Source organism: Balaenoptera ricei, chromosome 12 (assembly GCF_028023285.1).
Source record: "Balaenoptera ricei isolate mBalRic1 chromosome 12, mBalRic1.hap2, whole genome shotgun sequence".
NCBI classification, from domain to species: domain Eukaryota; kingdom Metazoa; phylum Chordata; class Mammalia; order Artiodactyla; family Balaenopteridae; genus Balaenoptera; species Balaenoptera ricei.
The window spans coordinates 31,015,997-31,160,175 of NC_082650.1; the positions used below are offsets into that span (position 1 = coordinate 31,015,997).

General features: G+C 38.0%; 1 protein-coding gene and 1 non-coding gene across 2 annotated transcripts; both read left to right on the plus strand.

Annotated features, from left to right (window-relative positions):
* The first annotated feature begins 6,510 nt into the window (after positions 1-6,510).
* Positions 6,511-6,675, plus strand: LOC132376483 (U1 spliceosomal RNA). The gene has a single exon (XR_009506321.1). It is a non-coding gene; the product is annotated as a U1 spliceosomal RNA (small nuclear RNA).
* A 7,208-nt stretch (positions 6,676-13,883) lies between these two features.
* On the plus strand, positions 13,884-92,852 carry MOXD1 (monooxygenase DBH like 1). The gene is given in 13 exon segments (XM_059941939.1): positions 13,884-14,240; positions 34,678-34,824; positions 36,467-36,634; positions 36,769-36,852; positions 71,316-71,495; positions 72,114-72,216; positions 73,682-73,848; positions 74,960-75,151; positions 77,011-77,070; positions 80,899-81,041; positions 90,910-91,078; positions 91,563-91,686; positions 91,689-92,852. Coding segments are annotated over 13 exon segments (1,842 nt in total). The 5' UTR covers positions 13,884-13,976; the 3' UTR covers positions 91,730-92,852.
* Positions 92,853-144,179: the final 51,327 nt, after the last annotated feature.

Sequence of the window (144,179 nt, forward strand, 5' to 3'; positions counted from 1 at the left end):
CCTTCAGTTTGGGGCTGGAACAGATGAGGGTCATTGACCCAGGTGAGTGGAAGAGAGGGGATTTTTTTATCCAACTACTTCCTAAATTTTCAAAATCTTGCTATTCTCACTGTACTCCCCAGCCCATCACCTTCACTTGCAGAGGTATATGGAATTCACTGTGCTTGGTCATTTGGAGATGCTGGGATTTAAGTCACTTTTCTCCTGGACTTTATTGCCAGGTTAGGATTTAGTTTTCTCAGATTTGCTAAGTTGGTTACCATCGATCCATATGCTTTATGGTTTCCAAAAGTATGCTGTTCTTTTCTCCCCTAACATTCTCTTTTTCTTTGTGGGTTTAGGGCTTTGAAAAACCATGTTAGTGCATTTCAGGAGAGAGAGAGACCCGGCAAATCAAGTGTTCAGTTAACCATCTTTACTTAAATGTGTGTTATATTATTCTTTATGTCTTTTTGTGCCAGAAAGTTTTCATAATTTAAATTAATTAGAAGGATTTTGTGCTCTGAAATAGGTACATTCAGAACAAAGCTGGTGACTGATTATAGGTAAGGGGATTGATCCCAAGAATGACAGGCACTGTATTGTCAACAGAACCCTATGGAACCAGCTTTCTCTACTACACAGAGAAATTACATTTCTCCTGACCTCAAAGGAAATTGCTATCCCTTTCTTGGTAAATGTAAATAAAAAAATACTTCGGGCTTGTTTCTTGCTACATATTGTACTCTTTTTTTTTTTTTTTTTTAGCATAAATTTGAATAGTGATTTAGTAAATTGGGAATTAAGGAACAATAAAAAAAATAACCCCCAAAACTCACATTTTAAATTTCCAGAATTAATGACTGGTTCAAAACGATTTCCTAGGCCCACAGATTTGTATTTTAACTTTCCTACAAATGAATAGCTATCTCAGAACACTTTCAGGCACTAGATCTTTCCATCAGGTCAGAGGGCAACATGACGCAGCTCATAGAAAGCGAGTGCTTGTGGGGTGATGTCAAAAGCCTCAGGGGGAGTCTGCAAGTCTGAGAGGGGCTTTATTCATCCCAGTCAAACTCAAGGGTCCCAAGCAGTCACCACTCAAGAGACAAGGGAATGCAAGGTCTAATTTCAGTGTGCTCCTTGATCTTCAAGAGTAACCGCCGGTAACTCCACTTAGAGGCTCATCTGCCAGAGTTGGTGAAAATTTGCACTTACGGTCAAAGCTGCTGGTTTGGTTAGTCTGCTGCACAACGTTAAACCCAGCCCATCCTGGGAGGTTGGGTGGGGCCCCTTCACACCAACTCATTCCCTTTGCCTTTGATGTGATTTGACCTGGAGCTCTTCACCTCTGTATTTATGGTTAAGAGCAGACCACTTCTCTTGGAACCGTGTTTTTGGAGTCAGCCAAGGGCAACAGGACTCTTTGCATGCTTTTAATTATAGGCTGTTTTTAATGTTTTCTTCTGCACTCCTATATTTCACTTTTAGTCACTTCTGCTATACTTTTCTCTCTTTCCCCTCTGCTGCTCTAACGTCATTTAATTTCAGAAGGAATCCTGCCTTATATGAATGACCAATGGAGTGAAAACAATAACTTCTGGAATTTTTATTTACAAATGTGAATTAAATGGACAAGAAGGAATCAATTTCAGTTTCTTGAAATAGAATATATTTGTTGGGCAAGGTTGGTGCGATGGAGGAGGTAAACAAAAACTGGGTGGCTTGACTAACTTTCCATAGTTTTCTTCTAGAGAAATTATTTCTAAGTGAAGAGCAGTTTTGTCTTTAGGCTTATTTATTTATTTTATTTAACATGTACTTAAATAAGACCTCCTAGTGCCAGGCTTTAAGGAATTTATAAGTATGAGCTCATTTAATCCTAACAATCCTATGAGATAACTTTAATTTTATCCACATTTTATAAGGGATAAAAAATGAGGCACAGAGAAGTTAACTAACTTCCTTAAGGTTGCACAGCTGGCAAGTGGCAGGGCTGAGATTCAGCTCCAGGTGGTCCTCTGCTCCAAAGTCCATGCTCTTCTTTTTCTAAAATACTGAAACCATACCTTGTTACCTACAGGTGTGTTCTGCTTGTAGAAATTAAACAAGGAAGGAAGAAAGGAAGGGAGAGAGAGAGGGGGAGACAAAAGGTGTGGAGAAGGAGGAAGGACAGAGTGAGAAAGAATCATAAATGACAATGATTAGTCACTTTCATCACTACATCACAAGCTGGGTTTATTTAATTCAGTACCATACATTTAAAGTACATGCCATTTGAAAATGCTTCCAAGGTATTCTTCTATATGCTGCAAAGCCAAGTGTACCTGTACTTGAAAACACTGAAATAGTGCATTCAAATCTGAATCTGCTTTAAATCAAACATTTCAATTTTCTAAGTAGACAAGGATTGTAGGGGAATAAGGAGATTATTTCATCATACTTTTCAGAGTATTCAGAAGATTCACAATAACTGGCTAGGGAGGATATGGGTATCAAAAGAAAGATTTCAATTTCTACTGTGTTCCTAAAAATTGTATTCTGTTTTCAAATGTTGACTCAATAACTGAGTTTTAACTTTTTGCATAAATTGATTAGATAGATATTAGAAAGATGTATGTTTTCTGGGCAAATACAGCTCTCCCACAACACACAGATATTCTTAAACATGTGGTTATGAAATATATGACGAAATTGGAGATGTATTTTAATCACGCGCGTGTGTGTGTGTGTGCGTGTGTGTTGCAGGGGCAGTAGTCTAGAGGGTGATGTCAGGACATAGAGGAAATAAGACTTCAGAAGTGAGGTGAAAGAGTGGGATCCAAAGAGTGATTGTGTGTCAAGCAATTTGAGGAAATATAAGACGGGAGGAGATAAAAATATTTACATTACACAGTTAATGATTCAAAATGTCATACCTAAACATTCGTTTGGTTGACTGAATTTGCTTCCTAATAAATTAATTTGATAAGTTGAAACAGCTCTGCTTTGGAGCATCACGTAATGAAATGCGTTGGCATTTCATCCTCTCCCTACTCTAGTCCTGCTCAGAATGGCACATCTCCATTTGTTTCTTTAGAGCCTGGATGCATTATTTCTTTATGGTGGTTTAAACTTTGTGCCTTGGCTCCACTAAGAGTATCCTGATGCAGTTCTCTCTTATATAAATACTCTTCCCCCAAATTTTTGCTTTGTTTTAGTTACTCTCCATGTTCCGATAATTCTTACCACATGGAGCAAAACATTTCAACACTATTTATTCAGAATGGAGGCCCTCATTTTGTTCTTTCTTTTGATGGAGCTCAAAATAAGAAAGTGACAATATTTCAAAAATGGTTTTATATTAAAGAAAAATGTGTGCTGTATCCACCTCAAAGAGGAAATCTCGTCAGGTTTTTGACTAATTGTAATTTGATTCTTCTTCTAATGCTCCCTGAGTTACTTAAATCACTAAAATGCAAGCTCCATGAGGGAATGGATTTTTTTTTTTAATGGGGCTTCTCCAGCATCTAGAAGTATAGGCACACAATAGGTTATCAAAAGTATAATGAATAAATGAATAAAATAACATCCTGGAATGCAATCTAAATAAAAAATTCACAAATTTCAAATAAAAAAATATTTAAAGGGATTAATCCCAACAAACTAAGGAAATATTCTTTCATAGGGTTGTGTAACCATGATGATTTCTTAAAAAGGTTTTGTTTCACAATACATGTGAAAACTTTATGTTTGCTTGTTTAGAAGTTCGCATGAACACCAGCTGCTCTGATAATTTTTAATCATTGGTAAAAATCCAGAAACTTGTAAATTCTAGTGGCTAGTGACAAAAGGCTGAGTAAAAAAAACCAAACTTCTCCATTAGAGAATGTATGCTGTGAACATTTCTTTCTATTAAATATTTGAGTAGCATTTCTTAATTTTAAAATGTTCCTTCCGTAAAAATCACAATATTCTTAAACTTTCTGATTTTTCTGGTGCTCCCCAACCTAAAATTTCTCCTGTAGATGGAAATCTTTCTTCTAACCAAAACTTCATAGAAGACTCCTCACAAGTCTGATGTCATATATCATATATACCTCAAATTTTGTTTTTAATCTTTAACTTTCCTTTTCAGGCTGGGTCTTTAAATAAACTCTACTCCTGCAATCATCTCTTTGCCCCAGCTCATCTTCCCTCTCATCAATATTTATGTTAGCTAGGCAGAGCTGTCTTGGATCATCTAGTTAAGTTTCTGTTTTCTGTTGGAACATTCCAAGCTTCGGCTCTCCTGGTTTAGAAGCTCTGTTGTGAAATACCACCAACTAGCCAAGTCGGGGAAATGGCTCTAATTGATGGAGAGTTACCTTAAAATGGGTGATCCAACAGAGGTGGTGATCATGTGGGCTGAAGCCATGAGACTGATGTTGGCAGGACTCTGGTATGCCCCTTGTCACCCTTGTCCTTTTTATTTTTACACATTTCTCACTCTTCTGACTCTTTCAGTGGGATTCAGTCTGTTGCTTTTTCTAATCTCTCTTTTTGCATTCTTGGCCACCAAAGAAACATACAGCATTCACACCACCTTAGACAAACACTTTTCAGGTAATTCCTTCATATAAAAGGTAATTCAGAATTGACAATAAATATGCTTTAAGAAGTGGCTACCGTATAGTTTAACAGTTTGCCTAAATTTGCCCCCCTCAGATAACATGCATTTTGTCACATGGTGTTTGCTGTTGTTCACAGTGAATCAAAGAATTAAAATTAATGTTCTTTACTTGGGAGTACTTATTATTTCCTTGGGGGAATATATTGTTACAGGAATATCTGCAAGACTGAATTAAAACATCATTTTTAAAGAGGAATGGGGACTTCCCTGGTGGTCCAGTGGTTAAGACTTTGCCTTCCAATGCAGGGGGTGCAGGTTCGATCCCTGGTCGGGGAGTTAAGATCCCACATGCCTCATGGCCAAAAAACCAAAACAGAAAACAGAAGCAGTATTGTGACAAATTCAATAAAAACTTTAAAAATGGTCCACATCAAAAAAAAAAATCTTAAAAAAAATAAAGAGGAAGGAAGAATAGAGCAGGAGATGGTCTGTTCTGGCTGATATTTGGCCTCTTCTCTGTAGGAGGCGGATCAAACTGATCCCACAGGTCAGGTCAAACCCCTTTCCTGGAATATTTAGGCCTCCTAAATATTCTTCACACAAATAAACCTACCTTACAAAGGTATATTTTAAAAAATATTTTCAAATCAAAACATTGGTTATGCTAGTCAAAAAAGATTTTTAACAATATTGGAGATACAGAAATGATACTTTGATTTCTCTGGTTTATATCCCAAATCATGATTTTTTTAAAAACTCCCTTAGGTTTTTTTCCCCTGACTTAACAGTCCTGCAGTATAAGTAGCAATAATAAAACATTATTTGTCAGTTCTTCTTTAAAAAGAAAATAAATTTTCTTTTTCTTTTTCTTTTTTATTTATTTTTTTTAATGTATTTACTTTTGGCTGCGTTGGGTCTTTGTTGCTGTGTGCGGGCTTTCTCTAGTTGGTGGTGAGCAGGGGCTACTCTTCGTTGCGGTGCGCGGGCTTCTCGTTGCGGTGGCTTCTCGTGTTGCCAAGCACGGGCTCTAGGCGCGTGGGCTTCAGTAGTTGTGGCACGCAGGCTCAGTAGTTGTGGCTCACGGGCTCAGCTGCTCCGCGGCATGTGGGATCCTCCTGGGCCAGGGATCGAACCCATATCCGCTGCACTGGCAGGCGGACTCCCAACCACTGCGCCACCAGGAAAGCCCAAATTTTCTTTTTAAAATTAGATTTTCAAACTATTTTACACCCACTAACTGGTTAATGTTTGTATCATGGTCTAAATTACCTAAAAGCCTTCACTCCCTAATGTCACTAGGGGTCATAGAATTAACCTACAATTTGAAAAACAAAATGTGACCATGGCAATTTTCTCTATAACTTTTTGCTGCTGTGAATTCTAAACACTGATTATATACTTGAGGAAGAGAGCAGATTACTCATTTTTTTCTAAGTTATTCCTTACAAGACACCAACTCTCACTTTATATCACATGAAGTTTAAATTTTCAACATGTTTAGTTTTCCTCTCCTAACATCTGAAAAGTGGAGGAAAAAATGGATTGACAATTACCATTCTGCCTAACAAGATTAACTGAGTGACTTTAAGTTGTGTCTGAGTGTACGTGTGGAGAGAGAGAGAGGAGAGAGTATAAAAGAGAAATACTATTTTAAAAAGATGACTTACTTTCTTCAATTTCATTCAAAATTTCACTTCCCCTCTTCACCCTCACCATGACTTTTTAACATTAAATTTTTATATGTTCCATTGCCATTGAACCAATTTTAGTATATAGACACTCCTCAAGGAACTCAGTAACCACATACAGTTTTAGAAACTTGTGTCAAGAAAAGCTCCAAATATTTGTAGCAAATTGATTTCCTGTGGGTTTTTGTTTATTTTATTTATATTCAATAAAAATACTACCAATAGAGTTGTTTGATAAGAGATGTAAAAAAAACACATACCTGGCAGGGGAGGTACCATGATCTCGAAGGTAGTTCTCCCATGGGGAGGTTTATCCATTGCCCTTTGGATGTGCTGACCCTTGCGATTTCCCCAAGTGTGGGAAACTCAACTGCATAATTTGTAGCAGTTGGGCGACTGTGTTTATGGTTTCCCCAGAAAAACAAAGAGGTGTAAAGAAGTTTCTAAGACATGTAACAGTTTATGGTTATTAATGAATATTTAATATTATAAGAAATTTCTTCCTTTACAGTTGAGAGAAGATCCTGTTGTCTTTGCTTTTATAGAAGTTGAAAAACGTTTTTTCCCTCAGTTTCCTTCAAATAGGGAGAAAAAAAACACTGACTTCGTAAAGTTACTCTAAAGATTAAATGTGACAATTCATGTAACATGCCTGCATCACTTAATAAACGTATTGGTATTATTGTGATGATCGTTATCATTATTATGATTCTACTTCTAAGGCTATCAATACTTGGCTCTCCCCATATCCTCATTTTAACAGTTATTCTTTATTCTTTTGGTGTCTCAAGCTCACTGTTGGAATTAGTTTTACCAAATATTAACTTCCATAAACACATTGGAAGGTAAAGAGTAGAGATGAAGAGGTCATGAATACAGGGAAATTCTCCTCAAGTGTAGGGCGCCCTAGAAATTACCCTCTGGTCATGCTCCTGTGTTCTCATTATTATTAATGGTTTTACTCCTAAGGCTGATTTTGTAATGGCCTGGGGTTTTGATAGGCTCTTTTGGGGCAAACTCTGCTGTAAGTGAGGTGATTGGCCATCAATTATCTGGTCAATTAACAGTGACAGTCAACCTGATTATTTGTTTTATTTGTTTAATTACCTAAAGAAAAAAAGATGCCTTTTGAAGACCCAGTTGTGTTTATGTAAGGCTAAGTCGATTAATCTTTAATTTCTAAGTTAATTAATCTTTAATTTCTTTAACTTCTAATTTGGATATTTAAACGTGGAAATTTCCAAAGAACTGAGACTAGAGCTTAGATTTAAAAATGAAAAGAAATAAAATCTTGCAGCGTAGGAAATAAACACACACATTTTTCCTTTTTTATTCAAGAATTGATTAGAGAGCTTCAAAACCTAGTTTAACGCTCATTCCCAGACTATGTCTTATATTTGCCAGTTTCCACATGGAAAAATAATTGCTAATTATTCCAGTTTTGCATTTAAGGGAACCTCTTTTCATTATTTATTATGCTTAGTAATGATTGTAATGACTTTCATTATTTTTTATTTTTTATGTTTTAGGCTGCTTTGGGTCTTATTTGCAGCACGCGGGGTCTTCGTTGAGGCATGCAGGATCTTTCGTTGCGGTGGCACCCAGGCTTCTCTTTAGCTGTGGCTCGCGGGCTCCAGGGCGCGGGAGCTCAGTAGTTGTGGCGTGCGGGCTTGGGATCTTAGTTCCCCTACCAGGGATGGAACCCGAGTCCCCTGCATTGGAAGGTGGATTCTTTACCACTGGACCACCGGGGAAGTCCCCCACTGTGTTTTTTAATAATTACATTTTTATATTTCTAGTCTTTATGTTCTTTCATTAGAGTATAGATTTCTTTAAATTTTTCCAAAACCTCATATGGAATTTTGGAATCAAGTAGTACTGAATCATCTCATTCATATTCAGTTTTTGAATTGATGCTGGTTGCTCATTTTGACTAAGTATGTAGACTTTTCTTGAAATTGATGGTTATAGAAGCATAAGCCCATAGAAGCACAAGCATTTAAAATACCAAATCTACTGTATAACCAGAAGGGTAATATGTAGGGAGAATATTACTGTACTCACAATGACTTCTTTCTCCCAACATGTTTACAGAAGTTAAAATTTGGTAAACCAATACCAGTGGTGAACATGAGACATCCAAAAGAATAACTGTTAAGAGTAGGATGTGGGAAGAGCCAAACATTGTTAATTTTGTCAGGCAGCCGCCCTTCCTGCTTGTATCTATTAAAAAATTGTAACTTTGTGTAACAATTCACTTCTCTCTAGGACTTGCTAGCTTCAGCTGCAAGATGAGAGTATGGACTGCAGGGTCCTTGAGGTTCCTTTCAAGGCAAGTTCTAGGATATTCCTAGGACTAACTCAGCACATTTTATCACCCCTCATTTCTCCTCCCATAATCACTGACAGCTTCAGTTGCTTCATTGCCATAGAGACTAAATTTAGAGAACATGGTTATTTTAATTCATCTAAGGATCACTCTGATAAAGAGCACAATTCCGGGGTCTATTGCTCTCATCAACGCCCCAACAACTTTTTAAAAAGGCTTTACAATACTATAGGCTGAGTGCTGGTATAAATCAATTTCTTCCCTACCAGTGTATTGATACACATCATAGTTACTTGTAAATGGAAATTCTAACAGATAGTCACTAGTGATAAAAAAAAAAATTATTATTATTTTTTTCTTCTAAGAAAATTTTATTACTTTTTCTTTTTTCTTTTTTTTTTTTTTTTTAAAGGAACTCCTTTATTTACTTATTTATTTATTTATTTATTTTTGGCTGTGTTGGGTCTTCGTTTCTGTGCGAGGGCTTTCTCTAGTTGCGGCAAGTGGGGGCCACTCTTCATCGCGGTGCGCGGGCCTCTCACTATCGCGGCCTGTCTTGTTGCGGAGCACAGGCTCCAGACGCGCAGGCTCAGTAATTGTGGCTCACGGGCTTAGTTGCTCCGCGGCATGTGGGATCTTCCCAGACCAGGGCTCGAACCCGTGTCCCCTGCATTGGCAGGCAGATTCTCAACCACTGCGCCACCAGGGAAGCCCTTTATTACTTTTTCTAGTTGAAACAGTTTGATTTCAGAGCATGGTTTATAGATAATACCAAAGTGCAGGTTTTGCACAGAGAAAGTGGTTTGCTTGTTGTTCTCTTCATATGGAGGGATTTTCAATGCCAACTGGCACTTATTTTCAAAGTAACCTCAAGAACGCAGTTAAGCCCATTTCAGTTTTTTAATAATAAAAATAAATGCACTTCTTCATCCGTGCCACCATCATCATTGGTATCATCCATTATTAAAATAAGGAGTATAATATTGGGCTAATAGCGGATCACGGCATCTTGCTCATGTGAAAAATATCAGCCCAGCTGAAAGTTTCATGATGATGACCTGGTAGCTTTAAAAATTACTTTTTTTTAGTGGATATGAGGTGAGAGCTAAGGAAAGTATGTAGTCAAAAAAAAAAGAGAAAGAAACCAAAGTTCTATTTTTGGCTTTTCTGCCACTGACTCACAGTATTAACTTGAACCAGGCCAACTTTCGTCTGCTAACTAAGCCTATCCACACAAGAGGCTTAGTTAACAGATGAAAATGAGAAATGCTTCAGCTTCCCTATTTGAATGCTGGAGAACTGCTGAGATCACTTATATAAATATTTTTCTTTGAGCTCCCTAGAAGACAGGAACTTTATAAATATTTAGTTTTATTGTTGCACCTTAGGTACAAGGAGACAGGAAATTATACTCCCATATTTAAGTAAGAAATACCTATTTCAGATAAACCTGGTTCATACCAAGGACTTTGCATTGGCTTGTTAGGGTCTCTTGAGCTTTCTTTTTTCCATCCTCCTCAGCGCTTGCAGTTGACAAACGTGGAAATATAAATAAACCTTCCACAGCAGCGAGGGTTGCAAGGTAAGGAAGCCCAGCATGATTGCAGACATGCTGGCTGATGGCAACCTGTGTATCAGAATGGGTGAGGATTCAAAATACACATCACGTTTAAAATTCCTGATTGAAAAGTGTGAAAAAATGATTCATTTTTTAAGAATGAGTAATTTGGTTGAATGTTCTGAACTCAGGAAGGACCTCACTGAATCTCTAGTTTTGTCTTTTGTTTCTTTTTTAGATACATGTGTAGAGAAGAAACCTAAAAAATGTGATTGTAACCAGCAGGTTTAGAGTCACTCTGTTTATTTCAAGAGGAGTTTTACAAAAGTAATTCACCTGTTTCTTTGCAAATTCTTATTCAACAGGCTCTTCCTTCAAGGTTTTAATGGCACTAGGTTCTGGAATAATGTTTCTTGGAATTCATACAAGTGTTATTTTTGGATGGTGGAATTTCAGGTGTTTTTTTAGTTTACTTTCTTATTCATATTTTTTGCATTTCCTGATCTTTTGCTTTAAATAAGGAGCAAGTATCATTTTTGCAAAAACAATAGTTACAAAAGTAAATTTGAAATCACTTGCCACTGATTTCATTCTCTTCTCGGCTTTATACCCTGAGTTTTTAATGGACCTGTGCTTTCTTCCTGCTTTCCTTACAGATTTAAGACAAGCAGTTGTACAGTAATTAATTTCCCAGTTGGGAAACTGTGACTTTATACAACTGAGCGGGGAGATGATTTTGATCTAGGGAACTCAGGCAGCTTATAAAGCACACTTAGATAAAATTGTCTCTTTTGTCTTCATTTACTAAGGTAATTCAAGCCAAGGCAGAATGGGTCTCTTGAGGATGAATTATGCTAATGATGTTCTGTTTGTTGACCTAATCTCAACATGATTATATTAGTTTTAATAGTTCTTAAGCACGCAGGGTGTTTTGGATGCAATGCCAGTTACAGACAAGCAAAGGGCAGTAACTTCACATTCAACATTCTGACTTTATGAAAGAATAAAGACCATTTAAGACTTTCTCTTTTGTGTATTCATGTATGGTCTTCTTTTCTATTTTTGCCTCAATACCAGGGCAGAGCAGAACATTCAATCACATCTGGGGGCCAAGCTTTCCCTCCACAGCCCATCTTTGTTAAGAGGATGCTTGCAGGGGGATCTGAAAATGCATCTATTTATTCTTCCTACAAGTATTTATTAAGCACTATTGCATGTTCATCCATATTCTAGGCAATGTGCTAGAACAAGGAACCAGAATCTGTTCCTGACTTAAAAGGCTCCTGGAGGAAAACAAGCATATGGACAGACACTGAAATGTTAGGGGTGCCATCATGAGGTCTGGACAGAACATTCCATGGGCATGGGTACCACTGTGCAGGGGTCAATGCAATCTGACGGACATGTGGGAAGAAGGATCAGAAAATACTTCGAAGAATGGAGGGAAGAAAAGGCAAGTGTGGCAGAGTGTGAGCATCTGAAAAGGCACAGTGATGGGAAAGAGCAGGGCTCTCTTTTGAGGATTCTAGAGGCAGCTTTTATGTGTCCGGTTGGAAATGGGTGAGTGACAGGGCAGTGATGGAAGGTAAAGCCGGAACAGTAAACAGGGGGCAGGTTCCAGATGTGAATTTGGGATTTATATAACAAACCCCAGGAAGCAGATGTAACCATGTATTCCAGGCTCCTCTATGCTAGGGATAAAAGTGGGGTCACAAAACAGGAAGTTTGCCTTTGATCACTCTGGAGTAATATAACTCCCCTGAAATGCCTGTGCCTCACATGGTACCAAGACCCACTCTTCTTGGCCTCCATGTCCACCATTTTGTTCCTCTCTCTCCACATTCCCTTCCTCTTCCTGGCCACAGCAACAGCAGTAGCCATGCCCCTGTGCTTGTAAAAATGCAGTTCTAAGGATGCGATTTTTTTTTTTTTTTAAAGGGAACGCTATTTATTTATTTATTTTTGGCTGTGTTGGGTCTTCGTTTCTGTACGAGGGCTTTCTCTAGTTGCGGCGAGCGGGGGCCACTCTTCATCGCGGTGCGCGGGCCTCTCACTATCACGGACTCTCCTGTTGCGGAGCACAGGCTCCAGAAGCGCAGGCTCAGTAGTTGTGGCTCACGGGCCTAGTTGCTCCGCGGCATGTGGGATCTTCCCAGACCAGAGCTCGAACCGGTGTCCCCTGCATTGACAGGCAGATTCTCTACCACTGCGCCACCAGGGAAGCTCCAGGATGCGATTCTTAGTTTGCCGAAGTTGATGCTGCTGCTCCTGACGTCCGCCCAGGGAGCCCTGTGGCTGCTGGCAGTTCATACTCCCAATGCCTCAGTTCTTTAAAGGCTTCACAGGCTCTTTTATTTCTTGCCTTATCCCAAGGTTTCAACATTGCTCTACTCTGATGGTGGTCTATTGTCACTGACTAAACCTGTAGACTTCAGTCCCCTCTCTCCTTGGGATGAGTCCCTTCTCAAGCAACTCCCTGAACTCCCTGGTAAACAGATCCGCTGGAAGGTTGCTTTCCAGAATTAGTCAAATATGCCCGAATCTCTGGGAGAGCACAGTTTTGATGCATGGTGGCAACTCTGGAAAAGTTATGGGAAAAGGAATGGGAAGAGAAAATAGGAGCAAGAAAAAACAGGCTGAAACACGACTCGAAAAGAGAATTAATATAAGCAGCTTGTGTGGAGCCTCCAAATCCAAAGTAAATAGTACATATTTGTAGTATTCTTCTTACCCATATTTTTTTTATCTGATATCCTCTCTTATTTTTATATTTTGTATTATTTGTATTTTATAAGCCACCTTAGAACTTTTTTGAAACATGGCAGAATATGTTGAATAAATGAATAAATAATAAGTGAATAAATAAAGAAGGTAATTTGCAGTTGCCACACGGAGTAATTAGCATTCTGAAGACAGGAGTGATGTGGTCAAAGGTAGAGACAAAAACACTTTTTGATAAACATGACTATGGCCAGAACTTGAAATAGCAGGAAACGAGGATATCAAATTAAAATCTAACTCCCAAGTGATGCTTCAACCCTGACCTATTTGCTGATGGCAGAGTGGTTTGGCAGAAGGTGTCCCCTCAAGACCAAACCAAATCAAACGAAAACCAGAGGCCGAAGGAGGCAAGCCTTAAGGTGCTGACTCCTGCCGTCAGGAACCAGATCTCCCCAGACCCGATGAAAGGGTGAGAGAGATGCGCTGGACGAGGTGAACCGTGTTCCCGGCGGGGTAGAGGCATCGCTGTGTACAATGGTTTCGGAAAATCGACGGCAGCGAATACCGAAATATTAAGCGGTTAACCCTGGACGGGACTTTCTCTTACTTGCCCTCCAGCAAACGCAGGATTATCCCTTTGATTACTCAGGTCCTCCCCTCCTCGGCTAAGCTAAACTTACCCTCTCTCGGCAATTTCTTATTCTTTCCCCTGGGATCCCCACCCCCTGGTCCCCAAGACGTGCCCACTCTCCCCGCTCCTTTTCCCTCTGCCCCCGACCCCCTTTCCTCGGCTTCCGCCTCCTCCTCTCTCCTTCCAGGACGTCCGTCGCTCCGCTCCCCACTGAATCCCACCTCGGGGACCAAATCAGGGGCGCGGGGTGGCAGGTGGATGGGCGGCAAGGGCGGGACGCAGCTGGAGGCGGCGGGACCCGGGCCGACGGGCTGGCGGGCGGCCCGGGCCTGGGAGGGAGAGCGGGACGGCCCGGCCCCTCCCGGCGGGCGGGACGGGGGGCGGTGCCCAGCCGCCGGCTCTCGGCCGCCGCTCGGCGTGCGCCCTCCGCGTTCCAGGCGGCGGGAGCCCAGGTGCCGCCAGGCGGGACGCGCCCGAGGATGTGCCGCTGGCCGCTGCTCCTGCTGTGCGGCCTGCTCCCCGGCGCGGCGGCGGGGGGCTCGGGCCGGCCCTTCCCGCACCGCACCCTCCTCGACTCGGAGGGCAAGTACTGGCTGAGCTGGGGCCCGCGGGGCGGCCGGCTAGCCTTCCGCCTCGAGGTGCGCACCGCCGGCTACGTGGGCTTCGGCTTCTCGCCCACCGGGACCATGGCCGCGGCCGACATCGTCGTGGGCGGGGTGGTCCGCGGGCGGCCCTACCTGCAGGTAAGCGCGTCCCCTGCCGGAGCCGCCCCGCCGCGCCCCGGCCGGTCCCGACGCCGGCCCACCCGGCTTTCCCTCCGGCCGAGACTGGACGCCGTCGCGCTCCGCAGCCCCGCCGCCCCTGGCCGGCACCCGTTTCCCTTCGCCGTCCGCTCCTGTACGCCCCGGAGCCGAAGGCGCCCGCGGCTGGGCTCCCCAGCTCCGCCCTCCGGCCCCCAGGTTTCACCGCTGAGCACGGTGACCCCAGGCAGCTCTTCGTCTCTGAACACTTTCCTGTCCCCAGCGCCCCACTTAATACATCCCCCAGGTACACACCTGCCACGCACCCCCCTCCATCCCTCACAGGAAAGGAGAGGGACCCTGGCTTTGGGGGCCTAACGGGACAGCTCTCAGGGTTGAAGGGACCGGAGAGCTGTAGCATTTGCTGTCTTGCTATCGAGGGTCGGGGATCTCAGAACTTCCCACATCTCGGCTATTCTGAAGCCTCCTGGCTCGCGGGCCGGGTCAGCTACCTTACCCGAGAAATGAATGAAAGGCCCCCAAGAACCGTTAGGAGCTTGCTATTCTGAGAGCCGTTTAGGAAGCCGCAAAACCTACAAAACCTGGAGTCCCCAGGCAACACCCCCTATTAAGTGGCAAAACTTTTCACTTACTTTAATAGCTAACAAAATTAAGTTGACGGCTACCGTTTTGTTTTGAAAGAGCCCGAGTAGAGTCGTTGCCTGTTCACAGGTGTTTTTATGAATAGGAAAAAATTTTTTTAAATTATGAGATGACCAGAACGATTAGGTAGGTAGGTTGGTTTTCTGGACATCTTTGTTCGATTTTGACCGACATTTGGACACTTCTCCACGACGACATAACATCGTGGTAAATATAGTGTTGCTTATCAAAGTTCATCCAAAAATGCTGACCATTGCCAAAAGTCCCTTGATCCAGATGAAAACTAGTTGGTTCTGGCATTGTGTTAAGGCTTTGATGATGTTAAAATCGATGTGCACGATGGATTTCAAAGAACATTTCTCAGTAATTTTATTTCTGACTTCTAAGTTTGATTTCCACAACATTCTGCAATTAATTTTTAACGCTAATTTTGGCCTTGGGCTTTTAACTCCGGCTAGAAATTTTAAAAAATGACAGCAATAAAAACTTTAAAACCATTCTGTTGTCTATATTTTCATAAATTAGTCCTTTCCTCCCGAAAATAAGGACAACTCCAAGAAAGTAAAGTTATATGAGGATTACACTCTGTTGAAGTCATTGATGTACAAATTTTCTCCTCCTGGAGCACCTCAGACATTAAATTTGTAAACCAAGAATTTGACCCCAAGCACAGGCCTCACTAGCTGAATAACTTAGCTCTCTTCTGATATGAAGTAGACAATACCTTATTTAAACACCTGTTGAGCCACATCTTTTTGTTTGCTTGTCTGTTTGGTTTTTTAGGATGGGGAGAGTCAAATGCCCCTTAACTATCCTTGCATGTTTTGTTGAAGGGGGCAAGTCTTACTATAGTGATATCATAAAACAGAGCATGTGTACTTTAAAAGATAACTTGATATTGTTTTCCCCAGAAGAGTAGCATTTCTAGAAAGCCCATCCAATTTGATATCAAATGAAAGACTAAGAGGAGAATTCTGTTTCAACATGCCATAATGGGCACACCACAAACATAGGGTTTGTTAAACTACAGTTATTTTCACACTGCTGGTGGTTCTTCATGAAGATCACATAAGAATTAATTAAGTGCTCTTTAGATGGGTTTTGAAACATAGAACTTTTCTTAAAGTAATTACTGAACACATATCACTATGAAATAAGCCTTGGAAATGGATCCTTTCCCAATATATTTAATGAGCACGAAGTAGGACTTTCCCCTCTGTTTGTATTCCTAAGGAGATGAAATCTTTATTTTCATGTATAAAGGATCACCATTTTCTTAGTTGACTGACATCCTTTACTATTCCATTTTTTAAAGCATCCCATTCATTTTAGGACATATAATATACAATAAAAATTATGCTTATCAGTTAAGGAGAAAGAAAATTTATCAAAAACCTCTTTAATAAAATGAAAGACCCCAGACACTAAAACTAAAAAGAAATGTATCAGTTCCAGCTGGATCATCCAGGCTGGGTGATCCCATTTTCCAACTCTTGAAATTGTATCTTCCCCCTAGAAACTATTGATTTGAGATTCTTCATGCAATGGTGTGATAAGGGTATCCTCAGCAACTATACCAAAAGGTAAATAGGGTTGTTAAACATTGTGTATGTGATTCCACTAGTAGACTGAATTTTGTGTAATTTTACTCCCAATAAGAACAAATTTTGCATGAAACAATACAACAAAAAGCATTGGCTTCTGGGGCACAATGTAGGATGGCATCAGAGTGTATGATAACAACCTAAGTTGACATCCTTGTCACCGCCCCTTGTGGCTATTTTCCATATATTTTATTTCATCCTTTCTTATTTAATTAAAAAAAACTTGACCTTTACATATTTTTTATTCTTTTATTATTATGACTTTTAATAATGATTATTAAACTCAGTTTGTTATTAAACTGATGATCTTAAACTCTTCTTTTCAATAGAATGTTAACTCCTGGATAACTATATAAGAATAAATCCTAACCAGCCAGGCAGAGAATCGTCGTTGAAACAGATGTCATAAACCCAAATTCATGTAGAGGTCAAGCAGCAAATGTAAAAGAGTGACGAGTCTTGAGTGGAACAGGCAGGATTGTAATGCAGCAGAGTAGAGGGTAGAGAAGAAACGTGAGGTTTTGCATGTGAATTACTGTTATGTAGGAATGCAAATCGAGTATTGCCAGATCTTCCATTTGTTTTAGTTTTTTTGAGAGAAGAAAGTTTTTTTTTAAATTTATTTATTTAATTTATTTACTCTTGGCTGCGTTGGGTCTTCATTGCTGCGTGTGGGCTTTCTCTAGTTGCGACAAGTGGGGGCTACTCTTCCTTGAGGTGCGCAGGCTTCTTATTGCGGTGGCTTCTCTTGTTGCGGAGCGTGGGCTCTAGGCACGCGGGCTTCAGTAGTTGTAGCATGCAGGCTCAGTAGTTGTGGCTCACGGGCTCTAGAGCGCAGGCTCAGTAGTTGTGGCACATGGAGCCGTGGCATGTGGGATCTTCCCGGACCACGGCTCGAACCTGTGTCCCCTGCCTTGGCAGGCGGATTCTTAACCACTGCACCACCAGGGAAGTCCCAAGAGAAGAAAGATTTTTAGTTTGTGTGTGTGTGTAAGTAAAACCTTCTGATTAGTAAATAGCAGCCACAGTTCAAATTTGTACAAAGCACCCTGTAGTGCCCATATACATACACAATTTCAGTTGAGATACATCCCATGGACAGCTTCATCTGGGACCAAGAGGAAGAAAAGCTAAAGTTAAGAAAGAATCAACCCAAATTATGAAAATCCAGAAAAGACAGAGAGGCAGGTCCCATTTCTCTTCAGGCCAGATTTATTCTGTGTCAAGAAATGTCCAGTGTCAGAGGGGACCTTGCCCCTTCTTTTGCTAATCTATCATCGTGTAACAAACCACCCCAAAGCACAGCGGCTTATTTTGCTCACAAAGCTGCAATTTGAGCAGGGCTTAGTGGTGACAGGGCTTCTTTGCTCCACGTGGTGTCAGCTCCAAGGCGAGTGCTGGAGTCATCTGGAGGCTCTCTCACTGGTTTGTCTGACTGGCAGTTGATGCTGGCTGTTGGCTGGACCTCCGCTGGTACTGTGGCGGGAACGTGGCCTCTCCATGTAGCTGCCTGGCTTCCTCCCGGCAGAGTGGCTGAGGTCCCAAGAGTGAACATCTTCAGAGGCCCAGGTGGAAACTGGATGGCCCTTTATAATTTAGCCACGGAATCACGGACTGTGTCTTCTGCTGTAGTCACAGCCCCACTGGGTTGAAGAGAGAATGTAGACGCCACCTCAACATCATGCTGTGAGGAGGTCACGTGGGAGGGGAAGATATTAGTGTGGCCATCCTCGGAAAATCCATGCCACCACACCCATCGTCACCAACTTGCCAGTTCCCTTCCGCCACCGCTTCTGAGTACCTGTCTCCATGTAGTCGCTCTCTCTTGACGCTGCTCGGATTGGGAGGCAAGTGCTTACTTATTCACCTCTTTCCTCTCCCCGCCCCTTCACACACACACACACACACACACACACACGCACACACACACACGCGCGCACGCACACACACACGCGCGCGCGCGCGCACACACGCACACGCGCGCGCGCATTACTCACAAGAAGTTAGTGAATGGTTAGTCCTCCTAGTCCACATTCCTTCCACCCCTCCCCCCCGAAAAAGAGTTCTAAACTTCCACAAACCCACATTTTTCAGTGGCTGCTGATCACTAATTCAGGGCTGGACCCAATGAGACTGTCTCCGGAGGGCAGCGCAACATTTGCTTGGAGAGTTGTGGAGTGAAAAATCAGACTTTGATTTCCTTGCCTCAAGGCAGTATACTGGCTTGGACACCCTTAAAACCACACCCAGAGATGAGGTATTGTGGAAATTTGCCCTGCCTGTTTTGTAACCCTCCGACCCTGTCTGGAGATGTTTCTTCAAATGGTGTATAACCAGGTACCGTCAAAATGGGAAAGAAAAGAGAGAAACGGGGTTGTGAAGTAAAGCCAGTCCCAGTGTACCCGGTCAGGTAAATTGTTCTGGATCGGGTTACACTTGGGGGGACACGTTACCCCTGGGATGCTGCTGAGGTTAGTTTCGAGACAGTGTGTTTCACAGAACGGCCAGGGGTGGGGGTGGGAAGCGGTCTTTCCTTTTGCCTCGGCTTTGGAAAGCCTCACTATTTTGTCTCAATGAACTAACTCAGCCCTCACTTCCCTGATGCACTCGGATTCGTGTCCTTTCCTTGTACTTTGCCCCTTTTTGACACAGAGCGATCCCACCCCGACCCAAGCCACTTAGCAACTGTGAGTCCCCATTTGGGGGAAGTAATCGGGTTGATGAATGCCTAGTTTGTGTGAGTTGGAGAAGAGGGCAGCATTGTCAGATGTGCCTGTTGAATTTGCACAAAAATGGATTCACTCTTCCTTTGGGGGTGTAAATCGCTGGGGAATGGAGGCTGAAACCTATGTCATCATTTGTTACTGCCTTGCTGGTTGGCCGTCCCTACGACTGAAACTTTTCTGTGATGAGAAGGAAGTCTTCAGCAGCGGGGTAATTGCTGCAGGGCTGCTCCCTGAGGAAGTGCTTGGAAATTATGCTGTGATTTGAAATCACAGAAAACAGTGAGCATTCTTTGTGGTTAATGATGGGCTTCTTTTAAGTGCACCGGGGCCAATGGCAACAAAGAAATGTTTGGAAAGCAAATTGAAAAGCTGTAAGGGAAAGGCGAAGAGAGTGTGCAACCCTGACACAGCTCAGCTGGGGCTTTGTTAAGAGATATTTATAAATCTTCAAATTATGTCCTCTCCACCCCCCCCCCCATCAATTTCCAGATGAGGAAGGGACCTCTCCAAGCTTCATGCTTTGTGCATTAGTAATAAGTACATATGCACCAATGTAAGCTGGAACGGGAACACACCAGGACACTTTTCAGCTGTGCGGTTCTCCCTGGAAGAGCAGATGATTTCATAGCGCCAGCCTGAGGAGATGGCAGAGTAAGAGCCAAGAGAACAGTGCGCCTGAATTGACCGTCAAGGTTTAAGACTTCAGGCAACCAACAGCCTGTTTCTGGATTCTTGGAAGGAGAGGGAAGAGTCCACTTCAAAGAAAGTGAACGGTGGTTTATTGATTCATCATTTGTAATAGAGCCCTGTTAAAATAAAGTTGCTGGCAAAAGGAGTGAATTCATTATATATCATGTTTCTGGAAATGTTTGATCCATATGTAAAAACAAAAGACATAAAACAAACAAAAAACACCTCTGCCTATGGATGCCTCACAGTGCTGTTTATTGTAACTTTTAAAAAATAATTAGTACAGAACTTTTAAGCAGAGAATATTTCTCCAGGAAACCTCTTCCCAATCTATGTCTTTTTAACTTGTTAAGTTTTAAAATAGACTGGGAAAAAAAAGCTTCACATTAGGACAACATACAGCACACACATAAGCAGAGAATTCTACAAAAATAAAAATAACTTCAAATATATCACTTTTTGTTAACTGTAAAAATGGGTGATTATATATGAGTGCTGTGCAAATAATGTATAGACCAAATTTAATTTACTACTGAGGTCTTTTGTAGTCATCTAATGTAGCCAAAAATTATGAGAAAATCTTTAAACATTGTTTGCTTTTACAAGTTAAATGTTGATGTTTTGGGCATTTACTTGCTGCTCGTAAGAGCTCAGAGTTCAGTTGATTCCCCTTAAATTTCCTAAACCACCCCCGCCCCAATTTTACAGTTAAGAAACTAGGCCTTAGTTACCTATTAAACGACTTGTTGGAGGCCATACAGATCAGTAGCCTGGATTCATTTCCTCTTAGTCCTGGTTTGGTGGTCTTTCTTCTCCTACAAGCAACTGGTAGCTTACATAAAAACATATTAACAGTTTTCTTCCTCAACAGTGAAAAAACATGTTAATAAAATGCATTTTTAAAAAGTGATAAAATCATAGTATCTCTCTTACTACATTTGTTGTACTATGAATGTCATAGGTATACATTTCTATGATGTGATTTTTCATTCATGGAGTTCTTGTTTTTTTTTCTGGTTGTGTAGGGTCTTAGTTGCGGCATGTGGGGTCTTCGTTGAGGCATGCGGCCTCTTCGTTGTGGTGCGCAGGCTTCTCTCTAGTTGTGACATGTGGGTTTTCTCTTCTGTAGTTGTGGTGCGTGGGCTCTAGGGCACGTGGGCTCTGTAGTTGGCGGCACGAGGGCTCTAGTTGAGGCACATAAGCTCAGTAGTTGTGGTGCACGGGCTTAGTTGGCCCGCAGCGTGTGGGATATTAGTTCCCTGACCAGGGATCGAACCCTTGTCCCCTGCACTGGAAGGCAGATTCTTTACCACTGGACCACCAGGGAAGTCCCTCGTGGAGTTCTTAATATATGCCATACATTATGATAAGTCCTTAAAGTGTGATATCTCATGTAATTCTCTCAATAGCCCTATAAGGTCAATATCTTATTTCTCCCATTTTGTAGATGTATAAACCTGAGGCTCCAGGCCACACAGCATGAGAATCACTTGGGACTTTCATATGACTGTTTTGGTAAAGTACTCACCGAGAGGCAGAGAATGTTAGAATGTTCATTCATTCACTTGACCAATATTTACTGAAGATTTATTGAATCTTAAATCTGCCTAGATGCTGGGGATATAGCATTTAGTGAGAGGAAATCAGTGGTATCAGGGGGCTCACATTTTGATGGGGGATAAACAAATAAACAAGCAACAAAAATATCAGAAAGTGGTAAGTGCTGTGCAGAGAATTAAAATAGGGTGATGTGATAAGGAGCAACCGTGTGGCTGTTTGAGATTGGGATGCTTATAATCAAAGCACGAAGGAAAACAACTATCCCAAGTTCTAAAGGTTGTCTTTCAAGGTTAACCATAGTGTTTACAATTCAAAATATCATATACTATGAAGAAGATTATCTGGCATGGGCATCAAAGGACTCAGTAGACCTTGAATATAGGAGACTGCCTACCTGGAGGAAATATAATTAATGTGTCTGAACCGCATGAGCTCTCTTTTCCATTTCTGTGGCATTGTTACACAGATGTTTAGTAAGCTCAACTAGAGTCTTTCAAGCTTTGATCTAGAGACTCGGTGATTTTATAGGAGTTTCTTTCTTAATACTAGGTATGAATGTTTTTCTCTTATACTCTGTGTTCTTTCTCGTCTTCAATAATATGAGAGAGCTAAAGGACTTTGAGAAGCTAGAGCAACAAAACCACATGCGTCTGGGGAAGATTTCCATCTTTCAGGCAAGTTTTAGACTAAAACTTGGAAGTCTCAGTTTCTTAGATACAACTAAATTGCTACCATTTTTCCCCCTGCAAACTTCATGCACAGAAACCCACTCATACAAGGAAGCTCTTCGTAGATGAAACCATGTAGAAGCAAGGCCTCTGGTACTTTGGACATCCCGATCCCTTTGGGTAGGGCCAAGATGGATCTGTGCTACGGTGGATTGGAATCCAGTGGTGAGCAGGCAGAGCTAATGGAAGACTGAGAACTGGGAAAGATACTTCCTACGTCAGAAATTCCCAGATTTGCGCGTTAGAATCTCCTGGGCATCTTTTAAAAATTTCACCATCCAGGCAACCCTCATCCCTCCTTAATACCCATTAAATCACAATCTCTGGGGGGGTGGACACAGGCATTAATATATTTTAAAGTTTCTTAATTGACTTTGTGAAGACAATTCTGAAATGTGCAGACAAGTTCAGGAACTACTGACCTTATGTGGTTAGGCTCTTTGATCAGAATCAGGTGACTCCTGTGTGGTCCACCTATAGAAGCTTGGAAGATTCCAGGTGCTGGGCATGGGGACGCATAGCAGGATTCTGGACAAAGCAATTCAGAGTGACCACTTGATGTTTGAAGCAAGGGCAAACATATGCTTAGATATTTAAGATTATATTGTAAAGTAGAAAAATAAAGTGGGTTTTTCTAGAATTGAAACACTTCTGAAATGTTCAACAAATTTGGTGATAATTCTAAGTATTTTCTCAAAAGTACATGCTGAAACGAGAGCAGCAATGGAAGAACTGTGGGTAGTGGTGTATTTTAAAACATGCTGAGCCAGAGATCTCCCTCCTCCTCATAGCCCTCTACCATTCCTACACACCTTTTGTCAGTTGGTACTAGCTGCTGTATTTCTAAGCAACAGGAATATCTGCCCACACAGAGTCTAAAATTCATAAGTTATATATGGCCACAGGGCATTAAAGGAATATTAATAAATGAAAGTCTTAGATAATTTCTCAGCCTGTTCAAGAGGCGTGTTCTGCTCTAAAATCTTTTTTTAGAATTACCAGTGACAATATGGACTCCCTTTGTACTTGGAAAAATTCTGAAGTGTCTTTCTAGTTACGCAAATAGATATTCTTTTCCTTCCCTCCTTCATTTTCCAAGGTTACTAATAAGAAGTGAAATGCCCTAAAGCTGTAGTTGCAGTAGGGAGAAGGAGGAAAAGGAGTAGGAGTGGTGGAGAATTAGTGTTTTATTAGGGTGTGGATGGAACGTTTACAGGTCTATGAGTACGTCAGTGCTGCCACAATCTTCCCCGAGGGACCAGGAGAGAGTCCACGTGCCTGGCGGGTCCTCAAGAAATACCTGCTGAGCAGCTAAAAGCAGGCAGTCCTGCTCTGAATCCCAGCACTGCTTGCTACTTACTCCTTGTGTGGCCCTTGGCAAACTCTTTAACGTCTCTAAAGTGACAGTTCCCTTTATGAAGAAGGGAATTATATCTAATGCATGGGGTTTTTGTGAGGATTAAATGAAATAGGCATGTAAAGCTCTTAGCAGAGTATGTGGCACATTAAAAGTACTCAATAAATACAAGGTATTATTATAATGAGCCACTTAGTGAAATATCAGAATTGTCAGATGATTACATGGAGAGAAACGTCCCGGATTTTCAACTTGGGGAAAAATATCTGTTGAAGGAATAGATGGGGGAGATTCATAGTAATTTTTGAGGAAGTTCAAGGACAAACTTTAAGCAACTGGTTTGTGAATGCTTGGCCCTAAGCAATTGGTTTGTGACTAGAGGTCAGCATGGTTTCAATAAACACAAGTTATACTCACAAGACTGCATTTGCTTTTGCATTTGATTTGCTGAACCTGTAGTTGTGGTAATAAATCAATGGTGTGTCTGAATGATTCTAAAGTAATTGGCAGGTCTCTTAGGATGTCACAGCATGTTGATAACAGACTGCCTACATTAGTCCACAGAATAAGGACTCAAAAGATAGTGATATATTAAAATAATGGAAGGAAACTAAAAGTTAAAAATTCACTGAGAATACAAATAAAGTTAAACACTTGGTTTAAAGATTAGTTGTGTATGTACAAAATGTGTAAAATTGGACTTAATTGGAATTCATATGAAAAAGGTCTAAATATTAGTTCTTCTTAAGCTCAAAAGATGTGCTTGTTGAACACAAATATGCAATATTAGCCTATAAACTCTACGTTTACATTAAGGGAAGTAATACTGACATTGTAATCTGTACTAGGCTAACCATAACGGAAGATACCTTCTTGAATAACTTCTTTAAAGGATGTGTGGGTGAACTGGATCATTCTAAAGGGGAATTACAAGGATGATTGAAATCTCTGGAAATTGGGGTACTTGAGTAATGGGAGACCACTGGCAATGTTTGCTTGGAAAAAGAACAATTAGAAAAGACATGATCATTGCCTTTGAAATAGTGGACAGTCTTCCTCAAGAAATATGGATTAGATGCTACCTATTAGGTTCCAGAAGGAAGAAAAAAGACCCAATTAGTATACTCTATTTTAGGTTAGTATAAGAAATACATTTCTGACCATCAGAGGTATTAAAATTGAATGAGTTGCCTTGTGAGATTGTAAACTCATGAGCTTTGTCACTGGAGGTATTGAACACCGTGTGATCCTCTCTTAAAAACATTTTTGAGAGAAATCCTCTTGATGGGAGCTAGGATTAGGTATCCTTCAGGCTGTCTTCCAACTTGAGTGTGACGCTGAAAAGAAATTTACTCCACAACCTTGCTTTTAGGTTATTCTAGAAATTAACAGAAAGGAAGACATTAGCAACTATGAAACTGTCTATGTTGTTTTTTAACCTGCCTCAAGAAGTTCTGCTGTCTCTGTGGATAGGTGTGCATTGAATCTTTACATTAGTTGTGAGAGTATTTCATTTCTTTCCCTACTATATATTTCAGTATACTTGAATTATATTAGTGAGTATATGTTTATCATATATAGTGAATATGTATTCATTTTGAAACCGAAAAAATGAAAAAAAGAATGTCTTATGACTTGTATATACTCAAAAGAATTGGAGGGCTTCAGGAGCCTTTATATTCAAGGCTGAATATAAAGTCAGTAAGTTTCAGAAACTTGGTTGATGCATTTTTTTGATCTAAGAATAGTCTACATATTCTCTGCCTCCTGACCTTCTCCTCTGGATGTCTAGGTAGCATCTTAAATCTGCTTCCTCCCCAGCCTTCCCCATCTCAGTAAATGGCGCCTCCAGGTACCTCCAGTCAAAAATTAGGAGTCATCCTTGTTTCTTCTCCTTCCTTCTTCCCACATATAAAACCCACCTCTTCAGATTCTATTGACTCTTCCTCCAAACTAAATCTAAAACCTGCCCACGTCCCTTCAGTTTTACTACTACCACTCAAGCTTGAACCCCTGGGACCACTGTGTGACTCCTGTCTTCTGACCATGGCTCTTCTTTTTTCTTCTCTTCATTCTCCACATGGTAGCCACAGTAATACACACACACACACACACACACACACACACACACGTATATATATATTTTCATGTCAATCAGAATATGTCACTTTCTGCTTCAAGCTCAAATAACTTCTATATAAGTTTAGTATAAATCTGAACTCCCTATACTGACCCATAAGGCGTCACAACATCTGGGGCCTCATTTGATCCCTGTTGACCTCATTTTTCTGTTCCGGGCACTACAGTTCAGTCACCCTGGCTTTTATTTGCTTCACCAAACTGGATAAACCTCGCCTTGCCCCCTTCTAGGTCCTTTCCAATAGCTGCTCTCTCTTCCTGGACCTACTTCCTCCTCACTTTCCATGGCTGGCTCCTAACTGTAGTTTATTTCTCAAAGTAAGTCTCAGTGTCTCAGTGGTGACTTTTCTGATCCCTCAACCCAAAGGCTTTCCAATCTGTGTCTAGAATCTCTGTTTTATTTTCCTATAAGCACTTATCAAGATATTTTTGGTTATATTGTTATTTAAATTTAAAAAATTGTCTGCTTATCCTGCAACTCCACTATCAGTTTGATTATAATAAGGACTTTGTCTTATACTGTCTATACTGTACAGTCGTGTGCTCTCAGCCCTACAACAGGGATGAGGAATAGTAGCCATGCAATAAAATATGTGTTGGAAAAAAGGAGAGGAAGAAGGAAGGGAGGAAGGGACGGAGGAGGGAAGGCAGGAAGGAAGGGGTCTTCTCTTCAAAATTTATTCCTTTCATAAACTGGTCATGGAAAATTAAGAGAAGTCATCCAAATTTTTTTAAAAATTAAAATGATGGAATACGTTGAAAGTAAAATAACATCTTATGTCAATGGTAAGATTTGAAATTGTTTTTTCCATTGAAGCCTATCGTTAGAGATCGGGTCAAAGTTTTCATTTTACACTTTATCTGATAATTCTATAATTATAGCAAAGTCTTAAATGACCTATATGAAAACTAAAATGAGATGATTGGCTGTGGGAGAAAATTCAGGATGTGTATTTCCAGAAGGTGGCACTTAAAGGACAAACAGATTGCTCAGGTGGGCCCCTCACTGGAACGCAAGCTAATAGGGCTCACATTTTGGCGTTCTGGCAGCCATTTAACAGATCCCTTCTTAGAGCTAGAGAGTTTCAGTTTTATCTGAAGTGGTTTCTGGAAGGCAAGCCCCTTCTGTTTTGACATTCCTCTCAAATTTCCAAGATTAGCGAAGAAATAACTTATTAAAATCAGCTTATACTGAAATCTGAAGATTATGTTTATATAGTTTGTTTATACGGTTTTATGGTTTTTTAGGATCAAAGATTCTCTTGAACACAAAAATATCTATTATTATACTATCAATATTATTAAACTACCATAACACTTATTATAGAAATGGATATTACAAACAGAAATGTTTGAAATAACAAGGCTTTTGTGATTTAGAAAAAGAAGAAAAACTACAAGCACCTGTTGAAGAAAATGATGACAGATGGTAACATTTTTCTCAAGGTTCCCTCTGCAGCTGTGCTTACATTCAGTTCCCCAGGCTGAACCGGGGTTTATTCATATCTTTTATTACACCCATAAGAGTTTTCACTTCATCCTGTTTAACACAGCCCCGGTCAAAGCTCTTTTCGTTAACAGAGATTTTACTCAAGAGAGGAAAAAAAAGACTGACAATGAGTGAGAACCAATTTCACATCTGTGTAATCATGTTTTTTAACGAGAGAGGTCGTAGCAATCTTGTGGATTATCAAAGCTAGTGTTTTTGGTTTGTTATCTTAGTTTGAAGGTGGCAGTCACTAGTCTGGCTACCATGCGAAATGCTAATGCCAGTTTCTGCTGATGCCGTCTTTACTATCGCCACACAGCATTTTGAAACCTCAGTAATACACTTTATCATTTATTTCAAAGCATACATGTTCAAAAGGAAAAATATCCTGTGAGAATATGCTTCAGAAGTAATATTTTATTTATTTATTTTGAATTTTATTTATTTATTTATTTATACAGCAGGTTCTTATTAGTTATCCATTTTATACCCATCAGTGTATACATGTCAATCCCAATCTCCCAATTCATCCCACCCCCCCCACCACCCCACCTTTCCCCCCTGGTGTCCATACGTTTGTTCTCTACATCTGTGTCTCTATTTCTGCCTTGCAAACCGGTTCATCTAGAAGTAATATTTTTATGACACAACTGCAGGTTAATTTTATTGCCAGAGTCTAATTATCAACTCAATTTTCAAAGGTAACAGCTAATATTTTATCTTTAAAAAGTATAAACAAGGTTAATACATGATTAATATAATAATCCGCAATAAAAACAAAAAATAATACCTCAATGACAATTCATATTGAAGCTGATATTTATGCAGATATTTGAGTTAGAATATGATTGAAATCCACATAAAACCATTTATCTAGGGAAATATTACTTCACATTTCACTTTATAGAACATTAAAAATGAATAAGTACAAAGAAGAATGACTTCTGCATACCAGCTTTTATATTTACACAATTAAAAGCTCTACATATTTTTATTCTTGAATGCTTACAAAATCTCTATAGGATCATGATTCTCTGAATCCTCCTCAACCTTCTTGCCCTCATAAAGTCAATTTTTAATGATACTTAATCGGAACCTACTTTTATTTATCAGCATTTTATGTTACATTTATAGTTTATAAATATATTTAATACATATATCATACGATGAGATTTTTATAATGGCTGTTATTTTTATAATCAGACCATGACAATGAGAGTACACTGTGATCAATACTTCTATTTTTATTTTATAAGTCCTGGAATATCAAACACTACAGCAAGGTGGCTGAGGAATGGCCTTCACCATGGATGTACAGTGAAGCTGCATCTGGCCCCATTTGCTAAATGGGATGGGGAGTGGGAGAGAGGGGGACCATTTTGTTCGAATTCTAAAGGTGAAAATCTGATAGTAAAACTGACCTGGAAAATTTCCTTAAATAGCCCATAAGTACTATACTGTATGGTTTTGTGAATGTAAATTTCTAGCTGATGTTATCAGTATTCAATTTCTTAGTTGGTCAATGTTTTGCTGTTAATTTCATTCTCCATTTTTTTTTCCCCTAGAAGATGATAGTAACAAAGTAAGTATTCCATTTAATTATCCCCTTGTATAACATTTATCTCTTTGTCAAACTGTCAGGAAACCCTTAAACTCACTAAATATACTTTTTTTTGATTTGGCCAATCCGCAGGATAAATTCTCAAGATTGTTCTCTGACTGACTCGCTTTCTTTTCCTCCTTCCTTCTTCCGTTTTTCCTCCCTCCCAGGGAGAATAATTGAATGATAAGAAATTTGAGACCCGGATTTTTTTTGCCTTTTTCTCTCCTCTTGCCTCATTTAATTGTGCTTTTAAGGTTTGCCAATATGCCATTTCTTACAGTATAATATTGACACCATCAATCCTGTTTGATTATAGTTCATGTATCTTCTTAATACAGGCTGAAGGAAGAAAGTAGGTGCTACTGCCGGATATTTTGCTCCCACCAAGTTAAACTGTTCCTTTACCAAAGATGTGAATATCGGAGGATAGGTTATGGGTCCTTATCTTTTAGTTTCAAGATTATCCCCTCATTTAGATTTAACAAAAGGAAAGGCAGGATTCTTCTTTCAAAACTGCACATATTTAATGAGGCTCTGCAATATGCAAGTCCCTCCATTAGGCACTGAGGATATAAATTAACATCGGAAAACATTCTAAAATAGGGTTTCTCTTTCTCAGATATGTTTTTTTAAAAAATTTCTTTAAAATAGGTAGGGAATACCATCCTAGTGTAAAAGGATTTCAAAGAGCTGTTGCATGTGTAAACTCTTTTTCTAAATGTTGATGTCAGTTGCATAAGATTCATGTCCATTTAGGGGCTAAAAGGTCATAACAGCGTTCCCAAATTTCAGTGCCAGATGTGTCTGCATCACAGGTCATGCAGACCCAAACTCATTCTAGCATCTGGTTAAACACCTTCCACACCAGGTCTTAACCATATGTAAATATAATTGAGAGCAAATGGGAAAATAATCTATTGTTCCCTTTTTTTGTTCCATTTACAATGTAAACAACTTTTCTAAAGGTATAAATTTATAACTGGATTAACAGGACTAGCTGTCTATTTCTAGGCAATTACCACTGGTTGAGAAGATAATGCTGTGTCTAGAATATATTGCATGCTACGCGGGAATGGAAATAGAGGAATAAAAATTCAGAGAGGGAATGATCACTTCCAGTTGGAATGCTCAAAGAAAACTTCATAGGGGAGATAGAATCATGAGTCTTGGAGAGTAGGAAGCATTTCAGTGGAGTTGTTTCTGTGGGTGGAGGTAGTGGAGTGGATATCTCAGTGGGGTGAAGAGAGTGGGGAGATAAAGAGGAAGAATGAACAAAAGCAAAGGGCTTGAAAAAGGTAGATTATTTGAGGGGAATAATAAATAGATAATAGAGATCATGTGGTGAGATTTTTTTTTTTTTTAAGTCTTTATTGAATTTGTTACAATATATCTTCTGTTTTTATGTTTTTGGTTTTTTGGCCACGAGGCGTATGGGATCTTAGCTCCCCAACCAGGGATCGAACCTGCATCCCCTGCATTGGAAGGTGAGGTCTTAACCACTGGACAGCCAGGGAAGTCCCATGTGGTGAGATTAATGATAGACACTCTGGAAAACCAGGTTAGGCTAAATTCTAGAGAAACTTGAATCTAAATTATAGAACTTTGCACTCTATACTGTTGAATAAAATGTAATGACACATTGAGAGTGATTTTCAAGGAAGACCTTGACAAAAGTATGAGGTGATAGAATCTGAACTGAGATAGGAGAAGCTGAACGGAGCAGAAGTAAAAGCTGGGTTATTTTTTTAAAGGAGGAACTGATAGGAGCAGAGATTATCTGTGGAGGTGTGAGTAGTAAAGGAAGAAGTTAATAAAACTGTGGTTTTGAATTTGGATGGTTGGGAGAATGGCAGTACCAGGAAATAAAAATCCTTATAGATAAAGGGTGAATACAATTTTGGATACATTGCACGTGAAAAGACGGTAAGCCTTCCAAGTGAAGGTATCCAATGGACTTTTGGGTATGTAATCCTGAATAAAGGTGATGATTGGAAACTCCTGGAGTAGATGAGATTCCCAAAGGATGAAAGATGAAGACAGTGTAGTATAATGTCAAGGACAGAAGTTCCATGACCGTAGTTAGGGAATGGGAATAACAGAGACAAACTGTCAGAGGCGGACAACCAACAATGGAACCTTCTGGAAGTGGGGAGTATGGACATCCTTGCCTTATTCCCAGGACTTACTTGTTCCCAAACTTAGTGGGGAAGAATTCAGCCTTTCATCGTTAAGTGTGATATTAGCTATAGGTTTTTATAGATTCCTTTTATAAGGTTAAGGAAGTACCTTCTGTTGGTAGTTTACTGACAGATTTTACCATGAATAAATGTTTTAAATGGATTTTCTACATTATTGAGATGACTGTATGATTTTTTTCTTTTTTAGAGTTTGGTATAATGAATTACATTGATTGATTTTCTAACATTAAATCAACTCTGCATGGTCATAATATCTTTTTTTCTTTTTTTTTTTAACATCATTGGGTTCTATTTGCTAATACGTATTTTTAAGAAAATTTGCAGCTAGGCCCATGAGAGATATTGATCTTTTTTTTGTAGTGTCTTTGATTTTGTTATCAGATTAATGCTGGTGTCAAAAAATGAGTTAGGAAGTATTCCCTCCCTTTTATCTTGTGGAAGAGTTTGTGAAGAATTGATATTACCTCTTCCTTAAATATTTGGTGAAATTCCAAGTGAAAACACTTTGGCTTAGAATTTTCTTTGTAGGAAAATTTTTACCCATAGGTAGACTATAGGACTATTCAAAGTATCTGTTTCACTAAGTTTTGCTGGTTTGTGTCCTTCAAGTATTTTGCCTGTTTCTCATCTAATTTATTCAAGCTTTTTACATCAAGGTGTGCATAAAATTATTAACCTCTTAATGTTTGTAGGATCTACTGTAATATTTCTTGTTCATTTCAATTACATCTATTTGTTTTCTGCTGGTCCCATTTACTCTTTGTTTTATATTTCTCTTTTCCTGCCTTATTTTAGATTGACTTTTTTATGATTCCATTAAGTAATATTATTTAGACTAGAAAGAAGGCAAGATGTGAGCTCTCATGTATCATAACTGAAATTCTCTCAATGAAGGGAGAAGTATGATCATAAGCTGAGGTTGGGGAAATGTTGGCATCTTATATAGAGAAGGTTTAGAATATTTGTCTCGGGAGGTCTCCCAGGAAAAGTAAGAGATTAACATGTGGATATCCAAGCATTAGTAAGGGCACAGCTAATTAAACAGGTAACTGATAACACTATTTGGATAGCTAAGGTGTACAATGGTCAAATCTGAAGATGTCTCCAAATAGACCCTAAAAATTGGAGAATGCAAAGAAACACTTATGGAATTACAGTGGTGATTAGGCTATTTCACATTTCAATTTTAGTTTTATTCAAATCCATTCATATTTTCCCTCAATGAGGTTGAAGATATCAGCTTGTTTTAGACAACCACATTTTTCCAGGAGTCCAGAACTTTGACATAATTGGCATCTGTCTTTTCTGAATATTGAACACTCAGTGGTTTACACGAGGCAGATGAGCTCAAGGGATTTTCAGTAAGTCCTGAATGAAGTTTCTCCTGCTTTCTCATAGCTAAGTTATCTGAAAAGCCAGAAAAAGGTGGAATAGCTGAAAGGAATTGGTTTTGGTGAGTGGAAATAAAACAAATGGAAAATTGGCAAGCCAGCTGGATATTTTGTGGGACTAAGGTTTTGGAAACATATTTGCAAGACTAGGATAATTATTCTACTCTTTGAACTGATTACATTTTGTACTGTATTCCTTTTGTTTGCAAAAACTGACTACTTGAATCACGTAATGAAATGTGAGCTTGGTGTAAAGGCACAGTTAGTTTATATAAATCCCTTGTTGTCCACAGGCATTGTTATTTCATTTACATACTGAAATCTATATGATCAAAAGTGGGAAAACCATAGTATCATAGGAATATTTCATTTGAATTGCTTTCACAATTACAGCTGGTTCTCAGAAAAAAATTTTGGACAAACCCTGACTTCAGCAGTAGAAAAAGTTAACATTTTATGTGAAAAAAACTTGATAAGATGATTTTGTAGCCAGAAAGATATAAACTAACCCGTCCTTTTCCAGCAGTGGCCACTATGATGTAGAACAGTAAAGAAGGACACAGGCTTGGATCTGACTGCCTAGGTTTCAATACTGGCTTTACCACTTACCAGCTGTGTGACCCTGGGCAAGACGCTAACCTCTTTGTGCTTCATTTTATCTCATACACTTGATCTGAAGATTAAATGAGTTAATACGTGTAACATGATTAAACTATAGAATGTACACAGTAAGTTGTAGTTGTTACCAGAGTGAAAGAGGTTAGTTAGGCTCTGTGCATTACCGATAATGTGGGGTCTGAACAGTATCTAGATCTGGTACCCTGGATATCAAATTTACACACACTTGATAACTAATTTAAAAAGGTGCTAGGAGGGAATTCTCTGGTGGTCCAGCGGTTAGGACTCTGCGCTTCCACTGCAAGGGGCACGGGTATGATCCCTGGTTGGGGAACTAAGATCCCACATACCACATGGCCAAAAAAAAGAAAATAGATGCTAGGAATAGAAATGCCAAGTACCATCCATTTGAGTATGACGGTTATAGACAATTTAAAGTTCTTCTCTTGTACACTGTATTTTCTCTGTCAAGCATGCAATCATTTCTTCAAATGTAATTTTAATGTTAGAAAAACTAATTATAATTATGTTTCAACATGTATATTCTAAATCAGGTCTTTGTGATTATCAAAAATAAAATACCCTTATGTACTGAAAAACCAGTATAATTACGGCAAATTTTGTGTCTTCTATAAGTGATAAAAATTAACAACGCGATTTTTATAACTCTCAACATAGAAAGCTAATGGTAAAAAGCATGGAGAATATTTTCGGGAAAAACCAAACTCTAATTGCAGAAGAGGGAAGGAGATTGGCATTGAATGAGCTCTAACCATGGTTGGCAGTTTTTTCCCTCATATACTATTTCACTTATTTATCTTTCAAAATCCACAAAATAAGTATGTATCATCTCAATTTTATTAATGTTAGAACAGAAGTTCAGAGTTTGACTTCAACAATTCGTCAAGACATTTCAGAGTAGAGCTGTGGGTCAGATCCTAGTCATTTGATCTCAAAGCCCATGCCCTCTCCATTGCATCTGTCTGCCTCCCAGAAGTGATCTTACACCATTGAACAAGCTTAGTATGAAAATTATAGCTGAACCACCAAAACAAAATGTCCCTAGCTTTTCAATATCTTATAATTCAACTAGTGTCATTTTTTTCCATATTTTCCCATTGCATTTCATTTTAATAAACATATGCCATTAAAGCTCCTACTAAAACAACCTATAATCTCAGGATGGGTCTCCTTGCTTTTAGGAGTGCAGAAGGGAAGCACCATAAGGTATAACAGTGGAAAAGTGCTGACCCTGGCCCTGGTCCTTGTGTTGCCATGAACTAGTTATTTGATTTGGAGCAAGCCATTTCCCAGTGTTGAAGTTCTTTTCATTTGCAGAATGAGGAAAAAGTACTCAGCGATTGCGAATATTCATTCATTCCATCTCTTTCAATGCTCTGTGGTATTATAAATCCATTACTGCCTTTTCCTGAAGGGCCAGAAGTTCAAATATGGACCAGTTTCCTAGGGAACTCTCCCTAGTCCCAACTATGGAGTATCCCATACTCCAGCCCCTTGGAAATTCCCAGGACTTAAAAAATGACTATAAATACAGGGTTTTGTAATAAGCAAACTGAGAATTAATTTTTTAAGGTGATATATGTACACTCAATCTAAATTATTTTCACCCTGAATTTAGGACATCCTAATTTTTCTTTTTCATATTTTCCACAGGATTATTTTACAAATGCAAATAGAGAATTGAAAAAAGATGTTCAGCAAGATTACCACCTAGAATATGCCATGGAAAATAGTACACACACAATAATTGAATTTACCAGAGAACTGCATACATGTGACATAAATGACAAGAGTATAACGGTAAGGCGTCTATCAGTGAATGCATGCATGAATAGATTGTACATTTACAAATGGGAAACACTTTACAGAATAAAAAGAAACAAATATTTTAAAATAACCTTTAACAACAAAGTCACATAGTCTTCTTTGGAATATTTTTGAATTCTCTTTAGAAGCCACAAAAAAATCTAAGGCTATAAATTTCAATGAAGGCAATTTTTGTGTGAATCTAAAATTTTGAAGAGCTGTTTAAAGTGTGTGAGATTTTACCTGTAAAAGGTTTTAGCTTCTTTATAAAGTTTGAAAATAGGTAATAGATAAAGGTTGGAAAAAATGGTATTACACAAGAGAGAATTATGATACTGAATATTAGGCTGTAATTCATCTGAATTGTAACTGATTCATTTTTGTAAATTTCTAAAGTCAAGATGAATAGTAGACTGATGAAAATTGCCTGTCAACATATTAAACAAGATTTCTTATTGTCAGACATCATGCAAAAATTAACATCTTTGTGCATATGCAAATTAGGTATCTAGAGGATCTAAAATTCATGTGGTACTTTGAAGGTTTCCATGAATTTCTTGAATCAATTTCATTTTGTATAGACCAACAAAATTATCATTTTTATTTGGTAAGTCAAAGCTTTAAAAATGGGAATGTAAAAATCTGAAGCAAATTTGATTAACATTCAGCATAAAGCGTAAAAGAGGAAGAAAAAAAAAAACACATGCAAAGACATGGACCACTTTTTTATGTAATATACAGTGCAATTATACTTTAATTGGAGTAATAATTATAGTTGTTTGACTTAAGAAAGAATATAGCTTTTAAAATAAATAGCTTTTGTTTTATTATTTATTTTCAAAGTTCTTATTACAAAGATCTGGCAAAATCATCTTTATCTGTGGGGGGACTGAACTGTTTATACCCCAGCAAACCCTCCCCACTGCCCCACTGCCCTTTGGGCAATCTCTCATTTACTAAATGGAAACCGATTTCACTTGACAGTGCTTTCTCTAGTTGGGATACCCCAGTCCCTAGGCAATTCCCAGGATTCATAAAATGACCATAGATAGATTCTAGGATAATAAACAAACCTAGAATCAGAAGTTCCTGCTGTATTTCCACTTTCTGTAAATTCATACATGTGAGTGGGCTAGTGTCTGGGAAAAATCTATTGTGAAAATAAAAATCCTGACCTGGGAAGTCATTTTAATTTTAATTGTATTTATTTGTTTTCCCTAAAATGTTCCATGGCATAAAAATAGGTTTTAATTTTCCCAAACCCCTGCTGCTTAACAAGAGTATTTGCTTGGTAACTACTAGTTTGCTAGCTTGGAGGTTTAGCATGACAATGATTTACTGTTGCCGTAAGCATGAAAGCATAACTACTAAATCAGTTGTCCTTCATTCTATTTTGGAACACATAATCTTGCATGGGAGAGATGATTTCTTCCAAAGAGGAACTCATCTATTTGGATTTTTAATGACTTAATCAGATTTACACAGTTCATGTGAGAGACCATATTGATAACTCCAAATGTCATTATTTTCTTTTTTGAGCTTCTATATCCTGCTTTGAATAGAGTTCTTTAAACTCGATTCAATGGTAAGCAAAGTGCTCTCATGAGACATAATCATGCCCCTGTCTGATCACCAGGAGAGCACGGTGAGGGTGATCTGGGCCTACCACCACGAAGATGTGGGAGAAGCGGGTCCCAAGTACCACGAATCCAGTCGTGGTACCAAGAGTCTGCGGTTATTGAATCCTGAGAAAACCAATGTGTTGTCTACAGCCGTACCATACTTTGACCTGGTAAATCAGAACGTAAGTTTTTTTTCAGGTTTTTATGGTTCTAAGGGTGGGTTTATTGAAAGTGCATAATAGTTTTTAAATTATTGTTTTTAATAGAATGTCAAGAGAATGTGACTTTTGTCCCCCTCTCCTTTTTTTTAAGACAGGTCCCCATCCCAAACAAAGGTACAACATATTGGTGCCAAATGTTTAAGATTCCTATGCTCCAGGAAAAGCATCATGTAGTAAAGGTATGTGACTCACTCACAGGCTAAACCTAATTTGTATGAACAGAGGAGAAATTGTTGTTCTTAAAATGAAAATAATATAAAATTTATAGAAATGATTTTCAGTTATTTAAAAGTTACATAGAGACCAAGGAACTGGCTTATCTGACCCACACACTGTCCTAAAAGTCACTGAATTTAGTGAGAAGCTCGGATTGTAGCTAGTATTTTGTGTTTTGTCTCCTAATTTTATATGTTTAAAGGTTAAAGTTTTGGGATGCATTTGTATACCTCTGGTTATTTCGTAGGCAACAATTCAACATTTGGAATGGTTGGAATTGCAATTTAAAATAATATATTTATGTATCAATAAATTCTATCTGGGAAGTTCACATTCCCCTATATTGTTTGAGAATATCTGCTTCATTGAAAATACTGGATATTGTCATAAAAATAACTGTTACAGTATATTTTTGAAAACAGGAAAACAAGAAAATTGTAGTGAATTTCTACAGAGTTGAAAAACACAGAATGGAGTAATAAACAAAGCCTAATTTGCCTGTGGCATCTAATTCCCTCCCACCTCCTCTAGGGATAGGTCTCCCAAAACTTTTGCATCTAGTTAGTGACTGAACAAGTATTTTAAAAAATTTACAGGTCCTTGGCTCTGTGCTAGGAATTGTTAGGCAGTTCCACGGAGGCTGAATATATGTTTCATGCTCTCAAAGAACCTACAGTGAGATTGTAGGAGACATGACCAAGACACAGGAAAGAATAGGATAGAATTAAATAGTGCACACAAAATACTGCAGACATTCAGAAGGCCAGACATTGCTGACTTTTTGTCCTCCCCCAGACTACGTAATGAAGTAGTGTGGATGTGAGAAAGGGGGAAACTTCTAGATTCTGAAATCTAGAGGGAAATATGCAGGTTCAAATAGCAAGTTGGCTCTTTAACTATGTGGTCTCAGATAAGTCACTCTGGGGTAATGCTGCAGGCCCCGTTTCCTCATCTGTAAAAGAGGGTTATTCGTCCCACTTTTCCTACCAACCTCAAAGCATTCTGGTAAAGATGGAAACACTGAGCACATTCTATAAAGTGATTTAAATTAGTTAATTTCTAATATATTTCTCCAGTGGCATAGATCTGCCTTTTGTTTACAGAGTGATTCATAACTACTTAGAGAAGCAAGAGGAGTAGGTTGAGGGAATGTTTATTGAATTAATAAGTAGTGCTAAATATTTGTAGGATATTTTTACAATCAGAAGATTTACCAACAGTGTGACTGTGGATGAGCCAATTCCTCTCCATGCAATGTTAGTTTCTATTTCTTGCATGTGAAAGGGGAATGCAAATTCTATTCTTACATACTTAATACAGTGCCTGAGTCCTTCCCTTAAATCAATGAAAAGTCTTTCTCAGAAAAGAGAATGTTATATTTATACATACTGTGTGTCGTACATTACTATGTGTTATTTGCAGTAAATTTAACTGGAACCTGGCTTAAGAGTCAAATGTAAAACTATAGGTTAAGCAAATGTTTCACAAACCAGGTCCTTGATTCATTTTTCAGCAAATGTTAATTGATAGGATGTAAAGTCCTTAACCACTTACCTGAATGCATTTTTATTCTTGTTTTTATTAATGCTAGTAATTAAGTTGAATGAAATAAAAACAGTTGTCTACACTTAAGGGATGGCAGTATATGTTCTGACTCTCTATGTAGGGTATTTGCTTAGGACCTCATCTAAGAAGTCTTAGCTAGCTTTCCCGTCACAAGCATATCATAGTAAAACTCAGATATGTGTGCATCTATTATCTAAGTGTGTGTTTGGAATTAAGTACTTTCGGGTTCACATTGCTGTCTTCATAGGTATCAAGAGGGATCTCAGTGACTGGAAAGGCTTTGGAGCAGTTTTTTTTGTTTTGTTTTGCTCTGGTTTTTTTTGCAGTGGTTGGAGATCTGTAAGATGACAAAAGGTCTTTACCCTGAACAAGAGGGGATTTGAGGGAGGGGCGGCAGGTTGGAGAGCAAGGCTTATACAGACTTTTGTTGTTGCAGGGCGGAGGGTTGGTGGCTAAAATTTTAGACTCTGTTATTACTCATGAATACCACTTATAGACTAGATTCCTGAGCTTGTTGGTAATCCCTAAAATATTTTAAGTCATTAAGTATTATGAAACATTTAACTCGCAAACTCAAATAGGATAATATACAAAAAACAACAAACACAAAAACAAGAGAAAGCTCTATTGGAAAATAAATTGAAAATATTTAGGTTGTATAAATTTTGAGATAGTCTTTCAAAAACAGTTTTAATTTGCAGCCTCTGCCAGTTTACAATAAAATTTTAATAAATGTTTAAAGTAGAATTCATAGATTTCTAATTTATCTTAAGAAATTATCTAATTTCCATTCTCTTTTCCTTAGCAGAGATGATTTCTTTTCTTTTTTTAAACATCTTTATTGAAATATAATTGCTTTACAATGGTGTGTTAGTTTCTGCTTTATAGCAGAGTGAATCAGTTATACATATACATATGTTCCCATATCTCTTCCCTCTTGCATCTCCCTCCCTCCCACCCTCCCCATCCCACCCCTCCAGGTGGTCACAAAGCACTGAGCTGATCTCTCTGTGCTATGCGGCTGCTTCCCACTAGCTATCTATTTTACATTTGGTAGTGTATATATGTCCATGACACTCTCTCACCCTGTCACATCTCACCCCTCCCCCTCCCCATATCCTCAAGTCCATTCTCTAGTAGGTCTGTGTCTTTATTCCCGTCTTGCCACTAGGTTCTTCATGGCCTTTTTTTTTTTTTTTCCTTAGATTCCATATATATGTGTTAGCATACTGTATTTGTTTTTCTCTTTTTGACTTACTTCACTCTGTATGACAGACTCTAACTCCATCCACCTCATTACAAATACCTCCATTTCGTTTCTTTTTATGGCTGAGTAATATTCCATTGTATATATGTGCCACATCTTCTTTATCCATTCATCCAATGATGGACACTTAGGTTGCTTCCATGTCCTGGCTATTGTAAATAGAGCTGCAATGAACATTTTGGTACATGACTCTTTTTGATCTATGGTTTTCTCAGGGTATATGCCCAGTAGTGGGATTGCTGGGTGGTATGGTAGTTCTATTTTTAGTTTTTTAAGGAACCTCCATACTGTTCTCCATAGTGGCTGTATCAATTTACATTCCCACCAACAGTGCAAGAGTGTTCCCTTTCCTCCACACCCTCAGAGATGATTTCTAATAATTTAAGAAAAGTGTATCTTCTTTTCATAGAACCAAAGACTACTATATTTCAAAAATCCATTGGCTAAGTGCTTCTCCTTATTCCTTATTTTATATCCCACACATTGGCTGCATGAAAAAGCCTCAGTCCTTCTCTGGTACAAACAAAAAGTGCTTTGTCAGAAAAAAGAACATTGCTTGTATATTGTATTATGTTGTGTGTCATTTGCAATGAGTTTTAAGAACATATTGATTACACTAGTATTATGAGAAATCAGTGGTATTCTCTGGACTGTATTTCAAAGCAAATGTTTGTAATTGAAGTTGAAACGTTGATAGTATTGCCTAGTATACATTTAGTAGTTGTAATAACTATAAAACTAAGCAGGTAAATAAAATATATCAGTGGTTTGATCAATGAATACATTTAATAGAAATGACTAAAATTCAAAATACTAATTACAGCTTAAATTTTAATCATATAATGATAAAAATGATTTACTACTAAAGTACAAAATAATAAGGTAAATAATTTCTAAAATTACAACAAAGATAAATAATTTTATCTGTAGGAAAGATGGGATTATGATATAAATTATTGGTCATTCCAATTTACTTGTGATTCCAGTTTATTGATTTGTATTTTGATGCTTGCAAAAAATGTCTAAAATTATGACTTGAAAATGTTGATGTTGTCAGATGACAGATATGGAGATTGTGGAAAAGAAAATTCTTGGTAAATTATATTAAAACCATACTTCTCATATGAGATCATCTCTGTGAGTCCCTCTTGAGACCCACTCTCCAGCCTATCTCTTCATATTTAAGCATGACCCTATTTGAGCTTTGCCAAATATGTGATATTACCCCAAATTTAAAATTTTTAGAGAAAGCGATTCTTTCCACTCTCTTTAGTCAATATAATATCATTATCCCAACTTATAGTAATGCTTGGATATACTCTGCTAGAAGCTGGGGCTGTCAGTTGGTTTAACACACTTTTTTATTTTTCTTGAGGAGCTTTTAGTGTCAGGGGATTTTCCCCATAGATGAACTAAACTTCTGATTCATCTGTTTAAATCTGATGTGTCTTAATCAATTTAATAAATAGTTGTTGATGGCTTATTATGTTAAAGAGGAGGAAAAAGGAAAACAGCCAGGCTGAATCACCATCCTTAGTCATCTCCCCTTAAAAGAGATGACTCCCTAATAGGGAGGCAGTAGGTGGGTTCTAGGCTTTGATGGGCCAGGTTTGAATCCCTTCTTTCTATTAGTCACTGAACGGCGGGAAAGTTATTAATCACGTGCAACTCAGTTTTACATGGGAATGATACTTTCCTGATGGGATTGTTTAGACTAAAGATTAAATAGCAGGTTTAAAAAAAATTTTATTAGCGCTTAGTACAGTATCTAACACAGAAGAGTCTTAATAAATTCAATTACTCTTATCAGTCCATTTATTTTCAGTTTTGCTCTCTGAATGACTTTTCATTGAAAACTACTATTTTGTGTGAAGGCCCAGAAAAGGACAAACATCATGCTAGAAGGTTGACTATTGCTGAGTTTTAAGAGAGGATTACTTTTACTAGTTGTGTGATCATGGGCAAAGTAATTACTGTCCTGTACTTCAGTTTCCTCATCTGGAAAAATGGGTATAATAGTTCTCACCTAATAGGGTTGTTATGACCCTTAAATGAATCAAAGGCGTTTAATATTTGTAATTTAGAACAGGGCCTGGCACATAGTGTTTGTTAAATAAAGTAACTAAATAAAATTATGTTGATCACTAGTGATACACAGTTGCTAATCTGTTAAACATCTTGTTAGGTTTCTGGGTTTCTGAGGGATTCCACACCAGCCAACCCTTTCTAGACAGTCAGAGTTCCAAATAAAACAGAGATTGTTGCTCATTTCATCTAGGGAGGCCACCTTGAGAACTCTCTGCTCAGGAGAAACGTGAAGTTGAGTGAAAAAAACACTCATCATTCTCCTCTTCAGCAATCTACACAAGAAGTGAAATGCTGTGCTTTATACTTGTTACTGGACAGAACATCTTTCTTGCTATGAAATTAGATGCCGCTGTTCTTTTTCATTGCTGGCATTCATAAATCTGAGTGATTTAATTTGGGGAACGTTTCCTAGGATAAGAGAATCTAAGCACAATTGACACTGAATAACCATGAAATGTCCTTGAAGCCAGAGTACTGTATAGCCATGAAATAGTCACTCAAAAATTGATTTTCCTGTGCTAGACACACAGCATGAACCTTTGACTTTATATACAAAATTAAATGAACACTGCTGTCCGGTTTCCCTATTATGTTCATTCCTTCTTCTTTTTGAAATAAAAGGATGCCATCAAATGGAGAAATTTAGCATTAACACATTCTGAAACGTCAAGTGTGATAGCGGGTTTCTATTTCTGAAAATGTGTAAGACTTCAGGATTAAATTTAGTAAAACTTGGAAATTCTCAGTGTCAAACTACATGATTTGACAACAATTAGAATGATCTCTTCTCAGTCAGTGTATCTTCTTCCTTTTTTCCCTGAAATGATATTTCAAAATATATTTTAGTTGATGTGATTTTTTGCCCCCTGATGGAAATAGCATTTTGGTTTGTCATCAGGATGCATTTTCACAGACTCCATGCTTTAGTTCTCATTCTTTCATTGTGTGTTTCACTTTACTCTGTGGCAGACTAGTAGGTGTTTGTTATTGACTGTCGACTGAACAGTTGTTTGTATTTTCACCCATTTTCATTCCAACTCTATAGTACTTTTTTGGGTTTCCTGATGTTTCCCTTTTATCTTTTACTAATTCAACCATATTTCCTAAAGGCAAACTTTAGCTCTTCAGATAGATCTATTTAGTATGTTGAAAGAAATTAGCTTGCCAAGTATGCTTCATGTAAAAATACTTTCCATTCCTTTTAAATACTTTGCAACACTATATGTGGTTCTTAAATTCTTAATACCAATGCATGACCACTGGCACCTGTGGATTTTATCACTGATTGACAAAATGGATGATTTTTGACCTTCTAGAAAAAAATCATGCTGTAAAAACATAAGAATCTTCTTCTTTGGGAATTTGTCATCCAAAATTTATAAATACCAAAATACCAAAATAATTTTACCCTTATGTCCAAGTATATCTAAGAATATCTGAAATGTTGTACAGATTTTATCTACCAGAGAAGAGATGAAATTACTTGGGCATTTACTGTGGCTAAAACTATAACTTTGAACAGAAGAGAAGTTGGTAGGAGCACCACCCCTAACAATAATGAGTTGACTCAAATTAGCACATTTAAAAAATTACTGACTTAGATTGTTCAGTGCTGCCAAGTTCTTTCTAGATCCTCTTGGGTCATACTGACTTCACTGAAACATTGGAGACTGTCTAGCTACATGGGTGTTCTTAGTAGCCGCTTGAGAGTGGAGGTAATTGAATTCACTTTGAAAGCATGTCTTTTCATGGAAGTGATTTATTGCTAACTCTGTCACTAATTAGCTTTCTGACCCTAGAGAAAGCACTTAACCTCACCCTGATCCTCAAATTCCTTGTCTGTAAGATAAAGGGATTGGACCAGATGATTTCAGTTGGCTCTTTTTTACTTCTGAATATCTATGACTTGCTGAAAACTAAAAGTGAAATCTGTGCTGGGGTTTGGATGCCCCGTGGTGTGACTTCCTGATACGCTTCATTCTCACTATCCCTGGGCATGCCAGGGTGACAATGCTTAGGACCCCACTGCCTCCCTTAAAGTTAAAAGTCCTCCTTCCTGAAGTTAAAAGTCTCCTTCTTTAGTCCCTCGGTCATAGGCTCTCTTAGCATACATTCTGAGGCTTAGGTTTCCATCTGTAAATGGGGATAATAATAGTACTCGTCTCAAATGGTAACTGTCATTATCAAATGAGATAATATCTGTAGAGTTCTTATATATTTGGCATATATTAGATAGCTCAATAAGTACTAGCTATATTCCCAATTTACATTGGTGTTCAGGTACCTCTAAATCTTGGATATAATCCAAATAAAATAAATCTAAATAAACAGACAAACAACTAAATAACTCTAAATCTTGGGAATAATGTCCTTTTAAAATAAGGATAGAATTAAGAGTGCCAGGGTGAGGAAAGCTTGTAGGTTGGCACAGCACAGAGGATGGACTCTAGAGACAGGTAGGGGTTGTGTTCTAACTCTGCTTTTCATTAGCTCGATGACCCTGGGCAAACTAAACTCTCAGTGTGCATCTTCCCTTGTGAGGTAGGAAAAACAATTTCCAGTGAAGATGAAATGGTTACAAGTGAAGACACCTGTTGCATAATCGGCTCATAATTGCTTGTTTTCTTCTCTTGATGGGGATTATAGAGATGGATGGCTATAAATTCATCGAGTATTTTCTCATACTTAAAGTCAGGACCGCACTGAAACCACGGTAGGCAGTAAGTCTCTATTTTATTTTGACGAAAAGATTCCCTGGGAATTAGATTTCATAGCTTGTTTCCATTATTCTAAACCAAAGGAAATTTAAGCTAATTTCCTCCTGTTCTGGCTAAGTAAGGATAAAAACCAGCTGGTGACTAACCTCTGGGAAATATTCTTTCACATTCTTAGATCACCCATTAGCCTTCCACTCTATGGCCTTAAATAATTTTCAGCAGACATAAAAAGATAGTTATTCTTCTTTGTTGCTCTTCTACCACCCAACTCTACCCCCAATGTGGTACATCTTTTTTTTTTTAAGTAGTTCAAAAGGTTGGATAACAAAATTGAGAAGCATTAACCCATCTATTGATAATTATTGGCTATAAAAATTGGTAAATAATAGCACTTCTATTGAAAGAGTACTAAGATGTTTAGGTTGGATTCTAGATGTTGATGGCACTATAGGATTAAGAAGTATGGTAATATTAAGATATGAATGACTTTTACTTACATACAGGTAAGTATGTAAGCAAAATACTTATTTTTTTGCTACTTTAAATACATTATCTTGTTGGATTTTTCACAGCCTCCCTTGAGGTAAGTTGAATTACCACCACTTTCCAGATGAACGCAGTGAGGCATGGCAGGCATAAGTAACTTCCTTAACATTGCACAAATTCTGTGAAGCAGAGCCAAGATTGAACACAGATCTTCATAGCAAAACTAGTGGATCTTTCTCTCTACAATACTACTAGCCCAGGACTTATGACTTTTCTAGGTGATATATATCAAGGAAACATAATTTGAATAAGTTCCTCAGTACCCAGGCTACTTTTATGTCCTATAGAATCAGTGCATAGACAGAGGGCTACATGAGCAGATCCCACTGGAACCTTCCAGAAATGTCAGTGTAAAGATCCTGGGAACTGACTTAGACCTGGTTGGATGGCATTTGAGTACACAGAGGCCTACTGTTTTCACTCTTGGGGATTGGAAATGCTCACGAACAAGAGATGACACCTATAAAGTTTCATTTGTGATTTAGGAAGTCATTTAAATAAGATTCGAGTTAGGCTGATTAGGTGAAAGATTATGCATATGGATACAAAAGGGCACGGAACGTTAGATCTCAGAGATGATGTTAGGGAGACAGGAACTTCAGTGGAAAAAAGGTAGCTTGCTAATCTTATTGGACATGTCTTGTAGCATAAGGATCATTGGAAACAAGCCCATAGCCTTCTCTATAAGCTGAGTTACAATCCTCTTTGGAGTTAAGTGAAAATAACGGCAATGACCTACTTTATTGCCCTTCACTGGCAATGTGAGAAAAAATACTAACATTTCCATTTGGAAGTTAAATGTATGGCAAAGTGCCTAAAGAAAAGTACCCTAAAAACGAGAAGAGCCACGTTGTTGGAGAGAGGTTTTGAAGTGTTGATATCTCCGAGTGGCTTAAGAACCAGACTGAGTGTGGGTTCTAATCCTGCAGTAACCATTGGTCAGCTGATCATTCATGGGCTGCACCACAATGCTTCTCAAGAGATTGAATTCATGTTAATAACACAAGTCAAAGACTATAAATCTATGTAACCAAGAGGTTGTTCTAAGTGAACTTTAACCCTTAAAATTCTATGACTTTAGTGAAATATTGAAATTGATAAAACTGGAAATGTATAAAATAAATCGACACATTCATACAATTTATAAAATAAACTGTAATAAAAAGTTATACTAAAAATTATAAAAGGAATGAAGATAATTTGTGTGTGTGTGTGTGTGTGTGTGTGTTCTCATGGGATATAACATGCCAATTTTATTTTGATGTCTATTTTCAATGTAAAAACTTCTATACTTTTCAAAACAGGATGACACCCATTATTTCCTTTTTAATGCAACACTGAAATTTCTTATAGTTTTTATGAATGGAGCTTTTAGTAATTAGTAGAGAAAAGTATATATGTGGTAGAAACTTAGTTTAAATAAATCAGTTATTTACTATTCAAGTTTATAAGGCTGCACAGTTGTGTTCTTTAAAATATCAAGCCTCTCAGTGCATTTAAAATGAATGTATTTCCACATCAAAAATTCAGATTATACTTAAGAGTTTAATAATATATCTATTTTATGAAGAAGAATATTACACTCACATATCAAAAAAGTTATGGTTGAGTCTTGCTTCATTGAATAATTATATTTTTCTTGATTCCTAACCTAGGGTACACATTAGAACCATGTGGATAGAATCTTTAGGGATGCAGTCCAGGCCCTTACGTTAGTGGCAGTTGTTGCTGTCATTTGGAAAAGTTCCTTAAATGATCTTGATATGAACTCTGTGGTTGAGAATCACTCTTTTACATGTATTAAAATTTCCCAGGAGACCATACTTAAATTAGATTTTATAGCACCTAGTAAAATGCTCTTCATATTACATAGCATCGGTGCATATTTTTATAGTAATACACTGTTTTATTCAACAAATGTTGTAAAAATTGAACACACATCAAACATCTACTATTGAAGTGCACTGTTAGTTGTCTGCACATGAAGATTTAAGCAATTTATGGTTTTGAGATAGTTTATTCCTGATGCATTGCACATTTTTTGTGGAAGTGGAGAGGCGAAAACACCAGCTGTTTCCTGGAGCCACAGCTGACATTCATTATAAAATTTCAACATGAACTAATTCAGATATAAGGGATACTTTCTTCTACGAAGGAAAAAAGACTTATGTTCTAGGGAAATATACACCTCGAAGTTAACTCTGTACATTAATGCTTATAATGTAATGGATCCATTTTGGAAACTGTATATGGAAGACCACCTTCCTGACTTTTGAATGCATTCCGTTACCAACAAAGAGACATCTTTTCATCACTGAAATCCCACTGAATTGCTCTATGTAGAATCTTAAATATTGACTAACAGCCAGACCATGTAAATAACTGTTATTGAGTACATAAATGCTAGAGCCTTTCAGCCTTTTAGCTTGGCGTGAGAAGTCCTGAGAATATAGGATAGGCACTTTGTTTGTGATATGTTTCAGAAATCAGATGTGTACTTAACACACAATATGCTTAATCAGCTAGAAATATACCTTCCTACTATCCTCTAAATCGCAAAGAATCAATGAGTGTCTAATGAGTGTCCACTTCAGAAAATTCTATGTCTTTTGTCAGATACAAGACAATATAAGACATAACCTTTCACCCCAATGACCTTCCAATCTAGATGGGGAGAAGAGATGCACACATGCATAACAGAGAAACCCCAGAGCCGGCAAGCGAACATGGTGTCAAACTACAAAGTACAGGCAGTTGAGGCAAAAAGAAGGGAGAGAGCAGTAGAGTTTTGGGCACAGTCCCATGCTGTGTGGAAAGAATCATTTGGGGAAAGTACAACCAGTTGGATCTTAGGTAAGGATCCAGGTGTGGTGAGGATGACTCGGAGGCAGCCCCCCTGTTTACGTGCTTAAGCGCCAACATAAAACTAGATGAAAGACAACATTTACTGACAACACTGTACATTCTGTGAGTCATCAATCCTCATAAAAAAAACCCCTAGGAAGTAGGTAGTAGTATTATCCTCATTTTAGGAAACTGAAGCCCAGAGAAGTTACATAACTTACTCATTGCTGATAATTCTCCTGTTTGTATACTTTTCCCCAAGGAAGAAATGTCTCAAAGAATCCTTGATGCTCCAGCCAACATCTGCCTATGCTAGAGCTAACCAGCAGCGGCTGGCTGAACTTTAAATTCATAGTCATGCCAGATTAGAATGCAGAATCCCTGCAGTTACTTGTTGTCAGGGTAACTGCATTTTTTGATCAGAGAATGCCTTAGGCATACTACACCAAAGCCCCTAGTGTCAAATATTGAAAGGGACTGTAGACTGTGGCCTTCACTACCTAAATGGGGTCACTGATTTTATCTTGAATGATACCATTGTGTAGCTTTATCCCCAGTCATGAACTTATAGTTTTACTTAATGTTAGAACTCTGGCAAGTTGCATCATACACTCCAAAATAGAAACCAAGGCTACCTCTTAATTGCACACATATGCATGTAACCATTTAGCTCTTTAAAGAAAAGCTGCAGACACTTCCTCAGAAGAGAGTGATGGCCTTTCAGTTCTCATGGAAGTGAGAGGTCTTCCCTAGAGCTCTATTCACTGTAGGGTGACTTGACTATTGAGTTTGTTGGACATCCATTCGCATTGTCAACATGAGTCGAGTTTTCCCAGTAATTTACAAGTATGTAATGTGTGTGGGCTTCTTTATACAAGAGGTTTGTATCACTTAGCTGTCCATTTTGTTGAATCATGGACCTAGAAAAGATCTCAAGAGATAGTTTATTTATTGCCTGAGCTTTGAAAAAATATTTCTTTAAAACCACCCTCCAAAGATGAATGTTTCTCATAATTATTAAAATATTCCATAGACTTTCCAAATTTATCTTTATTAATGAAATTGGATATTTTCTCCACAATAGCTGATTTTAACTTCATGGCTTCAAGGCAAATTAGTCCTTTTGAATGGAAACAACACAGTTTCATCACAGCAGTAAATACCGTGGCCTGTTATTGAATATGCCCCTCTTACCTTTTATGATCTTGGTATCAGTATATGCCCATATGCAAAATGGAAGTAATAATTCCTGTCTTCTCAAGATTACTCTGAAAGTGCTTTAAGAATATTGAATTTTCAAAAACAAATATTTGTTGATTGTTCTTTAGGTACCAGGCACTGTGCTTTACTTACTACTTATGTCATTTTGCAGATGAGGAAACTGAGGCTCAGAAAAATTAGATGACTTTCCTAATGTCCCAGAGGATTTAATATTGTAAAACATATTCCTGTAGTCTAGCAGTGGGAGCTTACACAATTTATTTAACTTATATGAACCTAAGTATCGAGGACCTTGTTTTCATGGTCACTTAGAGCTGGTTTCAAATCCTGGCTCTCCCATTTGCCACTTGTGTGACCTTGGGTGACTTAAACATAACTTCTCTGGATGTCACTTTCCTCATTGGCAAAATGGAGACACTACCGATTCACAGATTAATTATTTGGAAATGCTTGTAGAGCATCTGCTCTAATGGCATATGATATATTTTACTCTGACACTCTAAACCTTCTGTTTGCTTTTGTCATCATTTATTTCATGGTTGCAGAAAATGAAGTCTTGTGAAAAAAAACCTGCCTTCCTCATCCAGTTAATTAATTGAAACTATGATTCAAATTTAGGTCATGAATCCCAAATTGCTGTTATTTATCTGCGTCTTTCAGTATATGAAATACAAAACAATTTTAAGGTAAAAAATATACCCGAGAGTTATATTCCTTTCTACTCGGTCATCTTTTAATAATCTCTAATGAAAGAACTTTTAGAGCTTTTGGAAAAGCTCTAAATTACTTAAATGTAATTGTCCAGTAATCTAGAGCAGTTGTGAAACTCACTTTGATCTCATTGAGTTTTCTGAGACATTAAAAAGAGGGAAACATTGAAATATATTTATATCCAACTGGATTTCATATGGTATATTAGCTCTTTATAATTTGCCGTTCACTCTTTCTACTATCTTTGCTTTTTGTTTCTATATTCACTTTTAAGATAAAGCTTGGTTCCTCTAAGAACTAGCCTGCCAAACGTATCTTATTTGTTATGTAAGGCAAGCTCTCATTGCAAGGAGTTGTAGGATTCACAACTGAATTAAATTTACAAGGTTAGAGAACTAAGTTCTTTTTTTACATGATAAACAGGAAATGTCAGTACTCTGAGTAATATTTTCCACTCATATAGCAAATAATTCCAATGGATTTTTGGGTTGGTCACTTTATTTCAAAGTGTATTTGTTCCAAGTGCTAAAAGATATTTTAAAGACTATTTCTTCTTCAGCTTGAATTCATAATCATATGATATTTGTATGTGATATGATGTCCTCCTGGACTGACCTTTAACAATCTTGAAAAGAGATCACAACTGTTAAAGTTTTATCCCTCATTAGTTGAAAGATTAAGGAGTTTGTTCTGTGCACTGTTTCTCAAGAGAATGCTTTAGTTTTTTCTTCTTTTTGGGGGTCTATTTTGTATAATGTTTGTGTCTACCTGTGCTGATTGGATATAAAATTTGAAAACTGCATTTAATGAAGTGAATAGATGTTCTTATTTTTAATTTAAATGCTGGGAGTTTTTTAAAAAAGTATTTTCTAACGTGTGTACATATTTCATTTTCGATGTAATGAAAACTTGTTACAACAAGAAAAAAGTGAACTGTATAAAAGAAACAATAGCGGTTTTCCCCTTCTTCCAAATTCCACTTCTCTGGGGTAACCAATGTTAACAGACTTATTTGTTAATTTCTGTAACTTTATGCTCAAGGAAAAAATTACAGAATTATATAGGATTTTATTGAGTTAATATCCCTTCTGTTTTGAAACAAAAGTAGGATCACTATATATATATATTACTTTGAAATTTGCTTTTTCAAATTACCACCCTTATCATTGCAGGTCAAACTATAATAATACATACACTTTAATATTTATATAATTAAGTTCCCTATTACGTATAAACAACAATTCTTGCAGCGATCCACAATTGATGTGCATTCAAGGGGATTTAAATTTTTTTTGCTGCTATGAACAGTGCTTCAGTACATATTCTTGTAAGTATATGCTTATGTATTAGTGGTTTCATTTCTGTAGGATAGATTCATAAATGAATGAGTTTGTATATTAGTTTATAGATAGATTAAATAGTTATAGATTTTATAGATTTTAACTACTTTATAGATTAAATAGTTTATAGATTAAATAAATGAGTTTATAGATTCATAAACTTTAACCTTGAGTAAAGGTTATCTGCATTACAAATTTTAATTTATTCATTAGATTACTTTCTAAAGTTTACACACTAGCAATGTGCCGATATTTCCTCATTCCCTCTCAAGTACTGAATATTTCAGTCTTTTAAGTTCATTGCCTACTAATGGATGAAAACTAGTATTTATGAGTGCTTTAACTTGCTTTTTTCAGTGAGAGACTGATGCTCTTTTTATTTATATTACGTCTTTGGTGAATTTGCTGTTCAATTCCTTACCGATTCCTTTTTAAAAAATCCTTTTGCTGAATTACATATATAAAAGTGTACAAACACTAGTATATGACTCACTGGATTTTCAGAAGGTGAACTGACTCATGGAATCAGAGTCAAGATCAAGAAATGAGAACATGACCTCTCCCCTGGAAGTGGCCCTTGAGATCCCTTCCAGGTACTGTTTCTCTCCAGACATAACCACTATTCTGACTTCAATCATTGTTTATTAACTTTGCCTGTTTTGAACTTCATGCAGAGAGAATCAGATATTCAGACTCTTTTGTGTCTGCCTTCTTTTCCTCAACATGCTGTGTGAGTAGCCATGCTTTTGCGTGTAGAAAATCATGTGTTCATTTTCATCTTTGTGTGATATAGTGTTTGTCTGTATATTCCAGATTTTTTATTTGTTTGTCTCAGTTAGCTATTGCTGTGTCCCAAACCACCCTGAAATTCAAAGGCTTTAAATAAATACACATTTATTATAGTTTACAGATCAGCTGGCAGGTGTTCTTCTGTTTATTGCTTTGCTTATTCATAGGTCTGTAACCAGCTTGGGTTGTGTAGGTGGTTCTTCAATGGTGGCTGGGCTGTCGCATGTGGTTGAGAGTCAGCTCTTTGTAGGCTGGCCTAGGAGTCCTCAGCTGGGAAGTGGGCTCTCCTTTATAGTAGCATGTTCTCCAGAAGTCTAGATTGAGCTTTTTCAAAGATGGTGGCAATGTTCCAAGCAAGAAAGTAGAAACTATAAGGCCATTTGATGTCTGCCCTTAGGATTGGCATACCATTACTCTTGCCCCAAGAATACAGTTTCAACCTAGATACAGGACAGTTTTTCAGTGTGTAATGGTTCTAGTTGCTCTGTATCCTTGTAAATACTTGATATCACCAGTGCTTTCCATTTTTAGCCATTCTAGAGGGAGTATAGTGGTGTTGCATGGTGTGATTTTTAACAGGTTTGCTAAGGTATAATTGATGTCCAATGTCTTGAGACACTGCTCAACATCGTTACTCATTAAGGAAGTGCAAATTAAAACCACACTGGGATTAGCTATCACATACAAAGCTACTACGAACGCTCTTTTACAAGTCTTCATATGGACATATGTTTTTATTACTCTTGGATACATATCTAGTAGTGGAACAGCTGGACTGCATGGTGTGTATGTTTAATTATTTAGGAAGCTGCCAAATAGTTTTTCAAGGTAGTGGTACCATTTTATATTCCCATCAGCAGTGTATTAGAATTCCAGTTACTTCACATCTTGCCAACCCTTTAATTTTAAGCTGTTCATATAGATGTGTGATAGAAAACTGGTAAACAACAGAAATTTATTTCTCACAGTTCTGGAGGCTAGGAAATCCAAGATCAAGGTGCCAGTAATGTGGGTTTCATTCCCAGACCTCTTCTTTTCGCTTGTAGACAGCTGCCATCTCACTGTGTGCCCATATGACCTCTTCTTTGTGCAAGCACAGGAAGAAAGAAAGAGAAAGCAAACTCTCTGGTGTTTCTTCTTATAAGCCTTTAATTCCAACACGAGGGTCCTACCCCTGTGACTTTATTTAACCCTAATTACCTCCCCAAAGCCCCATCTTCAAATACCATCACATTGGAGGTTAGGACTTCAACATATGAATTTGGGGAGGACATATTAACCCAGATTTGTGGCAGAAGCAGGTTTTTCATTGGCTGCCTTTGGTAGCATTTAGATTTTTCTAGCCTACATTTCACTGGAGTTGTATCAAATTGAGGGGTCCAGGTTCTATGTCTAAATGGGGGAGGGGGAAGAGATATATGTCAAGTTCAGGCTCCCCTCTCCTATCATTCAATTAGCCTATCCTGTCACCATTATTCCCAGAGACTCTAGGATCATAGTATAGACATACATTCTCATAGGAGCCTCAGTTTCTGTTTTTGTTTATCACTTTGACTTCAAACATATATACATATAAATTTACCTTTGAGAAATTTCCCTTAATTTCTTACCGAGCTTATCAGTACATTTGAAGGTATGTTTAAGTTTTGAGAATCCAGATGTTTTCCAACTGAGGGGTGTTTAAAACAGCTAGCTAGCCTACTGAAAGCTCAAGCTCTGATGGATACATTTCAGTTTTGCCAGATTCAGGATTGAGGAGGCTGGAATGCCATGACCACAGGCGCAGAGAACAGATCTTCCTAGTAATGTTTGAGGATCTTGTGACAGAATCCTATGGAGCATGGGTAGGAGGTTGAAAATTGAGTTTCTCTTGAGGCAGAGCGGAACTGTTGCATTCTGACTAGAGGAATGGCATGATTTGTTGTTGAGATTTAGAATACAGAAGATTAGAGATAGGAGTTTAGCTTCTAATCTAGGACAAGTATACGCGAGAAGAAAAGACAGCCTCCACTGGGAGAGTGGCTTGGGAAATAAGGAGAGAATACACACAAGTATTGTTGTAGAGGTGGAAGTTGAAACACTTGGCAGCTCACTTGATGTTAGGGGTTAAGATTAATAAAAATCCAAAGGAAGAGATGGTTCATGGGGGAGAGAAGATGACGAGTTCTTTCTTGGAACCATTATCATAACTCGATTTATCAGATCATTTTTAGGTTTCTTCTTTCAACTGCCAAGAAAGTAGATTGGCCACATTTCTGAAACTGCACATTTCTCTCATATGAATACCTATGAAGGTTGTGAATAATGAAGTTTAGATTGAGTGTGGCTTTCATCTGATTGAGAAGAATATGGAATAACTCACCCATGCTTTTTATGTTTCTCTCATAAATAGATCCATTTTGTGTGTAATTACTATAACAGCAGACCTAAGAATATTTAAGCTCTGATAAAAAGTATTGATTGCAAAAGTTATTTGAGATTTAATTTAAAGAAGATGCAGACCATGTTTAGGAAAAGGATCAGACCTGTTAAGACTAATGACCCGTGAGCTATTCCTTGAGACTCTGAATGCCTGAGTTTGTCATTCAGGTCACCATTGAGTGCCTAGTGAGAAGAGAGAAATATGCTGGATTTAGTGGGGGCAAAGAGGAACAACAAAGTAAAAATGACAATATGCTAATTAATTCTGGGTGGTTATTATAAATGATGTTATTTTCTATAGGTATAAACTTTTTAAAATCAGAAGCAAGCAAATAACTTAAAAGATTAATGAGATACTTGCTTTGCTTTCCAGAAACCTACATCTAGAGGAGAAGACTTATTTATTCAAATAGCTAGAAGGCAGCAGGAGACTGAAGGGCTTTGAAAAGGTGAATTCAGCATGATCCTGTTTACTAAGCCAAGCGAAGGCTTCGTGGAGGAGGGGTTATCCATCTAGAGTGGAGGTTCACCCACAGAAGAGCAGTGTTAACTCAGCCATAGCCTGAGTGAGACACTCTTCGTTTTGTTGTTTTTCCCCTTTTCATGGAATTGCCCTATAAATGAGGACTTCTTTTTTATGGAGGCCTCAAGTTTAAACATGTAGAGAATAAGAAAGAAACAAAGAGGGGAGCCAGAATTATAAAAGCCATCCGCTGGTATTTGTTTAATTTTCCTGAAATGTAAAGACTATACATACGTATTTCTTTTAATCTTTAAAAATTTTTTTTTATTTAAAATTTAAAAAAAAAATTTTTGACCGCATGGCATGCGGGATCTTAGTTCCCCGACCAGGGATGGAACCCGTGCCCCCTGCAGTGGAAGCACGGAGTCTCAACCACTGGACCGCCAGGGAAGTCCCCATATGTATTTCTTAATTGTAGTAATGGCTAATAACAAATTCTGTGAGATCACCTTCTTTTTTTTTTCTCATATTTATATTGACTTAAGGTTAAATTTTTTTTTTTAATTTATTTTTATTGATTGATTGATTGATTGATTGCTATGTTGGGTCTTCGTTTCTGTGCTAGGGTTTTCTCTAGTTGCGGCAAGCGGGGGCCACTCCTCATCGCGATGCGCGGGCCTCTCACTATCGTGGCCTCTCTTGTTGCGGAGCACAGGCTCAGCAGCTGTGGCTCACGGGCCCAGTTGCTCCGCGGCATGTGGGATCCTCCCAGACCAGGGCTCGAACCCGTGTCCCCTGCATTAGCAGGCAGATTCTCAACCACTGTACCACCAGGGAAGCCCTCACCTTCTTTTTTATTATTTTTATCACCCTTTTTCCAACCAGAGGGCAAAGTTCCATAAATAAAATCAAATGACTCTTTGAAACAGTACTGTAGTGTTAACGTACAAAATCATTTTTGACCCTTATTCCAATTCTTTTTCTAACCATAGCTCCCCTTTCAGATCCCCACTGCAGTCTGTGTGGATAAGAAAGGGAGACAAGAACTGTCCCCCAGAGAATGGGACTTAAGCTAGTCAGCCCTGGGTGCAAATTCAAGCCTGCTACTCAGCAGCTGTGTGAGTTTGTTCCATTGACTTAACTGTGCCTCAATTTCCTTGTCTATAAAATGAGACAACAATACCTGTCTCTGGATGGTATGAAGATGAAATGAAATTAAATGTGATAGTATGTGTAATGTGCTTGGTACACATAAATACAAATGATAGCTATTACTGATGCTATAACACCTATATATTTCCTATGGGACGCATCTTTTTACCTGACCTTAGAAGTTAAGCCCCAGGACAGTTGTGCCATGCTCATCCTTAGACCTTCAGTTCTGGGTACAGGTCCTGACAATGGTGCTTAATGAATGCTTGTTGGATGAATGACTCAAATCTAAATTCAAGTCAGTGATGGTGAATTATCAGTAAATTATCTCTTATCCCTGAAACAAATGAACTTTGAATGTGTGGCACTGTGGATTATGTATCTAATTTATGGGCTGAACTGAACAGTTCTGCTGTGCTACTTGTAGACACTTCATAGAAAGGGCCAAAATTCAATGAAGTGAATTATGATTTGGAAACCTACATTTACTACCAGCTCTAAAGCGACATTGTTTTGTATCTTAGAGAAAAATACTTAACATCAGTTTCTCCTACTTTCATTACAAGATAAAAAAAATAGACTATGCCTTAAACTTAAATTTAATTTAAATTTAAAGAGCAGTGAATTCTACACCTCTGGATAAAAGCCAACATAGAATTCTGCATGAGGCAGTGTTATTCATTTGTATTGCTTACAATTACATCTAATCTTTAAACTATGCCTGAAGGAATAAAAAATGCCATGTAATGATTATTTCCGTACTCCTAGAGGAAAAAAAAAGTTGGCCCATCTATTAAATTTCTCCAGGAAAAACAATCCTTAAATTATGATGAATCAATGCTAAAATAATACACTTTACTTAAATCTGCCAAAATTATTATGATAAATTATATATAAACACAGGTACTAGAAGTTTCAGGATGTGGAAACAAGTCTTGAAGAGTTAGTTTTAAAATATGCAGAATTAAATCAGTTATTTTTACATGTCAGTTGTATTGGGCTAAATGAAAAACTAAATTTTTTCTTTCCCCTAATTTGGGGCTATGGCATTTTATCATGTGGATCATCTGTTAGTAATTGAGTTCCGTCCTTCCATGGATGGACTTATTAGGCCTTTAAACCATTAAAAAAAAAAAAAACGCACACACAACAACAACAAAAACAAAAAGCAGACCAGCAACTGTAGCTTCAAAGGAGACCAAAAAGCAAAAACAATCCAGGGAGACAGAAAATGTTTGATGCAGAACCAAGGAAAGGTCTCGGTGTCTTTGCTGGGACCCTCCCAGCAGGAGCTGTGTCTGTTCAGAGGTGAAGCCAACTCAGTGACATCTGCCAGTGGGCTGGAAAGTCTTAACAGCAGGTTTGGGGAAGAAAACTCTTTTATTCTAAGGGCTTAAAAATTCGGACGCTATAATTGGGTTTTCAGAGGAACAGTATGTTGTTCCATCCTGGTCAATTATTACTGTAAATAACTAATTTTAAATTAAAAATTCACGAGAGGAAACAGACTATTGTTGCACTGACTCAAGATTAGGGAAATAAACATTTTTTACATTTTTGGGGACTCTGTATTATATATTCAAGTGTAATAGCATAACACAAATGCGATATATATGTAACATTCAAGGAAGTATCCTAGATAGATTATGGATAGGAAATATGAGAACTAATATTTGATGATGTTTGTATATACCATGCACTGTGTAGGAGTTTCTAATATCTCATGTGATTCTCACAATCACCTTATGAGGTAGGAAAAAAAGACTCAATTAATTACCTTGTCAGGGGCCATTCAGCTAATAAGTGATGAACCCAGAATTTTAAAAATATATTATAAAATTAATATTTCTTCAGTGTAAACAACTCAAATACAGAAGGCCATAAAGTGAAAAGCAAAGAGTTCTAATTTCTACCATGCAAGTTCTGCTTCTCATAAGCCATCATTAATGTTTTCTTGTATTTTTCTGAAATTTCCTATACATATGCAATCATACACCTTTATGTCTATTTCTGTTTACATTTTAAGTCCTCTCTCTTTACATATATATTTTTTCTTGTTTTTATTTTTAGACTTCAAAGGAATTAAACTATATATTTTGACACTTGCTTTTTACATTTAACTATCTCTTGGAAAATGTTTCACTTCAGTATGTACAGATCTATTTAATTCTTTTATGACTGTGTAGTAGTCCATTGTCTGAATTTAATATAATTTAATTAATAACGTTAAATATTTTCAGTTTTCTGCGATTACATACTTCCTGTCTGCCTTAGTTTGCTCAGGCTGCCATAACAAAATATCATAGACTAGGGTGGCTTAAACAGCAGATATTTATTTCCCACAGTTCTGGAGGCTACGAGGTCCAAGATCAAGATGCTAGCAAGGTAAGTTTCACTCTGAGGGCTCTTCTCTTGGGTTGTAGATGGCTCTTTTCTCATTGTGTCCTCCCATGGCAGAGAGAGAAAGAGAGAGAAAGAGAAAGAGAGCGCTCTCCTGTCTCTTATAAAGACACTAATCCTATTGGATTAGGGCCCTACACTTATGGCCTCATTTAACCTTAATTACCTCCATAAAGGCTCTCTCTCCAAATATAGTCACTTTGGGGATGGGGACTTCAATGGATGAATTTTTGGGGGATACAGCATTCAGTCCACTCTCCGACATTGCCTTTTAACAAACTTCTAACATGTTGCCAATCTGATAGGTGAAAGAGTACGTTGTTTTCATTTCCATTTATTTAGTTATGAATGACTTTTAACATCTTTTTCTCTATTTGTAACCACTTGTATCTCTTTGCTATATACTTTTCACTCATGTAACTTTGCCTGTTTCTACTATTGTCTTTTTGTTTATCAGAGCTTTTTTATATCAAGGGAATTGGCCCTTTGCTTGACATAAATGTTGCGAATATTTTCCTCATTATTTTGGTAATTTAATGTTTACTTATCTTTGCTCAGCTGAGTGTTGCTTCCAGTTCTTTCCTCTATTAACCTATAGTCCCCTTCTCCACAGTAGGAGGATGGGTCACTTTAGATAAAGTTGGAGTGTCCATGCATTTTTATTGCACTGTTCTGTCTCCCCTGTCATTCTGTGATGTTGAGCTATGTTTCTATCAGATATCCCCCATTTCTGCAGTTTTTATCCTTCATAAAACATGTTGGTCCACGTGTGTCTCTCTACCCTGCATAGGATTGGCAGAAATCCAGTTATACTCATACCTTTGATATATGTATTGCTGCACTGAATAGCATGCACTGACTAATAGCACTGTTGGATAAGTTCTCTGAACCATTTTTCTGCAGTATGAAACAGCAAATCATATCTATTTTATATAAACAGTATGTACTTTTGATTCCATGAATTGCCAGAATCTGAAATGCAAGTTTACCTAAAACTTCAATTCACTGTTTAAAAACAGCTCACACTTACAAGTAAGTTAGAAATTACATGTCAGAGAATAACTAGCAATAACTAGTCTTGATGTTCTGTTTTCTTAATTAAAGCACAGAAATAATAAAGACTTTGAAGAAGTCTGCTCCATGTAATGAATTGTCAACAAGCGGTAGGACAATGAGTTGCTACTCCAAGTAGGGAGAAAAAAGCTCATGTATGAAATTATTGCATCCAATAAGGAAAAAATGATAGATGTGCTAAGTTATACAGAACTGAGTAGAGTTTTCAACATCTTACTATGAATTGTTATGTGCTAGACACATATTTTCCTTTACTTTTATAATGGATTAAGAGTTGGTTTGTATTTACATTTTATAAATAAGAACACTGAGTTTCAGTAAGGTTAAGCAATTTGCCTCAGGTCACACAGCACTGGACATTGGCTTCTAAACCAAGTCTTTGGCTTCAAGCTACCACAGAGTATTGCCTCCCAAAAGAAGTTCAGAGAAACAAGGCAAATGTGAGCCAAAATAATCAGAGAAGGAATCCAGGGAAAACAAAAGCTGGGCTTTCAAGAATGAGTACGATTTTAACAAGCAAAGTTGAGTAAGAGGAATGTATTGGGTGGAGAAAACAGTGCTAATGAAATCATGGAGGTAAGAACGAACATGATGCATAAAGAGAAGTGATTCTTATGGATGGAAATTCACGCATATAGGGCTGTGTAACTAACACGCAGCCAATGACAGAGGGCCCCGGATGTCAGAAAAAGAAGTGTGGACTTGATCAGCTACCAGATGGGTGGTATGGAGCCGTTGAATATTATTCAGATTTACAATGTGAGAAGTAGTAATCTGTGAAGATGGTTTGGCTGGGATATGGAGTGTGGTCCAGAAAGCAAGCTCCTAAACATTTAAGAAGATAAGTATGTGGCTATTGGTATAATTCAGGTAGGATGTGTAGGAGGTGTAGAGTAGGATGAATGCTGTGACTGGAAAGTAGCTTGAAGGATATTTTGCAGATGAGAAATGTGAAATAGGATAAGCCATATTGCTGTGACATATTCTAAATATTCAGTGTTCTCATGAAAAAAAATCGGCTTTCAAATATGTTATAGAACCAGAGACTCAGCCATTAGCTAATATTTGGGGAACTCTTTTTTTTTTTTTTTTTCAGAAGTCTTAATTAAGAAAGCTTCTGACTTTATTCAGATTTGGGTGCTCATCTCAGTTTGCATTGTTTGTCTAAAGCGAGGGAAGAAACAAATGAAGGGTGACTGAAGAAGATAATTGTCATTGATAATTACTGTCAGCATCAAACCCAGTTTTATTTCAACTGAGCATTGCTTGCGTTTATTTCAGGCAAATCTGTTAGTCCGGAGGTTTGTGATGTTTCAAGAGCTGCAGCTTCATTTTGAGTTTGGCCCTTACCATTGTGTTGTCTTCAGGCTTAGGCTGTTTTCCCTCATGGTAGGGAAATGGCAGCCTCAATTCCTGATGTAACACTTTCTCTTTCGCATCTTGGGGAAGGGAGAGGACAGCTCTTCTGTCAGCCACCATGGAAAAGTCCCTGTGATTTGACCAATTTAAGTTCATGTCAAGGATGGGATCACATAAATGGGTTTAGGCCACTCAGGGAAAGTAGGAATCATTCTTAGCCCAATGGTGTAGTTAAGCAGTTCAGGATTCTGGTAGGAAAATCTTCTGGGGGAATCAGTGCTGGAAAGCAACCAAAAATGATCATTCTCTGGCCTTTGCTTCTCTACCGTTCTAGAATATGAACTATATGACTGTCAGATTCATGTATGATGCATCTTTGTTTCCCCCCTTGGCACCTAACAAAGAGCAAACAGTAGAGTAGATATAGGTGTGTGTGGGTTTTTTTGTTGTTTTTTTGTTTTTTAGTTGATTAGTTGAGTGCATGAATGAATGAATGGAGGGCATCTCTTTGAGAGAAAAGATTTTCAGAGCAAAATGATAAGGAACGTTTATATTCAAAATTATACATCAACACACATAAGTGTCAATGTAGCTAAGTTTCTTTTGGAGAAAGGAGGGTGGTCGTAATTCAGAAAAAGATGTCTGTCGAGAAAATACATCTCAGTCTTATATCTACAAATTTGAAACTCAAATCCTAAATAAATTGACAAGGCACACATAAATTTGTATTTCATATGATGACATATTTTGCAATAAAACATTTGACCATGGTGATATTTGTTTGCTTGAATATTTATAACATAAAGCCTTAAATTTTGATTTTGAAATACTGGCATTTGTGAATAAATTATTTGCATAGTTTTGCTTGTTATCTATGTGGGCACAATGTTAAAAATGTATTTAAAAACCCAGAACCCAATTTATAATAATACATCACTTTTTGAGCACCTACAAGGTGTCTGTTGCCTTATATGTACCAGCCATTTGATTCTCAAGTAATCTTATGAGTAACTCTCATTATCACTGATTTTCTGATAAAGAAACTGAGATAGAGACGTTAAGTAACTAGGAAACAGAGATAGAAAGTCACGTAATTATCAATTCCTTTTTTTTGTGGTGGGAATAATTAAAATCTAGTCTTTAACAAGTTTGATGCAATTGTATTACAGTGTATAAATGTATCAAATCAGCATGTTGTACACCTTAAATTTACACAATGTTATATGTCAAATACATTTCAAGGAAAATAAGTAAATATGAAGGTAATGGAGCAAGATTCAAACCCAAGAAAATGTGGTCCAAAAATGCTCTTCCATTATGCTACCTCCTTTAGGTTGGGTTCCCAGATTCAGTCCTTTAAGACAAGGTTTTATGTACAAAGGATCGATTAAGGAAGTACCAGGAGAAAACAGTAGGGGGCAGAGTAAGGCTAGGGAAGGGGAAGAAGCCAAGCAAGGGTGTGACTGCCTTGTAGTTCCAGGTGTAACTTAATCCCATTGTCTTAGCCCGTTTGGTCTCCTCTAACAGAATACCATAGACTAGGTGGCTTCTAAACAACAGAAATTTATTTCTCACAGTTCTGGAGGCTGGGAAGGCCAAGACCAAGGTGCTGGCAGCTTTGCTATCTGGTGAGAACCTTTTCCTCAGAGATGGCTGTCTTTTCACTGTGACCTCACATGGAAGAAGGGGCAAGGGAGCTCTCTGGGGTCTCTTTTAAGGGCACTAATCCCATTCATGAGCATCTGCCCTCATGACCTGATCACCTCCCAAAGGTCTCACATGTAATACCATCAGCTTGGGGGTTAGGATTTTAATATATCAGTTTGGGGGGCAGGGACACCAATATTCAATCCATAGCACCCATGAAGAATATAAAGTATGTTTAGAGTTGTCCTATTTAACACAAGATTACCAGACATTCATATTCTCTTACCTTTCACCTTCCCTAGAGGAATGTACATTTTCTGGTACTTCTTGCTGTTTGCAAAGTGAATCCAAAATCATGCCTCTGGTGCCTAGAAATTAGGCACCAGAACCTGGGTGATGGGTACACAGTAAAGGCTACAGGGACCTGAAGTGATCTGGGTGGAGTAGACACTGCCCCATCTACTACCCTGCCAATAAAGAGGCCAGTACATCAATGTGGTGGTTAGGAACACCGACTCCCAGGGCAGGCCACCAGAGGTCAAATCAGGGCTCTGACACTTGGGCAAGTTTCTTAACTTACATGTGTTTTACTTTCCATTTCTATAAAATGTGTGAAAATTCTGTTACCTAAGCTCATTAGGTTGTTTTGAGGATTAATGAATGTAATATTTATGTTTATATGTCTAGTCTGTATATAAACTAGAGCCTTAGAGCCTGATGGAAAGTAAGAACTAGTGTGATGTGACTTGCTCAAGGTCATGTCCCACAGCTGGTTAGTGGCACAGCAGGAAGTGAACTTGGTCTCCAAACCTCCAGGTCATTCCACTACTCCTTGCTGGTCATATAGGTGTTAATTTAAATTTTCTTAGCGTAGGTAGGTGATCTCTAGCTTATTAAATATCTCAGTTAACCAAAAATTAATATATAAATATAGGGCCAGAAGCTATCTTAGAGTTCGTGAATAGTCTATTAAAAATTCAAAAAACAATACATACACTAAGCATGCTGTGTGATGAACTTCCTTAAAGGTAATTTTCTGTTTTATTTTGTTTTTTTAAAAATATGCTTGAAGTGTTTGGCAAAAGTACCTCATTAATTCACATGCAGAAATTAATGACTGTAAATCATAATGTTTTACCTTTCTCAAGGGTACTTGCATGTTCACCAAGTAAAACAGCCTTAGTACTAAGTGCCTATGTGGAATTTCAGGAATCAATAAGCAAGGGAGAGAGATATTTATGTGTGTTAGAGGGGGTGATTTTTTTCCCCATATTGCCTATTAAGGGCATTTTATTGAAGTAACTTTGTTATTAACTTACCCAGATCCAATTAAGAATAATAATTAAAATAAAAGAGTAAAACAAAAACAAAGCAGTTTTATATGGCAAGTTTCCTAAGAGAAAAAAAAAGATATTTTCAGATAGCACATACATAAATGCACACACATATTGATAAGTTGATGATATATAGTTGTGTGATTATTAATCAGGGCTCTTGGTTGCAAGTAACAGAAACCCAACTTGAACTAGCTTAGGAAATAGAAAGGAATGTACTGACTCATGAAATAAGAGGAAAGGTTGAATAAATAATCCACAGAATGGCAGAGATGCAGCTGGTTTCAGGAACAGCTTAAGTTAGGTATTCAAAGACTGTCTTGTCTTTGGCACTTTTCTGTGTGCTGACTTTATTGTATCTCACTACATGCTGGCTTCTTCCACAATCTCCACCTTCTAGAGGGCAGTGGGTTCTCTTTCATAGTTTGAAAATCACCAAAAAGGATTGATGCATTGGGCACCCATCCCTGAACTGGTCAACTGTGGCTGCACGGGCATGGTCATGCATGAAGATGGTAGTTCCTAGGAGAATTCAGGATTGCAGTACAGAGTGAATTATTTCCCAGAGATCTCCTCTCCCTCAGGTTTCCCCTTTTCTTCATTTCTTTTAGTCATCTCCATCTGATTTGAACATGATTTCCTGGGCTTTAGCTGCCAAGTCCATTCAAGCTGTGACCTCTTGATGCCATATCAATAAGTCGGGTTTTGCTTTGAACCCTGAACTTTTTCAGAGTGGATTACCTGTGGGACAGTGATATCATTCTCTTGCTCAATTTGATTGCCTCTTAAAAGTCAGATAGGGGCTTCCCTGGTGGCGCAGTGGTTGAGAATCTGCCTGCCAATGCAGGGGACACGGGTTCGAGCTCTGGTCTGGGAAGATCCCACATGCCGCGGAGCAACTGGGCCCGTGAGCCACAACTACTGAGCCTGTGCGTCTGGGCCTGTGCTCCGCAACAAGAGAGGCCGCGATAGTGAGAGGCCCGTGCACCGTGATGAAGAGTGGCCCCCACTCGCCACAACTAGAGAAAGCCCTCGCACAGAAACGAAGACCCAACACACCCCAAAATAAATAAATTAATTTTTAAAAAGTCAGATATATTGTCATTCTCAAAGAGTTCTCCCCATCAGGGATGAAGATAAAGAGGGAGAAAGGGAGAGCGGGAAGCAAATAGTCACATGACCTTATAATCATCTATCTATACTACTAGTTCTGGCTGAAATGTTCTCATAGGCTGCATCACTTTACGAGCCAGGTGCCCTTTGGATAACCTTTGTCAGAGCTGGTTTATCTGCTATTACAGGGACAGCAACCTGTGCCTCGGGTGGGTATGTAAAGAGGGATGCCAGGAACAAGAACGGGCAGGCAGAAAAGTGGTGATGGGGATTTACAAAATTTCCAGCTCATTACAGATTCCACCCATCACCTCCTTCCTTTTGTTTTAATTTTTAATTTATTAGACTGCAAGTTGGTTTTGGAGAGCTATGTTCCACTCATGTTCCAACAAGTCACACCTTAAATGGGTAGACTTGGAAGAAGAAGTATAGGAAAATTGCTCGTAAGAGCTCTCATCACCTCCTGTTTTTCTCACTGAGCTCAGTATACTTAGACCAGTCAAGAAGGGCATTTTATCCCCCTCTCTTTTACCCGCCAAAAATGAAAACAAAAGCAGATAACACATGTATTTAGCTATAGATAATGAATCTTATATTTTTTTACTTTTTACACTTTTTATTTTGAAATAATATCAGACTTACAAAAAGAGTTGTAAAAATAGTAGAGTTCCCTAAATGCTAACATCTTACATTTACTTAGTTTGATTATCAAAGCCAGGAAATTACCCTTGATACAATATTATTAACTAATCTACAGATCTATTCAAATAAGAGGAAACAATGTATATTCGTGATAAGTTCACATCACAAACAAATGCAGAGACAACCATGGCGTAGGTACAAGTGTAAAAATCTGAGAATTGTTAGTTTTTTATTTTAAAAAATAGAGATGGGGGCTGTATTAGATTCCTAGAGCTTCCATAATAAATGACCACAAGCTGGGTAACTTGAAACAGCAGAAATTTATTCTCTCAGAGCTCTGGCAGCCAGAATCCAGAGATTTTGGCACCTCCAAAATCAAGGTGTTGACCGGACCATGCTTTCTCAGAAGGCTCTAAGGGAGAAACCTTCCTTGGCCCTTTCAGCTTCTGCTGCTTTCTGGGGTTACTTGGCTTGTGGCAACTTGACTTCAGTCTCTGCCTCTGTCTTCACATGGCCATCTCCGTGTGTGTATGTGTGTGTGTGTGTGTGTGTGTGTGTGTGTGTATCTGAGTCTGAATCTCCTTCTCCTCTCTCTTCTATTAAGACACTAGTCATTGGATTTAGGACCCATCCTAAGCCAGTGGAAACTCATCTTAACTAATTACATCTGCAAAGACCCTATTTCCAAATAAGGTTACATTCTCAGGTTCCAGGTGGACATGAATTTTGGAGGAACATTGCTCAACCCAGTGTAGGGGAATTAAGCAAAAAATAGGATTCTTTCTGCAAGTGTTGGTACTAAGGTAGTTGATATTTGAAAGTTGAGAAAACATGGTTACATTCAGGCTACCTTTTTTTTTTAAATAAATATATTTATTTTGGCTGTGTTTGGTCTTCGTTGCTGTGCGCAGGCTTTCTCTAGTTGTGGCGAGCAGGGGCTACTCTTCGTTGTGGTGCGTGGGCTTCTCATTGCGGAGAAGCTTCTCAAGTGGCTTCTCTTGTTGCGGAGCACGGGCTCTAGGCACGTGGGCTTGAGTAGTTGTGGCATGCGGGCTCAGTAGTTGTGGCACGCGGGCTCAGTAGTTGTGGCTCGCGGGCTCTACAGCGCAGGCTCAGTAGTTGTGGCACACGGGCTTAGTTGCTCCTTGGCATCAAGCTACCTTTTAAAGGTAGCACTCATTGGACTTGTTGATTGACTGCATCTCTGGGAGATGGTGAGGGAAGTGGGATGCAGCATAAGTCACTGGAGTTGAGATGATCAGGAAGTTAGGAGGCATTGCATTTGATGACTCAGCCTCCTTAATGTTGGCTTCATGAAAAAGGTAGTAGTCAGTTCATTTCCATTCAATAAGTAGTATTAAGTAGTCTGTGTGTTGAAGGGACTTTGCTTTGACCTGACTAAAGAGGTCAAGAAAAGATGGGGTCATGAGAAACAGTATAAATATCTGGGGGTTTTCAGTGTCTAGGTTATTTTATCATCAGTGTTAATTTTCATCTTTGTCTTGGCTATGCTTAGCAGCTCTTGTTTTTTCTTCTTCTTCTTCTCTTTTTTACTGCTAAGTCCTCTCAAGAGTATCCCAAAGTTCCAGTTTCTTGAACTAACTGAAGGGATTGTTTTACCTGCTAAAATCCTTCAGGTTGAAGACTTCCCTCTCTTTTTCATCTGCGTTTTTGTTCTCCGGCTGTGTTTTAGTGTGCACCCATGCTAACAGATAACCCGCAGCTGCCAGGCCATCCTTGCCTGGCTTCTTCTGCATATGAAGGTGGGCGTACAGGCCTACCATCTGTTCTAGGTCTGTAAATTCCATCTGTGTGCAAGAACACTGATCAGTCACACAGTTTAATATGTCATCAGGTGGGTGTCATTGCCACCCACTTCCATAGGCACTTTTAAAAAATATTTCTTTTTATTTATTTCTTCTGCCGGCATATAGCCAACTAAAAGCAAAATTCAATTAAATGTTCATTACGGTCTCAGGAAGACCAATTTATTTATATTTGTGTGCTTTATCTTGCCATGACCTTCTTTGACAATTTCTATCATTGTAATATTTTTTTGAATAGAGGCAACTTTTGGCATTCCCATTTTGATTGTGATAATAACGTGACACCTATGAAGTAGTAATCAAAATAGGAAATCCTTTTTAAGTGCTGCCCCTTATAGCACTGATAGACAAACAAGCCTTATTTGTCTCCGAAATATTTAAATACAAAAGTATAGAACTCCACCATTGTTTCAAACAAGGCAGTGATGCAAAAGGAAGATTCTTTCCTGTGGACTGTTAACCAAGAGCACAAGAAAGAGTAGTGTTGAGTGCTTGCATTCAGCCAGCAAGCAGTGTGAAGCATGGACCCCTTGTGCCCCTCACTCTCCTTCCTCAGATGTACTCGCTGGTCTGTGCCTCAGACTTACTTGGGAGAAATGAAGGATATCACAACAGGGGATAAAACTCAAGTGCTATGACTGCTTCAGATGTTTGTGGAACTGGTCGTGGCAGCAGAAGATAACGTGCAGCCGTCATTTGGTGATTGGTAGCCGTGCACTGGCGTCACTAGGCTCTTAAGCATGCCAGGAGGCTTTGTGGGAAATTCTCTCCTGTGCTGGGCACCGTAAGCCAGTGGTCCTGTCCCGCTCTCATCAAGGAGCTCACATTCCCTGGAACCTGGACCCTGCACTACCGGGTTATTCCCATCCACGGGGATATTCTTGGTGTCTCGCTTAATTATCCCCCATGGTCAACTTAAAATTCTCTATCAAGAAATTCTCCTCTTTTCAGGAGTTTGATAACTCGTATTTTTCCTCCCACGTCTGTGGCCTCTTCATTCAGTAGTTAATCCTTACGAATCATTCTCAGGCACTTCTCTTTCTTTCTCTCTTTCGTCTCACAGTAGAAAAAAAATTCTTTTTTTCAAGGGCTTCGCTTCTTCCAAGGCTTCTTATATTTTCTTATGATCAGTACCTAGGTTTGCCTGCAGTAAGTTTCCTTCTTGTTTTATGAGTGTATGTTTCTTAGGAAATCCTCATTTTCTAGGCTGTACTATCCATTTGTAACCTGGGGCTTGGATTGCAATTTAATTCTCCTTAAAGCCTTCACTGGGTTTCGAGGAGAGACCTTGTTATTTGCTCTCCTTAGGAGAGAGCACAGTTAAAGGTCACAGTCTGTCTCCTCTCTCTAGAGGCTAAGGGTACTTGGACTGGGTGACAAGGAGGGCAGGAGACTCCCCAGGCATGACGCTCCCTCCCAGTCCGGCACTGCTCCCCTGATGGCAGTATTGCATGAGGATTTTCAGCAGTGGCTCTGAAAGCACCTCCTGGCATTGACATCTGCCTGACAGCTGTAGGCAACTTGCCTTATGTGAAACCCTTCATCCGCCCGCTCACTGGTAGCAACCCCCAAGGTCATTGGTGCATCTCCAATGTATCTTCCTTCAACAACGTGTTGCAGCAGAAGGGTACTGACCTTGGGATCAGACCAGCCCAGTTTCAAATCCCCATCCACCACTTCCTAGCCATGGTACTTTGAACTTGCTGCCTAAACCTCTGAGTCTTAGTTTTCTCATCTGTAAAATGGAGACAATAACATTTACCTTATAGATTTGTTATAAATAGTAAATGAAATATGTGAAATGACTCAATAGTGGCTGGTAGTTAGTAGGTGCTAAATAAAAGACAGATGTTACTATTATTGTTCCTAGAATGCATTGTTAGCTTGGCAAATTGGTGTTGGCTTCAGCACTTCCTTTATACATACAAAAGGAACTTGTTCTTAAAGAGTTCTTTTTTAAGAAGTTTATTTGAAGCTCCTCTAAGACAGGCACCACCCAGCCTCACATACTCTGCCCCCCACCCTCTCTTAGCGCCCTCTTGCTGTGCCATTATGAAGGCCTCTAGTTTATGTAGCTGCCTTGGCAACAGCCAACCCTCATTTGCCCTAAGGGCTCCTATCCAGGACCTACCTGGTAGAGCTCGGTACAACCTACAGGTTCTGCCTGAACTTAGAAGGCACAGAGCAAAAATCTCACATGTGCCTGAATATTTTACTATGGACATATTAGCAGTTTCCTGTCCCCCTTGGAGTACTGAGGCGCCCAAATAAGTGCTTGCAGAAAAGCTCAAACTAAATGTGGAAACTACAGTCTCGTAGAAATCCTGGGCTGTCCTTCTGTGTACTTGTTATATATTACGCAACCATGCTTGAACAATAACTGTCATTTTCAAGCAAAATAGAAAATAGTTTCTGTCTTCAGGGCACACGATCCTCTAGAGATGAGGCAAGTGCAAACACAACCATGTGCAACGTCATTTTCTGTGAATGTGATTTTAAAAATGTACGTGTGGGTTAGGTGTGGCAGGACTCTATGCAGCACAAAAGAAAAGCTGGATTTAAAAACTTGAACCCCTGGCTGCCCATTCAGATATCTACTCACTGCCTACTGCTTCTCTCTTTGGCTGCTTAGATTTTCATATATATAAACATATATATATATATATATATATATATATATATATATATATATATATATATATATATAAGAAAACTATATAGAAAATCAAAATGGAGAGACTTAGGGGAAAATAGCTGAAAACACTTCATCTTTATGACTGTCTAAAGCAAGGATTTTAAAATGAATTGTTTGCATTTGAGTAGTTAGGGCTAAAAGCACAAATGTGGATGAGCTCTAAGACAGCTAAACTCTTGGAAATTTAGGAACACACCAGGCCTTCTTTGGCAGATGAACAGAAGGTTCAAAGAACCCTGTAACTAATGGCAACACCGATAGCCCAGCTAAGCTAAGTACAGGGCTCGTCCACTTCCTCTGGATATAAGGCTCTTTGGGTTGTTAGGATGTGCTTAGCTCATTCTGGGTTCCCGGACAATGTTCTGAAGGGAGCTTACAGAAGGGACAATGGAAGGAGCATAGTCACCTAAATCACGCTTTCAGGACGAACTTTACCGCTTATTCTATTTTCACCAGTTTCCTTCTTCTAATTTGAGCAGGGTCACAGGAGCGCATCGCTACAGTGACTTTTTCTCTCCTAAGTTCTAATGGTAAAATTCTTGTTAGAATTTGATTTTAATCACTAAAATAAAAATATCCTTTATTGAGCCCTCCTTTGTGCCTAGCACTATGCTCTGTACCATATAGATAGATGATAGATGATAGATGATAGATGATAGAAAGATAGATAGATAGGTGATACATGATCTATTACTGCCAGTAGGGATGGGTAAAGATAACATTTTGAGGTGGTGGAGAGGGAGACTGAAGGCATTTATGCCTATGTGATTTTTTTTTCTATGTGAAAAAGAGAGAGACAGAGAGACAGAGACAGAGAGATGGAGAGAGAGACAGAGAGAGACAGAGAGTGCCAGGGCAAAGTAAAACCTGGAAGAGAGCAAGCCAGTTTTGAAACAGCTGCTATGCAGAATGTTAAGGGAAACAACAGTGAGTTTAAAAAGCAAACAACAGATTAGTGAAGTCCTAGGATTCTTGGAGGAGTAAATGGTTATCGCATCTTTGCTGTTGCCATTGTCTTTGCCGCTGCCATCATCATCATCACTGTCGTCATCTCCAGAACAAATTATGCTTCAGCCACATAACCGTTACGTAGTTGAGAAAACTATTCCTTTGAAAAACTAATAATCATTTATGCTAGTTTCATGCTTATCGTAGGGTGTTGTAGGGTGTTTTTATTCATTGCATCCTCCCTCTCACCTGTGCTTGCTTAGGTTAAGCCCGTGATACAGAGAGGCCACGAGAGTCTGGTCCATCACATCCTGCTCTATCAGTGCAGCAGCAACTTCAGCGACAGCGTCCTGGACCACGGCCACGAGTGCTACCACCCTAACATGCCCGATGCCTTCCTCACCTGCGAGACTGTCATTTTTGCGTGGGCCATTGGTGGAGAGGTGGGCCAATGATTACTGAGATGTAACGAAGTTAATTGATCATTTTTCCCCCTACGAGTCTAACACTTACATGTAAAACTCTATATACGATTTTTTTTTTAATGTATGTATGTATTTATTTATTTATTTATGGCTGTGTTGGGTCTTCGTTGCTGTGCGTGGGCTTTCTCTGGTTGCTGCGAGCGGGGGCTGCTCTTCATTGTGGAGCACGGGCTTCTCATTGCAGTGGCTTCTCTTGTTGCGGAGCACAGGCTCTAGGCGCGTGAGCTTCATTAGTTGTGGCACGCGGGCTCAGTAGTTGTGGCTCACGGGCTTAGTTGCTCCGTGGCATGTGGGATCTTCCCGGACTAGGGCTCGAACCCGTGTCCACTGCATTAGCAGGTGGATTCTTAACCGCTGCGCCACCAGGGAGGCCCTATATACTATTTTTGATATGAGGGTGGTTTATTTTTCTTTCCATAGGAAGTAATTCTTCCCTTAAGCCATTTTATTTGATCAACTATAGATTAATGGAGTTGAAGAACATTGAAATATCGTTGAGAATGGCTGGCTTTTGGGTGGAGCAGAGCTCTGAGGGACTTTCACAGGACAGTATGTCATGGAATTTTGCTTGTTTAGGGTTTTTCCTATCCACCTCATGTTGGATTATCCCTCGGCACTCCGTTAGACCCTCATTATGTGCTCCTGGAAGTCCATTACGACAATCCAACATATAAGGAAGGTGAGTGTATTCTTTATACATTCTACCTATGATTTTTAAAGTTTTGTAACTTTTAATTTTAACAGAGTTAAACAGACTTAAAATAAAATAACATCCAGTGGCAGAAAGAATTAACCTATACATTTGTCATCCAATTAGGATACTTTTTTTAGAATGAAAAAGGGCACTATTAATAGTTACACTGGGACAGCAGTCATTAACCAGCGATGAACCAGGCAAATGGGCGCATGTGATCACTAATTTTAAAAAGCAATTTGCATATTACTTACCAGGAAGTAGAATAATAGACTTTTCCCTTTATGATGTAAATTAGTCCCAAATACATGGTGCTTACAAAATATTTTCTTTCTAAAAGCATATATAAAAAACTATCGTTCATCACACTAGAAAATATTAAGCATTTTGTTGTGTGATAGGCAAACCATAAATATACTCAAAAATATTTATGCAGTGACACTGTGTAATATGATGTTGGAATGAAGAGAGGTAAGTATTTACACCTGAATTCACTATGTAATATTCCAAAGCCAAAAAATTGAAGGATTTAATATGAAATTATCAACAGAAGAAACTTAAAGTTATTATCTTACACTGATTCGTGCAATTTTTCAGCAAATACTGAGCACCAATGATGTGCTGGATCTGTGTTTAACAACATAATGTCCCCACCCTCATGGACATTATAGTGTAGTGGAAAAGAGAAACAATAAAATAATCACAACAATTAATACAAAATTATATATATGTTAATTGATCCAAAAGTCAGTTCGGTAGTCACAGGTAGGTAAGTCACCACTGCAGAGAAGAAGCAATTTTATAGTGGAACGGATTTATGAAGTGTTTGGGGCTCATACTGTCCGTCCTTATGATAACTATGTCACAGCAAGAGATGTGTCTTATTCATCTTTCCTCCCCACTGTGCCTGTTGTTGTGCTGTTCACATTATAGATTCTTAATAACTGTTTGTTGATAGAACGACTGATGAATTATTAAAAGACTGGTAATAAACTATAAAGAAAGTTAACCATTAGTACTTTTCTCCATCACCAGGTGGTTTCTAGACCAAGGGGTTTTCACCTCTATGTAAATGTTACTGAACTTCACCTCAAAACAATATAAAATAAACCTCCTGTTGAGTTATTCTATATTCTAATGAATGACTTTAGAGTTTTCGTTCTGTCTTCATGTTAGGTAATTGTGGAATATATCAGCTAGTCAACACAAACGTGTCTCCCATGGTATGCTGTGTAAGTGAAGAATGGTTGCAGACCATATGGTGACTCATCTTTTAATTCCTCTTTTTGAAGCTGAATGTTGCCGTCCATTAATCTTTGCTTGTATTCCTTTCCCTTGTGAGATTTTTAAGAAAAGCCAATGAACCCATTTCAACTGAATATGGAAAACTTTTTCTTTTTTAAGAACTTAAACTCACTTTGAATGATTCTTGTTTAAATGCTCGTTCCAGGCTTAATAGATAATTCTGGATTGAGGTTATTTCACACGACAGATGTAAGGAAATACGACGCTGGGGTGATTGAGGCTGGCCTCTGGGTAAGCCTCTTCCACACAATCCCTCCAGGCCTGCCTGATTTCCGGTCTGAGGGCCACTGCACCCTGGAATGCCTGGAAGAGGTATGCTATGTCTGAGTCTATGAGCTGTTGTTTCCAGATTCATCTATGCTCTTAGAAACTATGTTTGGAAAATTCCAAGTTAGTTTATTATTAATCTTTTTCTTGTTGTCACGCTGTAAAACAATTATTTACAATTTTAGCAGGACCTCTATTGCTTTTTTAAATCTTGAAGACTACAGGTGTAGAATTCTAAAGACAGGAATAATTTTCAGGGTGTTTTCCTTCCTTTCCCCTCCTTTGATTGTTTCATAGCGGATACTTCACTTTCTCTTTTACAATTTCGACCTTTGTTTGTGTAGTCCCCTTCTCCTTTCTCAACTTCATCTTTACCCATATTTGTTTTTTCCATGATTCATTTTCATTTTTTTCTCATTTTCTCTGATTTATAGTTGCCTTCCCTTCTTTAACCAAAGAGCAAGAATAACTAATATAAAAATACATATTGGATAAGAGAAAACCATATATAAGTATTTCATAATGGCTGCTTCCATTTATAGTTCTTTTTTCTTGAATTAAAGTATTTCGACATGGATAGTATTCTTTATGAATTATAGGATATTGTGGTTGTAGACAGTATGGCAGACTGGTGGAGTGGAAAGATTGTGCTCTTCTGAGTTATTTAAGACATTTACACCATGAATTAAATTGCCATGACATCAACCACTAGCTGTAGGACCATGAGCATTTCATTTAATTTCACTCTCTCAGTTCAGTTTTCTTATCTGGAAAAGTGGGAATAGATTTTCCTTTTAAGAGTTTTCAACGTGCAAGCTACCAACATACTGGAATCTTTTTGCCAGGAGCTTTGACTGCTTTCTTACCTACTAAAAGAAGAAAAAAGAAAGGTAATATTTAGAAGTGGTCCAGTTGGTCCTCAGCAAGCATTAGTCCCTTTTCTTTTCTCCCAGCCAGTATTGCTTCACAAAGATAACACTGCTAGGTATAAGTCAGGAAAAATCCAAATTCAAATTGTCTGGCAGCTCATGCATTCACTTAAATCGTGTAAGCTTTTCTTCTCCGTTGCCCCTACAAGTGTGTTTTAAGGTGAACCGTCTGAGCTTACTTGGGCTAATCAGGCCTCTGTCCCCTGTGTCCCCTGTGTCCCCTGCAGGCTTTGGAAGTTGAAAAGCCAAGTGGCATCCACGTGTTTGCTGTTCTGCTCCATGCTCACCTGGCAGGCAGAGGCATCAGGCTGCGTCATTTTCGCAAAGGGGAGGAAATGAGATTACTCGCTTATGATGATGATTTTGACTTCAATTTCCAGGAGTTTCAGTACCTTAAGGAAGAACGAACAATCTTACCAGTATGATTGTTTTGTTCTTTTTCACTGAATGTCATCAAAGTCCTGAGACATATGTCTGCTGAGAATTAGCCAGGTTTCTATTGGTGAAATAAATCGCTCATCCATATCCTCAAAGCCACCCACCATGGCTGTTGCACAAGCCACATGGAATGTGTTTGATCTGTTTTCCCAAATTGAAACTCATTTTTCTTACTATTCCCAGGGGCAACTCAAGTTGTTGATTTAAAAAGAAAATAAAAACTTGGGTTTTGTGCTGTAAGCATCTTTTTTTTTTTCTTTTTTTACTTGACTCCCCAGTTAACAATCCTTTGGCTTGCAGTTCAAGTAATGGTAAGATCAGAAGTTTGCTTTCAACATAAGATAGTTTTTGGAAGTTTCATTTCAGTAAAAATGAATATAAGGTAATTCTTTCATTTGACAGATATTTGGACATAGCTAATTATTCTGTTGTGTGTAATTCAGCTTGCAGCAGTACTTGGGGTTCTAGTGGAAGGGCACAGAAGAGAACTTTATGCTTTATAATAATGAAGAATTTTAAAAATTTTATGATGCTTCATTTTGTCAAATTTTTTATTTAATGGCCATCAAGCTCAATAGTTATATAAATTCCTACCCTTATTCTCTTTTTTTTTGGTTTTTAAAAAAAATTATTTATTTATTTTTGGCTGTGTTGGGTCTTTGTTTCTGTACGAGGGCTTTCTCTAGTTGTGGCAAGCGGGGGCCACTCTTCATCGCGGTGCGGTGCGCGGGCCTCTCACTATCTCCTGTTGTGGAGCACAGGCTCCAGACGTGCAGGCTCAGTAGTTATGGCTCACGGGCCCAGTTGCTCCGCGGCATGTGGGATCCTCCCAGAACCAGGGCTCGAACCTGTGTCCCCTGCATTGGCAGGCAGATTCTCAACCACTGCGCCACCAAGGAAGCCCCTTATTCTCTTCTTAAAAGTCAGATACTTATACTAGTTATGAAATGAGAGTAATAGCAATATCTTTTCTACATGCAGAAATCCCCTGACACACCCTGAGAGTAGGAAGATAAAATTTGAGAAACAGTGATCTCAAGATTCTTAAGGACTACCCTCCATTTTATGGTGTTGTCTTGTCTTGGGACTCTCCAACCAGTTTTATTGGGTTATCTCAGAACTCCTTGTGACACATAACTGGTGTGCCATAAGTAGGGTATAAATATGTTGAGATACTGATCTCTGGGCTCTCTGAATATCCAGGCAGGGAGGACAAATCTGGGGGCCATTACCCAGAGCTCACTCCCTCTGATGAATAGCCTGTCCACTTACCTGACTGGGGAGCCATAAAAAATTATTTTCATTACGTGCAGAACTGTTCAAAAGGTTGGAAAGTATGGGAAAAATAAATTACTAGTAATTTGCCTCATAAATCTGTTTTAAGAAAATGAATACCTAAGGACCTTTAAAGAAAATAATGTAAATGAAGAGATAATCACAATAACTGGTATCTGTGGCTAACATTTATGAAGTGTTTCATCTGTACTAAGAACTAAATGTGTGTTCTGTCATGTAATCTCCTCCCAACAGCTGTGCAAGATAAGTGCTATTTTTATCATTATTTTTTAGATGAACAAATTGTGCCCAGTTGAGTCATTTCCTTACCTAAGGTCATGTAGCTAGAACATGGTGGAGTCTGGCCTGAACAAAGAGAGTCTTATTTGTTTGTTTGCTTGCTTATTATACTAGCAAACCTAGAATTTAATAGATCAAAGGTCTTCTTATGAATCAAATTACTTAATGCATGCATTCATATAGCAAATTAAACTGTCTACAAATGTATTAGATAAATAAAACAGCATGAAACTCCAATCTGAAAGCTTCTACTTTTATGTTTTAGGGAGATAATCTAATTACTGAGTGTCGCTACAACACAAAAGATAGATCCCGGATGACTTGGGTAAGACGAATTTTATTATTATTAAAATTTTTTTGTGGAGGAGAAGGAATAAACTTTGATTTTAGAAGAGAAAAAAGTGAAAAGCATTCACATTTGGAAGCAAAATTCCTGAATGTCTTGAACATGAATCATCATAAAAGTGAAATCAGAGCTGTTTTAGCATTTTATCAGATTAACTAATGATACCTTGGTAATATTTGCAGTATAATTTAGTGACCCTTTCATGAAAAGCTGTACTTAGTCTTTCAGTTTTCCCTCACCCAATATTATTAATAAAGACCTGTGGTCGCTAATGACCATGCGCGTGAGTCTGGACTTAGATGAATCGAGACTTCAAAAGGAAGAATAAATTCCATGACCTTAGCGCTTCTGACCCAAAGAGAAATCTGGCCCCAACAGATTTACTGGGGAGTTCTGCCAAACATTCAAGAAATAAATCACTCATGCCTTCCTCGGTCTCTTCCAGGGAGCACAAAAAAAGGGAGAACACCTTCTACCAACTCATTTTATGAAGTTAGCATAAGCTTAATACTGAAACTTGATATGGGCCATACGAGAAAGGTCCCCAACATGCACCAGAGGGAAGTAACTTTGACAAAAAGTATTGACAAACCAAATCCAGCATTATATAAAAATGTAACGTTAGGACTGATTTGGGCTTTACTAAGGAATGTAAAATTGGTTCAAATTAGAAAATACACTAATGCCATTATACATTAAGAGATTGAAGGAAAAAGACTTATGATCACTTCAATAGGGGCAGAAAAAGCATTCATAAAATTTGTCAGTCATGGGGGGAATAAAGGACATTTAGCAAACTAGGAATAGGAGAGAATTGCCTTAACCAGATAAAGATTAGCTGTGAAAAATCTATAGCAAATATCAAACTAAGTGAAATACTAGAAGTAATTCTTTAAAGTCAGGAAGAAGACAAGGATATTTATTATCACTGGTTTTATTCAATATCGTAGTAGAAAAGAAAAAAATGAGATATAAAGATCAGAAAGGAAGAAGCGAAGAAGTAAAACACATTATTTACAGATATTGTAATTTTCCACATCAAAACCTCCCCCAAACTGATAAATCTAAAGTTAATTGTATTTTAGTATACAATAAATTATCTCAAGAAAATTCAATTTAAGGCTACACATCCTATAGAAATAAAATAACATTAGATGTGTTTGATATCTATGGAGAAAATTATTAGTCATTATGCAAGACATTAAAGATCACCTAAAGAAATTAAGAGGTACTGTGTTCATGGATAGAAAAGCTCAGTGAAACAAAGATAATCTTTCTTTTTAAATTGGTTTATAAATTTGATATAATTCCAGTAAAGAAAGATCAGAGAGATTTTATGATTTGGGGTTTTGGTGTCTAACTAAGAAATCTTCACCTAGCCAAAGGTTTTCTCCTATTTTTTAAAAAAAAATTTTCTAAAAATTTTACAGTTTTAGCTTTTACACGGAGCAAGTTGATTGTAAAATCTACATAAAAGAGCAAAGGGTTAAGAATTGGCAAGACACTACTAAAAAGAAGAAGATGGGAAACAAGCTACTAGATTTGATGACTTATTTTAAAGCTATGGTGATTAATAGTGTGGTTTGGGTCCAGAGTTAGAAGAGTGGGCTGGAATAGGGATCCTGGAAACAGACCTACAAACCCCCTACGTGGAAACTTGGTTTAATATAGAAATGGCATTCAGATAAGTGGCAAAGGATGGACTTTTTCATTAAAGAATTTAGTGGCACAGTTGGGTATCCAGATGACAAAAATAAAATTACATCTTTATCTCCCACAATACACAAAAAAATCATTTCCAGGTAGATTAAACATTAAAATGTGAAAAACAAAATATTAAAACCATTAGGAGAAATATATATAAATATAACTTTAGTACTTTGGGGTAAGAACTTCTTAAACAGAACATAAAAAGCACAAACTATAAATTAGAAGATTGATGAATTTGATTACCTTAACGCTTTTGGTTACCCAAAAAACACTATTAAGTGAAAAGATAAGTTCTAAACTGAAAAAAAAAATTTGCAATACATAAAGCATTAGTATCCAGCATATAAAATAGATTCTATAAATCCATAACATAAGACAAACATACAATAGAAAAAAAGCAGAAGTGTGTCCCTCACTGGACATTGCCATCGGAGTCAAGGAATGACCCACTTAAAGTTATACTCTCTTCAGTGGAGCAGCCAGCAGCCAATGACTGGTTGATGTGAGAATACAAAAGCCCAATTCCCTTCCTACAATTTGGTATAACTCTGAATAGCCGTCCCAGCTCAAGGACAGATTAAATATATTTACTGAGGTGTCAGCTGCACCTCATTTGCAGATCAGCTTCTTCTTTTGCCCAATCCTGCATCAAGGGCAAAGCATTCTGTTTTGCAATTTGTAAAATCATTGCATATTAGCTACTACATTAATGTATAACTATGAACAACACTACTATGTTTTTCACCTTCACTTTTGAAAGATAGATGATTTGCTGGATGCAGAATTCTTGGTTAATTTCTTTTTCCCTGGAGCAGTTGAAAATGTGATTCCAATATCTTTTTGTTACTTCCATCGATGAAATGTCAGTTGTTCACTGTATTACTGCTCCCCTGTATGCAATGTATCGTTTTTCTTTGCTGCTTTCAAGATTTTCTCTTTGTCTTTGGCTTTCAGCAATATGACTATGATGTGTCTAAGTATGGCTGTCTTCATAATTATCTTTGGCATTTATTGAGCTTCTTGGGTCTGTAAGTTAATGTTTTTCACTCAATTTGGGAGGATTTCCACCATTTTTTTCAAATATTTTTTTCTATTCTTTTTTTCTCTTCCCTCTCATTCTGGAATTCAAATTACACACATGGAACATCTAATATTATCCTACAGATCTCTGAGGTGTTTTCACTTTCTTTAGTCTTTTTTTCTCTGTCCTTTGGGTTGGGAAATTGCTATTGATTGATCTTCAAGTTCACGGCTTCCTTCCTCTGCCATGTCAAGTTGCTGTTGAGCTCATCCTGTGAATTTTTAATGTAGTTATAGTACATTTCAACTCTAGAATTTCTATTCGGTTCCTTTTTCTAATGTTTTCCTTTGTCTGATGTCATTCCTTATTTGTTCACTCATTTTTAACATATTTACCTTTAATTATTTGAACATCTTTCTTTAGCTCTTTACATATATTTATGTCTGATTTTAAATCTTTGCTAAATCCAGCATCCATGTCTTCTCACAATTCATTTCTACTAACTTTTTGTCCTGAATACAGATCATAGTTTCCAGTTTCTTTTCATGTTTAATAACTTTTGGTTGAAAATTGGACATTGTTGTAGCAACTCCAGATGCTGTTCTTCTTTTTTAATTAGTACATAATTTACTACTTAGATTCAAACTGTGACCTGTGCCTCCCCTGTGGTATGCAGCTGCTGATGTTTATATACATGACAGCAAGATTATGGAAAATTCAGTGCAATCAATCAGGCAAAGATTCCATCAAACTGACCGATTGGTATCTTGTTACTGAACATCCTCTGGAATGTTCACTGTGGTGAGAAGTTTACATCACATACACTGAACTTTGAGGAGATTATTAAGTTATTTAAGAAAGGCAGCTTTTAAAGAGATGGAAATAACTTTATTAATTTTGAAATGTGCCGCTATCTGTTGAAAAACCAAATTGGCCTTTAAGTGATTATTTTTCAGCTTTAAGATTTATGACATTTCGATATGGGAAGAAACTGCATAACATTTGCAGCTTGTGTGCTATAAGTATCAGAGTCGGTGGAACATATATTTTTCTAAATAAAGTATCTCCATTTTCAGGGAGGATTAAGCACCAGGAATGAAATGTGTCTCTCTTACCTTCTTTATTACCCACGAATTAATCTTACTCGATGTGCAAGTATCCCAGACATTATGGAACAACTTCAGTTCATTGGTGTTAAGGAGATCTACAGGCCAGTCACGTAAGTAGTAAACAGATTTCATGGCAGGGGTAAGGATGGACTTTATTTTCATACTAGATTCATCACCATGTTATGGGATTCCTTTATGTGCTGTTCTATTTGATTATTTTCAACTGGGGAGTCCAAGGGACCTTCTTGCTTGTTGTGTCCAGGGGCCTTGAGACTACTCTTAGCTTCAGTAGTTTTCTAGGAAGACCTAAAGGATTCAGCTTATAGTTGTACTCATGGCTAATATTTATTACAGTGAAAGAACATAAAGAAAAATGAACAAAAGGAAAAGGCACATGAGGTAAAGTCCACAGGAAACCAAGTGCAAGCTTCCAAGAGACCTCTCCTAGTGGAGTCACACAGGGTGTGCTTAATTCCACCCACGTCAAATTATGACAACATATATGAAGTGTTGTCAACTGGAGAAGCTCATTAGAGACTCAGTGCTCAGAGTTTCTACTGGGGGCTGGTCACATAGGTGCCCTCTGCTTAGCAAATAGCAAAATTCCAGACTCCCAGAAGGAAAGCAAGTGTTCAACATAAACAGCGTCATTTGTACAGACAGTCTAGGTACAGTAAATTACTCTTAGCATTTGGAGAAAGTTTTATGTCCTTATAGGAAATTGTTTGCTATTTAAGTTCACTGATGCCAGCCAGAGGTCAGCCTTCCAAGCAGGTGTTCCTAAGGATGGCAGTCTCAGGCCTGCTGTGTTAACTCTTTCTGCACAATTGCATATAATAGAAATGACTTGGGATAAAATTATAAACAAGAGAAATATTATTCCTGCTCCCTTGAGATTGTGTGCTAGAGTGGGGAAGAGGTAATAAGCAAATAAACAACATAATATAAAATTTCAGATATTAAAAGATGTTATGAAAATAATCAAGACAGTGAAGGAAGTATATAGTTGTTCTCAGTAGGGTGGTGAGAGCGTCTCTCGGGAGGTGTCTTAGTCCATTTGGACTCTTATTACTGCCATAGACAGGGTAGCTTATAAACAACAGAAAATTTATCTGTCACTGTTCCGGAGGCTGAGAAGTGCAAGATCAAGATTCTGGCAGATTCAGCATCTGGTGAGGACCCACTTCCTCACAGACAGCCATCTTCTCACAGTGACCTCATGCGGCAGAGAGTCAAGGGAGCTTTCTCAAGCTGCTTCTATAAGGGCACTAATCCCACTTATGAGGACAGAGCCTCCCAAAGACCCCACCTCCTAATAATGTCACCCTGGACATTAAGATTTCAACATGTGAATTTCGGGGGGTGGCGGAACACAGATATTCAGACCATAGCAGGAGGTGATGTTTGAGCAGAGACCTCGGTGATCTGGAGCCAGCCAAGGAAAGATATGCAAGTATACTCTTCAGGGAGAAAAGCCAGTATAATGGATGGCGAGTATGAGGCTAGCATGTTCAAAGAACAGCAAGAAGGTGAGTTTGGCTGAAGCAGGGTGAAATTTGGCAGAGAGTAGGTGAGGAGGTCTAAGAGCAAGTGGGACCATATAGTGTAGAACTTTATAGGCAACATAAGGACTTTGGGTTTTAAGTGCGAAGAGAAGCTATTATAGGGTATAGGGTATTAAGAATGTTAATTTAGCTACTGTGTTGAGAAAGGACTCTAGGAGGGCAAGATTGGAAAGAATAATATCTACCTGGAGACTTGTGATTGTCCAGTTGAGAGGTGAGGGTGCCTTGGACCAGGATGGTGCCAGTAGTGTTCATGAGAAATGGTTCCAATCAGGTTAGCTTTTGAAGGTAGCACTCTCTGGGCTTGTTGATTGACTGCATCTCTGGGGGATGGTGAGGGAAGAGAAGAGTAAAGGGAAAGTAATGATATGTGAATGGTGCAGGGAAACATGTTTGAAGAAGAAATTGAGAATTATTATTAATTAATTATTATTATTAATATTAAGGTTGATGTAGAATAAAAGGATTTTATCCATTCTTAGTAGTGCCACAAAGAAGAATTAGGGTGGCTGGTAGAAATTTTGAAGTGTAGATTTTATTTTAATATAAGGAAGAATTTTCTAATGATTAGGATTTTTCAAAATGAAAAAGACTGATGTAATTAGGCAAAAGATACACATAGATTTTTGAGGGGGTGTATTTAAGGAGAGGTTAAATAAACTCTTAATGAGGATGTGGTAAAATGCAGATCTGAAGGAGAATATAATTATGGTCTCCTTTTTGTTCCAAAATTTTATAGGGATTATAAATTAGGAACTAAAAACACTCTTCTTTTTAAATTAAACCTGCTATTCATAGATATGTTCTACTGAGTTCTTATCCAGACAACCCAATGACCACTAGACAATAAGTCTGTATCTACCAAAATACAAATAACAAAATGCTGGTGTAAATTAGGTTGTAGGTTATGAAGTATTTTCACATACATGATTTCATTTAATTTATTTTCACACAATTCCAATAGGTAGAGCAGTATTTGCAATCCCAGTTTAGAGAAGGAAATGGAAGCTAAGAGATTAAAAATCTGTTCAACCTCATAGAGTACATACTAAATGGGAGAGCTGGGGTTTGTATTGTGGTTGCTGATATATGTGCCTTTTTGTTCACAATCAATAACTACATTGCAAATAAGTAAATAAAATATCAATAAAAATCAAAACAGCACATAAAACGTCATTCTAAAAACACTAGGATGTAGTCTTGTTTTTAAAATATTGAGATTATATTGTTTCTTACTAAGACTTAAGTAGTTTTTTTTTCCCTTTAGAATATTTTTAACGTATTGACTAGAAACTTTTCCTAATCAAGAGAATGTTGGAGTGAATGTTGGATGAACATTCAAAGCCGTGTATTTACAAGATGAATGAAATGTGTTCTGTGGTCCAGTTATTTTTTTGTGTGTTCAACTTGCGTGAAGCCTCTGAAACGTTCAGCTCCTGTGTCCCAACGAGCTCTGCCAGTGTCCGCACGTTTGGTCTCCTTCAGGAAATATTGAAGTTGGGGTTTTCATCACTTCGAAAGACAGGGAGAGTTGCTTCAAAGAACAAGGCCAGTTTTGAGATGTTATTGCCCACATAAAACCATTTAACTACATGGTTAAATATAGTTATTCTTCAAAAATATGAGTGAAAAAGAGCCTCTGTTATAAAATACATGTTTGGACTTTAAATCAGACTTTCAAGTCTAGTTCATCATCACACTGACATAAATATCATTAAAGGCCAAACCAACAAGGTTCTGGTGAAAAGATCAGAAAGAGAGAAATGGTTTGAGTGCTTTTTTTCTGTTTTGCTTATAAGAATATCGCTAATTTGGTTTTAGGACACGGTACTAAACAGGAATATTATAAAACATATAACCTAGAATCTCCTATTTTTGCTTTTAATGTAGGGACTATTTAGGTGTCCAGTTTTGTTTTAAACATTCTGTGGCAATTCTAGGATTAAAGGATGCATTGGTGGAAAGATAGAGACAAGTACATCCTGTCTCAGGATTTGTCTGTTTGGGGGGATGCAGTTTTTCTCTGCCTCCTACAGATCTGGCAAGGCTTAAGGAAAAACAAAAAACTCCCAAAGATCAGATAACAGAGTAGACAATGAGCTCAGATAAATTTGTATTCTCTGCTGCACCATACATCACCACTGTCTGTGTGGTTCCAGTGAGGTTTATGTGATGGAAAGTTCCTGCCTTATTTGTTCTATTTCTTAAAAAAAAAACCAGGAGAGGTGTTTGTATTTTTCTTTGCAGGAAAAAAATTACTTTATGTTGATAAGGTGTAAAAGTCACACAGGCTTTATTATAAAGAGTTTAGGTAATGCAGAAAAAGGTTTTAAAAAAGAGGATGGGGCTTCCCTGGTGGCGCAGCGGTTGAGAATCCGCCTGCCAGTGCAGGGGACATGGGTTCAAGCCCTGGTCCAGGAAGATCCCACATGCCGCGGAGCAACTAAGCCCGCGAGCCACAACTACTGAGCCCGCATGCCACAACTACTGAAGCCTGTGCGCCTAGAGCCCGTGCTCTGCAACAAGAGAAGCCACCTCAGTGAGAAGCCCGCACACCTCAATGAAGAGTAGCCCTCGCTCGCCGCAACTAGAGAAAGCCCACGTACAGCAAAGACCCAACGCAGCCAAAAATAAATAAATTTTAAAAAAAAAAGGATGAAAGCAATCACCCCAAATTCTGTTAGAAATAAGCAACACTAACATTAATGGAATGTCATTACAGACATTTTTCTATGTAGGTATTTATATGAAGATGAATAGAGTAGCGTTAGAAAGATTATAATTTGTGCAGTGCTTTAAACAAAAATATTACAATTTAATTTTGTTTTAATTTATCAGAAGAAAAAGAAACTAAATCAAAATTGAATAATTGTTGAACAAATAAGCATTGCTATTGTTTTTAACTACAAGAGATAATATTGTATAAAGGAGCTCTCAAATGTTGAGAAAATAGATCATAAAAGATATTAACACATTTTTTTAAAAACATGTTTCAGTTTTAGATCATAAAGATGAGGACATTCACACTTTCACATTTTCTCCCAACCTCCCTTCTGTACCTCCAAATATTTATTATTTATATAAGAATTTTTGTATTCTCAAGATTTTTAATTTTCACATTTAATTCTAAAACGTAATTTCCACAATATTTAGTGCAACTTTTATAGATTCAGTGATAATCCCTAATCTTTATATGATTTCTGCATTTCTGAGTTCTTTAATTTGATTCCTCAGGGTTTTGTCCTCAAGTTGCTTAATCAAGAGGGGCTTCCATGTGCTTTATGCCCTGAGTTCTTCTATGTTTGAAAATTTCTGCATTTATATTTGGGCAGCATTTGGCTGGATATAATATTTTGGGCTCATAGGGGTTTTTTTCCCCCTTTGGAGATATCTTTGGATGAATGGGCTCATTCTTCCTCTACCTGGAGAATTCATAAGTTAAATTGAACATATTTCAGTGTTGAGCATATGAATCAAATTTTCCCGAAACACAAAGTGTTCTTTCAGTACATATATTCACTTCTTTTTTTCATTTCAAGAAAATTTTATCTTATATCTACAAACTTTTTTTTAATCTATTTGGGATTTTTCTCAAGCATTTTCCCATAATTTTTCAGAAGTGCTCTTCTGCTTCCTGTTTTTTCTAACTTATTTGGTATTAATTTTTTTGTCTTAAATTTATTTCCTTTAGTCTGCTGTCCCTCTTTGCATCTCATTGTGTTGTTTTATCATCTTTTATTTGAGCTCTTGTTTAATTGAATTCATGTTCTTATTAAATAAACTTACAGCGTGAAACACTTGTGGGAATTCTCTCCAGTATAATTGATTTATATCTTCTTCTAGAATTGATTTTTTCTGTCTCTTTATATGAAATGTGATATAATTTCCTTTCACCCTAAGTTTGCATGGTTATTTGTCATTTCTTGCTTACGCTGAGCCAGTTCTGTTTAAAACTTCTCTTTGCTCTGGTAAAATATAGGTGAATTTTTACTACCTTCTAAGCAAATCTGAGAGTAGTTTTTTTTCTCTCCACACCACAGTTTGAAGTTTGGGTGATGTATTTTATGTACTTCCTTTTCTATATTTTGAGGGTAAAGGGCTGTGTGTGTGGAGGTGGGACTCTATATCACAATGCATGGGTTATTCCTTTCTCAGATTTTATTAAAAATCTATTAGAGAATGGTTACTAAGTGGTTAGGGCTGAATGCCTTTCCATAAGGGAATGTCCCAGGCCTTATATCATGCTGTCAAATCTGTTGCAGCTCTCAAGCTTTTGCTTCTATCAGGGAGATTGAGCTTTACTCAGTGCTTCACAACATTCACTGGCTCAGGGAGTGTCGAGAGGATTAGGAGTTGTGCCTTGTTAAGTCAGATTTCCTGGTTTCCTTCTTTTAACAATTTGATTGGTAAAGTATACACTGTGTCTTTTTTGTCGGTTTGTTATTGTTTTTTTTTTTTAAGTCAAATTGCTTGAGGTGGAACATACATACAATAAAATGGCCCTATGGTTAAGTATACTGTTCTCAAGTTTTCTCAGATAGGTACCCCTACTTAAACACATCACAAATTAGATATAGAGCATTTTCATCACCGCCAAAACTTCTCTCACACCTCTGGAGACAATCCGCCCTCCACACAAAGCTCCAGGAAACCATGAAACTGCTTTGTCACTATCTATTGGCTTTGATCTTTTCTAGATATTATGAAAATAGGATAAGATGGTATATGCTATTTTGTGCCTGGCTTCTTTAACTTACAGTGTTTCTGAGCTTCATCTACACTGATGAATATATACTGAGATTCATATACTATATATGAATATATATGTATGTATGTATCAGCAGTCCTTTGCTTTTTACTGCTGAGTAGTATTCCCCAGTGTGTATATGCCCAAATTCATTTATCGATTCACCAGTTGAAAGACATTTGGATTCTTTCCAGTTTGTGGCTATTATGAAGAAAGTTGCTATGAACATGATTGTGTTCATCCTTGTACGGACATATGTTTTCAATTTCTGGGTTAACACCTAGTTGTGGAGTCCCTGGATTGTACACTAAGTTTATGTTTACTGCGTAAGACTCTCAAAATGTTCTCCAGAATAGCGTACCTTTTTACATTTTCACCAGATTAATAAGATCTCCTGCTGCTTAACAATCTTCCCAATGTATTTTGTATTTTCCATATTTTAAATTTTATCTATTTTAATGTGTATGCAGTGGTATCTTAGTGTAGTTTTATTTTCCATTTCCCCGTGACGCATGACATAGAGCCTCTTTTCACATGGTTATTAGTCATTTATATATGTTCTTTCATAATGGTTCAAATTCTTGTCCATTTAATTGGGTTACTTTTTTTAAAATTACTGAGTTGTAAGAGTCCTTCATAATTTTAAAGAGTTCTTTATACTTTGGATATAAATCTTTGTCAGGTATATGTTTGCAAATAATTTTTTCCCAGTCTGGCTTGATTTTACTTTTTCAACTGTAGTTTTTGAAGTCTGTTTTATCATTTTTGGTTTGTTTTGTGCTTTTGATATCCCATGTAAGAAATTGCTGCCTGCCCAAGGTTGTGAAGATTTTCTCCTGTTTTTTTTCCTAAAAACTTTACAGTTTTAGCTTTAGGTTGATGATCCATTTTGAATAATTTTTTGTGTGTTGTATAGGCTGAGGTTCATTGTATTTCATACAGATATCAAGTTGTACAAGAACCATTTGATGAAAAAAACTACCCTTTTCCTATATAATTACTCTGGAAGATTTGCTGAAAATCATTTCCCTATATACTGACAATTTCTGGTCTCTGAGTTCTGTTTCATTGTGGTACATGTTTAGCTTTACTATAATACCACACTTGATTATTATTATAGTTTTATAGTAAATCTTGAAATAAGAGTGTGTAATGTGTAAAAGTCTCCAAACTTGTCATTCTTTTTCTTTTTCCAAAATTATTTTGGATAGTCTAAGTTTATTCCATATTTGTGTATTTTTAATTCAACTGGTCAATTAAATTAAGCTTACAAAGGAAAATTACTCATCAATATTAAATCCTTTTTATCAACTATAGTGATATATAAATAATACCCTTCTATTTATATGTATATCCGGGTAGTCATTTGGACACTGCCCAGATGTGCAGAAACGTAACTGTCTTAATTTCTAGAACATTCCTAATGTTTCTAATAACTAAGTCCCAGTGCCAGTGAGAGCAGAGGAACTTGCTACTTCAACATCACCTGTTTCTGGTTTACAGCTTAGTCTTTTAAGGAAAAATACTCAGGATAAATATTTACTTTTCCAGGATTTCTCCTCATTCTGTCTTTTCCTTCTCTTTTCTCTAATGGTAATCTGGAAATGTGGTGTAGGACAGGCTGGAAAGGTTAGGAGATTGGTGTGATGTTACAGAGTAGGAGCCTGAACAAATTTAGTAGGAAGGGAAAGGAGACAATAAAAATGAGACAAGATGCCAGGTCAGGGAGGTTGCGACATGCTTCTCCTCACCCAACCTGTCATGCTGGCTCCGACATGGGATTCATTGGGTTTGCCCTTTCCTACATCCTTTTCCATATATTTATAGTAAGTAAATAAATGTGTTTATACCTCTCCTGTCATTTTATACTGTGAAATATCAAATGGATACTAGTTTACTAATTTGTTTTAGCAGTAAAACTTTTTAAGATTTCATCTATGTATGTAATACACTATTCACTCTTACCAGCAAGGCTGCAGAAAATTTAGGGCATTTAGTCCGCCTTAGTGCTTTAGCAGAGATTCCATTGCCACCTTGTGGTGTTTTAGGTGATTACAGGCTGATGATCTCCACACCGCCCCCCACCTCCCACCCCCACTAACCCCCAGCATTTCCCTGGTGATGAAGTTGATTTTCCTTTTTTCAAGACAAATACCGTATCTCTTTGAAAAGTAAATTTGATTTTTAATATTTGATTTAAAGTTATTTTATATTTAATGAAATATAAAGCTTTTAGTGTATTTAAAAGGACATTGTATGTAAATATAATGGGCCCCTTTCAAGTCAGATTTTTACTTTATACAAGTTTTTACATGTACAAGTTTTATTTTATACTAATTCTGGATTGTATCTCTACGAGTCTTCACAGTGTATTTAATTTACAATGTTATAGATCTAAGGTCATTGCTAGCTATGTTTAATGTAGTATGATGGTGATTGCTCTCTATGGTACTTTAAGGTCTCTGTGCAAAATAGTACATTTAAAACTCAACAAAGATATATTGACTTTAATTAAAGGAAAAAGAAGGTTAGGAATAAAGAATATAAAGATTCTCATATATGACCTATTGTATTATTCATTGTCTTACTTATTAGAGTACAGAGGAAATGATTTTATTTTAAACATTAAAAATGCATCTTTGTAACTGTAAAAGATTAATAAAGGATGTTTAATTTAATTAAAAAGATAATATTCAATGTGCCTGAATAGGTTATGTGTGTAAGAGAGAGAGTCGGTAGTGACATAATTAAATGAAGAAATTGTGAAGATCAGATATTAAAAATGTAGATTGCTCAGCTGGAGGTTAATTCATTGTTAATTACTGAAAATCACTGGAACTTCCTCTTGGGGTATCAAGGGAGCCAAATACCTACTGGTTACCCATGATAATCTCCTGGAAGGTCCGTGGAGTAGTTTATGTAAATTTCTGAGCTATGCCAACACTTACGCTTTTCCTTTTTTCAAGAATCAATAATATCAAACTTATATTTAATGAAAGATATCACCTGAAGAGTACCTCTTGAAGCTGGTCATGTCATTCTTCTGTGATTTCGTCCTTCTTTCTTGGACATTTAACATATATTTTTTTAGAGCAGCAAGTAGAAGCAGAGTGTATCATTTGTAGAGTATTTTTTTCTCAGTGGAATATTAAAAACACTGGTTCAATTTCAAATTAAAAAAAAATTTTTGTCACTTAGGCAAGCTAAAACAGGGCAGCCAGCAGGGGTCAGGCTTTTCAACAGTATGGAATTGAAATTTCCAACGTTGTTCAGTACCTTTTGAGATTCTGTACGTTTCTTCATTACACCATTAGCATTATACTCGTCAGAACTGAATGCTTACCAGTTATATTGTTAACTAGAACCAAAACAAGTACGTGAGGAATTGTGAGGCTCTGGGGAAGCTTTCTAAGCCAAAACGATTTGTTTAAAAGTAATACCCGTCTGTTACTAAACCGAGGAATTTTGTTTTTTAAAAAGACTCCTTATTTTATATGTATTTCTTCTAGCAACTGCTTAAGAGTTCATCAGTGCTTTGCATTAGGTTATCTATGTGTGTAAAAATGAACAAGTATGAAGTCTATTTTAGAATGTTGAAAAGTGATGGAAACATGTAATGCTTTTGTTCTGAATATGACTAATTATGGTTATTTATTTTAAATTCAGGACCTGGCCTTTCATTATTAAAAGCCCCAAGCAATATAAAAACCTTTCTTTCATGGATGCAATGAATAAGTTTAAATGGACTAAAAAGGAAGGTCTTGCCTTCAATAAGCTTGTCCTTAGCCTGCCAGTGAATGTGAGGTGTTCCAAGACAGACAACGCGGAGTGGTCGGTAAGCCCCACTTTGTTTTAGTCTTCGGGGAAACCAGATATTACATCTTACCTGAATCCACAGCAGATACAATCAAAGGAACAGACAGATATCCATAAACCCAGTGGTCCAGCTGTCTTTTGATATGTCTGCGAATTTATTCAGTGATTACTTAGATTGGCCCAAAACTCCTGATTCCACTTCCTTCGAAGAAGGCAATCTATTCTAAAACTAAAGTTGGGCTGAAGAAGGAATAAGATGGGATGAGACCTTCAAAAAAAAGACAGAGCGTGTTTTCTATCTCTTCTTTCCCAAAGGCGTGTCCGGCCCTCTTCGCCCCCTCGCTGGGAATCCTTAAGGTTCTGACACCCGGACGGTGCACAACTTCAGCATCCATACCACCGCCCCTTTAAGCCCCGCAGAAGCGCAAGGGCCGAGCAAGCTTGGCCGCAGTCCTGCTCTTAAATCACACACTCAGTGGCAATGTCTGCTCTTTCCTTTGCAGATTCAAGGGATGACAGCATTACCTCCAGATATAGAAAGACCCTACAAAGCAGAGCCTTTGGTGTGTGGAGCTTCTTCCACTTCTCTGCATGGAAATGTGTCTCTCGAGCTGCTCCTGTGCTTCGTGGTCTGGGCGGCACACTAAGCACCACGAGCTTGTGCCCGTAATCCTGTCGGGCTCCGTGACCATGGTTTTCCGAGATCCGAACCTGACATTTAACGTGCAGGTTAAAGACACTTTGGGCATGAAGGGTGAGGGTGAAGCTCTTGGAGACTTTCCTTTCACACCTTCCCTTCCTCCCCTCCCCCTCCTCCCAGGCTGCCTGAGAGATGTCAGTCGGGTTCTCGTCTTTTCCTCAGAAACATCTGATAACATGTATCGACCCCCAAATAGAGCAAAGCTGGCCTGACTTAATATAACCTCTTAAAAACTATGGATAAAGTCAAGTGGAAGTAAAAGAATTCTTTATCTCCTTCTGTATTTCATTTTATTGAAATATTCTTTGTTATTTTACTTTTTAAAATTGTTGATTTGGTTTCTATATACCTTTTTTTTTTTTTTTTAATGTTTTCATCATAAAGGTGTAAAAGGAACTACTCTCCATTCCAGTTTTCTTCCTCTTTATTGCTCTTTGGTGTGACTTCCCAGATGTAACAGTGGTCCTTCCTACCTTTCCGCGTTATCTCGTTCTGTCCTTTTCTGTGAATTACCCATGGACCTCAATGTTTTCTGATGGTGCCCATTCTAGTCTCCTCATTTATCTGAGTCTGAGTCCCAAACTACCCTGAACCCATCTCAAAGTACTTTTTTCCCCCTTCCTTGCTAACACTGGCCAGGTGAGTTTTTTCCTTGAGCTCTGTCACTATCTAAAAAGAAAGAGGCTATGGGAAACATAGAAATGGTACACAACTGATTGTAGACTGAGGAGAAAATGTAATTGGCTGCAAACTCTGTGCTGTGAGGGGTGTTTTGTGGGGCTCCAGGGCAAAGGCCAGATAGTGTGAACCAGCTGAGGAGGGTGTGAGGTCCCTGTAGTACCTCCCTGACCATGGTGGGTGTCACACGTGTTGCATACTGGCTCAATCTGAGTCACAGTTGCTATTGTAGATGTATTTTTATATTAGTTAATAAACTAACTTTCCATCGTAAAATTGTCACCAACTGAAAATCTTGTCACCTTTTTTGGTTCTCTTGGTATAGTATAGATTAGCCAAACCTTGTTTTGTGTCTTTTGCTCACTTCTTGAACTAAGTCTGTTTGGATCATATTAATAAACTAAATAAAATTAAATTTTTGTGTGGTATCTTGCATACTCCTTGAGAGAAGCAAGTGGTTCAATACCGCTTGATTTGCCAGTCCAATCAATTAAGAATGTTGCATTTTTCCATTCCATTTTTAAGCCATTTCTCCCTAGCAAACAACGTCTTCATCACAAACTGTATTGTCTTTTAAATAAATATTGTGTTTCGGAGTTTTTCCTTCTTGATTCTCAGAATTTGTCCATCTAATGAAATATTTGTAATGTTTATGAGGAATATTTTATTGTTAACTTTAATTCCTTTTATTTCATAAGTGTTATATCAGATTCTATGATTTTCCTTCCAAATATTTTTGTAAGAAATGTGATCATCCCAAACACTCCCTATTTGAAATTTCATGTTTATTTTTACTTCAGAATTTCTGAATCTGAGATATCAAAGTAAAATGATTTCCTTTGGAAATTGTGTAATACTATATTTGTTTTCATTGTTCTTAGTAAGGAAGGTGCACATACTGGCTAGAAAAGGATACACAGCTTCTGGAAACTCAAATTTTTGGAGCCAGGGGAATCTATTTTTCTACTTGATGTTGCTAAGAATAAAGCTGACATTCTTCTCGTAGGAATTCTCATGAATATATATAATTTTGAGGCATTGACTCTTTCTTTGAAATTGGGATAGGTTATCTGTTGAATATTTGGTAGGATTCTGATTATATTCTAAGTTAGTTTGCTCTTTAGTTGAACAGACCTTCCTGAACAGCCCAGGCTTTTTACTGCTGCCCTGGATCAAGTCACAGTACCTGTTTCCTAGGCTATCAGGGAGGAGTGCCTGAGACTCAAGGGAGGACAGAGTCTCCATGTACAATGGTCCCTGGTTTGAGCTGCCATGTGGGGAGGGTCAGAGAGGCATCCGTGATAAAACCAAAATTCATCAAGGCCATGTGAGGTTGAAAGTACCTTGGGTGATCATCTTCTCTGGAGTAGTCTCAGGCAGGGTCAAGGGTGGTAAGAGTGATTAGAGTGATGCAGTCAACAGAGGCAGATGAATTAAGAGCTCTGGACTTTTATCTTAACAGCTACGGAGGCCAATGATGAATAGCAAATAGGAGGACATTTGGAAGCAGGATATAACTGCACTGTACAATTTGCTCAACTGAACTCTTATTGTTGGACATACAGACCATTTCCAGTTTTTCAGTATGATAAACATTGCTGTGATTAACGTTCTTATAATTAAAACTCTCATTTCTATAAGTATTGCCTTATAAGTTACTATAAGTGGAGTTACATATTAATAATTGCATATTTTTGAGAATTTTGATGAATACTGCCAGATGCCTTCAACTTATTGTTCAAATTATTCTCAAATGGTTCAAAAAAGAATCCTATCTATCTATCTATCTATCATCTATCTATCATCTGTCCACAGAGAGAGAATAATAATTCAATATGGTAAAATGATACCAATTGAGGACTGTGGGTGAAAGATATAGGAGTTTTTTAATACTATTCTTGCAACTTTTTAAAATTTGAAATTATTTCAGAATAAAAAGTTACTAATGCAATAATGAAAGATCCACCTATAGTAAAGTGATCCAGGCAGGTGATCTTCCCTAGATAGTGGCAAAGAGAGAAGTTGGAATGTGATTATGCCTCAGATGCCCATGGCTGAGGGCAGGAATGACTGGCAATTTGCCAGTTCTGACTAAGGATGGAATATATTCCCAGTTTAGAAGTCCAGAACAAAGGGCTTGAAAAATCTAGGGATTTGGAAAGGATCCCAAAACAAAAAAGGAAGAGGTTTTGGAGCTGGAAATCATTAAAAATATGTATCATTTATTTCCTGTTTTTTCCCCTGATTATAAATCTAATGTGTAGTAATGCCTATTCACTGAAGAAAATTTAGAAAATATGGTAACTTAAAAAAAGACAAAACCCAAACCTGTTAATCCTATTATCTAGAGACTACCAACTCTAACTTTTTGGTTCATATGCTTCTAGTATGTGTCTGTGAAAGTATATATTTATGTGAATCCATATTTGATATTAGATAACACTAGCTTCCGAAACAAATTCCAAAATATCAATGGCTTAACAGAATAAAGTTTATTTCATATTCATTTACTAGTTTGATGTGTGTGGTTCATTTGCTAATTGGCTTTCCTTTTTTTTTTTAAACATCTTTATGGGAGTATAATTGCTTTACAATGGCTTGTTAGTTTCTGCTTTATAACAAAGTGAATCAGCTATACATATACATATATCCCCATATCTCCTCCCTCTTGCATCTCCCTCCCACCCTCCCTATCCCACTTCTCTAGGTGGTCACAAAGCACCGCGCAGATCTCCCTGGGCTTTCCTTTTTGTGGTGATTCAGGGACCCAAGATCCTACGGTTCCATCATTCCTAGAGCCTGGGGGTCCTATGCATTCAGCCAGCTAACCAGAGAAAGACCTGAACTAGAGTGACATAAATGACTTCCACTTTCACTCTGCTGATTAAAATTAGTCACGTGGCTTCAATGGAATGTGAAAGGGGCTGGGAACATAATGTCTGTTTGGATAGCTGCCTCCTAATGATAGCACTACAGAAGAGAAGCTCTGCTGCAATAGATATTTTTAGCAAAATTGACTTCCATCTAATCCAGTAAATTCCAAGAGTTTTGAGTTTTAGAGACAATTATCAGACCAGTATAGTGTTGTCAACTATATGTATTTGTCAAGTAGGTCACTAAACAGGATAATTAGTATTTATTTAACAATTTTTTTGAAAGCCTACTTGGGGCCAGGCTCTTACTAGAATGTTGAGCTTATAATTGTGAGTAAAAACAGATATTGTCTCTGCCATAATGGAGATTATAGCCTCACGGTAAAGCTCATAGCTGAGCCAAATAAAATCTCCTATCTTTATTTATTTATTTTTTAAGTGGAAGGATTCAGAATAAATGTCAGTCCTTCAAACTGAATAAATTTAGCTTTATGAAATGCTTATTCACCATCCTGAACCATCCCTTTTCCATAGGTTATTTGGACCACAAACATAGTTTATATAGTTTTATCTATTTTTGGTCATCTTAGCCTTACAAGATCTTGATTGACAGTTGTATCCAAATCCAGCATAGTCAAACTGGTAGTTTATGAGAAGAAAATGGTCAATTGAATAGACTTATGGCAGCATCCCCTACCCCCCGGTGAGAGGTGTGTTCTATGAAAAATATGAATAGCAGTGGAAAATTGATACAAAGTTCAAGAGGGTTACTCTTGCACTTTTCAGAGTCTCGAATATATGAATGTGCATTTGAAAGTCCAAGCTATATAGTATGAAACATTTCCCGAACTCATTGACCACTCTACCACGTTGTAGTGGAGCAGTATTCCCCAAGGAACAAGCTTTGGGGCACACACTTTTCCCCGCAGAGCATGTCCAGGTTTATGTAACAATTTTTCTGAAGATTGCAACGTGTTCATGGCTAGCTGCAAAGCATAGCCCAACAGACGCGGGCCTTCCACGTGTGTTCACTGGTCTATTCCTTATTTGCTGTTCTTTTTGCCAACAAACACTATTTTTTATTAATCTAGAGTTAGTACAATTTACGGAGAACAAAGAAAAGGGAATTTACTTTTTTTTAATTAAATAAATACACTAAAATGAATTACATGGCATGAATAAGGTATCTGAGAAGTGTTGACAAATAAGACTATATTTTTGGAAAGTTTCAGACCTATAGACACAGACTAATGGTGTGGAATTGATGTAATGAAAAAAAAATGAAAATTGGGAATAACCATCTACAAATGTAGAATGCAATCCTGAATTGAACCAATTTCTCCCTTAATATTTTTAAATAAGCCCATTAAATCTTGACAACCAAAATAATTCCATATATTTATACAATGCTTTGGAATTTGCTAAGTGCTTTCACATTTCTCACTTAGTGTTTAAAACTGCTTTTACAAGTGAGTATTTGTATTCAGAAAAGCTAAGCAGACAGCATGTTGTACTGCAGTAATCATAGCAGACCTAAGTTTCAATCACTTTACAAACTACACGTATATAAATTAGATCCAAATTACTTGGACTTACTAAGCTTCTGTTTCCCATTGGTAAAGTAGGGATAATGATTTCTAACCTAATAAAATTGCTTGTGGATTAAATGTGATAATGAAGGTATAGCACCTGGCACAATGAGTTGTCAATATTAGTTTTTTTCCTCCCTTTGCAAGATCTCACATTTAAGGTGCACAGTATCTGATAACAAATGCAGACTTTCTCTCCTACCTTACAGATATAATCAACTAAAATTTGACTTTAACCAAACCACTTTTACTGAGTGAATGATACTATCAAATAAATATTAGGTCTGAGTGAATTTGGCAATCACTCCTTCAAAAATAAAAATCTTTAATGACTGGCTACTTGTTATGTTTTATGTTTCCAAAGAGGTAAAATACTGTTTTGCTCTTTTATTTCCTCTTGAAAGTAATCTATTCTCATTGAAACTAATGATATTTCAGAGTTCAAATGAACTATGTTTCTTGTCTTTTATATGATTAGTTTTTATGTGAATAGCTTTAAAGTTCTCTATTTTTTATTGCTTCATGAGACTTTTTCTTCCACATTTGATTATAGTAACTTCACCTCACCTAGAGAAATTATTTTATAAGTTGTCTTCTCTTATTAAGATATTTCTGGAAAAATGGACTCTTCTAAATAATCCTACTAAATATAATGGTACTCTGTTAACCAAAAATAAGGAAAGATGGGGGAAATAAGAGTGGGGTGAGAGAGATATCCATATTAAACAAGGAACGTGTTTCTATTCGCCACTAGAGGGCGCTTTGTGTATCTGCTCGTCAATCCTGTCAGCTATGGAGCAGGATTTAAACATGCTGGATTCCTCCAACTGCTCTTGAGGCTTCACATGTTGGACTCTTCCTACTTCCTTCCATATTACCTTTACTCTTGTTAATTCTAAATTCAGTTACCTAAAGTTTAAGCTTTCTTTTTGAGAGTTTAGCTCGAAGTTCAATCTTAAGTTTCTTAACCTTTTACTGTGATGATTCTAAGCCTCTTTCTAAAATTTCCAAATTGTCATTTTACTGTAGCTTGTGTTTTATACTTCACCTTCGATTTTGGGATTATTTAGATCTTTAACTTTCTGTTCTCTTATCTCTCACTGTTTTCGTTTTTTAAATTTAATTCTCAGTTTCAATTCTGATCTAACCATCTTAATCATTTCTTCCCAATCTCTATTATTAAGTCCATTAGTTCTCTATCAAAAAAAAAAAAAAATATATATATATATATATATATATATACGTACACTTCTTTAATAATAGCTTGATGGGGCTTCCCTGGTGGCACAGTGGTTGAGACTCTGCCTGCCAATGCAGGGGACACGGGTTCGAGCCCTGGTCTGGGAAGATCCCACATGCCGCGGAACAACTGGGCCCGTGAGCCACAACTACTGAGCCTGCGCGTCTGTAGCCTGTGCTCCACAACAAGAGAGGCCGCGACAGTGAGAGGCCCGCGCACCGCGATGAAGAGTGGCCCCCGCTCGCCGCAACTAGAGAAAGCCCTCGCACAGAAACGAAGACCCAACACAGCCAAAAATAAATAAATAAATAAATTAAAATAATAATAATAATAATAGCTTGATGCCCTTAAGTGGGATTGTGAGCAGTAGCGAGAATGCACTCTGTAAACAAGGAAAAGTGGAGGAAATTTTGCCCCGGAACTCTCTGCCATCTACATCACTGGCTCCCTGTAAAGGGTTTCCCAGGGCAGATGAGGCTGAGTCTTCAGTGCTTGAAGTTAATCTTTCTAGAGTCATAAACCCTATCGCTCAGATGGCACACTGGATTTGCAAGGATAGTGTTACTTTTCACAGACCATTTAGTGCTCGTATGAAGTACTCTGTTCTTTACAACTCCATAGTCTCCAAATTATAAAAGCACAGGATTTGGAGTAAACTATGACACTTTCATTCCCCTAGCCAGGAGCCGTATATGGGCAGTGCACTTGGAGAAATGAGCAAATATGGTAACTAGGCCTACTCCTGGGGTTGCCCGTTTTTTTCTGTCACTTTTTGCGATGGCTCATGAGCTGGAGAAATTTTCTTTTTTTCTTTATTAAAATCTTCCATTTTTACAATTAACAAAGATTTCCTGCAGTCCTGCATAATTGAGATGTGGTTGTACATATGGGCTCTGCAGGAAGTCCGTGTGCAGCCTTTAAACAATTTTAACTTTTCATCCATCATTTACCCTTCAGCCAGACATGCTGCTACAGACTTGAAATACACTGGTGAACAAGAAAGCTCAAGTTCAAATCTCAGGAGAAAAACAGATTGTAGGTACAGCGTGAAACGAATCTTTTATTTTTAATTTTTCTTTGCATAGCTAATACAGCATCAATTCTGATAGCCATGGGGCATAGTTTTTTTTTACATAGAGTTTACAGCTTTACTTATCGTAATGTTTGACCTGTATATTGCTTAAAGTTAAGTGTTGCATTTACCCTCCATGTGAGTGATATTTTTAGGACTGTTAACATATTTTCTGTATTATCTACAGGTGAGTTTATTTAACAGTTAAAAGGGCTTCCTTTAAGTAATATATGCCTGCATCTCTAACAAGAATATCATTTTTCATGTGATTTGGATCCATGCAGCTTTAATTTATAAATTATACTTGTGAGCACCTGCTTAAAAGAGTAAGAAAGGTAGGATGAGCGGGCAGAGAGCTCTCAGAGGAGGAGAGCTTGGGCTGTGTTCTGTGGCTCATATTCCACATCTACAGAAAAACACTTTTGCTTGGGACTGTTACACAATGCTTAGTCGCTGGGTCATAGCAGCTTTTAGTACTTATTCTGATGTGATGACTTGACGTTAAATCTTTGCCTTACTTCATTACAATGAACATAAGATTGATTTAAAGTTGACCCAAGTACAGTGAAGAAGCTAGAATAAGATATTAAATTTTCTAAAATCCTCTTTAAATCGTCGTTTTAAAATTCATGTCCATTAGACTGTCTAATGTGATTTAACTGAAAATTTTTCATCATTTTCCTTTGTAACCCCTATACAGTTTAGCACAGTGAACTGCCTATAGTAATTTCATTATAAGTATTAGTTAAAGAATTCTGAAATATGTAGTTTTAGAGTATCTCCAATTATGCTTTTAAAGTTTTTTAAAAGTAGGTTGCTAGTAGCCTTCCAGTAGGCTAAATATGTTTAGTATTTAAAACTTAAAAATTTTTGAATTCGTTTTGTACCAAAAGTGACATAAAGCACGTAATGTCAGACTAAGTAAATCAAACTTTTTCATATAAAGTTCTTTTATGGGATATCTTACTGTTGGTAGAAAAACACAGTAACCAGAACTATGAGACTAGCTAAGGCCATGTCTGGTACGCAGGGCTTGCTTTGTAAATAGGCAAAAGGATAATCATCATGTGATCTAGCTTTATGAATTCAGATACTTAGAGGGTGAATAGAAAAACTCTGCCTAGCTGGCTGCTGCCTAAAATTTCAAAACCAGAACATTGTTATTTGGTCACTGGAAAGCTAATACATTAAGTATTATTCCTTCCTAAGGAAGAAGGAATTTAATGGAATGTGGTGGAGGTAAGAAGGCTGGAGGAGATGAAATGGGTCGAGTATTCAGATGAAAGAATGAACAAGACTACCCGCAAAAAAAGTAATGGACACTAAACAGAGTCGAAGACAACCTTCTCTTCAATTTCTGTAGTTAGCACTATATGTGTGCCTAAGCCACACAACCAGGATTTGTCAAGGTAATTTGCATTTAATGCATTCTCTCCTGTCATCCATAAAAGCAGCAAGATATTTACTTCAGTGTAAAATAGGAGCCTGTGGTTTAACATGAGGAAAAGTCTAATGCAAAGTTTAAAATGGGTCCCCGTATACAACAGCTACATTTTCTTTCAATCTTCTGTGAGTAGAAATGACCTTAATTAATCAAGAAAAAGGTTATGGGGTGAAATGCCAAAGGATAACAGGTGTTCCTTCTCCCCTTTTTGTGGTAGGTGTGACCTTCCCAAAGAGTAGAAGGAATAACACGTCGTTGAACTCCCCATTTGGTTTTAAAGGACATGGGTGCCACTGTGGGGACAGATGCCCAGGCAGCTACAGAAATATTCTCAATCCTGGAGGGTCCAGCAGTCTGCTCTTGCAGACGGAACAATAGTCTGGGGTTTGAGCAGACACTGTGGTCCCACAGATTTCTCATCTTTCTTCTTCCTTTCTTCCGTGTTCTCTCCCCACCCTCCCTTCCACCTTCCATTTCTCCCCTCCTGTCTTCATTCTCTCTTGCAAACTCTCAGCTAGACAGCACACATTTACTGAGCACCAAACTTGGCTGGGTCATCAACAAGACAAATTTCCTGATTTTGTAGAATTGACAGCCTCCAGGGAAAGCAGTACCATGAACAACCATCACACAAATACCACTGTGCATATATTAGAATGGCTAAAATCAAAAACACAGAAAAAAATGCTGATGAGGACCTGAAACAAAAATATATAAACTTACACATTACTGGTGGGAATGTAAAGTGGTACAGCCACTTTGATCAAAGGTTGCAGTTTCTTATAAAGAAAAGCATTCATTTAGCCTACAACTCATTCATTTAGCCATCACATTCCTGGGTGTTTACACTAGAGAACGGAAACCTCATGTTCACATAAAGCCCTACATGAATGTTTGTAGCAGCTTTATTTATAATAGCTAAAAACTGGAAACAAACCAAATGTTCTTAAATGGGCGAATGGAAAAATAAACTGGGTACATGCAGCTTATGAATTACCACTCAGCAGTAGAAAGGAATGAACTATTGATACAAGGACTTGGATACTTCTCAATGTCATATGCCAAGTGAAAAAGAAAATCTCAAAAGATTACATAATGTATGATTCCATTTATATAATATTATCAAAATGACACAATTATAGTGATGGAGGACAGACCAGTGGTTGCCGGAAATTAGGGCTGGGTGTAGGATTTGACTGTAAAGGGGTAAAATGAGGAAGCTTCTTTGTGGTGATGGAATAGTTCTGTCCCTTAATTGTGATAGTTACACAAATACGTACTGGTAATAAGGTTTCATAGAACTATGCACCCCTCTCCTTAAAAAAAAAAAAGTACATGCAAATACTGGTGAAATATAAACATTGTCCATAGTTGAGTTAATTGTATTGTAACAATATTGATTTACCACTTTTGACAATATACCATGATTATATAAGATGTCATCATTGGGGGATTTATTGTTCCTTATATATTTTTCTATGTCCTCTGGCCTATGAATTCCATGAAGACAAGAATTATAACTTTGTTGTCTCACTTGTTCCTAACATACTACCAGGTACAGAGAAAATGCTCCATAAACATTTGTTGAATAAATGCATTCTATCATAAATTATCAGATGAAAAATGTCAGGTTGCTTCTGAGATCAATCTCATCTAATGTCTCTGCTGCATTTAACACAATGATCTCCTTCTGTCTTCTTCATATTTCCCCCCCTTGGCTGTGCATTACAATTCTCTCTTTGTTCTTTCCTGGACGTTTATCTTTTCTTAAACCCTACACAGACCTTGAATTGAGGAGGCAAATGCCATAACTATGGTGACAAAGTAGGTAATATAAATAAGCATTATACTTGATGATCGTAAGAAAATTTGGAATGAAGAGGTCTGTGTCCAAATCGGAGAACACAAAACTCAACTAAAGGTTTTGATTTTTTTTTTTTTTTAATTAAAAAAGTGTTGAGCAGACCTTACAAAATGTATTTATGTGATTTAGCACCTTCCTGCTCTATAGGGTTCTGTCTTCCCTGGTGTTCACGAGTGTTTGTATTATGATAATTCCTGGCCTCAAACATATTGGACTAGACATAGCAACAGAAATATATATACACAATTATATTATACAATTATAATTATATATAATATCTACATATTATATATATGATAATTATATATAATATATATTATGGTATATATAGTTATATACTTTTAATTTCAAATCTCAAATTTATTATATCCCAAATAGAACTCCTCTTGCTGCAAAACGTCTATATTCTTATCTATTTCCTTTTTTGTGAATTGGTCACACAGTCCTCTCATTCACCTAAACTGGAATTTGAACTCATCATCAATTTCACCCATTTCTTCAGTCCTCACAGTCTGTCTGTCCCTATGTCTTGTAGACCCTTGAATGCTTTCTGCCATTCTCACTGTTATGAGTTTAACTCAAGTCCTTATTATCTCTCATTTGATCTTTTTGCCATAGTTTCCTTGTCAGTGATTCCAAAACCTGGATGTGTGTCAGAATCACCTGCGGAATTTTGTAAAAATAAAGATCCCTAGTCCCAGTCGCCATGTCTTACCTACTGAAGCATAATCTCAGGGATGGGCCTAGAACATTCACAGTTGGTTCATTAAAGCAATGCAGTGACTTAAAAATGCTCATCAGTATTCTTACTGTTATATCATATCAGTCTATACTTCTTACTTAAACCATTTGCACCCATGCTGCTCTCTTTATTCCTCTTCCTAAAGAGCAGACAGCACCCTAATGCGACAAAGAGAAACCATAGTCACAGGTGCTGCTGTAGAGCCCAGAAGTGCCTCAGGCTTGAGGACTTTAATAATGGACCCTGCAAGTCAAAAGGCACAATGAGGGCAGACATTCCAGCTAGAAAATTATCCAGCTAAACTCAAAAGAATTGAAAGCCTAATTGTAACACTAAATAATGAAATCATTTTCCTCAAAAAATAATTTATCTTTTTCATGGATGAATTGCTATTGTTTAAACAAAGTATTTCTGTTGGTTTTGGTGAGAGAGTTTTAACCTTGTACTGCAAGCTAAGGACCATGTGAAACCCAGCATTACCTGTATTAAATGAGGCTGCGCTCAGGGGCTGGAGAAAATCCTTCAAGTAGAGTGAAAATATCTCTTCATTTCATTGTTCTAACATTTGATCATCTTTGACAGAAACCCATCCTTGAAAAATAGCAAATTTTCATAAGTAGATGAAAAAAAATTCTTAAGTTTCTTAATTAAGCTTCTACTTACAAGAAATATTCGTTTTTCAAAATGACAGTGCTGATTGCCAACCCAAAGTTTTGAAAAAGAAACTGGCTCAGGGCTGGCAGCGCAGCTGTGATGGAGGAAGAGGTGCCCTCTTGTAGCATGAATAAAAATGACCGGAAGTGCTGACAAACCAACAGTTCTCATTCCACTTGTTTTCTTGCCTTTGGAACTATTGAGCTAATAATGACTTCTCTCTTTTACCTCCATTCAAATACAATAGACACATGCAAGTGTTTCTTTTGCAACAGCTGAAACCTTCTCCGGTAAGCTAGGACAGAGTGCTGTTTCGAGTTTTAGCTTCTTTTAGATTGAATTAGAAGGACACTGCCCTCTTGTGGTAGATACGTCACTTTGCAAAGAGAGTGATAAATTTCTCTGGACGGACTCCCAACGTAAGAATTTAAGGATTTAAATATTGCCAAAAGGGCGGGTGGGCATTTGAGGAAATGCATAGATACCTTGAATGCAATCCTAATAGAAGTTCACATTTCCTATTAGCATTACGTAAGAAGAACAAGAAAGTTCATCTTAATACAGCCTGTTAAAAAACATTTGTTACAAAGTATTGGTTTTGAACTCAATGTTTCCTTCCCTTGTCTTCTCTGGTCTGGTGTTCATTAAAAATAGTGACGTGGCTAAGTGTTTCTAGCTACTTCAAATAGAAACAAACAATAAAACTTCCCCAAATTTATTGTCAATGTTTATTGGTGAGAAATGCTACTAAATTAAAAATTTCTATCTCAAGGACCTGAATGTTTAGCAGGGGTCTGGCATGATAAAAACATACTGGTTTCATTGAATTTTGTTTAATGAATAAATAGAAAGCTTCACATTATATTACCTGTCTGCTAGAATTCAGATATCATCTTTCTCATGAAATAGATGGGTTAGGCAATGAAAGCTGTGTAAATTAACTTTTATGTTTTAAATGCACTTGAAAGGAGCTTGTTGTGTTAAATATGTACTTAGTGCCTGCTACGTGTCAGTATTATACTGCATACAAGTTGTATAAAGAGAAAAGATAAAGTCCTTACTTTTTAAGGAGTTCACTGACCAATGAAGCAAATAACTACCCACTATGTTTTACTTTTTAAAAAATGAATGTTTAGGTCATAGATTTGTTTAAAAATAAGCTATATATTAATTTAGTTTCTCCCCCCAAAAAGTATACTTTTATGGCTGATTTTTCTATTTTTTAAACTTCCAAAATAGAGTGTAAATAAAATTTTAATATAAAAATGTTTGCACAATATGGCCATCCTATGAGGCCTGTATAATTCAAGGTTCTCCAGAGTAACCGAACGAATAGGATATATATAGATATTTATAAGAGGAAATTTATTATAGGAATTGGCTCACAGGGTTATGGGAGTGGAGAGGACTGTCTGCAGGCTGGAGAAGCCGGAAAGCTGCTGGTGTAATTCAGTCTGAGTCTGAAGGCCTGAGAGTTGGAGGTTGATGGTGTAAGTCCCTATCTGAATCCAAGGCCCAAGAACCAGGAACATCGATGGCCCAAGGGCAGAAGAAAATGGAGGTCTTAGCTGAGAGAGACGTAGAGATAGAGAGAGAGAGAGAGAGAGAGGAACAGAGAGAGACAGACATAGAGAGAAAGAGAGACAGAGACATAGAGAGAGGTCAAATTCACCCCTTCTTTGCCTTTTTGCTCTATTCAGGCCCTCAGTGGATTGGATGACCTGAAGCATTGGTGAAAGAAACTTGCTTTACTCAGTTCACCGATTCAAACGCTAATCTCCTCCCTACACACCCTCACGGACACTCCCAGAAATACAAAACGTTTTACCAGCTATCTGGATATCCCTCAGCCCAGTCACGTTGACACATAAAATGAACAAGGCCCATTCTTGCCTTTTGAATAGTTATAGAACACAGAAACTTGAGATCACAAGACATTCAGATAGAAGAGTTTCCCTTTTCCATGTAATTACCTTAGCACAAACCCTTCAGAACAAAGCAGGGGCCACTGACTCTACCCTAGGGGTAACCATGCTGCAGCTTTCTGGAAGCTGCAGAGGGCCTGGAAATTAGCAGACTAGTTCTGGGAAGATAAGATTCTGCAGAATAAAATGCTTATCAGATTTTTTTCTCTCAACTTGGGGACTCTGCGATTGAACTTAAGGCATATCCAACATAATAATACTTTAATTCAGGAAGAATAAAGTACACCAAGAGTTATGTTTGCTCTTTTCCACAGGAGAGGTGATTCCTGTTCACTTTGGAACACAAAACTAGAAAAGGTATTTTCTCCTTGGTTTTGATTTGCAGTGTTCTAAAAAGATGCTACTCTGAAAAATTCTTCCACACTGGTCTGGTTTAATGCCTGACATTCCATTATTCCTTTCACACAGAGAATCACGACACTTTCCTATATGCTTAGCACATTCTAGGCACTTAGAAAAGAGTAGAGTGAGGGGAGAGAATTTACAATTTGCTTTTCAGGATCTATAGTCTGGTCAAAAAAAAAAAAACACCAAAGTCTCAATATAAGAAACAATGGAGACCAGCAGAAAATGAAAATCAGTGTCATAGGAAGGTACAGGCAGGGGGAAGGATCAGAGTTATAGTACGTACTTTCCCAGTGTCACCCTCTTCACGCACATTTTCTCACTTAACCCTCCAAAGTCAACACATAAAAGTGTTATAGAAAGGGGGACCGAGAGAGTGGGCTCTTGTCTAACACTTGGAAATGAAATGTCTGAGGAGACACGCATACTGACAAAGCAAAAGACTTTATTGGGAAGGGGTGCCCATGGCGGAGAGCAGCAAAGTAAGGGAATCCAGGAGAACTGCTCTGCCGCGTGGCTTGCAGTCTCAGGTTTTATGGTGATGAGGTTAGTTTCTGGGTTGTCTCTGGCCAGTCATCCTGCTTGGCCCATATTTGGTCTGACTTAGGGTCCTTCCCAGTGGCACATGCATCTCTCTCAGACAAGATGGATTGCAGCGCAAAGGGTTCTGGGAGGTTGGTAGGACGTATTATGGGCTGGTGTCTCCTCTCTCCTTTTGGCCCCTCCCGAAATCTCCTGATTAGTTTTCGGCAGCACGATGTTCCTTCTCAGGACCTCCTGCTGTGAGACAACTCAGGCAACTAGTTATCGTCATACCTGGCCAAGGCAGGCAGTTTCGGTCAATGGTTCCCTAACAAAAATGTATCATGCGAAAGGTCATACACTAGCTCTGTAGAGAACCTGGGGTACAAATAACAAAGATAAAAATAATACAATTTTTATAACAAGAAGATATAGTTGTTTTTTGTTTTTGTTTTTTTTAAATAAATTTATTTATTTTATTTATTTCTGGCTGCATTGGGTCTTTGTTTCTGCGCCTGGGCTTTCTCTCGTTGTGGCGAGCGGGGCTACTCTTCATTGTGGTGCACGGGCTTCTCATTGTGGTGGCTTCTCTTGTTGCAGAGCACGGGCTCTAGGCACGCAAGCTTCAGTAGTTGGGGCACACGGGCTCAGTAGTTGTGGCTCGTGGGCTTAGTTGCTCTGTGGCATGTGGGATCTTCCCGGACCAGGGCTCGAACCCGTGTCGCCTGCATTGACAGGCGGATTCTTAACCACTGCGCCATCAGGGAAAACAAAGATATAGTTTTTTTGAGGTTCAGTTATATATCATTTATTATACTAGATAACAGGTCTGTGAAGTAGGCACTATCATTCTTATTTTGCAGATGAGAAAACTGAAGTTTAGGGAGATTAAGTAATTCCCCTTTATTATCCCCGAAAGAATAAAAAATGGCTCCCTGAGGATTTAGAGTCAGTTCCAGCTGAGTTGCAGGCTCATTCTCCTGGCACTCTGCTGGGATGCTCTCACATCTGGGCTCTGAAGCTCATAATTCTGCCACTACTGTGCCCTCTTCAACGTTTCGCCTTCTGCAGCATGAACCATCCATGCCAAGAAGAGTTCAGTGAATATTACTGTAGCCTGAAAGGTTCTTTGGGTCCAGAGGTTCTTGTTGAAAATCACACATCTCTAAAGGGTTCAGTTCTTTAGCCTGTGTTTTCTACTGGTCGCCAGAAAGAAGATCCATGTGGTCAAGTAAGTTTGGGAAACACTTGGTTCAACAACATATACAAGTTTTTGTTTTTTTTTTTTAACTTGAGGAACTCTCAGTATCATTAAATAATTGTAGTCATAGTAATAATTTTAATATTCCCTGTTAACATGTATTGAGCACATATGATTTGTCAAGTATTTTGCTAAATGTTTAATATATGGCCCCTGATTTCATGCTAACAAAGTAATAGGAGGAAGAGACTATTACTGGCCCCATTTTATGGAAGCAGAGCAGTTAAGAAACTTATCCAGGCTCCTCTGTGGAAGAACTGACTCTGAACTTTACAAACCTCCCTTGACTTTGGGTAAGTTTCAGTTCATACCATTTCTCAGGCATATTTGAACTTGGAACATGTTTTGGTGTGGCCAATCACAAGACTCCTTTCTTCAGGAGATGCATTGGTAAGTACCCCTGTAATAATAAAAACTAATATGGAGAGGCACCATGTACCAAGGCAGGACTCAAGGCTTTGAAGAGATTGTTTAATTCATCCTTGCCTATTAGTAGGATAATGTTTTTAGGATGTAAAAGCCAAGCCACAGAGCAGGTAAGAGACCTGCATACGGTTGGGAGCCAAGGAGTCCATGATCTCCAGGCCGTGCTCATCACCCAGCACCATACTCCTCTCTGGCCCCTCACCCCATCAGCAGCCATTCTTCTGGGCTCTGTCCCAACTTCCTGCTTTCTGGGAAGCAGAATCTTGATTTGAAGGTTCCAGAGAGACACTAGAGACCTGGAGAGAAAGGGCCCTGAAGCACAGGTCTATCTTGTTAGCAGGAAGGCAGGACTGTAGGTCTGTGAGGAACACAGAAGAGAAGCTAGTCATGGCGAGGTGGGGGCACCAAGCAGGCTGGAGCGGAGGGTGGGAAGTCACGTCAGGCCAAAGTGAGAGCTAGAGGGGGTGGGGTGAGCAATCCAACAAGTGTTTGTGTTGGGGTGTGGAGTCAGCCTGGGATAGGTAGAGGAAGCCCTCAGCTGTCTCCCTTGGCCTGGACCACTTCTGTGAGGCTATAATAGGAAACAGCAAATCTGACTCCATATTGGATCTGTTGCTTTGACTTCAACCTTTGTTTTCTATTGCCTTTGCTGCAAGTGAATCCCTGAAGAAAGGTTGCCTATAGCTTAAAACATACATAATGATCCATCTCCAGGAACCCTGCCCACCATGCCTGAATGTTAAGCTAAAATGCCTTTGTTTAGCTCACGGCAAACATCCTGACCAGGTCCACCTGTGAAGAGCTTCAGGAAAGAAGAATTTTAACACATGCCCTCTGGAGTCTGGCCAGAACCAGGAAATAGCTGCAGCAACTTATGGCCTTTTTCTGCTTTACCTCCTTACTTCTGTCTTTCTGTATCATAAAAGAAAGTAGTATCCAAACCCGGGCAAGATGATTCTTTAGGACATTAGTCCGCCATCTTCTAGGTCTGCTGGCTTTCTGAATAAAGCTGCCATTCCTTGCCTCCACACCTTGTCTCTCCATTGATTGGCCTGTCATGCAGTAAGGGCTTAGACTCAGTAACAAGGAGACGAGGTGACATTCACTTGGAGGGCTTGGGGGCTGGCCCAAGCATGGCTGCTCTCACAGGGAGCATGCTCCCTGCCTCAGCTGCGTGAGGCCATGTCGTGTGTGGTGCCTCTGACTTGGTCTCAGAGGAGCAGGCCCCCTCACCCCCAGATGGTTTATTGGAAAGAATGGCACCTTTGGCCCAAAGAGACAATACTAAAGGGGTGGCCCAATAGATAACACACGTGACCATCAGGAGCTTTTATTTCATGAGGTTTCCTTGGACTCAGGCTGCAAACGCCAGGTAGGGCCTGTGGAGGAAAAATACACAAACAGAATCTTGCAGCTCATGCCTGGAATTCATATAGTCAGAAATTGTGTTCACTGAAATTTCCACTATTTGGTCATTACTGGAGAGTTCCGAGTTTAAGACCAACAATGATAAATCCTCCAAAATGCCAAAGGTAACTTGCTCCAGAAATAGCAAGGAAAACAGTGCTGAAGAAGAAAGGGAGTGATGCTGATTGTGTGGCATCCTCCAAGCCAGGACTTGAGGAACTTCTGGGTAATTTTAGCACATTTCTTAGTAGGAAACACCGTGTGCCGGGGGCACCTCTCCAGTCCATGCTGGAATGCAGCTGCAGAGATGAGGGGAGCCCTGCTCTGGTTTAATCTGGCTGATCAAGGAAAGGAACGGAATGTGCTCCTTCCACAGCTGCAGGACCCTCCTGTCGTGGCACTGGCTGCTCCAGGAGAAGGTCTTGTCTAGCCTTATTAATATTCTGGAAAGTTCTCTGACTCGTAACACTGGAGAGGTCAGAAACCCTTTTCTATCCATTACAGTACTGTAGAAAAGCTGTAGGTAATCATAATATGACCATATTTCTCAAATTGGCCATGAAGAATGCCCAGAGTGATCGTGATAGATAAGAAACCACAATGACAGGCAGACCTTGGAGATACCATGGGTTTGGTTCCAGATCACCACAATAAAGCAGATATCACAGTAAAGTGAGTCACATCAATTTTTTGTGGTTTATTTATATTTTTTGCTTTTTATTTTATTTAAAAATTTTAATTTTATGTTAGAGTATAGCTGATTAACAGTGTTGGGTTAGTTTCAGTTGTACAGCAAAGTGATTCAGTTATACATATACAAGTATCTATTCTTTTTAAAATTCTTTTCCCATTTAGGTTATTACAGAATATTAAGCAGAGTTCACTAAGCTATAGAGTAGGTCCTTGTTGGTTACATATTTTAAATATAGTAGGAGTCACACCTATTTTTTGGCTTCCCAATGTATATAAAAGCTCTGTTGACACTATACTGTAGTCTATTAAGTGTGTGATAGTATTATGTCTAACAAAATGATGCATATACTTTAATTAAAAAATAATGCTGTTGCAAAATCTCTTGCATTCCTATACACTAATGATGAAAAATCTGAAAGACAAATTAAAGAAACACTCTCATTTACCACTGCAACAAAAAGAATAAAATACCTAGGAATAAACCTACCTAAGGAGAAAAAGACCTGTATGCAGAAAATTATAAGACACTGATGAAAGAAATTAAAGATGATACAAACAGATGGAGAGATATGCCATGTTCTGAGATTGGAAGAAGCAACATTGTGAAAATGACTATGCTACCCAAAGTGATCTACAGATTCAGTGCAATCCCTATCAAATTACCAATGGCATTTTTCACAGAACTAGAACAAAAAATTGCACAATTTGTATGGAAACATAAAAGACCCTGAATAGCCAAAGTAATCTTGAGAAAGAAAAATGGAGCTGGAGGAATCAGGCTCCTGGAATTCAGACTATACTAAAAAGCTACAGTAATCAAGACAGTATGGTACTGGCACAAAAACAGAAATATAGATCAATAGAACAGGATAGAAAGCCCAAAGATAAACCCATGCACATATGCTCACCTTATTTTTTGATAAAGGAGGCAAGAATATACAATGGAGAAAAGACAGCCTCTTCAATAAGTGGTGCTGGGTAAACTGGACAGCTACATGTAAAAGAATGAAATTAGAACACTCCCTAACACCATACACAAAAATAAACTCAAAATGGATTAAAGACCTAAATGTGTGGCCAGACACCATCAAACTCTTAGAGGAAAACATAGGCAGAACACTCTATGGCATAAGTCACAGCAAGATCCTTTTTGACCCACCTCCTAGAGAAATGGAAATAAAAACAAAAATAAACAAATGGGACCTAATGAAACTTAAATCTTTTGCACAGCAAAGGAAACCATAAACATGACGAAAAGACAACCCTCAAGATGGGAGAAAATATTTGTAAATGAAGCAACTGACAAAGAATTAATCTCCAAAATTTACAAGCAGCTCATGCAGGTCAATATCAAAAAAACAAACAACCCAATCCAAAAATGGGCAGAAGACCTAAATAGACATTTCTCCAAAGAAGATATACAGATTGCCAACAAACACCTGAAAGGATGCTCAACATCACTAATCATTAGAGAAATGCAAATCAAAGCTACAATGAGGTATCACCTCACACCAGGCAGAATGGCCATCATCAAAAAATCTAGAAACAATAACTGCTGGAGAGGGTGTGGAGAAAAGGGAACACTCTTGCACTGTTGGTGGGAATGTAAATTGATACAGTCACTATGGAGAACAGTATGGAGGTTCCTTAAAAAACTAAAAATAGAACTACTGTATGACCTAGCAATCCCACTACTGGGCATATACCCTAAGAAAACCATAATTCAAAAAGAGTCATGTACCATAATGTTCATTGCAGCTCTATTTACAAAAGCCAGGACATGGAAGCCACCTAAGTGTCCATCGACAGATGAATGGATAAAGAAGATGTGGCACATATATACAATGGAATATTACTCAACCATAAAAAGAAATGAAGTTGAATTATTTGTAGTGAGGTGGATGGACCTAGAGTCTGTCATACAGAATGAAGTAAGTCAGAAAGAGAAAAACAAATACCGTATGGTAACACGTATATATGGAATCTAGAAAAAAAAATGGTTCTGAAGAACCTAGGCACAGGACAGGAATAAAGACACAGACATAGAGAATGGACTTGAGGTCATGGGGAGTGGGAAGGGTAAGCTGGGACGAAGTGAGAGAGTGGCATGGACATATATACACTACCAAATGTAAAATAGATAGCTAGTGGGAAGCAGCCGCATAGCAAAGGGAGATCAGCTCCGTGCTTTGTGTCCATCTAGAGGAGTGGGATAAGGAGGATGGGAGGGAGAGGCAAGAGGGAGGAGATATGGGGATATATGTATATGTATAGCTGATTCACTTCGTTATAAAGCAGAAACTAACACACCGTTGTAAAGCAATCATACTCCAATAAAGATGTTAAAAATAAATAAATAAATTTTAAAAAAAGAAAATAAATGAGACTATAGACATATGCCATTTTCCATCTAGCAACATCATGTAATGCGGGTCATAAAGATCACAAGCATATACTGCCATGTGATTCTCAATCTCTTTTATGTGGGATATATGATATTGTATTTCAGTAATACAGCGCCACTGAATTCAACATCAACATTCAAAAATATAAATTGATATGGAAACCCATCCTGCTTAGCTTAATGTACTTAGACTTTAAGTATTCAAAATCTTCTGTGCGTGTACAAACTGTGAAAAGATTAATTTTATTACATTTCAATACTTTAATCTTGGGTTTATTATTCCCTCTTTGATTTTCTGAAGTATTCAGATCTGCTCACAGTGTGGAAATATAAATATATGATGTTGTACATACACATGAGTCATAACAAAGAGCTTGTCTCATCTCAATGGAAATAAATAAATAAATAAATAATGCTGTTGGGAAAATGGTGCCGAATAGCTTTGCAGCGTTGCCACAAACCTTCAATTTGCAAAAAATGCAGTATCTGTGAAGTGGAATAAAACAAAATATGCTTGTATAAGGCATTGAGAAGGAATTTAGAGAATCGAATTGACCTCCTTCAGCTCTAAAACCAGTCCAAGAGCTAGGTTTCCTTAGCTGTCTGAGCTCTGTATTTGGCAGGGTTGAGTCTCATCTGTACTCTGCAGGAGAAAGTAGCTTCCTTAATTAATGATGTCTCCTACCAGTGGAGAGATGTCAAATGTATTGTATGACAAACCTAGTTCTATACCAGCTTGTTGAAAAGAAGCCTCTCCCTCTGGTTAGGTAGGCTTTGAGCTCATAGGAATGCATTCTTAAAGCTCAAAAGACACATTCACAGAAAATTTCTAAGAAGAAATAAGAACAGCGGAGGACAAAGATGAAGAGATTTTGAAATGTATTCCCTTATGATATCTGAAAAAGAAAAGACAAAGTTAATAAAGTTTTTAGCAGGGGATATAATATGAATTTTTTTCACAAGCATTTACATCTTCACATTTTATTCACAGCCAGATATACAGTGACTATTACAGGTACTATAGTTTACAGATTTGTTCAAAATGGAAAGATATTTTTAATCAACAGTATTGTGTCTACAATATTAGATTCACTTCTGAGCATCATGTAAACTTCTTCAGCCAGGCAGGTACTTATCATCAGCTGTTGACAAAATCTTATATCCAAAGTCGAATTATTCTAATATAACATTGCTTCTTAAATGTTAGCAGTAGCAGAAGCAGCTTACCTTCATTTCTGATTGACCTCCTTAAACTAGAAATTTATCTTTTAGGAAAAAATGACCTATATCCAAAGTTCTGACTGATACAGTATGATTTTTGAAAGCTGATGTACCAGATTTTTTTTTAACCTTAAAAGAATGTATTCTAAAAAACAAAGCAACTTCCTTTCCTCACCTCCTCCTTCTGTTCCAAAAGCAAACAACAGAGAAACAAAGAAATAAACAAAACACATTTCCTGCACGCACTTGTGTCTTCATTAGAAGAATAACAGGAACTGACGATTCCCATTAACTATTCAATGGCAAACAATGTATAAGCTTGTGAGCCAGAACTTTAACAAATGTCAAAGGAGTAATATTATCCTACAAACAATATTTTCTATCTGTTTTTAGAGATTTGGAAAGGTATGAGTCTACCATCCCACTCTACGGGGTATTTTAAAAAGAGGTCCAGGTAGACAGCTGGACCCTACACTGGGAAAGAATGAAGAGGGTTGAGGAAGGAAGGAGGGCTGGTAGCTACTGATGAACTGTGTTTATCCACACTGAGCTAGCAAATACGAGCTAGGCAATACCTCCTGACTTTGTGGAATTGCCAGGTGCACGTGTATAAGGGGAGAACTCAGGGACACAGGAAGGAGAAAGGCCAATATTTGTTCTCGGTATCTGGCTGCTAAAACAATTGACGCAGATCACACTGGCTGAGTAAGAAGAGGCCACTAGGCTGAGCTGCGGGGAGGGGAATTGTCTCAAGACATGGAGGGAGTTTTCACATCCTGTTAGACTTGTGTTATTTTTTGCAGTAAAGCTATGGAAAATACTGGAAGGTTTGGGCAGGCAGTTTGAAAACAAAAATTGTGCTCCTTGTAACTGTATGCTTGCCTCTTTGCCAGCCAGCGTGTGCAGAAGAGAAATGGCCCAGCTGAAGATCATTTCCTCTTGCCCCGATGCCCGTTTGCAATGATTGATTCTTAAAGGTCACTGGATGGCTCGCCAGCACATTTTTGTACACAGAGTCCAGCTTTCTGTTTTGACGTTAGTCAGATACACATGTGGCACCTGAGGAACAAAGAGGAGACGGGAAAGAATCAGATTTTCTTTTGGCTCAGTCACTGTCAACTTGGAAACTCTTACATGTCTGAGAGCCTTATTTGGCCTAGACACCCCCAACCTGGCAAAAAATTCTTTTGTAATATTTTTATACTACAGTTTTAAGGGTTTACCCTTTGTCTTTTTTTTTTTTTTTTCCACCCTTTTAAACTTTTCCCTTTTCTTTCTTCCCTTTCCTTCTTCCTTTCTCAAACTTTTCTAGACCCTTATTATATATGTCAGGTACTGTGCTGCTGGGGATGTATACAGGTATATAAAACAGTCTTGGCATCAACAGGGTTTACAGTCTAGTGAAAGATTTGAAAACAATTAGTAGCAATACAACCTTCTAAATACTACAAGGGACTCATGTACAAAGTGACATGTGTCCTAGACAATGACCTGCCAAACATTAGAGGTCCACACTAACTGGTACTTTAATACAATTAAAGTACCAATACAATACAATACAATTTTGGTCTCTCTCTCTCTATTTAAGCTAAGTTATCTCTCTATCTTATCAATAAGTGGTTTTTGAAGATTTTTATTTTTACCTTTTCTTTCTTTTTGAAAAGTTCACTTGTAGAAGATTGCCACGATGTGTTGAATGGTTATTATGTGCCAGCCAGGCATAGTGCTAGGATTTCAGGGCTACACAGATGACTAGAAAAGGCCCCTGACTTAAAATAGTTCATGGTATTATGGATGAGACAGATTTTCAAAGCAATACCATATAATTCAGGTAGGTAAGTTCTAGAAGTTATGGATGAGGTACTATGAGAACACAGAGCAAGAAAAGGTTACTTTTCAGAGAAAACTCTAATTCAAAAAGATACATGCACTCCAATGTTCACAGCAGCACTATTTACAGTAGCCAGGACATGGAAGCAACCTAAGTGTCCAGCAACAGAGGAATGAATAAAGAAGATGTGGCACATATATACAATGGAATATTACTCAGCCATAAAAAGGAAAGAAATAATGCCATTTGCAGCAACATGGATGGACTTAGAGATTTATCATACTAAGTGAAGTAAGTCAGCCAGAGAAAGACAAATATCATATGATATCTCTTATATGTGGAATCTAAAAAATGATACAAAAGAACAGAACAGAAATAGACTCACAAACATAGAAAACAAACTTGTGGTTACCAAAGGGGAAAGGGGGTGGGGGAGGGATAAATTAGGAGTTTGGGACTAAAATATAAACACTGCTATATATAAAACAGATAAGCAACAAGGACCTACTGTAGAGCACAGGGAACTATACTCAATATCTTGTAATAACCTATACTGGAAAAGAATCTAAGAAAGAATATATATAACTGAATCACTTTGCTGTACACCTGAAACTAAACACAACATTGTAAATGAACTATATTTCAATGAACATTGATTAAAAAAAGAGAAACGGTTAATTTTCTCTGGTGGATTTCCCAGGAGATGGGTGGGTCAGGCGAAGTCACAAAGAGAGGATGACATTTGAGCTAATGCTTGAAAATGATTGCGTTCACCAGACTGGTGGCGCTGTGTTTATTTCAGATTGTACCCAAGTTTATGTACGACACAGTGACTTTTTTACAGCTGTGGAATGCATATAACTCAAAATTAATTATTGTCCATCTCTGTTCTTAAGTCTTCTGGTTGCCTTTACTACTCTAGTCATGGTACTCAGATCCATCCCTTTCTTAAGGCCTCCCCTCCCTCACTCTACTCCTTTATTTTTTGGCCCAACACCTTATAGTGTCTTTCAAGTTAACCCTCCATGATCCACTCACCTCTGAGCCTCCTCTTATCTCCAAAGGACTCATTGATACACAGCAATCAACAAAGATCCACCTAACGACCTCATCATATAGCAGAGCCTTTAAAACATCACCCTCCACACCCCATGCCCCTGCAACAACTTCTGTACGTGGAAGGGACCAGAATAGAAATTTATTTTTTAACTATTAATTATCCAAACAACTACTCTACCCCCTAGAAAGTAGAAATCACCACAGTCAGTTTTCATTTTTAATCATTTTCATTCCTGTGAATTATACTTGACGCCCGACCTCACACTTTTCTAGGTATTTTTATACTGGTATCACCTGTTCTTGTTTATTTGTAACTCATTGTATCACATACCACGTTATATCACATCTCTATAATATATCATTATATCACATCCCTACAATAAGACATAAATGCAATTACTGCGTACCCTGCCTGATCATCACGTGCTAGTCAGATATGATTATACTGCCAAGCTCCCAATTTTCTTAAACAGAAAAACTAAAAAGGCAGTGGAGTCTCTTGGGCTAATATGTTGTAGACTATCAAGACCAGTCTTGACTCTCAGAATCAGTGACAATAAGGTAAGTCAGCTAACAGTAGGGAACATAAGTGGTTTGAAGGTATTGAAGTCGTTTAATAGTTTATCGTTGGTCAAGTTAGTTACAACAAATTCTGCTGTTGCCTTTGTTCTTTAGAGAGGCTGAACTGAAGAGAGCCAATTGTTTTTCAATTCTAAGAAGAAGCAGGCCAAGTACATTTTTAGGGTGTCTGCATTTTCTGAACTTCTCCTGAATTTTTCTCTTTGAAGGGAGAAAATATTGCTTTCTGAGAAAAGGTATGTTCTTGGAGCAACTGCTGAAAGCTAAAAATAGTGGGAATTGAACATAAGAATGCCTGGAGGAAAGAAAGTCAAACTGTAGATTTTGGTTACTATATTTGACTTAAAACATCCCTTCCAAAAGGAAGAAAACAAAATTCTCATAAGTTATATTAAAATTCCAACTGATATTATTTGAAAAGCAGCTATCTTATATGATTGAGATTTATTTCCCTTAAAATAACTCATTTCGTTTCATTTATTTTTCTGAGAACTCAGTATTAATTCAATTGGCATAGCATACTAGACATTATTGGTTGGATAACTAAATTTAGTTTTGTACAGGTAATCATAGAATAAAAATCAGAATGTTCTACCTCAAAGTATAGATTAACTTTCTCCACAATTTTTAAGAATGCCAGGTTTCCTTTCAGTTTATAAATGTCATTCTTTTCATAAAGCACATAAAACTTCAAATGAAAAATTAAGACTTGCTTACTGAAAATGGCTAATGATTTATCTGAATCCAGTGCCTTGCTCCTTTGGAACTTACTATTTGGGTATTAAAGAGAGAATAATAACACTTTTATGTATCTGCTGGGAGACAACATCTGTGAAGCCATATATTTATTGATGAATCCAGAGCAAGCTTTTGTTTTTAATCTTTTATCTAAGCCCATACACTTTAATTTTGACAGTTAAGTGACACTGTGACAACATTCTAGCTCCGAATTTATTTTCAGGCTAATCCAGTGGATGCCATTAATCTTTGTACAGTAGCAATAACATTGGCAGTTCTTCTACCTTTCCTTGTTGATAGCTTCTGAGCTCAACGATGCATTTTCTTTGCTATGGAAACAAATAACATGAGGGTCCAAGGAAATGAAGCATGATAATTGTCCCAGGAGTTCAAAATTTATTGCATGTTGATGGACCTTTTATCTATGTCATTGACTGAGATAATTCAGTAAAGTCCTCGTTCATGCTCTTAATCCTTTCCTACCCAGCACCCACTCAATCATTTGAGCCGTTTTATTTTTTGAAAACATATAACATTTCAATTTTGGAAGAGACATCAAAGTTGCTGCTAAATATAATATTAGGTATGACTATTACACTGGTAAAGAGCCATGTGAGAAATTCTTGGTGTAGCAGGGATTGATAACGTACTCAGAACGCTGGGCCTCAGGTAGAGTAAAAAGTCCATTTGTAAAGTATCCAATAAACTAGCTCAGGGAGTTGTGGGTATTTAAAGTATGGCTTCATACACAGAATAAATGCTTTTGGGCAATCTCTAAATAATGTGGATATAAATATTGTCAAAGGCCTAGTTAATTTTCTTGAGCAATCTCAATTTCAGTGATAGAGTTGCACATTGAAACACACCATACTCCTCATTTATTAAAATAACTCTTGTGATCGTATATCAGGTGCAGTGTCTATTATCTAAGGAGATAAAAAAATATCTGATTCTCATTACATTCCTGTGAAAGAGGCAGATGACATACACCATTACCTTATTTTAACTAAAAGATTAACATTACCATTAATTTATTGAATACACATTAATTGAGCACCTAACAGGTGTCAGAGAAATTCCAGATGTTGGAGATATACATTTACAGCCCCTGTTTTGAGGAGAGCTAAAAATCTGTGCAGAGTCTAGTGTGGAGATTATAACATGATAAACCAGGGTTAGATGCAGCCAGCAAAAATGTTTGTTTTGATCTGTATAGATTTTAAAAAATATATTGATATAGCTAAAATAGCTACTTTTCTCTCCAAATCTGGATGTTTAGGCTTTTATTTAAAACCTAACATTGGGCTACTGCCTAGGGGAGACATCTGTTCTTTAGTTCCTACCACTTCCTGGCAAATACACGAGCCCACTTCCTTAATTTGTATGTAGTAGTAACGCAAGGGAGTGAATGTGAGAATCTGTAATGCTTGACAATTCAAAGTGAGAAGTTATAGGGAGTAGAGTAAGCAGAATTTCAGGATGGCCTCCACAACCCTCACCCCCTGACACTGTTCCTGTGATTATGTCTTGTTATATGACAAAGGGGAGATTGTCCAGATAGGGCTAGTCTAATCACATAAGCCCTTGAAAAACAGTTTTCTCTGCCTGGGAGCAGAAGAGAAAGTCAGAAAGATTTAAAGAATGAGAAGCACTCAACTCACCCATGAGAAGGACTGGACGACTGGCCACTCCTGGTTGCAGATGGAACGGCAGAGCTGAGGACTGCCTCTAGAAGCTGCAAGTGACTCCCAGCTATCAGCCAGCAAGAGAATGATGGCCTCTATCCTGCAACTGTAAGCAACTAAATTCAGCCAACAACTTGAATGAGTTTGGATGGCGATTCTTCACCCAGAATCTCCAGAAAGAACCAGCCCAGCAAGTACCTTGATTTCAGCCTTGCGAGACCCTGAGCTGAGAATTCAGATGAGCTCACTGAGACTTTTGACCTACAGAACAGTGGGATAATAGATGGGTTTTGTTATAAGGCAATAAGTTTGTGGTCAAGTGTTGTAACAGTAATGGAAAAACCAATCCAGGTGAGGAAATAGCTAAAGTCAACTTGGGTGACTAGAAACATATGACTATGATTAAGTGAGATAGTGAACATAAGAGATGGAATCAGATCAAAAGAAAAAGCATGGTTGATTTTAGTTTTGGAATCAGATCCTTGAATAGGCCATGCAGTTTTATTCACTCATTCTTTTATTCATTCAGAAGTATTTACGGTGCATATACTAGGCATTAGGCTTGGTTTTGAAGATATTTCTAAAATTGACCTGCATCCAAGTTCTGGCACATACTAAGCACTCAATATTATATTGAATTGAGTTGAATTGCATTAAATGCCTTTGAGAAGACTGAGTTTGGTGGCTTAAAATTCTTAAGTTATATAGTGAATAAATGTCTGTATCTTCACAGCCCCTACCCCCCACTCCCACCATGCTGCTTTTATCACTTCTTATTATCCTTGTTGTATATTTTTTACCTTGTTTACTCCTGAACACAGAAACACCATAGTTTAATTTTTTACTCTCAATTTAGGCATTATACTGTATGTTTGAAAATTGCAAACAGAATTCTTAAAATTTGCCATTGAATCAGTGGGCTGGACAGACTGGGTTCTCTCGTCTGCAGGTTGTTCCTCTGCCTGAAATACACAGCAGATAGCAGGCCGTGGATTCTGTCCCCTAACTTGCCATCATGATGCATCCACCGAGGTGCATCAAGCTGGTCAGGAGAGGATCCCATGCATGCTACAATTTGTTTTGTTTTGGGTATTTTCATTGCAAAAATCTTCAACAACTGTAAAGTTACAGGCTCTTTGCAAGACTTTCCTTGGGGTTCTATTTCAGATTTACTATAAATTTAGTTTTGTTATGGTGAAAGATACCAGATCTCTTGAGCTTTGCTTGAATCATGAATTTCACTAGCCATTATTTACATCAAAACTAATAACGAGCATCCAATCAAAATCTCGGAAAAAAGGCACAGTCATTTGTTCCTGCCTTCCTGATCTTCTTATCTTACTCCAGCTAGTCTTAAATCGTTTGGTACCAATATTTTTATCAGACTGTTTTGATCCGAATGGAATTTTTTAAAAAGGATAAAAGGAAAATTTTAGTTCCTAAAATTTGACTTAATCCAATTAGAGCAAGAAATAGAAAGAGACAAAAGAGATTTTAAAATATATGCATAAACAACCTCACTGTAAAATATAATTATTAAGTAGCTTTAAAAGTACTGAGAGGGCTTCCCTGGTGGCGCAGTGGTTGACAGTCTGCCTGCCAATGCAGGGCACACGGGTTCGAGCCCTGGTCTGGGAAGATCCCACATGCCACGGAGCAACTGGGCCCGTGAGCCACAATTACTGAGCCTGCGCGCCTGGAGCCTGTGCTCCGCAACAAGAGAGGCCGCGATAGTGAGATGCCCGCGCACCGTGATGAAGAGTGGCCCCCGCTTGCCGCAACTAGAGAAAGCCCTCACACAGAAACGAAGACTCAACACAGCCATAAATAAATAAATTAATTAAAAAAAAAAAAAGTACTGAGAATTAGCAGTGTTTTAAAAATTAATATAGAATGCTTATAAGTAATAATAAAAAGGTATGAAGATTTTATAAATTAATAGGCTTCTGTAATCATGTTGAATAATATATGAAGAAGAAGTATATAATTATAGATATCTTAAAGCCATTTACAAACAAAGGTTTATTGAAAGAAAAACTAAGACTCTTTCTCAACATCTTCACAACAGCCTTCTTCCCATTCGCCTCTTCAGAAAAGACTTCTCAATTAACTGTGCAAAACATTAACCTTCCCCAACCCCGTGTCCTATATTCTAGACTCTATCATATTATTCCATTTTATCTTCTCCATAAATTAGCAATCATGGAAAAGGTTACATTTATGCTTCTGTTGTAGTGTTTCCTGTCAGTGCTCTCCAACTCCCAAATAGAATATGAACTCCTTGAAGAAGTTCTTCCGTTCCACATTTATATCACCAATATCTAATACTTAGTAGGTACTGAAAATTATTTGTGCACGGATTAACTTGCTTTTCAAATATGGTAAATAATTTTGCCATAAACATATAAAAAGATGGTAAAATTAGAAATAGATACAAGCACTAAGATATAGTTCTTTAATCTCTGTTTTGATGTAGTAGAAAAAGCAGTAGATTTAGAATATGTATAACTGGTTTTGTTATGGTGAAAGATGTATTCCATCCATCCAAGAAACATGTATTGAGAACTAGTCACGTGCGGACACTCTTCCCTTTCTTTCATTTACTCATTTAATTTACAATCTGGTTGAACATTTTTATTTTCTGTAAAATAATGACAGTGATCCCCAACTACTTCTCCCATGAAGTCTACGTGAAAGTGCTTTGAAAACTGTTGAGGTACCCTACAATAGTAAGATATTATTATTATGACTAACATATTATCACTAGAAATGAGCACATTCATATAAATGAGGGCCAGAAATTCATGGACTTGTATTCAAATCTTTCTACAGCTCCCATATATGTTCAGACAAATGGAGGGTAAAGATAAATTTCTACGCAATTTTTTCATGAAAGAACAAATCATATACTATGTGATGGATAACAACACATTTGTTCATTCATTTTAAAATTCATTTATTTGACGAACAATTATTGTACCAATACTACATGCAAAACACTATGCTAGGCACCTGATGTGAAATGAACTGTTTAAAGAAGGCAATTTAAGGATAAGCCGGTGTTATTCCAAATCTTTAAAAGATCAGTTGATCAAATGATTTCAAATATTTTCATATTCCTAATCATTTAAATAAAGTCTGGATTATTGTCTTGTTCCCACTTTCAACCCAGGATTCTAGCATCATGTAATGCTGATGGTAGGTAACATTTTTAGAATGTACTGCTGTACTTGCATTATACCATTTAAAACTTGCAACAAATCCAAAGGATAAATGTTCTCATTTCATATGTTGGCAACAATGTGTCGGAGGCCACATACTTAGCCACTAGTTTGTACTACTTATGCTTTGTTCTCTGAATGCCTGGATACCCCATTTCATATACCAATTAGTGGCTCAGTAATGTGATATGTCAGGGGTAATTTCTCTCCTGACTGAGCCCAGGTCCTAACTTGTGTGTGTAGATCACAGAAACATACAGTAACTAGAATTCTGTAAACACAGGCAGCTTTCCATCTTGTGTTTCCCATATACCACATTTTGGCAGCATAAAAAAGTGGATCCATTATGTGTGGAAAATATAATAATACCTCCGAAAAGCTGGGGAATGTTTCAAAGCTTGCCAAGCCAAAGCCTGCAGCAAACGCTTCTTTGACTTCACACGACTGAGGATGTCCCAGCATGTCTGCCTCTCATGTGTTCAACAAGAGTGACATTGAGCACAGTACCTTCTATGCTGGGGAAGCATGCTGGATTCCAGACAGCAATGGGTCTTCCTCCTCACTTCCTCCTCAAGTGCAGATGCAGAAGTCATTTGAAAAATAGTAAGAGTGTCCTAGTTTTAATGAGAGAACCATTACAGGAAGGAAATTCTCCTTAGCTCAATATGATAAAAATCAGATGTGATGTTTTTCTATTTACAGAAGTAGAACTTCCATTGAAATCCTTGCCTGAGAGAGATTAGAACAGACAACGGCTACACAGAAGTTTGGCTTTGCTGGAACTGAGATATGCAAGAGGGATGTTACCCATCGGCTGCCTCATTTGAAGCCTGCACCAGAGGTTCCTTGTGCAAACTGGAGGACCATGTCTACAGCTGCTACACGTCCAAGAGTAAAACAGCTTCAGAATTCACCTAATTAACGTTTAGTGTAACAATCTGCTGAAATCTGTTTCTGTGATTGGCAAGAAATCCAAAACTAGCCCTTGTTTCTTTTTTTTTTAATTGGAGTATAGTTGATTTACAGTATTGTGTTAGTTTCAGATGTTCAGCAAAGTGATTGGGTTGTATATATATATGTATATATATTATTTTCAGATTATTTTCTATTATAGGTTATTATACAATAGTGAATATTATTCCCTGTATTATACAGTAAATCCTTGTTGCTTGTCTATTTTATATACAGTAGTGTGTATCTGTTAATCCTATACTCCTAATTTATCCTCCCCCTTTCCCCTTTGGTCACCATAAGTTTTTTTTCTATGTCTCTGAGTCTGTTTCTGTTTTGTAAATAGATTCATTTGTATTATTTTTTAGATTCCACATACAAGTGATATCATACAATATTTGTCTTTATCTGACTTACTTCACTTAGTAGGATAATCTCTAGGTCCATCCTGTTGCTGCAAAAGGCAATATTTCACTCTTTTTTATGGCTGAGTAATATTCCATTGTGTATATATATCAAACTTTAAGAAGAATATATAAAAGGCCTTGGCTCTTTATTCATGGAGTTATCTAAAACTGTGGGCAAGGAGGTTTGATGTGCATCCAATTATGATTAGATCTTCCCCTTCTTCTACATAGAATTCTATATATTGCATGCAGCCTAGAACAATGCATCCAGATAAGTCTAGATTTAGAGGGGGACCACTGCTGTCACTGTCCTGTTTAGCTTCACTGGCATTATTTCAACATGGCCCGAATCTCCTTCTCTGTTGTAGGAAGGTCCAATGAGCTGGAGATCAGAGATTCTTGGCTCTTGTCCCACACGGCTACCAATAAGCCATGTAGGACCTTGGTTATGTCTCTTCATTTCTCCAGCCAATGAATGAGAGTTTGGAAATTTCTTTCTAAATCTAAAACCCTCTCTTTGTTATTTTCTTTTAAGTCAACATTTCTTTTCATCCACGGACACGTCCATGACTGTAGCTATTTGTTCACATCCCTTCTATCTTGAACAATCCAAACACTCTAATGAGGCTTCTTCAGATTCAACCATTCTCTTGTATGGAAGCTTTAGGCTTTAAGTAGGACACACCATGTATTTTCCAAGTTACTGAACTTTGGGAACAAAGGAGGGTCTGAGAGATATCAATAATTTGTAGAGGTTTTATTGGAAGGGAGGGGAATAATAGCAGTCTATGATTGTTGTAGTCTATTTGAGGAGGGCTTTGCTTAGGAAAGCAGAAGTGCAGCCAATTATCTTGTGCTTCTCAGTGACGTGTGAGAATGAAGTTCTGAAACCCTAAACAGAGCTCACCAAGACCAGAATATGATTCTGTCTCTACATCCTTCCTGACATTAAAATTTTATTTATTATTATTATTTCATATATTTCATATTACTATTGCTTCATTGTTTCAGCGGTAATTCTGCTTTTTTTCAACTGAAAAGAGAAGCTTACACCATAAAAGTTCATTGCTAATCAGTAGCACAAAACTAAGAATACACAAATAAGAATGGCGATAAAGGATCCTTAACAACAACTTATGCTACTAGAGTACAAAATAGTATATGTTACACTATTTAACAGTATGAAACCAATTTCTAGTTATCTTAAATGTTTTTTTCTTTTTTAAAGCTTATTTAATTAGAAAAGGAAGAGCTAGGTGAAACCTTTGGGAATACTTCTGAGTAAAAGAAACAAAAACACACCTTTTTAAAACGTTTTTAGGTGTTGCCAGAAGGTGGTGTAAAGAGTCCAGTCTAGCTTGGTCGTCTTGCAGCAAGGAGAGGCTAAGGGAGGTTAGAGGGGGAAAGAGTCCCCCTCAGAGGAGGTAAAGCAGGGAAGTGGAGCAGCTGGAACTGGGGGTGCTGGTGTAGGAGTGGGCGGGGGGAAGTGGTGGTAAGTTTATTTGCAAATCGGGAAACTTGGGTCCTGCCTGTAGTACTTTCTCCCGAGGCCGAGTTCCTCCCTCTCCTCAGGACAGTCATGCTTCTCTTCAGGTCACCTCCTCCTAACTAACATGAACCTCTCTTTTTCTTTCTAAACCTCCCTCAAAGACGATTTTTGTCTTTAGAAGTGACCACACAATATATATACCCTATGGAGCACAACTTTTCTTCTTTAGTCATAACACATTTTTGAGTGGAGTCCATGAATATTTTCATAGACTATGAACTGTCCGGTACTGTAACCTATGAACAATGATCCAAAGAGACTAGTTACCACTGATCAGGTGTTATGCCTTTAATCCACATTCCTCCCTTCTTCACTTGAGGGAACTGGGAGAGTATGTGAAAGGGTAGTTATATCAGAGAGATGTTCCACATGCTTCAGCTTGACGTTGTTGGAAGAGCATCCAAGTGTTTCAACATGTTCCATCTGGGCTGTCAACTCACATTGCCAGAGCAGGGCAACCCCGGAGGAAGTCAACCTGGAGGATCCCCTGTGGGGTATTGGTTTTCCTTTTCCCAGCAAAAGGTCTGGGCATGAGAGTAAAGTCCTGTTGCTATTACTGAGTTGCATTCTTTGAGGTGGTTGGTTTTTCTACTGATGTGCATAGCTGAGATTTAGCAGCCCAAAAAAGCACTTGGAAAATTTTATTTTTCTGGTAAACATTACTCACTCTCAAGGCAAGTGTTCCTCTGTGATATTATTATTAATTGGGGATATTCCTCAAGGAGTAATTGATATATGACTTTTGAGTGAAAGAGCTGCCTGATATATAAATTATATGTCTATTCTCAGTTCAAAACTAGTATTTGATCGGTCTTGGGCGCTTTAGGTCCTGGCGATCAATACAGTGGTTCTTGCTCTCTTCTGAGCTTTTTTCCATAACTGCAATGGCAGGTACAGCAAGATAAGCACCAAAAGAAAAGCAGATCAACTTTCCCCTGGTATTTTAAAGACAGGGTCTGTTACATTTGGAAAACGTCTTTGCAGGAAGTGGAATTAAAGATGGATCATGGATATGGAGCACCTGTAGTGACTCAATTAAACACCAAGTATCTACAGTTCCGTTTGGCCATAACAATGTTAATAAAAGCCAACATTCACTGAATGCTTAGTATGTGCTAAGCATGGCGCTATGGATGCCACATTTTTACTCTTCACAATAGCCCCTTAGTTAGGCACTTTCATTACCTTTATTTTATAAGAAAACAATCGTGGCACAGAAAAGTTAAACAACCTGCCTAAAGTCACACAGCTGATAAGTGGTTGAGAAAGGATATGCAAGCTGCCAGGCCAGGTTACAGAGCCCAGTCTCTTACCCACCACATGGTACAAGCTGTTTTGAACTCTACAGATGAACATAATAGTACAGGAATGAGAGAAATGAGCTCACTGCTTTAGTACCTGGTCTGTTAAGGAACCCATCTACTTGGCAACCTTATATATTTGGAGTATAATTGCAAACCAGGTATAAAAAAAATACAGCAGCTGCGAGCTGCTAAAAACACACTCAATCAAGGTACTAAGGCACAGTTACAGGATCCTTGGGAGGGCATAGCTGGCCCTCACTTCAACTGTATTTACTATTATCACACATACATCACAATTATTACCATATCACACAACTTATTTATGGTTACTATAGATATAAATGGTTTCCAAATCCAAGGCAATTCAGATCTGCAGTCGTTGACTTCTATATTCACAGAAGAGAGTGAGTCCACAGGAAATGATGAGAAAAGAGCTAAATGGAAAAAGAAACCATGTTTATAAGTTTAGTGCAAGGGTCCAAATCCTGATCAATTTTAATAAACCCCAGAACGATTATATTCTTGTAACAGAGCTCATTAAGAAATGTCCATGTGGGGCTTCCCTGGTGGGGCAGTGGTTGAGGGTCCGCCTGCCAATGCAGGGGACACGGGTTCGAGCCCTGGTCTGGGACGATCCCACGTGCCGCGGAGCAGCTGGGCCCGTGAGCCACAACTGCTGAGCCTGCGTGTCTGGAGCCTGTGCTCTGCAACAAGAGAGGCCGCGACAGTGAGAGGCCCGCGCACCGCGATGAGGAGTGGCCCCCGCTCGCCGCAACTGGAGAAAGTCCTCGCACAGAAACGGAGACCCAACACAGCCAAAAATTAAATAAATAAATAAATTTAAAAAAAGAAATGTCCATGTGGGTGATACTAAGTGATGAAGAAAATCTCAAATGACATTTTATTACTGGTTCAAGAAGAAGAAAACACAAAAAGCTGTTGAGAAAGACTTCCATTCAAATTAGTTACTTTTGAAACTGACACATAATACTTCAGGGAGTAAATACCCTACTAGAAGCAAAGTACATCTATCCACAGCAACGTTCCCTGCAGGGTCCATGTGGTTAAGGTTGATTGCATTTTTCACTTCTGTAAGATAGCAAACCTCCTGAAACAAAGGTCCTGAGCATCATGACCTTGCACGGGTAGAGTTGGTGCCTGCTGGGCACGGAGAGCCATCTCACAGCGTGGGGCTGCCAGCAGGAAGAGACCTTTTAGGGTAAGACCAGCTTTGAAGATCCGGTCAGGAGGCGGGGCTGATGGGAGGTGGCATTTCTGTCTACAGGACTTCAAAGTAGTTTATTTACCATGATAGATGTAAAAAAAAAAAAAAAATGAACATGATTCACATATTAGCAAACAAATGTGCATAACTTATTCTTTGGTTTAGGGCTCAGAGTTCAGACCTGTCTTGCCGACACCTGATAAAGTTTTCATTAAAATGCTGACTGTCTTAATAACGGACTAGAGGTCTCAGCCTGAGAAGCAAAAATATACAAGCACCTTTCTCTTCATGACTTTCAAAACCGCTATCCTGGGCTTCCCTGGTGGCGCGGTGGTTGGGAGTCTGCCTGCCAATGCAGGGCACACGGGTTCGAGCCCTGGTCTGGGAGGATCCCACATGCCGCGGAGCAGCTAGGCCCGTGAGCCACAATTGCTGAGCCTGCGTGTCTGGAGCCTGTGCTCCGCAACAAGAGAGGCCGCGACAGTGAGAGGCCCGCGCACTGCGGTGAAGAGTGGCCCCCGCTTGCCGCAACTGGAGAAAGCCCTCGCACAGAAACGAAGACCCAACACAGCCATAAAAAAAAAAAAAAAAAAAAAAAAAAAAAAGAATACCTACAGTGTTTAGTACAGTTCCTAGTGCCACTAAAACATTAAAAAAAAAAACACAAAAAACCCCCCCCAAAAAACCGCTATCCTAGTATAGAACTGACGGTTTTAGTAGTGTATCTACTGTTACATAGGAAGCAAACATGTGAAAAACATTCCCTTAATATTCAGCTTTATTTCACATACTCTGAACCCTCAGGTTTTGGAAAATGAGCACTTCTTTACAAACAGCATCAATTACATCAAAATACCCATCAAAAATCTGTTTTCTTCTGCTTTTTTCTATCATAACTCTCCAGTTAAAAAAAAAACCACAACAGTTAAATGATGTCACCCTGGGAGCTTATGTGGTAAAATTAGAATTAGGAAGAAACTTCTTATTAATATATTTGTTTTTATATGACAACCAGAAAACTTTGCTGTTAAGCTGAGTATTAAGTCTAGAATACATAGAAGGTTTTTCTTCTCTGGAGAAGGGAAAGATGTCAACAAACACTAAGGCCCTACTGTAGATCCTACTATATATACATCCCTACACCATGCACAGAGAATACACTAGTGAGGAAAAGAGAAAAGGTGTAGGTTCAGAGTCCAATGAGTCAGATACATGTTCAACTGCTTAACAACACAGGAAGTATCCTACGGTACCCTACTGCCAGGAAAGAAGGAGCTCAAGTACATGGAGAGGAAGCAAGTGGCTCTCTGGGCAGGAAGTGGGGAGGGAGGGGAACAAGGGGACAATGGGAGGGGAGGGTGATATAGAAGTTAAGATCCCCAGTTCTGAATTCAGCCAACAGACCTGGATTGTAAACCTAGCCCTACAACTTCCTAGTAAGGGAACCTTAGGCAAATTGTTTATCTTCTCTTTGCCTTTTCTGTAACATGGGAATAATAACAGGACCTTCCTCCTTGGGTTGTTTTGAGCATTAAATGAGACCATGCATAGAAAATGAGAGCTCAGTACCAGCATAGAGTTGCCCCTAATAAATGTCAGTCAAAAATAAAGAAAGAAGAGGGCTATTCCAGTCGAGGAAGAGACACTTGAGTTTGGTTGAAGAATGGCTAGGTGGACAAGGGTGAAGACAGAGGAGCACAAAGTAGAAAATTACACGGGAGGGAATTGTTTGGAAAAAAGCAAAGAGTATATAGGGATCCGAGTAGATCCTGCATGGGGTGAGGAGTAACAGGGTGGGAGTGAGTGAATAACACCAGTGAAAGTGAAAGTTTGGTTCATTGCCCCCCCAGTGACAATTAAGAGGGGGGAAAATATCAAATAAAAGTTATGGTCTTCATTAGGTGCCTGAGCGCCTAGCATTCTCTGGGCATAAAACAGATGTTTATATTAACTATGAATTGGCTTTATTTAAATATAGCGGCTATAAATCTCAGGCTACCACTCCGGCTGCATCCTATCTGACCTATCACCAGCATTTGACATGAATGATCATCCCTTTAGACTTTCTTCAGTTGGGTTCCAGGATACTGCACATTCTTGGTTTTCTTATTATTGCACTGTTACCTGTGTCTGATTCTCATTATATTCAACAAGCTAGTGACAAAGAAATACTGGCATCTCTCCCGTTGGGGAAGAATCTACCATACAAATCACCATGGAATTTGGACACTTTCTCCTCTTCTCTGCAGAACCTCTCTAATGAACCACCTACACACAGCTCTCTCCTGTCCTGCTGGCTACTCTACCTGCCCTACTCCATCCACTCATTGTCTGACTTTCTTGCCTCTTATCCCATGTACTCTGGACCATCATGTCTCTTCTTTCTTGCAGTCTTCTGTAATACCAAAACAAGCCATATAAGATGTAATTTAATAAAATCAAAAGGATTACAGGATGAAGAAATCCCATGGAGCATAGATGCAGAATGACTTCCCATGGTGTTGGCTTCTCACGCTCGGTCAATGTACTTGGGAAACTAGTACTTGTCCATAGCAGGGACCTAATCTCAGCAATCTGCCACAACTCTGCCTGGTCTTTCTCTCCCCTCATGAAGTCACTTCCTGGAATATCAGAAGATTTATAAATCTATGTTTTTTAAGTCTGTGGTATTCTGCAATAGCAGCCTGGATTTCCACCTTCCAAGGTCACTCCAACCTCTGCATCTGCCTCCCTTCTCCCTCTCTAACTTTGACCCTCTTGCTCTCTTTTATGAGTCTCGTGATTACATTGGGTCCACCAGGATAATCTCCCCATCTCAAGATCTTTAACTTAGTCATACCCACGAAGTCCTTTTTTTGTCATATAAAGTAACATATCCGAATTCTGGGGATTGGAACATGGACATCGTTTTTAGGGGGAGTTATTCTATCTACCACAGTGTCTTAGTGTGAGACACTGAAGTTTAATATTCAGTAGACCCAGACTATCTGACCCTGAAACCATGAGGAAGCTTCCGCTTTCCATAGTTAACATTTTCCTGAGCAGCAACTATGTACCAAGCTCTACAGGATCTGTTGGGAATGTAAAACAATAACAACAGCAAAACAGTAATAATAACAAATATCACAACTACCCATATGTGAAGTACTTTTATGTATCAAGCAGTTGAGATAAATTATCTCTAAATTTCACAAGAATTCTGAAAGATTTTATTTCCATTTTACCTACAATTGCAGAAACCAAGGCTCAAAATGGGTGAAACATCAAGAACTGGAATTTGAACATGGATTTTCTCACTACAAAATGTAAGCCTTTGAACTAAAATACATTGCCTTTCCCCCCACTTTTTCCATCAGGATACCTTAGGGCTTTTCCTATGTCCATATCGATAAAGAACTACTTTCATCCATTCATTCATTCATCAACTCACTGTGTATGAAGAGGTGCGTTCAATAGGTCTGACCCCTGCTCTCAGGTGAGTTACAGTCTAGTCTAGCCTGAATATGAATTTTATTACAGAAACATAATTCTCTTTTCTTTGTCCTTTTAAAAAAATTTGTTAGAAGATTAAAACAATTTTTTTTTACTTTCTTGTGAGATTTGAATATTAAAATCTTTTTGTCCTGAAGGAAAGAACGGGTTTTTAATTGCTGATGAGTCAGTTTCTGATTATACTGTGGCATAAAATCTATTTTTCAAATAATATTTGAGGTCAGAGGTAGTGATTCGGAAAAGAAGGAGATAAGGAGTTTTCTTTTGAACTGGAAAGAGTTATACCTGGAGAGATGAGATGGGGATAGTTCAGCAAGATGTGTCTGTGCAAAACAATTAGAATCTCATTACGATGGAATTTCCTCTTGACCCAGTGGGTGGGGACTTTGTAAGGGAATTAGTTTGCTTTGTAGATAATAGAGAAATAAATTATTTCTTGAGCCTAGGATTTATAACTGCTATATTTAAAGAAAGTTAACCGATATTTATTAAGGATCTTATATGGGCTCAGAACAGTCCTAGGCACTTTGACATAATTAAGCTCATAATTCAGTTTCTTTTACTTGATCTTTGAAATTCTAGATAGAAGTTGAGAGTGGTAATGCACCCAACTCTGATCTCACTTCAGTTGGAATTTTGCTTCTTGCTTATGTTAAAAAAAATTGTGTCTGAATGTCTGAAATATACAATTGAGAAAAATTATTTTCCAATGAACCAAGTTCACTGGAGTGTTATTTATTTCTCATTGGCTAATATGTGTCATTGAAAGAGATTGTACGTTCTGGGGAACAGAGCCAAATACGTTAGAAGAGGTTTATTAAAGTTGAGGTTTGGATATTAACAGATGTTATGGGTTGAGTTATGTCCCCCGCAGAATTAACTCTTAACCCCCAGTACCTCAGAATGTGACCCTTATTTGGAAATAGGGTCCTTTACAGAAGTACGCAAGGTCATTAGGGTGAGTCCTAATCCAATATAACTGATGTCCTTATAAGAAGAGGAAGTTTGGAGACAGACACACACACACACACACCCAGAGAACTCCACGTGAATATCAAGGCAGAGAGATTGAAGTGATGTGTTTAAAAGAAAGGAATGCCAAGGATTCCTGACAAACCACCAGAAGAGGAGGGAGACAAGGAACAGATTCTTTCTTACAGCCCTCAGAAGGAACCAACCCATCTGTCACCTTGATCTTGGACTTCTAGCTCCAGAACTGTGACACACTAAATTTCTGTTGTTTAGGGCATTCAGCCTGTGGTACTTTGTTAACAGCAGCCCTCAGAAACTAATACAATAGCTGAACTTTTTAAGGAAGAAGTATTTGATTTAACAAAATCCCAATAAATCTCCACAACCCAGCTCCAAATCATTTTATTCAGGTATCTAAAAACTCTCTCCTCCTTTTCTGTCAATTTTAATTTTTATTATTACCATCCCATTCAGTGGCAAAACTCTAGACCTTGGATTTTCTGATGTAAGTCAATGGTGGTATACAAAGCCACTGATTGTTCTCTGTGTAATACTAAAATCACTTTATAATGCTGTAATGGTTTTGGTGATAAAATCCTTGGGGCTTAGGCAATCTATAGCAACTGAAAAACATTAACACATGTAAATAGATTGTATCTTTAAAAAGGCTACCGGCAAGACAAATGGTAATTGGGCTGTTAAAATTCAGAGCAACTAAAATTTTATACTTGATTCATAGATTAACATAATGATGCCACTATTTCCTTTACAAAGCAATTTATTGTTCTATTGAAGTAACCAAAGCCTTATGACCTTAAGAAAGGAAATATAGATTAGAGCAATTCATTTTTTTGGTATGAGAGGATTCTGTTCATCCATGAATAAACTATTAATGGTATATAAATAAGATTTTCTAAATCTTGCTTGTAGAAACTGTTTGTGCCATTCTACTTAATTTCTGAAGATAATTTGACTTTTTGGATGGTATCCAAGATATATGGTATGGAGGACAAAGGAGCTTCTAAAATGCAAAAGTTAAACTTAAAATACATTTTTCATTTCTGATTTATGTAACATAATCAGACTGAAGGTAGGTGCAAGAAAAATATAAAGATGAATAAGACACTCCCTAGTTTTAGAAACTTGTGGTTTATTGGAAGAGATGAACAATTGTGACCAGAATTACAACTCAGAAATCAATGCTACAGTGGGGCTGCAAATAGATGTGTGAGGGTCTCTGAAATCATTGTTCAGCTCATGACAAACTCAGTGGTCTTCCTTTTAGCTTGGAGGATGCCCTGTGAATGATAACAGCCTGTAGACAACTGTCTGTGTCCCTAGTCCGAGGAAATTTGAGTAGGATCTACAGTTCTCATAAAGTGTGTCAAAGACTGAATTATGTGTTTCCTTCTAATTCTGCTCTTGCAATGGTTTCTCTTAGTCTCACTGATTCTTCTTAGAAGGCCAGAAGGACAGGTAGGTCAAGATATTCAAGCTGGTGATTGGTTCAAACTTGGCAACAGGAACAGGCAACAGTCAACAGGCAACAGGCAACAGGCAACAGTCCTTCCAGAAAGGACTATACTGGTTAAGGAGATTCTTTACTACAGTATTGAGAAGAGAAATCTAAACTCTGTGTGAACTTAGAGGTTAACTGTTGTCACACGTGATTGTGATATTGAAGACTTTTGTGTCACGCTCTTTACCATTTCAGCTTTGATACATACATGAAACCAAACCTTCTCCTCCTTTTCCTACAATTTCTTCACCTGTTGTTCATGCCACAGAACTGGAAGTCATTCTAATTTCTTCTTTTCCTTGGGTGTTTCTGTTGCAAAACAGTTCTCTGTGGGTGTCTTGCATTTCTGCAAATCTTGCAAGCCAGGCATTGAGTGCCCACTGTTCAAGATTGTCTTTACAAGAATGTTTGTAGAGTGAAGAGTCTTGAAAGACAGTAGTGTCTCTCTCTGGCACAACATGCAGATTTGCTCATAGTCTTAGAAGATATAGATAGCATCTTCCTCTAGAGAAAAAGGCAAGCATGCTTAATGCTCATGATAAAAATTTTAGGCTCTCTAAATGCAGGGTTCTTTACCAGTAATGTAATCTGTTGTGTGTGCAAGTGACATCTGGTCCTTCTTTATGTCACCCTATGGACATGGAGGCTCAGGGTACTGGCACAAAAATGCAGATACTCTGACTACTGTTATTGCTATGAGGATTAAACTCTCCTTTGTCTCTGACACAGGAGACTGTGTCTCCTCTCAGCATCCATGAAACTATGGCAGGTTAAATTGTTAGCTTGGAAGTAGTGTAAAATTTCTGACCTTTTACAATTCTTTTTTTTTTTAATTAATTAATTTTATTTTATTTAGTTTTGGCTGTGTTGGGTCTTCATTGTGGTGTGCAGGCTTCTCATTGCGGTGGCTTCTCTTGTTGCGGAGCACAGGCTCTAGGCATGCAGGCTTCAGTAGTTGTGGCTCGTGGGCTCAGTAGTTGTGGTTTGCAGGCTCTAGAGCACAGGCTCAGCAGTTGTGGCGCATGGGCTTAGTTGCTCCACGGCATGTGGGATCTTCCCAGACCAGGGCTCGAACCCATGTCCCCTGCATGGGCAGGCGGATTCTTAACCACTGCACCACCAAGGAAGCCCTACAACTCTTGACATTTCCCTCACCCAGATACCTACCCTTTCCCCAAATTGGGCACTGAACTTTATAGCATATTCCCCTTCAAGGCTGTAGAGTTCTTCCTTTTATTTGAAACCCAATTTTGTAGCTACTTAATATCCTCCCTCAGTCTTCTCTTACCCCTCTCTTCTTAATCAGTCCTCAATATTACAGCCAGAATGATCTTTCTAAAATGATAACTGTAGATCATTCTTCTGATAAAATCTTGCATTGGCTTCCCAAGGAAGGTGATGATGTCAGGATACTTGCAAATCCCACAGAATGGCATCAAAGAGTTTTCATGAATCATGAAAAATGAGTACACTATTCCACCTTAACTCTGGGTGTCCCCAAAGTAATACTATACTCCAATCTTAGCACACTATGGGTTCTGCAAATTCCTAATACTCTTTTATATGTATGCATGCCTTTGCACATGCTGGAACAACCCACCACACTCCTTACCCCATGCTGGCCTGGGAAATCTTATCCATCAGTTGGGAGTCAACCAAAGTTTTCTTCTACAGAGAAACTTTTTCGCAGACCCTACTTCCCAATACAACACAGATATATACCTCTTATTTCTATAGCACCTTAAGCACATCTCCAAATTTATATTTATAGCATTGTATCGTAATTGTTGGTTTGCTCACCTGTATTATCTACTAAGGAAGAAAGCCATATCTTGTATCCCTTGAGCAGCACACAGTTCCCAGAAAATGTAGGTGCTCATTAATCCTTTTTAGATACACAACTGAGTATACAATTGATGAGTGAAGCAGAATATAGATTTTTTCTAGAAAGAGACACATACCCAAGTTACTAATATGAAGGTGATTGATGAAGTTATCTTTTGTATATGTAGATCAACCTTCCACTACTTGTTGTTTCTAATAATACTGACACATTATCCATAGCCAAGAGTTATAAATATCATCAATGAATTGGCCATTCAATAATTTCTTGGCCTCTGTTGACACAGCTGCCCTTGGTCTGTGTTATTAACTTTATGCCAGTCAGTTTGAAAACACTCAAAACAGCGATTGAAACAACTCCACATGAATGAACCCAAGTTTAATAGTAAAAACAGGATTTTCCTGAGTTGCATTGAGGGAAACCTGAGAACTGCATCTGGGAAATGTATGATAAAAACACCCTGATCCTGCTCCTGTTTACCCTTGGAAAGAAGGAACATTCTGTGGCTGCTTCCTAGTGGATTTAAATACATCTGTTTGCTTCCTTCCCAAAGTTGACCTTACGTTCCCAGTTAAGGCAAATCAAAGGAAGCAGGAGGATATCTTATTTGGGGTAGGACGGCCATGTAAGGAGAGGCGAGAACAAGAAACCAGCGGAACACCCTGTGCCCTTCCTTTACCTCTCTCTCCTGTGTTATGTTTTCATAGCCTCTCAGTTTCAGTTCACTGGCAGCCCCAGGAAGGAAAGCCAAGTGGGAAGATGAGACTGGGTGAAGAACTCTGAAAAGCAAAACACCCTGGGCTCACTGTTTAACCTAGGAGGCAACTCCACTCCCAAAGGCCAGCTCATCTCAGGTATCAGCCCACAGGCACGGATTGGATGGTACCTTCCAAGCTTGGGCACTAGGATGAACCTGTGATGGGTCAGTGTCACCTCATCAAAGTGAGAGGAAAGGGGCTGTTAGGAGTCACTCCAAGGAGAGAGAACCAACCAAGATTCCTACCTGAAAGTAAAACCCTGTTCTCTGGAGCAGGGGTGGACATGGGGACAGATACTTCCTCTGTAAGACAGCTTTGAAGTCATCCCTTAGTAAACATTCCTCCTCTCCAGGCTGTGCACACACACTGGGCTACCACCCACAATTCTACCTCTACCACCCAGAAGAAAGCCCCCGGGGGAATGGCTTTCCCTCACGCTGGGGATGAAGAGGAGGACAGTGGGGATGCCCATGACCTTCTGGTGTTGGTTTCCCACTGCCACAGAGCACTGGTGTTGCAAGGGTCTGCACTGAGTTTGAACTGGCATATTTCTAAAGCCTTTTTTTTTTTTAATGAAATATTTATGACAGGAAATCAGGTTAGACATTCCTGAAGCTAGCAAGAGCTTATGAACATACTGTCCTATCCTACCTGAGAAAAGTAAATGCAGTTAATTTTTTGAAGGAAGACCCAAATACCTCATTCCTTTACATTTAACCTGAGCCATTGGAGGAATGCAAACACTGATTCGGAGCCAGGCCTCCGGTAAAGGATTACCAGATGCGGGCTACACAAGGAAATTCCTCCCGGCCGCCAGAATTTATACTGCAGAGTGAGCTATGAAAAGAAAGTTTGTGCCTGGTTATGAATATGGATAAAATACATCACTCATGGTCATGGAATGGCAGGCAAAATTGAAAACACATATTTTGGATCACAGAATATTTTCAAAAATATATTTAAAAGAAAATAAACACAGATTGTGTGTGTTCATTTATGGCTTGAAGTACCTTTGGGGAAAAGAGACATCAACAACTTCTCTTTCCAAACCATTTGCTTTTCCTTGTGCTTTTTAGCACAGAGCTGGACCCTCTGGAAAGGAACAGGGGTCTCGCAGAGTGCATGGTAAGTAGTTTTAGTGGCAGGCATTATATGCCTTTCCTGTAGAAGACAAGGAGCTGAGTCTTTGAGTGTGTCCAGAAAGGACTATGTGGCTTGGGGAGATGTGTTCAGCTCATTCCTATTAGTATTAGTTTACTTCCCCTTCAGTCTCAGAAGGATTTTGGTGGCTTCTGCATTTTATGCTTTCATCTTTGTCTTTGTTAGATTATTCATGACCATCAACAGTGTATCTATGTTGTTAAGGATCCAGATGAAAACTGAAAATTTGCCACTCATGTCACACAGAGAAGTCTGGCCTCTAGCAAAATGAAGAAAGAGGAAGAGTGGCTGTTCTACCCATCCCACTTTGACAGCTACTCTCCCTCTCTTCCTGCGGGGGACCCAGTCTGCTAATGGTATCTGTACGTGCCCAGAGAATCACTCATTTACATACCACCCAAAGACGACCTCTCTGGATTGGATAGCTTACTTAATTTTCCCCTTCTCTCATTTATTCTCCTTCCCTCCAGCTAAATTTACCTGCTCTCTTTCCCGTCACCTTGAGACCCTGAGATCCACTGTGGGATAGCTAATTTACCTGCCAATACAATGAGTTATTCTTTGGTTGATTCCAGGTAACATATTTCCATTTAATATGAACACTAACATTTTCATTTCCTCTCCTGCTCACTACTTCATCCCGAGAAACACCGACTCAGAGCATTTAGCTGCAGCCCTATGAACTACAGGACATACCGCTGTCCTTGATTGTATCATGCACTGACCTGGTACCTAAGGAACGGTAATCCATTGTTTGACAATCACCACCCTATGACATCACCTGATACAAGACTCTGCCCAATTAGATATGTATTGTGCCAATTTTATTATTGCTCAGCAATTTAGAATAAGAAGTCCACCAATTGTTATCACCTGAATTTGCAAGGTCATAATGTGGAACATGGTTAATGGCTCAGGTAGGAAGATCCAGGACGCAAGTTCAGTTCGAATGAGATCAGCTACACTTTGTTTTCTGGTTTTCATTTTCCTGATACCCTGTCCCCATAATGGAGCTTTCTTTGCAAGCAAGACAGAATTGATGAGAACAATGAACATCTCCTGCGCTGGGCCTTCATCCCAGGAAGGGGTCTTCCTTGTTCATGCCAACCTTTGGTTCTGCTGCCACAGAAAGTGTCAAAAGATTACGTAAGAGTTCTTCGAATAATTGAGTCAGGGGAAAATATTGTGGCAACTCACTGAGTTAAATGAAAGTCTGTTCCTTTGTTGGTGAAAATTTTGAAGAGGTCAGTTTCTGACCCATGGAACAAGATAGGCAATCTCCATATCACTTCTGTGTTTGTACATTCTATAATACCTCACATTCAATAGTACCAATTGTTGATTACAAATTAACTGTGTAACTTTTGCACAACTTTGATGTTCTTCTGTTGACTTGTGGCAATTTCTTTTGTATCAAATGCCTCCAGGGTACAGAGCTAGCATCTTTAACTTGCTTTGGGTAGTATTTGACCTAGTGGTTCTTCATATGAGTGCTGAATAAAAGTCATTTTAAGGTAGTGATGTTATGCTGATGTGTGTGATGATGATGTTAATAAACTCAAACCTTAAGATGTGTCACCGGCGATGTTAGCATATCACTAACTGATACTCTATGATGTTGATTTTCTCTCTCCCCTGCTAGAAAGTAAGATCCAGGAAGGTTTGTTACGGCTATGCCCCAAATGCCCAGAACAGTGTCTTTTTTCTTTTGTAAATGTTTAAACAGATTTACTGAGCTATATAATTGATATACAAAGAACTGCACATTTTAATGTGTATAACTTGATGAGTTTGGACATAGGCAAACCATGATACCATCACCACAATCAATAGACATAACCAATTCCTCCCAAAGTTTCCTTGTGTCTTTTTATTATTTATTTATTTATTTTGTGGTGAGAACACTTAACATGAGATCTGCCTTCTTGACAAACTTTGAAGAGCACAATATCATATCGTTAAGGCACTGTGCTGTACAGCAGGTCTCTAGAACTTATTCATCTAACATAACTGAAACATTATATCCTTTGAACAATAATTCCCCAATTCCCCCAACCCCCAGGCCTGGTGTCTTTAATGTAGTAGACATTTAATAAATATTTGTCAGATGAATGAATGCTTAAAGATAAAAAAAAAAAAAGCCACAAAAAACCTTGACGAGGGAGCAATTTCCTCTTCCATATCCCAATTTTAGTATTCGGTCTACTGCAGACAAAGTACTTTTCTCTACATTGTGCTAGCCCTAATTTCTCTTGACATGAGTCTGTGACTGCTGTTACCCTAGACTTTAATGAATGGTTGACCTACTTGGTGCAATATTATTTTTTTTTGATAATGTGGTATTTTTGGAAGGTACATACCTGATAATATTTCTTATCCCTGACACTGATGTGGTAACTAAAAAATATGCCCCAAATATATGCTGTTGTTGCTAGGTAATTTACCAATGTTTGAATAGGCAGCAAAAGAGAATGTTTTGATAGTATTTAGGAGCACAGACAGCAAAATAAACTGTCCATTTTTCTCTCTCAGATCTGCCTTGTTCTTTTATAAATAAATATTTCATATATATACATACATATACACACACACATACACATACAGTGTATATAATAGATAATTAGAAAAAACTGTGGTATGTATCTTAGTCTAAGAAAGTTAACATTTCCGCAAAACTCTTAGGAAAATTAATTAAGATAGAAACGTCTTCCAAATTGCTTCAAAGTTACTTGGAAATTTATCTCTATATGAAAAATGGCTTAAATACTGAATTTAGGTCAATTTTTTATGAGTTTTGTTTTTACAGGAGAGAAAAACCAGTCAGGTAGTAATTTATAAGAAGATTTTTAGGCTCTTTTACTGTTGTTTTTACCTGAGGGACTATTCTTGAGAACCACTTAAATTTCCAAAACTTAATAGAAGACACTTATTTCGCAGCAATTCCAAAAAAGAAATAAAGAGTGGATGTATTTAGGATTGATACAACAATTCAGTTTTATCGAATACTATTGTTTCCCTCCATGGTTTGGAGGAACAGTTGGAATTAAGAGAAGCAGTGTTGTTTGTGGCTGAGAAAAGAAGATTCATGTGTAAGTAAAATTCATTTAAAACTATTTTACTTGTTTATACAACTGATGCACAGAAGTTATGCATCTCCTATAAACATAAAAATGTTGCAGAATGGATTTTATCATCTTTGCAGCTTTAAGTATCTACAGCCATCTTAGAACCAGGTCACTGGTGCCTTTTGGCATCAAAAGGCATCAGTATTCTATCAACTGTGACAAATTCTTATTAAATGTTATGTTTACTCTATGTTGGTAAGAAACAAGATGTTCTCAAACATACAGGAAGCCAAAACATCCAGTTTGAAGTGTACTTTATACAAGAAACATGAGGTCTATGACTCTGCCATTGGACCTTTTTCATGTCATGAACCACAGTTTTTTAGCATGAGGAAGAAATGGCTGGCTAACAGATTACCCATAATCACTTAGACCTATTTAGTAATAAGTTCTTAGTGTTATTTTTTTCATGTGATTTTTCTTTTCTTTTCTGGCCTTTCTATTCAGCTGAAGTCTGTCCTATATTTGTAAATGGATCAGATAGTCAAACTATCATAAAGAAAGTGTAAGTAGAAAGTTGTAAAGGAATTCATCCTTTTTATAAATTTTCAAGACAATCATAAAATAATCTTGTTTTGGATTTAAATATAACAAAACCAAGACTTTCTGTATAATCACAAGTCTACAACTTCATAGTGGCAGGAATAACGGAAATCTTGTTTACCACAAAATACCAAGGAGCTAGCACAGTGCGTGGCATGCAAGAGTTGCTAAACAAAGACTTGTTGACAGGTTGGAACATAAGAAATATGTTCTGACCAAAAAGTCAGTACAGGGTTGTACCTTTAGCCAAAAGGAACATCAAGCACAAGCCGTGCTAACTAGAAGTGCCCTTCAAGGAAACGACCAAAAACACATACATAATTCAGAGAAGTAAACACCTTCAAAAATTTTAGTACAGCTTTCTATGCCCAACACCATGTGAAGAATTTTACAAATTAGACATCGGTGGTTTGAATAAATCCAGAGCCTGAATAGCTATTTCCAACTTTTCAAATGTGTAAAACACATTTTTCCTCTCTAGTTTCCAGGAAAGACCTGAAGAATCCTCATCATCTCAGGGATTGTATTCATGGCTTTACTCTCAAGGAACAGACAAAGGAGTGCTGAGAAGCACAACGATTACAACAACAACAAAAAGCCAAATACACAAATAGAGGGTTCAGATACAAAAGACCAAGGTTTTATGTAAACCAGTCCAAAATGGAACAGTTTTGAGCCACCAACCTCTAACCTTAGTCTGTTTGGGCCTTGTTTTTTGAATAAAAAGTTGACATGTAATAAAAATCAGGTGTAGGATAGAAGGTGAAAGATAAGACTGGTGAGATAGGCAGGGGCTGGAGGAGACATAGGCTGTTATGACATACTAAGAAGGTTGAACTGTAATTTTAGAAAAATGGTGATCCCTTAGGATGAATATGTCCAGGCGTGTTTTGAGGGTTTTGAGAAGAGATACAGTGAGAACACTCACACAATCTTTCTCTCCCGGTTCAAAAATAGAACATTACGCATTTCCTCAGAAGAACTCCAAGAGCCATTCCAGAGAACTAGCTCAACTTTCCTCCTAATAAGAAGTAACTACTGATCTGTATTTATGTCTGCTGTTACTTGAATCTGGGCAGGGGCTTGTGAAAGCTCCAATCAATGTAGTATGTAAAAACAATGCTACGTGACTACTGAGGCTAGGTCATGAAAAGGATGAGGTTTCTAGCTGGCTTTTTTCTCTCAGGATACTTGCCTGGGAGCCTAGTCTTCATTCTTCATACGAGAGAGGCCATATGTAGTTGTTCCGGTTGAAGTTTCAGCTAAGCTACTGGCAGACACCAGCAGCAAGCCTTAAACGTCAGCGAAAGAAGCTTCAAATAATTCCACTTCCAGACTTCAGTCTTCCAGCTGAGGCCCCCAGCATCATGGAATGGAGACAAGCTGTCCCTACGTTCCCTTTGCAAGCTCATGTCCCACAGAAACTGTGAGAGATAATACATGATTAGTTTTAAGTCATGTGTTTTGGGGTAATTTGACATGCAGCAATAGATAACTAATGCACCAGCCTATAGGTCATAGAGATTCTAATGGGTCAACATTTTTAGATCCTGTCAACTCATTTGCAAGATAAGGTACAGATTTATTCTAAACCTTGAAACCATCATTCACTTATGAAAACTTTTGCTTCAGTAGCTAATTCTACAACGAAAAGGTATTTCATGTGTTTAAGTGAATACTTACATTTCAGGAAAATGTGGGTATGTGTGCATGCTATAAATAGATTTGTATGCTATTATATATTTATATATATGGGTGTATACTATAAATGGATACACACACATATATTTATTTATCCCAGGTTTCAGTAAAGTATATATCTTTACATTTTATAAATAGCGATGAATGCAATCTGCCTTTGAGTAACCTCATAGGATGTATCTGAAATGAGTTTGAAAATTTGCTGGGTAGAGTGGTGAACATGCTGACTTGTGCATATAATTATGCATGTGTGGCATAATTTTATAAATACTTTCATATGAGGGGGTGGTCAGTGATTTCCCTTGTACCCTAAGCTCAGCTGCTGAACAAACTTCAA